General features: G+C 39.9%; 3 protein-coding genes across 6 annotated transcripts; 1 reads left to right on the forward strand and 2 right to left on the reverse strand.

Moving 5' to 3' along the window:
- Positions 1–1498: 1498 nt before the first annotated feature.
- rassf7a (Ras association domain family member 7a) lies at positions 1499–59139 on the reverse strand. 2 transcript variants are annotated; one of them, XM_062990969.1, is made up of 6 exons: positions 59095–59139; positions 15053–15245; positions 13363–14189; positions 9386–9560; positions 8410–8496; positions 1499–1757 (listed from the first exon to the last, which is right to left on the reverse strand). In XM_062990969.1, the coding sequence occupies exons 2-6, from the start codon at positions 15153–15155 to the stop codon at positions 1729–1731; spliced, it is 1221 nt and encodes a 406-aa protein (XP_062847039.1). In that variant the 5' UTR covers positions 15156–15245; positions 59095–59139; the 3' UTR covers positions 1499–1728. The 2 variants fall into 2 exon arrangements, with proteins under 2 accessions (XP_062847039.1, XP_062847040.1); XM_062990970.1 differs by lacking the exon at positions 8410–8496.
- A 9989-nt stretch (positions 59140–69128) lies between these two features.
- Positions 69129–91210, reverse strand: lrrc56 (leucine rich repeat containing 56). 3 transcript variants are annotated; one of them, XM_063001299.1, is made up of 13 exons: positions 91127–91210; positions 87881–88038; positions 87718–87805; positions 86372–86432; positions 82359–82455; positions 81805–82002; positions 77768–77960; positions 77439–77633; positions 76327–76409; positions 74278–74423; positions 73957–74189; positions 73604–73877; positions 69129–69462 (listed from the first exon to the last, which is right to left on the reverse strand). In XM_063001299.1, exons 2-13 carry the CDS (start codon positions 88016–88018, stop codon positions 69312–69314), a joined length of 1857 nt encoding a protein of 618 aa, XP_062857369.1. In that variant the 5' UTR covers positions 88019–88038; positions 91127–91210; the 3' UTR covers positions 69129–69311. The 3 variants fall into 3 exon arrangements, with proteins under 3 accessions (XP_062857369.1, XP_062857361.1, XP_062857352.1); XM_063001291.1 differs by having other exon boundaries at positions 74278–74417; positions 77756–77960; XM_063001282.1 differs by having other exon boundaries at positions 77756–77960.
- Positions 91211–94260: 3050 nt separating this feature from the next.
- Positions 94261–120504, forward strand: hrasa (HRas proto-oncogene, GTPase a). The gene is made up of 6 exons (XM_062990972.1): positions 94261–94562; positions 110322–110461; positions 115292–115470; positions 117063–117222; positions 118785–118910; positions 119871–120504. The coding sequence occupies exons 2-5, from the start codon at positions 110351–110353 to the stop codon at positions 118902–118904; spliced, it is 570 nt and encodes a 189-aa protein (XP_062847042.1). The 5' UTR covers positions 94261–94562; positions 110322–110350; the 3' UTR covers positions 118905–118910; positions 119871–120504.
- The last annotated feature ends 8282 nt before the right edge of the window (positions 120505–128786 follow it).

Consider the following 128786-nt stretch of genomic DNA (forward strand, 5'->3'; position numbering starts at 1 on the left):
CCCTGATATTGTGTGGCAATTACACTACCTGCTGCGCCACCGAACCACCCTATTGTTACATTAATCATTTTAAAATGTATTATTTTTACCAGCACCTTGTGGTGGGTTTGAAGCTGGTGTGTGTTTAAAGCTGTACAGTTGGCACCCTGCATTTTACTGACAACTCCAGATCCATGCATGTGACTGTCAGATAATAAAGTATGATTTATTTCTCCAGGAAACATGTTGCCAGTGCTCCACAGTGTGTTCCGGCAGATGCTAGGCATTGCACATGATTTTAGGCTTGTGTACAGCTCAAATTAAATTAATAATTTATTTAAAATTATCTGATTATTAGCTTGTTGAACATCTCCTTCCAAAACCATGGACATTGATGTAGAGTTTCGTTTCTAGGACTCTAAATATTTATATTAAAATAATTGATTTTATACACCTGTTTGAAATGGGTGTGGAAAAAACACCAGAACTCAATAATTAGGTCTTGAATTTGAGTCTCATCAAAGCTGGCTGAGGAATAACTTTTTTGCCATTGCAGCAGTGTCTGCTCCAGTTTTGTTGAGGTGCAAGCACTGGCATAAAAAAAAAGACGAGTATGGTCATCCATACTGGCATACTGGTGTAATGATGCAACTGGCGGCCTCATAACAGTTAAAGCAAATGTGCTTACATTTACATTTGTGGCATTTAGTAGACACTTATATCCAAAGCAACTTACAATTCAAGCAATTAAGGGTTAAGGGTCTTGCTCTGGTGCCCAACAGTGGCAACTTGGAAGTAGAGGGGCTTGAACCTGCAAGCTTTTGCTTTCTAGTCCAGTACTTTAACTGCTGAGCTACCACTGCTAACGTTCAGCCCTCATCAGCCAGCATGGGTATTGTGCTCCTGCTAGAGTATATCCAAAATTCAACAAGTTAAAAAAAGAAAAGAAAATGAGGAGGGGTGTCCACATACTTTTGGTCATGTAGTTTATCTGCTTAAAACAGCGTTTCATCAAAGTCATGGAGGAAATGGAATACAATTAGCTTGCTTGTCATTCCATTCTTGGCAGAGAGCATCAGGCAAAGTGCACTTTAATGCAGCGCATATTAAATTTCATTATTATTATATTACACTTTCATCATTGCAGTATTTTATGGTTAACAAGAGACTAATATGGCATTATAGAGAAGCAAACCTCTAACTGCTTCCTCCTGTACAGAGTTGCTATAGGTCAGGTGCCTTTTGGTGCCTGTATGTGTATTTGTGTACACTTTGTCACCCCTTTAAAAAATTTTTTTAGAAAAACTGTCCAATGCACGTTTCCTTTTCCATTGCCTTTCGGCCGGCCGACTGCACCCCTAAGGATTCAAACTCATGGATCCCAGTGGTAGTGGGCTAGCATAATTTACCACTGTGCCACCTGAGCACCCATGTTCTACAAATCTTAAATTGTAAATTACAAAAGTTTTACAGTAACTAAGGGACATGTGTAAAAGAAGCAATAACACAGACGCTGAAGTTATGAGAAATACAATACACTGTCTTTATTAGATTTAAATACATAAACAAAGTAATCGTTTTCTAGATAAATCTTTAATAATATCTTACAGTAAATACATGTTCTGGAATGTAAGAAAATGTAAACATTTGTATATACAATACAGTATATATAGTTACACAAATAGGGTTGTTAGAACAGTAGGTGGTTTTTAGTATATAGATATATTAAGATCCTTGGCCCTTCAGGTCTTAGCTCCAAGACTCCCTGGATGTCAGGACTGCAACACACACAAAATATGATATGGAGTGATGTGCTCTGTAGTTAATTTTTTTTAAGGATGATGCTTCCAAACAACTGTCATGAAAATACAACCATGCACTACAATTTCCTGGTTTCACCCATGCCAGAAAAACTCTAAAATCACAAAGCAAGCAGAAAAAAAAGAGCCCACAAACCCAAATAACAAAAGCAGCAGTATTATGACCTGTGTGCCAACACCTTGAAGTCAAAGTTAAAAGCACATTCTAAGCTGCACAAGCGGGATGAAAACTTTACAGAAACACATTTGTACTTAGATTTTGTTGACGAGATGAGCAAGAACCAAGGTTAAACTGAGATCTCAGGACTCCAAAATCAGAAGGCTTTCTACAGTGCTTCCCACAGGCAGTGGTTAAGAATTGAGTAATCATAAGTATGCTGAAGGAGTTCAAAAGTTCACTCCATCGTTTTTCACTAATTTGTGCTTCTCTCAAGGAAATGGAATGAGGAATACGATGTACAGTACTGTGAAAAGGTCATTTTTCTAATTTGTCACATTCACATGTTTCAGATCTTCCAACTAATTTTAATATAGAGACAATAAAGATATATATATATATATATATATATATATATATATATATATATATATATATATATATATATATATATATATATATATATATATATATACAGTGTATCACAAAAGTGAGTACACCCCTCACATTTCTGCAGATATTTAAGTATATCTTTTCATGGGACAACACTGACAAAATGACACTTTCACACAATGAAAAGTAGTCTGTGTGCAGCTTATATAACAGTGTAAATTTATTCTTCCCTCAAAATAACTCAATATACAGCCATTAATGTCTAAACCACCGGCAACAAAAGTGAGTACACCCCTAAGAGACTACACAGTACATTACAGACTGTAATTTTCCCTCCAAAATGTCATGTGACTCGTTAGTGTTACTAGGTCTCAGGTGTGCATAGGGAGCAGGTGTGTTCAATTTAGTAGTACAGCTCTCACACTCTCTCATACTGGTCACTGAAAGTTCCAACATGGCACCTCATGGCAAAGAACTCTCTGAGGATCTTAAAAGACGAATTGTTGCGCTACATGAAGATGGCCAAGGCTACAAGAAGATTGCCAACACCCTGAAACTGAGCTGCAGCACAGTGGCCAAGATCATCCAGCGTTTTAAAAGAGCAGGGTCCACTCAGAACAGACCTCGCGTTGGTCGTCCAAAGAAGCTGAGTGCACGTGCTCAGCGTCACATCCAACTGCTGTCTTTGAAAGATAGGCGCAGGAGTGCTGTCAGCATTGCTGCAGAGATTGAAAAGGTGGGGGGTCAGCCTGTCAGTGCTCAGACCATACGCCGCACACTACATCAAATTGGTCTGCATGGCTGTCACCCCAGAAGGAAGCCTCTTCTGAAGTCTCTACACAAGAAAGCCCGCAAACAGTTTGCTGAAGACATGTCAACAAAGGACATGGATTACTGGAACCATGTCCTATGGTCTGATGAGACCAAGATTAATTTGTTTGGTTCAGATGGTCTCAAGCATGTGTGGCGGCAATCAGGTGAGGAGTACAAAGATAAGTGTGTCATGCCTACAGTCAAGCATGGTGGTGGGAATGCCATGGTCTGGGGCTGCATGAGTGCAGCAGGTGTTGGGGAGTTACATTTCATTGAGGGACACATGAACTCCAATATGTACTGTGAAATACTGAAGCAGAGCATGATCCCCTCCCTCCGGAAACTGGGTCGCAGGGCAGTGTTCCAGCATGATAATGACCCCAAACACACCTCTAAGACGACCACTGCTTAATTGAAGAGGCTGAGGGTAAAGGTGATGGACTGGCCAAGCATGTCTCCAGACCTAAACCCAATAGAACATCTTTGGGGCATCCTCAAGCGGAAGGTGGAGGAGCGCAAAGTCTCGAATATCCGCCAGCTCCGTGATGTCGTCATGGAGGAGTGGAAAAGCATTCCAGTGGCAACCTGTGAAGCTCTGGTAAACTCCATGCCCAGGAGAGTTAAGGCAGTTCTGGGAAATAATGGTGGCCACACAAAATATTGACACTTCAGGAACTTTCACTAAGGGGTGTACTCACTTTTGTTGCCGGTGGTTTAGACATTAATGGCTGTATATTGAGTTATTTTGAGGGAAGAATAAATTTACACTGTTATATAAGCTGCACACAGACTACTTTTCATTGTGTGAAAGTGTCATTTTGTCAGTGTTGTCCCATGAAAAGATATACTCAAATATCTGCAGAAATGTGAGGGGTGTACTCACTTTTGTGATACACTGTGTATTAGGGCTGTCAAACGATTAAAATTTTTAATCGCGATTAATCTCAGAATTTCATATAGTTAATCGCGATTAATCGCATTAAAAAAAATCTGTGTAAATGTTATAGAAAACAAGGATTTTTTAAGTGAAATGTTACAATTAAAATGGTGAACACATTTTATGCTAAATGTACTGATGTTAAAAACTGCTGGGACAAGAGAAAACTGTAAGGGAGTTTTATTCACTCACATACTAGGCAGTAAATGTCAGATTGTAGGTTAGAATTTCTCCATCAGCAAACACTGTAGATCAGCGGTGCTTTAGATGGGATAAGGCGTAGTTATTGTATCAGACTTGTCTGTGGTTGTATCGTGACGATGGTTTGATGGCCGTTTCTACACGAAGTGAGTGTGTTTTGACCCTTTGGGGCTTCCATAGTTCATGAACTAACGTGCTCGACTCAGCTTTCCGGTATTCGGTACAGAAGAAGAAGTTAATTAAGTGTAATAAAGTGTTCTGCTCCCGACAACTTGTGAATATAGCGTGTATTTATTTCTTTATTATGCAAGTGCATCACTACCACGATCGGTTACATTATGTTAACAAACCGCAAATGAAAAACGGTGGCAAGTCCGACATTAAAACGTTTGTTCTACCAGTCAAGTGTCAACATGAACTAGAATTTGCGTTAATGGCACTAATTTTTTTAATCGCGTTAAATTGAGAATGCGTTAATGCGTTATTATCGCGTTAACTTCGACAGCCCTAATATATATATATAGCAGTTGTAGCCTAGAGGTTAAGGTCAGTGGGCCAGTAATCAGAAGGTTGCCGGTTCAAACCCCACCACTACCAGGTTGCCACGGTTGGGTCCTTGAGCAAGACCCTTAACCCTCAATTGCTTAGATTGTATACTGTCACAACTGTAAGTCGCTCTGGGTAAAAGAATCTGCTAAATGCCAAAAATGTAAATGTAATATAAAGACACAAAAGCCAGTTTTGCTCACTGTCTTTAATATTGTGGAATCGTGTACATTGACCTTAACTGAGGCAAGTAAATCATGCAGTTCTTTGGATGTTCATCTGGGTTCTTTTGTTACCAACTGGATGAGTCACTGGTGCATTCTTGGTGAAATGCTGGTAGGCTGGCCACTCCAAACAAAGTTCACCACAGTTCCAAAGTTTGGATTTGTGGATAATGGCTCTCATGGATTCACTGGAGTCTCAGAGCTTTAACAATGGCTTTGTAACCCTTTACAGACAGATTTTAATGACTGTTTTGCATCTGCCTTTTAAATCTCTTTAAATTGTGACATCATGGGCTGCTTTTTGAGACCTTCTACCCTGCTTCACATTGCCAGAGAGGTTCATGCCTGGGGTTGGCTAATGAAATGGAGCCCAAATGAATCTGGCTAACTTGGTAGCTAAGGGGGAAATTGCATTTTCCACATAGGACAAGGTAGGGCTGAATAGCATTTTTACTTCAAAAATTAATGCACTTTGCACCCAGCTGATGCAGCAGGATATTCCACTTGCACACCAGCACCTAGTTTCTGAACTCCCCGGTTCGAAACTCCGTGTTGCCACCGGTCAGCTGGGCGCCATCTGGTGGGCATAATTGGCAGTGCCTGCAGCAGAAACTAATTGGCCACCGTATCTGCAGGGTGGGGGCCGGACTATGGGTGGGTGGGTGGGTGAGTCTTCATACGCTGTGTAAGGACCCTGATTGGCGGAAGAAACGCCTGTGCAGAAAGCAGGGGCGAGAAGAGACGGGCTGTACACTAGTCAGAAGAGGCGTGTACAGCGATGTGCTCTCCTCGGATGCAATCTGGTATCTCTCAGCAGCGGAAGACAAAAATTGAGTGCGCTAAATCAGGAGGAAAATGGGGAGAAAATGCTTCAAAAAAATAAATGCATTTTGTGTTTTTTTTTTATTTGTCTACTATTAAAAATAGAAATTAGGTAACTGTGTACTTTTTCACAGCACTGTACTACTGATTCACAATCGGTTGTAGCATGTTAGGCTATTCAGTTTAAACATAAGCAGAAGGCTGAAGTATGTCAATTGAAAATACTCTATTAGCCATGTTACTGCTAACTACCCACACAAAAATGTAACATGTTTCCACAGAGATTAAAGCTCATGTTAAATTAGTCTTGTGAGTTTGAAACATTATTGGTAATTGAATTCAACATTTTCTAACCTTTTTCAGTCATGGCACCCTTTAAAAGTAAGCAAACTCTCAAGTCACCCCAGTCTAAAACATATTAAAAAACATACATACTACTCCATATCTCAATCAATAGCTTAAGCTTTCCAAGGCAACATACAACAGCCTTTAATTTTCTTTTTCTTTCAAATAAATGTCAACTTCCGACTATGCAGAACATTTACAACAAGCTGTTGCAGCCTCCATGAGGTGATACCGCATACAGCCGTTCCTCAATCGGGCATGGCCAACTGGTCTGTAATACGCTCAACCAGGCCAGTGGCAAGGTAATAAGACTGCTGCACAACCCCAAATCTAAAGATTCTTAGATCATGGCTTCCCATACATTGTCCACTCTTCAGAATAAAAAAATCTGAAATAATGAATGACTAGTTCAATTTCTTACTTCAATCAGTTAAGCACACCGACTAATGTAATCTCCTGTATGTCTGTACAGATAATGTACTAACTACAAACCATGATGTGCAATGACGGTTTATCATTCTACACTGTATTAAACAGTTGATTAGCAGCTTATACAGACATGAGCTTACAGTGGCATTGTACTCAGCATCTCAGCCACACACATACAAATACACATACACACCCAGTGATGCATTACCAAAACCCAGACTGCTCGTTTGTGAGAGAGTAGACTTTTGTTAAATTTCCACTTTTTACCCCAACTAACAAATACATAGTTAACAGATCACACTGCAAAAAAACAGAGCACACACCACACCACCAGCAAAAGTTTGAACAAAATGCAGAACAAAACTTTAACAAGAAAGTCAATATAGAACCAAAGACTCAAAAAGAATGTCAGTAATGTATAGCAAGAACATGTGAAAATATACATTTAGGAAAACCTGGGTTTCTGTGGCTGAATCACAACACAGTGGTGGCACGCAATATTCAACCGATCTGCACTCCCAGCCGTGTCTAAGGTTGGACTTTGGATTGAAGAAGCAGAGAGCTTCAGCTAAAAACACTCCATTTCTTCAGATACTACTGACATTCTCTTTAAGCAAAAGAAGAGGAAATACATTAGTTTGGCATTAAATCCAAGCCAGGAAAGCCCCTTCACATGCACCACGTAACCATCTGACTGCTGTTCAACTTCTTTCTGTCTGTGTTTTACAAGTGCAAGCACAATAATGTCACGACACATCAGGCTGACACACATTTTGTCTTTGATTTTTTATGCAACCCAGGCAACACAAGCAATGCATCTTACACTCTCTGTACAATCTGATCCCACTGTGATTTACAAGGGGGCGTTCGCATACAAGTCATTTTTCTCTACGACCCATTTTTCCAGCTCATGACCCACCTAAAGGTCATGACCCAGGGTTTGAAAAGCCCTGATGTAGAATTCAGGCTCTCAGTACCTTAAACTACAGTGTTTAGACAATGATAACACTTTATTTGAAAGGCACCAGACAGGGACTCTGGTAATATTAATATTGTGGTCTTAATTACAACGTTCTTTTGACTACAGCCAAAGATATTTTTGCAACTATAGGTAGGTAGTGGCAACAAATCAGGTTAGCCATATACCTGTTTTAAATTCCATTGTAAAACTACTTAAGGCTTTCATTTTATTTTCATCAACCACAGTTGGTCCGGTCCCAGTGAGAAACACTGGGCACAAGACAGAAATACCCTGGACATGGTAGGGCTTCAGCTATCCATCCCAATAATGTCTGTGTATCACTACTGAGATTTGAACTTGAATCTGAGCAGTGGTGGGCTAGCATAATAGACCCACCACTATAGTTTTTCCCGTAGAAGAAATTTATAATCTGTAAGTCCGCTTATATACTTTTTTTCTTATAAAGACTATGTTAGTGCAGACAACACACATCATATGCTGTACAATAACTGTGTGTGAATATTTAATTGTTCTTCCTAACTGCTAAAAATGCCTGTCTTCTCAATTTATTTTCTCAAAGCCTTGTGTGATGCCACTCAGATAAGATGTCGGTGCAGACACACAGTTAGCTTTTTAAAGGAAGATGGGTAACAAAGAGCACCATGCAGAAACCTCCACCCAGACAGTGCTGCTGCCATCGGACATGGCCGAGAGGGGTTGCCAGGGCAGGCAGGGTGTACGAGCAGGCACGGCTGTAGCGGGACACTCTCACACATACACACCCTCAGGGTTGAGGCTGGACACCAGGGGGTGCTGCAGGTTGCGTGGATGCCCCAGAAACTGCTTGGCCGTGGGTCTTGACAGAATGTCTGTACACAGAGTGAAAGAGTGGTTCATTAGTCAGACTTCATGATCCTGTTAGTGCCTACAGGCTGCAGTTATTTAAATGCAGAGCATCAGATACAAAGTAATCTCATTTTGGAAATAATTCAATCAATGAGGGGCAAGGTCAGTAATCATTTTGTTTATAATTGGTCGTTGTAGTTAATTAGTGCTGATAAATGCTACTTCTCAGAGATCAAGATGGTTTGGGCATGTGCAGGGGAAGAATGTATCGGGAAAAAGGTGCTGAGGATGGAGCCGCCAGGCAGGAGAAGGAGGGGAAGGATGAAGAGAAGGTTTATGAATGTGGTGAGGAAGGACATGCGGTTGGTTAGTGTGACAGAGAAGGATGCGCAAGATGGACTGCAAGAATTCTCTGATTTTGATTAAATGACGAGGCTCTGTTCCAAACCCCATACTATTGCAATAAACAGTATGCCAGTGTAGTACAGCACCAGTGGCATAATGTGCTTTAAAATGCAGCTGAGCTCATTTGGCACAACTAGCTCCGGCTAGAAATCCTTTAATGACCATAACATGCACTGGATAAACTCCACAGAGGGTTATCAGATTGCTTAAAATTCAATAACAGTCTAAACTATGTTCAAATGAGCACTTAATCAGATTACGTCAAAGCTTGTTATTCACAGTAAATATTTCATTGCTGCGCTGTTGTTTATTGCTCTTTTCCATCTTTAAATAAAACCCTATGTCCACCAAAAAGATTTCACCTTATATCTGCTAGATATCAGTGTAGCCTGGCCAGCCCACCTGCTGCATGCATGTTAATTATGGATGTATTATGTATCTGTCTTGTCACAATCTCTGATTTCACACTCGTAAGCTATATGTGTAAAATGTTTGTGCTTGCATTACCAGCGTCGATCGATACATCCAGCAGTAGCTGAGCAAGCTCTTGTTGATCCAGCTGTTGGTGGAGGTCTGTACGAGAAGAGCTGTGGACTGGGAGTGCTCCAGTCTGCTGGATGAACTGCTGAAGGTTACACTGCCTTAGCTCCTTGTTCAGTTCATCCAACTGCTCCTGCTTAGCCTGGGCAACACACACACACACAAGAAACAAAGTTGTAAAAAATGATGTACTTTAGAGCATAACCAGTGTGTTCAGGAACCTCACCAGTATAAGGTTACAAATCTAGCTGCAATGATTTTTTTTTTTCAGAACAAACAACCTATAAGTAGACTCTGACTCCTGCAAATCAAATGTAAATATTTTCTTGTTTCGGCCGCTCAGGTGGCGCAGCGGTAAAGTAGCTCACCAGGGTTGGGGTTTCGAATACATTGTATCGAATCTCAGCTCTGCCTTTCTGACTGGGCTGGGCGGCTGTATGAACAACGATTGGCTGCTGTTCAGGGTTGGAGGGTAAGAAAGTCGGATCATAGGTCCTCATAACTGGTGCGACTGCGGCCCCTGCTGGCTGACTTATGGCGCCTGCACAGGGCTGAGGAGTGGTGCTAATGGGGGTGTGGCCCTCCGTACACAGTGTCCGTTAAGTGTATGAACTCGACGCGTGCAGGTGAAAAATGCAGTCTGTACTGACTGTGCGTACCGGAGTAAGTACGCACAGTACCGGAGCAAGTCAGTTGAGAGGCATCCTCAGTCAGCGGTGAAGGGTCGAATCAGTATAGAGGACGCATTCAGGGTAACGGGGTAATTGGACACGACTAGACGTATTTTTTTTTTTTTCTTGTTGCATTTCCTTTACTAAGTAATCACTGTGTATTATAATTCCCAGGCAATGCAGCCCAGGTGCTTTCTGTGTGGACTCTGCATGTTCTCCCTGTGTCTGTGTGGGTTTCCTATGGTTGCCCTGGTTTCATCCCACAAGTCCACAGACATGCAGTCAGGTTAACTGGAGCTACTAAAATTGCCCTTAATGTGTGTGTGTGTGTGTGTGTGTGTGTGTGTGTGTGTGTGTGTGTGTTTGCCCTATGATTGACTGGCAACATGTCTGGGGTGTTTTCTACATTTTGTTTATTAAATCTGATTCACAGTGACCCTGAATAGGATAACGTGGTAGTAAAATAGACAATGAATGAATTAATATCTATTTAAAAAACAAAACAAAAAAAACTGTAATGCTAAAGTACGATTATTTTTTTATTTAAGACAGTAACGCTATTAATAAGCAATTGTTTTCAAAACTTTGTAATACAGGATGAAGCTCACTGAACCAATTTTATCAATCACACACAAAAAAATTATATTATTAGATCTAGTGTTAAAATCCTGCACTGTAAAACGACTTTTATTTTTCATTTCAAAGAAATAGCAGTCGTGTAGCTAACTAAAGTACTATTTGTCACATCAAATACAGTGTAAATAATTGCATACAAGTAATCTTGCCTTGAACTTCAAACCTCAATAAACAAACCTGGTCACAACAGCTTAGTTCGAACAATAGACACCACTAGGGGGCGACATGCCTCAAGCGTTCCTCTGCATCACACAAGTTCACGCCTAGTGGCTCCATGAACGGTTCTCAAGGGATTGGTTTTTCCATGTGTGAGGTTTCTCCTCTAACAACAGTTTGTGCTCTGTTAATAAAGTGAAACAGGCCAACGAGCACAAAGCCAGACAAGTCAAGACCAACAGATAAAGTCTATGTGCCAGACCGGCAGACATGACACCTGCTGCTCTTTAAAGAACATGATAATTAACATTCTGCTAGAGGAAACACCCGTCAGGTTTGCTGTACTTCAGGGATCTGTGACTTCTTAATTAAAAGATGAGAACAGGGGCGAAGCTCTAAACCCTCTACTAGTAAGACATCATCAGGACTTTGCCTGCAACATTTATACACTATATGGCCAAAAGTATCCAGTCACCCCACAAAGAGCTTGTTGGACACCCCATTCCTGAACTATGGGCATTAATATGGTGGCACCACCAACTTCTTTTTTTTAAGGCAGCTATGGCCTTTAATTTTTTTTTATTTTTTTTTACGCGTCCAATTTCACCCCATCAATCAACCTCTCACTAATGCCGGTCCCTGCTCCTGATCGGGGCTGACGAGGCCGTTCCACGCCTCCTCAGACACGTGCACAGCCAATCGACCGTCTTATCACCCACACTTGACGAGTGCAGGGTAGCAGAGCACCGTGCACGGAGGATCACACACTCCGCCGCACCCCCTCCCGTCTCCATGCAGGCGCCACCGACCAGCCAGCAGAGGCGCAACCGCAGAGGCGCAACCGCCCCAGTCCTGAGAGAGTATCCCCTCCGGTCTCAAATCCCGCCCCCCCACCTGAACAACATGCCAATCGTTGTTCATACAGCCGCCCAGCCTCGACCGGTGAAGGCAGAGCTGGACTTGAAACGACGCACCTTCGAGATCCAGCTCTGGTTGTAGCGCGTGTCTTTTACCGCTGCGCCACCTGAGCGGCCGGCCTTTACTTTTTTAGAATGATTTTTCAACATAACTTTGGAGTGTGCCTATGGGAATTTATGCCTATTCAGTGAAAAGAACACTTATGAGGTCCCCATGTTGAACAAGAAAACCTTGCTAGCAATCAACATTCCAAGTCATCCCAACGGTTTTCAACGAGGTTAAGATCAGGGTTTGACGTTGCTTTGTAAACTGGAGAAAACAGAAATGGTCTTTATCAAATTGGTGGCACATATTTTACATAAATTATATTTTATACAAGCGGGTAGCACTGTCGAATCCCAGGTGGAGTGTTCAGAGTCCTTTCTGTGTGGAGTTTGCATGTTCTCCCCATGTCTTTTGTGTGTTTCCTCCGGGTGCTCTGGTTTCCTCCCACAAGTCTAAAGACATGCCGCTAGAATAATTGAAGATACCAAAGTACCCCTAGAAATGACTGTGTGTGTTTGCCCCTGTGATGGACCGGTGACCTGTCCTGCCTTTCACCCAGTGAATCAGACAAGCACAACCCTTATTAGGATAAAGAGGTGGTAAAACAGACAATGAATGAATGAATAAATGAATGAATGTTTTTGAACATCTGTTAGGAATGGGTGTGTGAAATACCTGAATAATTAGGAGGGGTGTCCCAATAGTTTTGTCCATATAGTGTACCATAAGCAACTTTATCTGGCTATTATACTGTTATACAAACATTAATCTTTAATAACTGCTTTATCCTGGACAGCAGTAACAATGCTAGCCAACTATCGTTTAGATCCAGGGTTTGAATCACAGCAGTGCTATTGGCTAGTCGGGCTTCTCATACACACATTACTGGCTACGTCTAAGTGGGGGATGACAGACAAAGACAGAGATGGACTGGCGTTGTGTCTGGGGTGTATTGCTACACTGTGCTTAATGATTCCAAAGAAGGCTGATCCTCCACAGCCCTGAAAGATTACAATTTTAAAAGTGGTTTTACTGTTTTAAATTCTATTATTTATTTATTAGGATTTTAGCATCATGTTTTATACACTTTAGTTACATTAATGACAGGACAGTTAGTTACTTGTTACACAAGATTCATCAGTTCACAAGTTTAATGTCAAACACAGTCATGAACAATTTTGTATCTCCAATTCACCTCACTTGCATGTCTTTGGACAGTGGGAGGAAACCGGAGCTCCCGGAGGAAACCCACACAGACACAGGGAGAACATGCAAACTCCATACAGTAAGGACCCGGACTGCCCCACCTAGGGGATCGAACCCAGGACCATCTTTTTAAATTCTATTAGGTCTGGAAATGTAGTATGTGTTTTGGGACACAAGTTCTCCAGCACTTTTTGTTTTTTTTTGGAGGCAAATATTTATGCTGTGTCTACAGGAAGTGGCATCATATTAGCCAAATGGACAGATCTGTACCAATTAGAGAGCTCCTTCCTGACCCGCAGCGCTTCTGCTCACCTGCAGCACCATTTCTGCATTCTCCAGAACTTTTTCAGTCTCATGAAGCTCCGCCTTCAGCGTCTCTCCCTGTTTCTCTTGACTCTGGAACTCAACCTGCACTGTATCCGCTGAACCTTCTTTCGCCAGCTGTGTGGGCAGAGATTCAGTCTCCAGCTTTTCCCTCTGAATGTCCTGCTCTAGCTGCTCGGATCGTGCAGTTAGATCATGCAGGCTGCGCCCGCACTCGTCCAGCTTGGCGTGGAGTTCTCCTAGTCGCCTCCTCATGACACGCTCCCGTTGCGTCTCGGCCCTCAGCTCGTCCTCCCACCGCTCCTCATCTTCTAGCAGCGTCTGCTCCGCAGCAGTTAGCTCCTCCTGCTGCTCGATTGCCTGCGTCTCCCATTCCAGAAGCTCTAGCTGGGCCTCGAGGGCCTTCAGCCGCTCCTGCTGCTGAAGAACGTGCCGGAACGCCTCCTCTCTGGATACGCTGGGCAGATGGAAGGCATGAGGAAGTGGCGAAGCTCTGGGATCGGGAGAGTGTTTGGGACTAAAAGTCTTGCGGTTCTGTTTATGCTTGACGCGTGGGGAAGAGGACGGGCCAAGATTAAAGGTGAAGGATTTTTTGGGGCCGTTGCGTTTTGGGAGCTCGGTTTCAGAAGGTCTGTGCAGAGAAGGAGTGCGCTCGTGGTTGTCGCTGCTGCTGGGACCAGTGCGACGCAGATAGAACTGCACCTCATTACTGTGCTGTCCAAGCTTGGCCAGGGACTCCAAAGGACGCTCAGTAGCCAGAAGCTGCCGCTCGTTGTCCCTCAGTCTTTGGATAAGGACATAGCGGCCCGTCTGGCCTAAAGGAAACATAAGATGATACACACAACATTTTTACAAAGTTCAACTAACTTTAAAATTGCATTAACACAAGAATTAAGGTCATGCCACAAAACTTTCAAATAATTTCTTTTGTCATTTTTATTTTGAATAATGATGAATGAATTTTGATTGTTTTCATAATGCCATGTTATCACATTTATGATATTCACATCAGGAATCTTAGATGTCTGAGTCTTAGGCCTTCTAAGGCCTGTCAGGTGTCTACACAGACATGATTGGCAATGTTCACAGTCCCAAGCCCAAAAAAAAGGAGGTTTGAGTAAAAACTGAGGCAAATCAGGTATGTGGACCAGAATAATCCACTGTGGCGGCCCCTAAATACAGAAGTAGCCAAAAGAAAAAAACGCATTCGTTTGGGTTGCGGTCCAGAACAAATTCTGACAACAAGGGCCGGCAGGGTGCCAAGCCATTTCAGTTTTTGGTCTGTCAGTCCTGGATTATGTAAAGTTGCTTTGAGACTATGTCTATTGTAAAATGTGATACACAAATAAATTTGACTTGACTACACAGGGAGAAAAAGGCAAACTTCATCCAGATAGTAACCAGAGTCAGGAATCAAACCAAGGTTCCAAAGGCCCTAAAGCCTGGCTATGCTACAGTGTATTGGACAAGCATTTAAAAGGAAAGGCATCTACTATAAAATCAGAAGCTGGGCAGAATCTTCTAACAATATGGTTGTAACAGATGCATTTAGATAAAGTGAACTCAAACCCTGAATCATTGTTTCCTGGTGCCTAGTCACAGATTAAACTACACTCATTTCTGCTTCTTCATCCAAAGTCATGTCAACAGTTTGATGAATTGCAGTGTCCCCACATACCTATAGCTTGAGCGAGAGCGATGACCACATCCTGACAGGACGTCTCCTCCGAGAGGCCACACACCACCCGCACCACTCCGTCCACCCATACCTTGAGCTCCATTCACCTACTCGCCGGACCTCAGCTCAGCTCAGCTCATCTGAGATAAGATCTGATCAGACTTAATCAGCACTGCATGACCCGCTGCAGGTTCTGAGGACATAAAGAAAGTACACATTACTGATAGAGCAACAACGTTACTGTTGTATCATGTAGGCAGTAGATGAAAAACAGTTGGTTCTGAGTAACCTGAAGATTGACTTCACAAAATACATTAAATGCAATTAATTATTAAAAAAACTGATTAAAGAAGGATTAAAGAATTTGCAGTCAGAAAACTTCTTTTAAATGCACAGTGGGGGACAAAAGTCAGTGTACATGTGTACATGCTCCTGTTCTGAATCGTTAGTGTACTTGCTCCTATTTGAAATCTTTCTTAGCACCTGAGTGTGTGGATTTTTATTTACTGATGGCCAAAGCCCTGCGATGGACTGGCGCCCTGTCCAGGATATTCCTGTCTTGTGATCAGTGTTTCTTGCTAAAACCAGATCCACCGGGTCTTTGACCAGAATGAAGCAGTTAATGAAAATTAAATTTTTTAAAAAGGAAATTCATGCTCAGGAAAAAAAGCAAAAATCATATTCCACAAACCTCTTTTCCAGGAAAGTTGGAATGTTTTGTAAATAATAATAATAATAATCTGTAATTTGCTAATTCTTGAATCTTTATTTAACTGATGAAAGTGATGCTCAACTTCATTGTATTTTTTACATATAAACAAATTTAAAATGTGATGACTGCAACACACAAGAAAAGTTGGGACAGACACGTGTTTAGCACTGTGTTTCGTTACCTTTCCTGTTAATGAAACTGTTTAATGGTTTAGGAACTGAGGACAAACATTTTTACTATGAAATAAATCTGGACTGCACAGAAGCCAGCCCCCACATTGTGTGTCTGCAAAGCCCCACTGTTGTAGCGAGTGCAGAATGAGGCCTTGCATTGTGACACATAAAATTGTCACTAAATGCAATTCATGCAATTAAGGATTGTTGCCTAGGGGTCCAAGATTGGCAGCTTGGTGGTGGTGGGGCATAATCAGGGCTACCACTGCCCCTAAGGGTAAAACTTGAATTTTCACTATTATTTTCCACCTGTCCCAGCGTTTTTGAGCATGTTGCAGGTATCACATTGTATACAAACAAGTTAATTAGTCAATCCTTTACATTTCTTGTACTCTTGCCTGTTAAAGGTTTAAGTGAATTTACAAATGACAAAACTGCATTTCTCAAAAAGTCAGAAAATTTCTAGAAATGGGGTTTGTACAAGGCAGGAAACAGGAGGTACACTGGTGGCAGAGCTAGTTGGTACTTTGAATAGTGACCTAATTTTAGCTACCTTTCTAAACAATTACGACTGCTTCCTTCAACTGAATACACTTGCATACCACATACTAACAAAGAGCACAAATAGAGGATCTATGCAAAACAAACACAGTTACACACCATTATTCCTTTCTGCTGTTAAATCTAACTGCTACTTGATGTGGTGATTTAACTTAATTTCCTATTTGAATAACAAATGCCCGAAGGCTTTATTTTGTATTTGAATAATGGCAAACACCTTTTCCCATGAGTAAGAAGATTTCTGTAATCATTAGCAAGAGGTAGCTTTTGGCTTAAAATGCAGAGCTCCGTTCCAATTAAATGCACCACTTGCTTTCTTCAAAGAGGTTACAGCAGATTAACGCTGGAGGGAACAGACAGGCAGAATGCAGTTGCTGTGGGAGAGAGTTAAGTGTGTACACATTCATGAATTTATGAGTACAAGTGGCTGTACGTTAAAACGGATTGCTCAGCTTTGGTAGCGTTTAAGGAAAAGCTTGGCAGGGCCGCAGGTATCAAACGAGGCCTCCGGCAGAAGATTAATGAGTGGGTGGATTGATAAATGCTGACTCTGTGCTTTGTTACTGCGCTGGTTTGCTGCCCTTATGAAGAAAAGCATTGAATTAGATCAGCCTCTGTAAGCAATGCTCGATCAACAGCTGCCATTTAAATAATATATAGGATAAAAAAAAAAAAAAAGTTCTGCACATAGATAGTTAATCAGATCAGCACGGGGACATAAAACTGGTACATAAACACAGTTACTTAAGCTAATGGTGCTTAATCGATTACATTCTGCAATCTTATTTTTATATAAATATGAGCCATATACATAAGGGTTAATTTTTTATATATATATATATATATATATATATATATATATATATATATATATATATTTTTTTTTTTTTTTTATCTATGCATTTTCTCCCCTTTTTCTCACAACTTTTTCGCGCGTCCAATTGCCCGATTGCGTCACGTTTCCTGTCCACTAATGCCGACCCCTCTGATCTGAGAAGAACGAAGCTAAGCCCCGCACTCTCCGACACGTGGGCAGCAGCCGTATGCATTTCGTCACCCACACTAGGCGAGTGCATATATGCGAATCAACCTTGTGTACGGAGAGACACACCCTGATCCGCACTCTTTCCACCGCCTCCAATCAACCAGCAGAGGTCGTAGTGCATCAGTTACGAGGAGTCCCTATCCGGCTTAATACCCCACCCCTATATGAACAACAGGCCAATCGTTGTTCATGTGGCCGCTCAGCCCAGCCGGATGGCAGAGCTAAGATTCGATACGATGTATTCAAAATCCCAGCTCTGGTGCGCTAGCATGTGTTTTTACCGCTGTGCCACCCGAGCGACCTACATAAAGGTTCATTAATATAATATATTTATTATTCTCAGTCAAGGTCTTATAACTATTAAAAATTTTGTTTGGTTGTTTAGCACACCAACACTCCACACCACACCTATACCCCCTTTTTAATTTATAATGTCCTGTAATACAACAGGGTATGCAGCTGTATCTAATGTGCGATTGTCCATTTCCTTTACCTGAGAAACTAGAAGTTTGCTTTAGGTGAGGCAGTGCCGACATTGTCCACCAGACACTGAGAGCAAATATGCGATAGTACCTATAAACAATAGTAGCAATAGTATTTGTTTGTTCAGATTTTTTTTTTTGAGTTTTTACTTTTTTTTTTTTTTTTTTTGGCGCACCACTTTGCCGACCTCTAGTACTACTCTACATATTTTCACATACTTTCGCTGCACTTCCTCTTCCTCATCAGTTAACCAAAAGCTTTTATTGTTTTCCTTTTTTCTGGTGTATAACCCTTAAAAGCTCTGTCACACTAGTCAAGTGAATAAATTCTAGTGCAGTTGGGTTTAAATATGCTGCTTGTATTGTCTTACTTAAGTGCTGACTGAGACAAATGTATTTGATCTAGGGATGTCCCAATCCGATCTCAAAGATCGGGATCGGGGCCGATCAAGGCATTTTTTTATTGATCGGAATCGGCTTTACTAAACCCGATCTTAATCCCTGCATGACCGCTGTGTGGAAATAGTTTTAATTGGAAAGTTAAACAAGTCCAGCAGTGAAGTGTAATGTCTGTAATGTGAGCGTTTCACGAGGCGGTGGGAGCAGAGCTGCGTTCATGTGTGAGAGTGTGTGTGAGTTAAGGATCACACCGGTTTACAAAACAACATAGTGATGCACTCGTTTAATAAAGAAATAAATACACCGTATATTCACATATTGTCGGGAGCAGAACACTTTATTAACTTCTTCTGTTACGTTCCGAATAGCGGCTAGAGTCAAGCATGCTAGTTCATTTTCTATGGAAGGTCTAAAGGGTCAAAACACACTCACTTCGTGTACAAACGTCCATCAAACCCTTGTCACAATACAAGCACTTTAAGAACTGGCTTTCCTTCATAACAAAAGAGCCTTTCCATTTTATTTTGGTATTCAGGTTTTACTGTAATGCTTTTAAGTAACTTTTTTTTCTTATATTCAAGTTAAGCTGCTACACAGATTTCTGTTAATTTTTAGTGTATCACTGCATTAAACAGATTTTTTTTTTCTTCGAACGTAAAGTTTAAAGTAAAACTGTAATTATCTCACTCATTTTGATTGATTTTGTAAAAATACAAAAACATTAAGCAATAGCTTGGATGCAGCATTTTTCCCTTCAGCACTGCAGAGCTATTTAGTTGTTAAACATGTACACTGGATTAATTTGAATAACTGTAATGTACTTGAAGTGTGCACTGTGTAAACAGTATTATCTAGTTCTTATCTAGACAATGTCTAGAAAATACAAGTATCGGTTTGAGACTCGGTATCGGATCGGGATCAAAATTAATAATCGGGATCGGTATCGGGAACAAAAAAACGTGATCGGGACATCCCTAATTTCATCAATTAATTTGCACTTTTTTGAGCTCCACCTGTATGGCCTGCTCTGGTTTGTTTATTCCCCAGCCAAATTTAGCATAAGTACTTGGGTCCAGTACAAAATAAAAAATTGGCTTACTGTTCGTACAGACAGAGAAGGTTTATTCCACCTCCTGGGTGCTAGTAGACAGAAGAGCCTCAATGCCTGTCTTCCTTGAGGTCGAAAGTGTGGATCAAAACAAGCCAGACTTGTGATTTGAAGCGTTTGAGATCCAGAAGAGGGCTGGATAAGTGCTTCAGATTAGTTTGGGACTGGTTCGTTTTGCTTTGTAAGCAAGCATCAATGTTTTAAATTGAATGTGGGCAGCTACAGGAAGATAGTGAAAAGTGCACAGCAGTGAGGTGACGTGGCAGCGCTTGGGTTGATTAAAAAACAGGTGTGCAGCTGCATTTCAAATCAGTTATGGCGGTCTGACAGTTGTCATTTTGTGTCTAGTCTTTCCAAGAAGCAGAGTGGCTTCGATAGAGATGGAATGGTTGAATAAGTAGAGGAAAAACTGCCATGATCGGATCAGTTTAGCAACATTAGCCAAAAAGTATAGCTGGCTACGTAGGAAAACAACAGTTTTTCATACCATCTGTTTTCAGATGAAGTGATTTGAAAGTCATTAAGTAAGATGACAACATCTTGGCATGGAGACAGATCTCCAGGAATATATCAGCTCAGTCTTGCTGACATACAACATCAGCAAGTCTACACACCCAGAAATAATACAAAACCAGAAAACCAACCAACCACATTAGCAACTTTGCCTACTTATAAGAAAAATGTCAGCTGCTAAACATGAGCATGTCAGCGTGTTACACATCAGGTCCATGAGGTGCTCTGCATCGAACAATGGCATGGTTTGCTAAACCAATTTACTAACTATACATTATGCTTATATACAATTCCAAATGGTGAGATAACCTGATAATTAAAGATCTTTTAACCTACCCCAACCCACTGAACCTTATTTAGGAAAACAACAAAATGGTTCTATAATGAGTTCATATTTTCCTATCAGAGCATCACAGGGAGAGAAGGAATTGAAAGGTACGGAGATGTAGCTCAGAACAGTACCAAAAAGGAGGTGCCCACTGGAATGCTGTGAGCTCATACTTTATTGCATAAACACTCAACTGTTACGCTGATACCAAAATTCCCAGAAACACTGTGGCCAGTTACTGCATGACTCATCTGACATTCAGGCCATGATCAGCAAGTACAACGTACCAACCCTTTTCTTCGAGCTGGCTAAGAAATAATACAGCACAAGCCTGTGTAAGAGAAGACACTAAAACAAATCTTTCTTTGTCTCCGGGGCTCGGACAGGCGTACATACTAAATGTCAAAGCCTGAGGGTACACATTTCTGCACAGCTACCAGCTTCTGAACCTAAACAAAATACAGTCAAAAGGGTTTTTAGCTGATGGTAGGGATGTCCCGATATGATCTCAAAGATCGGGACCGGGGCCGATCAAGGCATTTTTTAACTGATCGGTATCGGCTTTACTAAGGCCGATCCTAAGCCGATCCTTCGTTTTACGTCAGCATGTCCGCTGTGTGGAGATACTTTAAATTGGAAAGTGAAACAAGTCCAACAGTGAAGTGTAATGTCTGCAATGCGAGCGTTTCACGAGGCGGTGGGAGCAGAGCTTCGTTCATTACTGTAGAATTTTACTATTTACATGGTGTGTCGAGGATCACTCCGGTTTACAAAACAATAACTTTTAATCCGAGTGTGAAAACTTCAGGACCAGAACATACAGCTTTTACGAGTTTACGTGTTACAAGACCAAACGACATCTCAGTATCAAGCACTCTGATTGGCTTAGTTATGTAACCGAGCGTGGTAGTGATGCACTTGCTTAATAAAGAAATAAATACATGATATATTCACAAATTGTCGGGAGCATAACACTTTATTAACTTCTTCTGTTATGGTACAGAATAGCGGACAGCTAGAGTCATCGCGTTAGCCAAGCATGCTATTCCATGCACTATGGAAGCCCCAAAGGGTCAAAACACACTTCATTTTGAGTGTTCTACTTTTACTACTACAATGCTGCACTAAGTTTGTTTACTTTTATTTTGTAAAAATAGAAGAACATTAAGCAATAGCTTGGATGCAGGCAATTTTTTTCCCTACAGCAGTGCAGAGCTATTCAGTTGTTAAACATATACATTGGATTAATTTGAATAACTGTAATGTACAGTGGGGCCAAAAAGTATTTAGTCAGCCACTGATTGTGCAGGTTCTCCTACTTAGAAAGATGAGAGAGGTCTGTAATTTTTATCATAGGTACACTTCAACTATGAGAGACAAAATGAGATTTTCTGCATGAAGTTATTGATCTCAACTGTGCACACAGAGCTATGTACCTTCTTTTATCTGTGTAGCTGTGCCTGTCCTAAAGATCACTCGCACATGTTGAGTCAAAAATGCAGGCAGACCCAACCCAGGAAATCACATTGTAGGATTTTTAAAGAATTTATTTGTAAATTATGGTGGAAAATAAGTATTTGGTCACCCACAAACAAGCAAGATTTTTGGCTCTCACAGACCTGTAACTTCTTCTTTAAGAAGCTCTTCTGTCCTCCACTCGTTACCTGTATTAATGGCACCTGTTTGACATCGTTATCTGTATAAAAGACACCTGTCCATAGCCTCAAACAGTCAGACTCCAAACTCAACCATGGCCAAGACCAAAGAGCTGTCGAAGGACACCAGGAAGAAAATTGTAGACCTGCACCAGGCTGGGAAGAGTGAATCTACAATAGGCAAGCAGGTTGGTGTGAATAAATCAACTGTGGGAGCAATTGTAAGAAAATGGAAGACATACAAGACCATTGAAAATCTCCCTCGATCTGGGGCCCCACGCAAGATCTCATCCCAGAACTACACGGAGGGACCTGATGAATGACCTGCAGAGAGCTGGGACCAAAGTAACAAAGGCTACCATCAGTAACTCTACGCCGAGAGGGACTCAAATCCTGCAGTGCCAGGCGTGTCCCCCTGCTTAAGCCAGTACATGTCCAGGCCCGTCTGAAGTTTGCCAGAGAGCATATGGGTGACCCAGAAGAGGATTGGGAGAATATCATGTGGTCAGATGAAACCAAAATGGAACTTTTTGGTAAAAACTCAACTCGTCGTGTTTGGAGGAAGAAGAATGCTGAGTTGCATCCCAAGAACACCATACCTACTGTGAAGCATGGGGGTGGAAACATCATGCTTTGGGGCTGTTTTTCTGCAAAGGGGACAGGACGACTGATCCGTGTTAAGGGAAGAATGAACAGGGCCATGTATCGTGAGATTTTAAGCCAAAACCTCCTTCCATCAGTGAGAACATTGAAGATGGAACGTGGCTGGGTCTTCCAGCATGACAATGATCCCAAACACACCGCTCGAAGGAGTGGCTCCGTAAAAAGCATTTCAAGGTCCTGGAGTGGCCTAGCCAGTCTCCAGACCTCAACCCCATAGAAAATTTGTGGAGTCCGTGTTGCCCAGCGACAGCCCCAAAACATCACTGCTCTAGAGGAGATCTGCATGGAGGAATGGGCCAAAATACCAGCTACAGTGTGTGCAAACCTGGTGAAGACTTACAGGAAACGTTTGACCTCCGTCATTGCCAACAAAGGTTATGTTACAAAGTATTGAGTTGAACTTTTGTTATTGACCAAATACTTATTTTCCACCATAATTTACAAATAAATTCTTTAAAAATCTTACAATGTGATTTCCTGGATTTTTTTTTCTCATTTTGTCTCTCATAGTTGAAGTGTACCTATGATGAAAATGACAGACCTCTCTCATCTTTCCAAGTAGGAGAACCTGCACAATCAGTGGCTGACTAAATACTTTTTGGCCCCACTGTACTTGAAGTGTGCACTATGTGAACAGTATTATCTAGTTCTTATCTAGACAATATCTAGAAAATAGAAGTATCGGTTTGAGACTCGGTATCGGATCGGGATCAAAATTAATGATCGGGATCAGGATCGGGAACAAAAAAACGTGATCAGGACATCCCTAGCTGAGGGTACAGTTTCACTGAGTAAATGCTTGGCGCAAGACAGGAACCCCCTGGACATGGCGCACATTTCATTACATAGCTTTGGCCATCCCCACACGTATGTGTAGACGCTCAGCTGGCTGTTAGTGGTGGGCTAGACCGCTGCACCACCTACCTGGGCACCCTCAATAGGTGTTTTACTTACATTTATAACATTTTTTCCTTTAACCCAAATGTTGTGGTTCACCCAAAAATTGCTTGGACTAAACACTTGACTCTTTAGGATGATATTGCAAACAGGTAAAATGGAACTCCCCCAAACACCCATTCATACAACAGCTATTACAGCTGTTTTATGAATTTGTTAAACTGACAATTTGACTTTGTAGCCAAGAGTTGTGTATTCACTGTCCAGCTGCAGTATAGAAACACATGGAAACAAAAGAAAATGTAACAAGGGCTCATGGGTGGTGCAGAAGTAAACTGCATTAGCCCACTACCTCTGGAATCCAGGGTTTGAATTCCAAACGGTGCTATCGGCTGGTCAGGCATCTATATGCAGGCGTGATTGTATGATGGATTGGCGTCCTGCCCGGGGTGTGCTACTGTATTGTGTCCAGTGATTCTGGGGAAACCCAGTGGCAGTGGTAACTCAGTGGTTAGGGTACTGGACTAGTAATCAGAGGACTGCTGGTTCAAGCCCCACTGCTGCCAAGTTGCTATTAAGTTCCATTTGACCTGTTTGCAATATCATCCTAAAGAGTCAAGTGTTTAGTCCAATTGCTCAAACTGTATTCAGTCATAATTCTAAATGACTTTGGATAAAAGCATCTGCTAAATGCCACAAATGTAAGTGACACAGACCCCAGCGCGACCCTGACCAGGATAAAACGGAGTAAAAAATATGAAAATGATTTACAAAAAAAATATGTACATGGATGTTTTTCTGCATGAAGTTATTGATCTCAACTGTGCACACGTACACGTATACACTATGTACCTTCTTTTATCTGTGTAGCTGTGCCTGTCCTAAAGATCACTCGCACATGTTGAGTCAAAAATGCAGGCAGACCCAACCCAGTGCAGCCCATCCCTCCCCCTCTCCCACTGAGACTCCTCTAAAGCCATTATAGTGGGAAGCATCCATGTCCCTCCCTAATATCATCTCACACATAACTTCACAGAGTAAGGAAAAAACCCTGAAGTAAAAATAAATAAATAAAAAATCTTAATGCTGAACATATTTGGCAGGGTGTGGTGAGGTTTCTGCTTCCCCTGCATGTCCAGCTCTCCTTCCAGACACTATTACTGAAAAAGTATGTCTGAAAAAAATGAAATTAAATCTACACCCAGGAGAGGAAAGAAAATGCTAAAAGAACCAGCCAAAATTAATGCAGACAGTAGCCAGAGATTTGTAGAGAATTTTAAACCAGGGGCCTGGAGCTGCCTCTACTTGCGGCATCACCATGATGCCTTTTTTTAATTACTGCTGATCCGATATTATTTTTACTGTTCATCATTTACCAACAATAACTTGTTTGCATTAGTTGACTTCAATACTGAAAGAATATAGGAATGGAATTTAAACCCATATACCATAGCCATTGGTAGCCAGTAGTTAAAAAAAGAAAGAAAAGAAAAAAAAAAAAAACATTACTGGCCCTGCCCTGCTCTCAACATGTAAGATGGGTTACTGTCATTTTAATTGATGGTGTGAGAGGAATGCTGCCACCTCCCACTACGACTTAGTGAACGAGTGTTTAGAAGGGGGCAGTTAGAACCCTCCTACAGATATTGATCTGCCCAGTGATACTGCTGGAACTGCAGTTCAAAATGAGACCGGGAAGGGCTTTGATAAACTGGCGATGAATAAATAAGAATGGTGAGGATGATTTTTATCATATCTTACTTTTGAAGTGAAATACAGCACCTCCTAAGCTACTCAAATCATGAAACAGCTGAGTCGCAATAACAAAGAAAAACAAGCAGCAAACCACATAGATACAGTACAAACAGGACAGTTAGTGATTCTGGAGATTTAGTGTTAGGCAGCTTTCATATGATAAAGGATGGGGGCATATTGCTGCTTATCACAGCATTTAAGTAGTATACACAGCAAAAATCGTTTTCCGCTGATGGTGCAAAATACAAATAAATGTTAGTTTTTTTGTGTTTGATACAAGAAAGCTCTGGCAGTGCTCATTATATGGAGATGTGAAAAGATTAAAAAAAGGAAGTGGGTAAATCAAATTTAAGTGCTTCAATCAGGGTGCATTAAATCTTATCAAAAAACCCACAAGTGATGCCAGGATTAGTAAAAGCGGGATTGCTATATAAAATGCAAACCTGCTCTCGCGGTTTCAGTTAATTACTCACATGCCATACTTTTCATCTTACAATGATATGTTGAATACAACAGTTCAGGGTTTTGTGAAACGGTGAGAATCAGTTTCTCTCCACTATGTCTATGCTATGCTTCAGCCTACGTTATATAAACAATTTGTCTTATTGGCGGCGCTTTGAAAAGATCAGCAGCGAAGTAGGCCAAAGTTTAATCAGACTGAACTTTAAGTACAGCAGCACACCAAGCAATGCAGTAAATCTACAACACTCTATAGGAAATAATGGCACAGTCAGCACAAAAGCAGTTTTGCAGTGCAATGTGAATGCAGCCTAACAGATAATTCATTTGCAGAGACAACAAATAATACTGCTTTAATATCCACCAGCTTCTATTGCCTAGGCAAGTTGAGGAGGAACAAATGTGTAGACAGTCTTTTTGTCTAACAAATTCTACACACTTGTTTCTTTTGTCTAGTAAGAACAATAGAAAAGATTTATAGTTGCTTGAACATTTAGAATACAAAGCCACACACACTGCTAACAAGTTAGATCAAGCTTATGGCCACACAGTACACATAGCTCGGTAACTTTCAAATGTGGCACATTCATAGGGTGCCGATTTTTCCAAAAGCGGTCAACTTCTACGAGCTGTGTTGTTAAGCAAAAGTCGTACAAAATGATAGAATGTGATTGCAGGGTGCTGACACAAACAGCGTGAAAATGTTCTGTCCATAGTTACAAATCATTCTGGTAGGAGCATCAGCACACCACTACCTGCCAAATCCACAGTTGCATCTGAACAGTTTGGTGGAGAAGCAACAATGATATGAGCCTTCAAACTATAATATAACAGCTTTCATTCATGTTCTGAAGAGGGTTAAGAGTTGCTGATTGAGACTGATCTTATGGTACATCATCAGAACCTGACCTTACTACTGCTAAATGGTACTAAATCCAGTCACTCTGCTGAATCTAGTGGATAATTAAGTGTTATTGCCGTTTTAGCAGCAAATAAGAAGACAGATGCAGATTTAAAGAAATTTTTAAGATTTTAAAGAAATTATTTTGATGTTCAGACATGCATGAAACATTTGCCACATATTGTACTTCTACCTCAAAACCCAAGACCTTAAGACCTCACTTATGACTAACTTGCTGACTAAAGCTTGAGTAAGCACAGATTACGAATGTCATTCCGATGTAATAGTGCAAGGTCGGTGATGTTGTTGTGTGAGTACAGTTAGATCTTACTGCCATTCATCTTCTTGTACTTTCAGAAGGCGTTAGGCTGCTTTCCCATGATAAGCATTTTGTGCTTCGCCCACCATGAGACTGGGCACAATCAGTGCTTACGCCAATAAGCGGCAAATACACTTTCTGCTGGCTAAGCCATCAACAGGCTTAAAACCGATACACGACACTGACTGCCAATATTAACAATTTATTCACATGCAATTCTTCATAAAATGTATTTCAGTTTAAAACAAGTTAGCCCTGGCAGTGGATCTCAGGTGGTGCACCAAAAAAAAAAAATACAAAAGCCCACTGAAATAAAAATTAATAACTTAAGTAACATTTACATATATAATGAAGAGATCTTTTACTAAATTAGTGTGTTCAGTGTTTAACAAAAAACCTAGCTAAACAAATTGACATTTTGGCGATATCCCCCAGCCCTACCTACTATGTATGTGTTTCTGTAAGGTGACTCACAGGTGGCATTTGTAGGTTTGGCTTCAATCGCCTTCAGGTGGTTGCACTTGTTTCAAAGTTTGAGAACCATTGTTTTAAATGAATAAAGACAAGCAGAGAAAACTCCATCAGGACGACCCACCAGCCTGTGTTTTTTACAGCTCGCTGCTGTAACGTGATGCCACTAAGCAGCTGAGTACCCACACAATCTATCTTCTACTGTAACCAGCCAGCAGAACAGCTGTGCAACTACAGCAAATTAGCCATCATTATCAGCTGCTGAAAGCAAGTTCTAAACATGCTCCTGAACCAAATTGATGAGTCAGCTCATTATTACTGCTCACCGAATCTTCAGCTGCTGAATGATTAACACGGCTTAAAGCTAATGCATCTGATGTGTTTTCTCTGATGAATTCCTTGGTTTTCTTTGACAATGAAAGTAAGTGGGCTGATAGTAGCTAACACTGCCATAAGTTACTATATATGAAGATTTGACAGAACTTGTTTTAACCTTTAAAGGCATGATGAAAATCTACACCATTCATGATTAATTTTTGCATCAAATCCATTTGATTTATCCGTTTATCATTGTAAAGCCTTTTATATACCATCCACATAATTACTTTTAAATCTTTACGTGTGGGGCTTGGATGGTGCAGTGGTAAACTACGGCAGCCCACTATTGCTGAGATTCAGGGCTCAAATCCCCAGTGGTGCTATCAACCGGTCAGGTATTTACATACCAACATGATTTTGCGAGAGAGGGGGGTGGATTGTCACCTTATCCAGAGTGTGTTATGGCATTGCATTAAGTGATTCTAAGGAAACCAGACAACCCCAAAGATTTGTGAACCAGTTTACAGTCTTGGTGACCCAAGTTTAATCCCCACCTTCAGTTAATGTTAATAAACTATTTTGTGTCATGGCCAAATATAGAGGTAAGGAACTGATGCTATGTTATAGTATTAAGTAAGGTTAAGGCAAACAGTTTTGAGATACCAGCTGCATCTCTATGATTTCATTAGCCTTAATTGGTTACTCCTATTTTTGAATTAGTTACTACTACTACTACTACTACTACTACTACTGGAGAAGCAAATTTGGCCAATTTTGCCATTTAGTTCCATATCAGCAAGTCTTTATACTTAAGTTAATGTAAAACAGTCGGGCGTAGCAAATGTGGTGATGTAGAGCAGTACGATGAACATCATTGTGTGTAAAACCAGTTCAGCATCTTGAATGTAAATTTTACATAAACAGTAGTTGCTAGCAAACAATTCATTACAAGTGTTAACCAAACATGGTAATCATAATTTCTAGAAATGCAGTCAGTATATGAAAGCTTCTCCTGACAAGATTAAAGTAGTTATAAAAAGAAAATACCTTTGAACTTCAACCTTTATACTGGTACATTAGGCAAATTCATTACAAATCTTTTAATAAAAAATATTCAAGCTATGACTTTTGTTGTAACAAGATGTCAATCTTCTCAGTTTATAATGTAAATACTAAATGCTGACCTTTTCTGGTCATGGTATTTATGTTCATGTGACTGTGCTATATTACTGCAGTAACTCCATGTTAAGCAGGTTTATTAAACCCTGAAGACTTGTTGACATAAAACTCGGTGATGTGGTAATATTTTAATGGCTCTCTTGCTGGTTAACGGTTATAGGAAAAATTTGCATCCCTAGTATATAATGTTACATACAGTCTATGCTTCACTGATCACAGCATCGTGTTCCATTAAACTGAGAGCAACCCGACACATTTGGCCAGTCACATTACTTATGACCGAGTACACACCCAAGCTCGGTTGGCCTGGGGTTCGCTCAATTAAAGAACAAGCCTGCAAATCATTTATTATGGTATATCAAACAGGCAAGTAAAAATTGTCAGCATGATTTAAAAACCATGAACTGTGCAGTCTCATTGACCAAACTGTTTTGTTTGCGCTGCCTACATGGATTTATGATTTCCAGATGATTCGTGTGTTTTCCATTTGGCTTTATATTGATTCCATCATGAAATGCTCTGAAATGTCACTCTGTGTCCTTGTACTTTGCAAAAGCAACTACAGTCGCAGGCCAAATTAAAGCTGTAATGGTTTGTGCCCATACTGGTTCATTTAGAAGCAGACGTGCATGTATAATTTTGTAATTAACAAGCTGTGTGCTTATGTGTCATGTGATTGCAATGAGAGATTTCTTGGCTGCCTTTGAAAAACACTTTGAATAAATTATACATTACAAATATTTTCCCAAGCTTGTGGTTTTTCCATCAACATATTTTGCTTCTGCAATTATAATGACATTATCCATTAGATGTTTAGTGGGAGACACGGAAAAAGTACTCGTAAAAAAAAAGAACATGTGAGTGGCTGGTCAAATCAGTGGTAGCTGGCCTGGAAATTAGAAGATCGCTGGTTTAAGTGTCTGTTAAATATGTACCATCACCAAACAAATTCCTCATATGCATAACATACCTAGCGAAATAAAGTGATTCTGATTCTGGCCATGTCATATTGCCACTGTTGGCCTTTAAGCAAGTCTTCAAACTGCAATTTCTTAGATGTCATAATTGTAAATTGCTTTAGATATTTTTTTCATGTTTATTGCATTTCCATCAGCTGCCTAGCTGAATAGACTGCAGTGCCAACCAAGCCAATTATTGACATGTGTAAATGTAAATATTTCTAAAGCCTTCCTCTATATTTTAATGTCGCAACCATCTTTTGCAAATATGCTATAAACAAGAAACAAGAAGGTAGTGTTGGTATTGAGCTCAATTGCATATTGAGCTAGATAGAGCAATCAGATTTTAATTCAACTAACTGAGGAGGCATTCGTCTATTAAGTGTAAATGCAGGTGAAGTGAAGGTAAACTTCCTATCAGGACAAACCAGAAACAAGAAGCATAAAAAACACTAGTGCAAATAAGGTCTGAAATAACAAAGAACAATAACAGATTATAGAGACTGCACGACTTATTATCAGTAATGTGGGGAAGTAATCTCATTTCCAGATCTCAGATCTGCTTAAGAACACAAATCAGGGGAAAGGGTTTGTAACTGCAGCAAACAAGCTTTTGCCTTTACAAAGTTACATACATCCATTCTTGTATTAAACATAAGCTTTCAACACTGTAGCAGTCGTGGTGCCGAGTGAGCTAATAGTGCACATTACAGCCTAATTGCCATTTCATCCGATGTGGCACTGGAGAACTGCATGCTTTGTCATAAACAGTTTGGGATGTCGGTCAGCAGAGGAAATGAACTAAAAATTACCTGTTTTTTTATATTACAAAAGGACCACACTTGTTCGATTCAGTAAGCGAATCCTGGGCTCAGCTGCCAGGAACAAACTATTCCTGGATTCTTTTCATTTTGTGTGAGCAGTGTTAGCATAACAAAAACTCACAAAGGCAGAGAGAAAGAGAGAGAGAGAGAGACACACAGAGGGCGAGAGACTGTAAGACACTGCAATAATAGACTATGTTCATTAGTTATTTAAGTGTTTTTTTCCATGCCTGCTGTTCTAAATCATTTTTTAATGTTCTCTTCATCTTTGTATAATAGTTCTAGCTGTTTCAAGTTTATGTAAATGGACAATATCAAAGCTTAAAGCAGAACAGAGAAAGTTAGCCAAAAAACTAACACCCTAAAGCACTGACGCATTTGCTCATTTGCAAGACCGAGCAAGTGCTCTATTAATGCAATACAATCTGAAAGGTTGCACTGTATTTTTAAAAATGGTCTTTATTTTACTTTAAACCTTTTAGGATCATTACAATAAAATGGACTTTTCACTTGGCTACAAAACCCCTTAAAATTAGCTGAAACTACCATGTGGATAAAAGAGGTCAATAAATACTTTACATTACATTGTAACTTTATGGAAATATGATTGGTTTTAGGTGTTTTATTCCCATGAAAACACAAAGGAAAAGGCTTGCATCAATTCCTACCACATTAAGCAAAGTTTTAGGCGTTTTAGCTGGGTTTTCTAAATCATTTGTGCAATTCCTGGTTTTGCTGATGCATTATTCTTATAATATAGGTTCTACCTTTGCTTGTTTGTTTATAAGGATTTTAACGTCATGTTTTACACACTTTGGTTACACTCATGACAGGACAGGTAGTTACAGGTTACACATGATTTACCAGTTGAAATTTAGGGTCCAACACCATCTTGTAAGTATAGAAGATGGTGTAAGTATCATAAGTATCTCCAATTCACCCACTTGCATGTGAGAGGAAACCCACACAGACATGTGGAGAACATACAAAACTACACACTAAAAGGACCTGGACCGCTACACTTTTTAAATTTAACACAGGATCTTCTTGCTATGAGGCGACAGTGCCACCCACTGAGCCACCATGCCGCCTTACCTTTGCTTAATACAACCACAAAAACATCACAGCTTTAGTTGTCTTCTTTTGTCAAGGACAATGGTTTTGACAGCTGTGACAAAGTAAAAAGTAAATAAATAGTACAAAATACATTTAAATTATTTTGCTATAGTAAGTGTTTTGTTATTGTGCCATTTAACCAATACTTTTATCCACAGCAATTTACAACTGTGAGCAGTTAAGGTTTAAGTGTCTTGCTCAAGCACCCAATAAATTGGTTTGATGGGGCTTGTACCAGGGACCTTCCGATTACTAGTCCGGTACCCTAACCGCCATGCTACTACTGCCCTACACCTAACAAACATTATGATATGTACAGAAATTGTTCTATAATGTAAACATAATCCAAAAATATCGTCATTTAGCATACATCAGTTATAGACTTCTAAACTAAGTGGTTTATTGACCACCACATCAAGTAAAAGCTTGATGTGAAGTTCTGTATGTCCTGTATATTCAGTTTGTGTCTTTGTACTAACGGTAAACGGTGGCTATGAAGAATAAAAGAGTCAAATACGTTGTGTCACAGTTCCAGCTTTGGCAAAGAAAGATACATTTGTTGTTTCTTTTAGCTTGTGCATAATTGATGGATTAAATAAAGCCTCTTGGTACATGAAAAACAGTCAAATAGTCAAGAGTATTTAAGATGCACTTCTACTCAGAGAACAAGTTCCTAAATTCTTTACAAGTGAACTTTACAAAGGAATCACAAGCACCTTAATATTAGGATATATAGGTAATTTATTTAACACTGTACCTCTGTACCACACTATTGGCATTGTTCCAAACCACAAACTAGTAGTAGTAAACCTCTTGATGCATGGTGTTGGTGCAAGCTGGTGTTGACACCAACTCAGACTGAAGATGTCACTTGGATTAGTGACAAAACGTACCTCTATACCAAACTGTGTGTTCAGATGAATTGATTCAACTTTGTGGATAGTAGTAGTAGAATTTTAATAACACACTACTGTTTTGATATGCGGCCTGGACACAGCCATGTCAAACCCGGTCACCCTTGTATTTAACTCGTCTCAGCCAAGCAGAGGTGTTGAAGCTTCATCCACAACCATTCCCACTTTTTACTAACCAATCACTGCAACGGTGGGTGAGGAGTGACTTTTCAGAGCTGCCACCCGAATACATACATCTTTTCAACCTATAAGAGGCATCCAACGCCTGTCCAAATGGTAACTTAAAGCAGACCTTAATCTAGCATGTCAAAGTTGTTAGACTACAGCCAAAGTGACCAAATATAAGTACACACTTAAAACCAGTTAGTGTTATGTTACAGCAGATTGCACTATACCCTTCAGGAGTCAGTTCTGAGGAGCAGGTGATAAAATGTACAAGGAATGGAATGTTCCAGGTGACTCACTGACATTTTGAATCCAAACAGCAGAAGATTCATGCACAAATATCCAAAGGAATTTAGGCGGCAAAACAACACATTCCAAAAGTAGGAGCCTAAAGACACAAGTGCACTCCAAACATCCCACAGCCTGTCCGTTTATACAAAAAGACCACGGAACATGCAAGAGAGCTCAAATGTGTCCGTTTGGCTATTATGTTTACATACCTGATCCTAAATTGTGCAGTATAGGATTTGATATCGCTCCTATACACTATGATAAAGCAAACTGTCTCTACAGCACTGTGGCCTCAAAGTGGTAATTAGATCTTTGGTTTGTCTGGGAAAGCTGTGTGTTCAAGTTGCGGCGTGCTCTCCAGGAAACAGGGACCCAGAGAGGTAATTGAGTGATCGGAGCAGTGCTTGGAAAGTACAGTATTAGTAGTGGGGATTTGTAAGGTGACAGTCTTGGCATGCTCATTGTGTGAGACTCAACAAAGAATCAGTCAGGCGGTTCAAAGGCGGGACAGCACTAGTGTTTCGATTTACAACCATGTCCAACATGTCTGTGATGCACCTAATGGAAAACAAGGCATCTCTTTTCTTTCCCAAGCTTATTCTGTAAATACTTGAGATGTTTACAGTGGTTAGAGTGGCAGAGAAGTACGAAACATACTGGCAGATTTTATTTGATTATTTGAGTGGTCACTGAAACTACAGAGTATAATGTATCGGGAAATAAGTTTGCAAATAAGCAAGTTTGCTACCTAAATAACAAGAATTTATTTTCGACTCGCACCTAGAAAAAGCGTTCAGCACATCATCCAGAGTTTTGTGAGTTGGAGCCTAAACAAAGCTATTGGATGGGTGAAGGAAGAATCGTACTCAGTTCTCATATTAAACAAAGAAGGACCAGCCAGACTTAGGTGTATGAGCTCATGGTACTTTTCTTCAGTGCATTACTATGTTTTATGTGATGGCATAAACTGAAGTTCAGAAAGTTAGCCACTGGCTTTGCACATCTCAGAGGAAGCATGTGCTACTCTTGCAATAGGACCTGGTCAGTGGGTGAGAATTTTTAATTTAATCAGTTAGGAAACGTAGGTAAAAGAGAAGAAAAACCCTGCTAAATTAATTACATTTGAACATTGAACTCGTGTTCAATAGTTTTGTTTAAAATACCAGTTGCATAATTGCATACAGCTACTTGTAGCTCATTATTTTGTATACATACTGACAAGTTTTCTGGCTGTCTGAAATAGCCATGCATTATATGAGTGATGAAAAAGATCAGGTGTTATTTGAATCTATGCCAACTAAAAAAAAAAAAAAAAAAAAAAAAATCACTCAATTATCATATACCTATAATTACTAGCAAACTGTCAAAATAAATAAGAAAGCCAACAGTAAAAGGATAATTTTTACATAACTAGACCACCACCCAAAAACATCTCAGACATGTAGTGCATGCAGAACCATGTATAACAGCAAGCTGGCTTACTCTTCCCCTATCTGAATTACACTAAAGCCAGTGATCAAAGGGGCTATAATTATGTAATTAGATACATAATTATTGTCACTTGTAATAACTTCACTGTAAAAGTGAATTGTCATTTCATTTTGTTTAATTAAATAAGAAGTTGCAGTTTTGTTTAAAATAAATTCCAGTGGAGTTTAGGCACAACAGTCAGAGTGTGTGCGCACATGGGGTTGGGGGGGCTCACAATAATCTTGTCTACAAATGGGGAGCACCGCAGAAAAGGTTTGGGAACCACTGCACTAAAGAATATTTCTGACACACATAAATGAACGTGTCAAACCATCCAAGTTTCAGCTGACGTCGACAATGTGGGCAGAGTGGCTGAGTATCACATAATCTAGTCCACAGCCCCTGCCATCAGCCAGCATGGGAATAAAACTGCTACTGTTTTTCCACACAAAATCATGTCTCTATTCTTGCTTATGCAATGTCATGCACATGAATAAAATGAAAGGAAACTCTACACAGATTATAATCACAAGCCCTTTTAAGAGTGTCAGCACCCATTGCGCAAACAAATTTATTTGTATATATTTACACGTGTTTTCTATGTATGCAGGACTAGTGTACATAGACAGTTATCTTAATAACATGCGCCTTTATATGGTCTACGCAGGTGCTCTATTTGGAGTACAATGTAAAAGAGATTTATAGACTTTGTAGCGTGTACATCAAGTAAAAAATCTTTTGGGATTTAGGCATAGACATTAACCACAGGAGATGAACCTGGTCAAGTGTACCTGTGGGTTTGTTCGTGTTTACTTTGGAAACATACTTAAGAATAGTTCTTTCCTTTATTCATTCATTAATGCCAGGTAAGCTCTTTATCCTGATCAGATTGCAGTAAATCCGAAGCTTGTTTACTGTGCACAAGACGTGACGTTTAAAAGTTGTGCTACTATGTAGATTTTGTTCATTGTTTAGCCTCATTGTGTGGGACTCTGTACGTCAGTGAATAGCCAATAAACCAATAACCAACAAGCAAGTAATAATTCAGTTTATTTCTCACAGTTAACAGCAGATATGTGAATGATGGTAGTAGTCTGAACATGTTGGATACTCCCTTGCCCCCTTTGCCTGATGCAGCTTATGTGAATTTTAACCCCCAGAATGATTTTGCATGAAGAAACAACCCATCAGTTTAGAAAACATTGTCAAATAAGCTTAAAAGATTATTTAAAGTTTCTTTTTTTTCTGCTGGTAGTCATAGTGGCTGGTTATTTTCGACCCCTAACACAGCATTTAACCCCCTTACCACAGCAAGTTCTGAGCCTGGTTAGCTTAGTCCTATTTGGAATTGGACTGTTCGCTTTCCATGCTAGAAATATACATTCTAAATGCTGGAATAGCCCTGGTCATGGTATTTAGGTTCATGTTGCTGTGCATTATTGTTAAGCTGTTTAATATTTTGATATGTTGCAAAATAAGGTTAAAAGTTAACAGTCAACCAATAATGGTTGGTCATTGGTTAGGAAGGTTTTCAAGGAATTTTGAAAAACCTGCAATTATTCAGCCAAAACAAAAAGACTTGTGTGCAGCCATTTGCCTTATTCAGCCCCAGTGTTTCAGAAAGTTAGCGGCCAGCAAATTCACCTCTTTGCTATTCCTCTAAGCCAGACTAGACTTAAATGTCCAACAGGTGGACACATTCTACATCGATCACACTTTTCTTTGTACCCTTCATAGCCACAAGCTCATCTTAATCAAGGGAAATGTCCTATACACACAGAAATCAGTAAGCATTCTTTAAACACGCTTCATGGCCGCTAGAATAAAAAGCTCCAAAGAGACATTTTACCCAGCTTTTTTTGCTCAAAGACTGAGGGGTGTCCACATCATCAAACCAGAGCTATTACATTTGAATTCAAAACAAACCTATAACTCTTTGTTGATGCTAAACTGGTCGTTTAATATTAGAATGCTTTAACCAAAGTGTTTTTCACCCTGAAAGCTGTTATGTCTGGCGGGTCCACACTTTTGTGGCTTTTCACACTGTACCACATTTGTCAGGAAAGTGTAAATGCAGAGTCATAGAAGGAACTGACAAGGTAAAAGCTAAGAGAAACCTAGAGAGACACAGAGAAAAGCTGATGTAAAAGAGAAATAAAACAAATTAGTGAGAGTGTAATGGGGAGTAATGGGGGGGCTTTTCTTACTGTGCCCTTTCATACACATGTCCCACAGACACTAAAGATCCGGTAGTGTCGATCTGATCAATATTACGAGCTGAGGATGCCTACTTTTCCATCCAGTCTGAACACTCATGGGCATAGCTTTGGCATCATCAAAGCTTGAAACTGCACTTGCATCACCTCACTGAAGTCATTCAGCCAGAGGAATCCAAAAAGTGATGCCCAAAGAGGTCTGTAATCACTTTGTTTTAAGTTTGATTGGTGCCTACACTTTCTTTATTCTAAACGCTCACGTCTTTCACTACATGCATTTTTTTTTTTTCCTTTTTAATCAATCGCTTTATCCTGGTCAGGGTCGCGGCTGTTCTGGATTTGCCGGGAAACACTGTGTGCAGGCAGGAATACAGTACAGGCCTTCCTCAAAATTTCCCCTCAGACATAGCCAATAATCTGTGTAGACGCCCTGTCGACCAGTAGTAGTACTGAGATTCAAACCCAGACCTCAGTGGTGGTGGGTTAGTGTAATAGACTGCTGTGCCACCCAAGTGCATGTACTAGATGCATTATCTATTATCAACACTTTAAATATGCAAACCATTTTTCTTGATATGTTAAATGTCAGCAAATAAACAGTTCTTGGGCATTAAACTATGCGGATGTTTGTTCTATGTAGCAGCTGTGCTAACTCACGTTATTAAAATTCTTTATGCTTTTCTCTTGTTATTACCTAAGAAATAATGTTATATCTATGGACTGTTTCATTCTAATTCATTTAGCCCTGGAGGATGGGTCCCTGCTGAGTATGGTTTCTCTTAAGGTTTCTTCCTTGTAATTTTAAGGGATATTCCCCTGCCACTGTTGCCTCAGGCTTGCTCAACATGGGGTTGAGACGATGTCTGTTGTAAAAATATCACTATATAAATAAATTTGACTTTACGTCTAGAAAATCAATAAAACAAGTGTCCACACTGTTGCATAAGAGATTACATCTAGAGCTATCACTGATCAGTTTCCATGTTTTAGTAATATGGATTTAGTAATATGGTGTTTAAATTTCTTGACATTTCGTGACATTACTGTATTTTCTTGCACATTAAGAAGCATCTCACTATGTTTATTACTACAAAAACAACCTTCATAACACCTGCCTAAAACACATGCACAACAGCCATGTGCAACCGTGAGTGGTCTAAAGCACTGATGTCAGTAACGCGTTACTTAGTAACGCGTTACTCTAATCTGACCACATTTTTCAAGTAATCCAACGAGTTACTATTTCCAATCCAGTAATCAGATTAAAGTTACTTATCCAAGTTACTGTGCGTTACTATTTTTGCAACTCGGGGAGTGACGTCTGGCCTATGCGACAATTAAGTCACGAGCTGCGTCCGAAATCGCATACTTACAGAGTATGCACTAGATTGGAGGAAGTATGTACTACTTGGCCGGTAAAGAAGTACATACTTTCAGTACAGAAGTGTGCAGTATGCACACAACACCGCTACGTACTACACGTGGGGACGTGATGACGTAATATCACCATAGTTACAGACTCATTACAAACCCCACTCGCCAACATTTTGGATATTTATCGTCTTTTTGTTATTTATTTGTCTTTAAAAATTGTATTTTATTTATCTTACTTAGACTTGTGAACAGAGGACTCCGTTTTCCGCGTCTTTCTTGTTTCTTATTCCGCTTCAGTCGCCTACGCAGCTCCAGTTGCATTACGGCAGCTGCTGAATGTAACTAATAAAGTAACTTGTAATCTAACTTCGTTACTTTTAAAATCAAGTAATCAATAAAGTAACAGTTACTTTTTAAAGGTAACTATGCCATCACTGGTCTAAAGACATGCAGGTTATTACAGGCACAAAACAACGAGCATGTTGAGTTCTGTGTGAAATTACTCTGACAGTCTGATGTCATTAGACACATATTCCTCATGCTGCTATCATATTAGCGGCACATTTTCAAATGGTATCGCAGGCCGCATAGGCGGCGCAACAGTCTGATGAGCAAGTCCACAACCTTGAATCTCAACTTTGCTGCCTGCCAGACACCTGCACAGACATATTGGGCTATGTCCGGTGGAGGACAAGCCGAAGGGATTGTTCATTGCTGCTGCAATTGTGGTCTCTGCTGGCTGGTCAAAAGTATCTGTACAGACAAGGGGAATAAAGGGGAGTAGCACTTGACTCTCCCTATGTGATACTGTTCCCTATGTAAACCAGCAATGGGCAGGGTGGAGGGGTACACGTGTTGGAAGAGGGGTGTGTTAAGTATGACCCTAATGAGTCAGGATATGGTTCTGCAGAGGGCGAGAGACGATGAGGAATGAAACCTGGTAATTCGGTTATGACTTGATTGGAAAATAAAGGGGAAAATGCAGATATATTAAGGTCATAACATGAAACCCAGTAGATAAACTATATGATGTAGGGGGCAGCACGGTGGCTCAGTGGGTAGCACTGTCGCCTCACAGCAAGAAGGTCCTGGGTTCGATCCCCAGGCGGGGTGGTCCGGGTCCTTTCTGTGTGTCTGTGTGGGTTTCTTCCAGGGCTCTAGTTTCCTCTCGCAGTCCAAAGAATGCATGCATGAATTGAAAATACAAAAAATTGTCCATGACTTGTTAACTAACTAATGAACATTGTGTAATAAGTGACTGTCATGAATGTAATCAACAAGTAAAACATGACGTTAAAATCCTAATAAATAAATAAATATGATGTAGGAGCTTGTGTACCAGAGTGAAAAAGATAATATTGGTGAATTAGTAAATTGAATATTTTACAAACTGTGATCAGTTAAATACAATGAATTCTCAAAAATGGAAACCTTGAATAAACTAGAACCTAAATAAAATAAAAGAAAACAGAACTTGAGTGGTGCTGTACTTCCCAAGCTTGTATAAGATTCAGCAAACTTTCATAACCTGATTCTCGTCTGCTAATTAGCAGGCAAACACCACAAGCCAAGAAGAGATTGCAGATGGACTGAAAATAAACAAAGCCCATAGACAACCTGTCACTGCCATCCATCACCCAAGCCATTAGCCTCCCAGCTCCGTACACCTCACACAGAGATAATTTAGTATGACTGCTTAGCGTCACACATCTACATCTCTTCAAAGGCTTTTAGCCAAAACAGCTTTTAAAGCTACAATGTTTGGCCAAAAGTATGTGGACATTCCTCTTAGCACTTTCCACTTGTGGTTGTCTGTGCCCCATACACGAAGTGAGGTCCATAAAGACCTCAAGATTTGCAACGAGTCCAACTTCCTACACAAAGCTCTGACCTAAACCACTCCGAACATGAATGAGAATGTTGTCCTTCAGGCCAGGACTTTTCATCCAACATCCATGCCTGCCTTTGCAAATGCTATTTAGGCTGAATGTCATCAAGTCAGTAAATTCACTGCCAAACTTCAAAATCCTGTGGACAAATCCAGGCAATTACAGCTAGAAAGTGAGAGCTAACTCCGTATTAAAGCTCATGGAGCTGGAATAGGATGTCCAACAAACTCATGGGAAGGTATCAACATATATCAATGAACTCAGCATGTTAGATAATCTGTCCATTGTTTGTTTTTATACACCTGATAATAAGATGAGGAACATCTGATACTGATACTCAGCAAACTCAGTACAAAGCATATAGAATGACATCCACCCTCCCTACTTAAGCCTGACACACAGCACCAACAGGTTGATTTAAAGTGACAGTCAAATAGGTAAAAAGGTAGACGCAAATTCCCATATCCATGCTGTCTCTTACCTTACAGGAAAGATTCTCCTTCTCAGTAATTTCCCACTTGCAAGCTTCGTTTGGGCTCCTGCACATAAAGGCAGGACTGGATGAAGCAGATTAAAATCCAGTGAAGGTGCGTGATGTGATTTGCTTCAGAGTTGCAGGCGGTTAACTGTCCTAAAGGCTTGGAAGGAATAAAGAATGCAGCCCCGCTGTGTGTCCTCTTTCAAGAGTGCGCTTCCCACTCACATCTGAAACTGCAGATCCTCACTCGCGCAGGCTTTTTTTCAGCGCTCCAGTCAGCACTGCTGACAGTGCAGGCACCTCCCCCTCCCCAGGTAGGAGGAGTGCCTTCTCTCCACTTCCCAAGTTTCTGTGTCTTCACGCACTCGCTCAATTACACAGGCATGCATATATAATCTAAAAGGTAATTCCACCCCCCAAAAAAACTTGAGAACAATCTTGTACGAGTTCTTGAATGCAGCAGATATGGGCAGGCATAAAATTATTATGGCCAGATCACTGGGTTGAAGTATCCCCACACACCCACTGACTGTGATCCAAGGAGAGATCCAACCATTGAGAGGTTGTTGGACAGCCCTCGGCTCACTAATGCCAAGGGTGAACAAATCTCAAGCCTGGTACCTGTGGCAAGCAAATATTTATCCAAGCTACCAGTTTTTGAAACATACCTGTTCAGCAAACAAATGACTACTGCTGTCGATCAGCCAAAACAGCGCCACAAACAAAACCTACTCTGAAATTCCTGGGCAGCACTAGGGCTGTTTTTGCAGTAACTCTAGCACGGTCCTAAATGATTGGACACGCTTTTTTCCTCTAGGACTGTGCACATCAGGTCCACTCCTAAATTATGTCACCAAACTTGAAAGGGAGAATACATGGCTTGTGGTGCAGTTTAATAGAATGGCATTTGTATGGCCTGCTGCATCTGTGCCATAACAAATCAGCTATTAGCAAATATTTAAAAATCTGCTTAAATGCAAAATGATGGTGTGGAATTGCATAACAGAGCTACAATCTGAAACTTTCCATGTAGGGGCTATTGTTTAAACCACATTCACATGGTTATAAAGCTGTAAAAAAAATCCCTTATTTTAGGCACGGAAAATACCCTAATAAATGCAGGTTTAATTCATGTACTTAACTAATTAGCATGTTAGAACATTTGGGTTACATTCTGCTGCCCTTATAAGCCATGGACAAAATAACTATTATTTGTGGACATATCATTTGTAAAGATGCCCTGGACAAGCACAGTTTATGTCCAGTTTTTTTAATAACATGCACCCACTAGTGAGTGACTTGTTAGGCATTTGTATACGCTAGTGTTTTGAACAGCACCAAGACAAACAAAAGTCCAAAAAAACTCCAGTATGTTTTACTGGGATGATATGGATTCTTGTATTCTACCAAGAAGTTGGTAAAAGGCAACATAACAAACAACCTCTGATTTTGCTTATAAATAACAATACATTTTCTCAATACAAAAAAAAGGACACCCAAATATCAAAATCTTGTCCTTAGTAATAACACTTCTTATATTCTATGTTCTGGTTTTATTTAACTGACTTTGCAAACATCTTCTCTAGCTCTCTTTCCTTCCGTTTGTCTGTCTGTATTCATTCCTCTTAAACTCACACTTTCACTATTTCTCTCTGGTATGTTTAAGTGCTGACCTCATTATATTTTCATGTTCTACAAAAACTCTCGCTTAAACTGGTCACATGTGTAATGAAACAATGCTACATCTGGGATTAATTAGCACAGAATTACAATAAAAGTCCCATATTTTTTCTATGTAGTTGTTTAGACAGACATTGCATTGTAACATCAGACAGACCTTTGATTAAATAAAAAAAAAAAAAAGTTGAAACAACCCTGATTTAACTCCTTGTTTTGTTAATTTTGAAACTAGATAAAGAAAAGCCAACATCCTCTACAAGAAACAAACTTATTTACATGTTTATGCACATGTACTTGGGAGTGGGTGAAGTCTTATGCTTAGTGTGAGAAGAGCATCTTCTCGTCTGCATCCCTGCCTCTCTGACTGTTGGTGTCTGAGATAATAGCTTCCCACACATATGCTAATGTGTGCTGTTAGTTCTGATGGCTCTGATAGGGGAGCGTCCCACCAAAGCAAAACTGAGAACAGACAGAAACCTGACCCTCCAGCTTGTGCTGAAACAAGATGCCACGGCAAAGAGCTGGATTTTTTAAACAGATGCACACGGAGCGCAACTTTTAAACACAAAAGAACAGGACAGCTATGCAGATGCACACATCTGGACAAGTGGGAAAACACCCAAGCACACAATTACACTGACAAAAGCATGTGCGCACACACAGATCAGTAGATGAAGCCTAGGCCTGTTTTCCATTAGCACTTTTTACACCCGCGCCCACCACGCCTATCACATCTTCTACCATCTCTCATCATCATCCTCTGTGCAACATCTAAAACTGCTCAACAGGCCCAGTCGACGTTAATTTTGGTTCAAGCTGGCAAAAGAAAGACATGGGAGTAGATGCGTGCATGAATAGTAGGAGTTTCAGACTGCATAGCTGACTACTGTTTTCACATACACGCTATGAGATGCCTGAATGAGTGCACCCTACAATGAAGGGCTTTAAAGGCACACTCAACCAGCAGAAACCAGCTGCTTCAATGAACATCATTAAGCTTCTCATTTGCTTCCCAAGTTGCAATATCACGGTATTGTGTTTACAATATTAAAATGAGCTGCTTAATGATTTGCACTTAATTTAGTCACAGGCTCATCCTTGTATTTCTTTTGACAAGAAAATAACTCCATTTAGGTCAAAATGTTAAATAATTTAGCCATAAACACCTTTGAAGTTGCTGTGTAAAACCTCTATACACCCACAAAAGCGTTAAGGCATTAATTCTGACAGGTTTAGGCATGACAACATTCTTGAACTTCTGTAGAACTGCTCAAAGTGGCTTACAATTTTTCTTTACAATGTGTGACTCATACGCATAATCATTAACTTATTCTTGTTGCCATAAATAAATAGGATTTCCAGATTAACTGTGGGCAAATTTTATGGCTGCCTTCCAGGCATTCCTGGGGAATTACTACACTGCCCCCCTCCCCCACTGATACAGAGTGGGACCCCCTACCTTAAAGTGGGATAAGACTATAGCAGTGAGCAGTGAACTGGACAATGTTAAAGATTCCAGATTTTTCCATCTCTAAGTCCACTGGAACACCCTCTCACGTCACATAAAACTTGATTTTCTTCCGTTAAATATGTTAATATAACATTGTCTTTGCTCTTCCCGAATATTCTGACTCTAACCATAAACTGCTACTAGAACTGTGCAATTAACACAACTTCAAACATGATCACAACTTTTAAACAATTGCCTGAGATATCGGTAGCTAAGTCACACTCGGCCAATTAGCTAGAATTAAACATTTGTTTTTAACTGGCTGGAGGTAGCGATATTTGAGCAATATTCAACACCAGCATCTAACTGATAACTGCAAAAAATAATAATAAACAAAGAAATTCAAATCTTGGGTGGTGCAAAGGTCTGAAACCCAGGTTAGAATCTTATCAGTGCTATCAGCTGGCACAGTATTCCTGCTTTGCGCCCAGTGTTTCCTGGTGGAAATGGACCCGCTGCGACCCTCACCAGGATAAAACTGTTAATGAGAATGAAAAAATGAATGAAAAAAAACATTTAGTCTGAAATACCACAGTACTACATGGAACCACAGATGATAAAGGGAAGACAGCTCTTCCTATCAGTTTGATCTTATTATGCCAAGTTCACACTACACAACTTGCCAAGTTGTCAGGTCGCTATACAGTTCACACTACAAAACTGGATCTCTTGTAATCGGGAGTCTTACAAGTCGGTGTTGCTTTCGCACTACACGACTGATTGACGATAGGGGGTTTCACACTACACGATCTATCACTAACTGCAATTGCAGGTGAGCTTCTCTGGTCTCCCAAACTAAATTTTGTCACAAAAACAAACGCGAGAATTGACAAAGGGTTTAATGATACCACGTCCAAAAATGCATAAAATCAGGGAGAAAAAATAAATGAATGAGTGGATTTGGCTTGGATTGTTCTATAGTGAGTTGGATAATAATAAATATTTTTTGCAATGCAACGTTGGTGTTATGTTTCGTAGAGAACGATAAGGTCAGAAATACTGTAAAACGTGTGTATGTGCCGATGTATTCTGATATAAACTATATTATGCCCCTGTCCCACCTTTTTAACAACTCCTCTCCTGCTTTTCCCTTCACACCGTATCTTGCGTTCTCATTGGCTGTTCGACACCACACTCATTGCCGGATATTTGGCAAGCTAGAAATCTCTCTTCAGTCCGCTCGGATCGAGTTGTTGAGTAGTTCACACATAGTGATTGAGAGCTGACTTTCGATCACCGAGCAAACGGCGAGTGTGAACTAGGCATTCGTTTGATCTGTATCAGCCAACACTGAGACAGCCAACTAAACACTGAGTTTTTCCTATCAATATCTGGCATGTGTGCAACTGTGAAGTAAATCACTTAAGAAAATAATCCTGTTGGGATGTAACCAATACAACCATACACAACTGCTATATCAGGCCAATATTTAGCAAGTTCAGTTTGTCACATACATATTTATACAGTGCAACTAGTAGTGAAATGCTGTCTATCTGGTCACATGAGTAAAAATTTAGAGATTTAAATTAAAACAGGAAATAAAAAGGTGGAAATTACAAAGGTGTGCGATAGGCTTGTAAGGTGTGTGTATAACAAAGTGTGTGCCTGTATGCACTGTAAACATATAATGTAAACATGTGATGAATGTAATGTAAACGTGCAAGAAGTGCAGCATAATGCAGTGCAAATAGTGTGTATATACCTATATGTGCGCACACACACACACACACACACACGAAAATGTACAACACAACAAAATAAATGTAAGGTTTAGCAATTTAAGAATGATAGTATGATGTGGTGTTCTTTAAATCGGTTTTGAAGGAGAATTATGAGCAAGGAAAGTCTCATCACAAATCACTTAAATCGCAAGCTGCCCATTGAAGAATTATTCTGCCAACAGTAAATCTAATTTAAATTACTTTTGTTCAAACATCCTAAGCGTTACTCTTTTCTACTGCACAATCCTAAAGACTACATAGTAAAACTGTCTCTAAACTTACTGAATTACTGATTTTTTTTTACAATTTAGCAAAATAAATACATTTAGAAGACATTTTCAGCGTAGGCAAAAAGGCAGGTTGTTAAAGACCACCCTTACACAAAGGATTATGTTAAATCAACTTAACAAAAGAAGTCTAACAAGCCTTAAGGCAATACTGTTCCCATAATGACTCCCATTATCTGGCAAAGCTCATTTCACCTACTTTTATCACAAGGTAAACAATGGCAGAGCTATCGGGGAGATGTAACACTTCCTGACATATCTGAAACAGACAACGTCTGTAGAACAAGAACATCGGAGTCTATAACAGAAATGAAAATGTCTGTGCTGTGGCGGTTGGAGCAGGTGTCATAAAAGAGATGTTTTAATAAATCCTACCTGTCCCAACATGACCACAAATTACACTCTTTAGTGAAAGTGTCTCTGTACATATGTTTATACTTGAAACACGAAATACAATAATGTAAACCAGATACAACACAGATATGTATTAATGTGGTTTGATATGGTTTTAACAGAGACAGACAGACAGAGAAAATAACTATAATAGATAATAAATAAATGGTACATTAATATAAAAGATGATAGATTTGTTCATTATAGATAAGGTCTAACCTAATTCACAGACGTGAAAATCACGTCATGTAATATGCAATTTGCTGTAAATTCAAAATGTAAGGTTTGTGTTTAGCGATTTAACATTTTTCATTCGTGTAGTGTTCAAGTGTCTCATGTTTACTGGTTAATTTGCACCATGATGCAGTCCTAGCAATCCTACGGCAACTCGGTTAGCAACCAGTTAGTCTAAATGTCTGGGATGTCAAAGTGTACAGCAGCTAAAAACACTACTGGAGTAAGTGAGTTTGGAAAGATCTAAATTTTGTGGATGGGGGGGTGGGTGCATACTTATAGACCATCCAGCCTAGGGATGCAAACTTTGTGAATAAATGTTAACTGATAACCGACAAACTTAGACACATTAACATATAAAAAGCTGTGACATACAGTGGGGCCAAAAAGTATTTAGTCAGCCACTGATTGTGCATGTTCTCCTACTTGAAAATTACAGACCTCTCTCATCTTTCTATCATAGGTACACTTCAACTATGAGAGACAAAATGAGAAAAAAAATTTTTTAAAGAATTTATTTGTAAATTATGGTGGAAAATAAGTATTTGGTCAATAACAAAAGTTCAACTCAATACTTTGTAACATAACTTTTGTTGGCAATGACAGAGGTCAAACGTTTCCTGTAAGTCTTCACCAGGTTTGCACACACTGTAGCTGGTATTTTGGCCCATTCCTCCATGCAGATCTCCTCTAGAGCAGTGATGTTTTGGGGCTGTCGCTGGGCAACACAGACTCCACAAATTTTCTCTGGGGTTGAGGTCTGGAGACTGGCTAGACCACTCCAGGACCTTGAAATGCTTTTTACGGAGCCACTCCTTCGTTGCCCGAGCTTTGTGTTTGGGATCATTGTCATGCTGGAAGACCCAGCCACGTTCCATCTTCAATGCTCTCACTGATGGAAGGAGGTTTTGGCTTAAAATCTCACGATACATGGCCCCGTTCATTCTTCCCTTAACACGGATCAGTCGTCCTGTCCCCTTTTCAGAAAAACAGCCCCAAAGCATGATGTTTCCACCCCCATGCTTCACAGTAGGTATGGTGTTCTTGGGTTCTTCTTCTTCCTCCAAACACGACAAGTTGAGTTTTTACCAAAAAGTTCCATTTTGGTTTCATCTGAACACATGATATTCTCCCAATCCTCTTCTGGATCATCCGTATGCTCTCTGGCAAACTTCAGACGGGCCTGGACATGTACTGGCTTAAGCAGGGGGACACACCTGGCACTGCAGGATTTGAGTCCCTCTTGGCGTAGTGTGTTACTGATGGTAGCCTTTGTTACTTTGGTCCCAGCTCTCTGCAGGTCATTCATCAGGTCCCTCCGTGTCGTTCTGGGATTTTTGCTCACCGTTCTCATGATCATTTTGACCCCACGGGATGAGATCTTGACCCCAAGGGAGATTATCAATGGTCTTGTATGTCTTCCATTTTCTTACAATTGTTCCCACAGTTGATTTATTCACACCAACCTGCTTGCCTATTGTAGATTCACTCTTCCCAGCCTGGTGCAGGTCTACAATTTTCTTCCTGGTGTCCTTCGACAGCTCTTAGGTCTTGGCCATGGTTGAGTTTGGAGTCTGACTGTTTGAGGCTGTGGACAGGTGTCTTTTATACAGATAACGATGTCAAACAGGTGCCATTAATACAGGTAACGAGTGGAGGACAGAAGAGCTTCTTAAAGAAGAAGTTACAGGTCTGTGAGAGCCAGAAATCTTGCTTGTTTGTTATTGAACAAATACTTATTTTCCACCATAATTTACGAATAAATTCTTTAAAAATCCTACAATGTGATTTCCTGGATTTGTTTTCTCATTTTGTCTCTCATAGTTGAAGTGTACCTATGATGAAAATTACAGACCTCTCATCTTTCTAAGTAGAAGAACTTGCACAATCAGTGGCTGACTAAATACTTTTTGACCCCACTGTAACTGTGTCCCAATTAAATGGCCCAGAGGTGGAGTCACTGAGATTAGCTCTCTGTGCACAATATGGCTCTGTGGTGGAACTAAACACTATTTTAAATGGCATTTTAACAGTGTTGATCAAACAATGGCTGTGGTTATAGGTTAACTGCTTAGTACTCAACATCCCTCAGACAGACAGACAGACAGACAGACAGACAGACAGACAGATACAGAGCCATCTATCTTGCAGTCCCAAACTTCCAGACTGTATACTGTAGCTACAGTTGGTAGTGGTAGATCAGTGGTTAAGGTAATGGCTTAGTTTCAATCCCATCCACCACCAAGTTGCCACTGGGTCCCTGAGCAAAACCCTTAACCCTCAATTTGCATTGTATTCAGTCAGAATTAACTCACTTGGAATAAAAGCAACTGCTAAATGCTATAAATGTAAATATACAAAATGCAGTCTGATATAAACTGCTTGCTTCTCATAACCGGCCATATAAACGAATGGCAGTGGTATGCACAATTGCATTCTTGCTTTTATTGGCTTTTGCAACACTGTGAGGACAGGAGAAAACAAGGTAGCTATGCGTGATTGCTGTTTATGCACAAGGCAGTTAATTTTAGATTCACTCTGTCATTATGGTTGCGATGATAGCACTGCAGCATAATGTCAAATTATACGGTGTGTTCTTCTAGAACAACAAGTACTTTTCTTTTTTTGCATCCATAGCGACAGAGAACAGTAATATACATCCTGACTGAGCTCAACAATAAAACTTCACCATTTTTTGCACCAACACCAACCAGCCCTGTGTAAAAAAAGTATTTGCCCCTTAAGCTCAAATAGCTATTGGAAGCACTCAGTCTTAGTTGTTGGTTTTTATTTAAGCCATTTGAAGGCTTGCTTGCTCATGTGCAAGTAACAGTGTAATAGTAATCACTGTCCAATTGAATAACCAAAATTTGTTTGATCACAGGTGGATTCTGTCAGGGGACGGTTAGTTTCTCCCACTGTAAACTGAACATTTTTGGTTTTAAGATCTATAACAATTTAAGTAAAAGAACAAGGGATAAAGAGACTAATATGTTCTTACCCTCGGTACTAATAACTGGTTCGACGACTTGCATCTGTTCCTGCCAGAGACTTTAACTTAATAAGGTTGTAATTTCAAAAACAAAAGCAAATTTAGTACAAGTCATTAGAGATGAGCAGGAGGATGGCTCGAATGAGTGGCCAGTCATGGACAGACAGCCTTTATTTTTCTCAGTAGTGTGCTGGCACAGGTCAAGCAGAGGGCACATGAAAATGAAGAGAAAAGCAAGAGGAGACGGTAAACACAACACTTAGAGGCCTGGCCAGACACTGAAATATGGGCGTGATTATTGATTTTACATATAAATATTCTGCCAAAAAATTTTTTTATACTTGTATTTATAACTATAAAATATTATATTTAGCACATAATGACAAATACATTTTAGAGATACTTTACTGTTTTATTAAAAATGCCTCAATGTATTAATGACTACTTTTCCTAGACTTAATTGTACTGCTTTTGTCATTCTTAACAATACTGAAGAGCAGCATTTATCCTTGAAAACATTTTTCTTGGTAATTACTTAAGAGAAAAATATAATTATTATATTTTCAATAGTTTAGATTTTCTTCAACAAACTAAGTGGACTAATCTTGTGTGAGTTTGGTGAGGAGCAAGTTGTAAGTATAAGTAATATAACTGTGTTTTCTGTGTTTACCAGTCTGTGTTCTACAGGTAAAAAAAAACGAGTTATGCAATACAACAGCAACAGTCTACCTTTGAATGGGTTCTGGAGGTTTCACAGCAGCCTTAGAAGTCCACCCCCCATTGGGTTACTGTGCCAAGTTCATTTACATTCACAGCAGTTAGCACTTAACAATAGTGACCAAATATTATTTGATCAACTGAAGGTCAAGGGCCTTGCTCAGAGGCTTAACAGTGGTAAATTAGCAACGCCCTGCCCTGTTACGCCAGGCTGCAAATAAAAATAGTTTCTCATTTGGAAATTTTCATCTGAACACTTAAGACAGAAACCTGCTTGATTGTTAAGATTATAAAACATTTTGCATTTTGGCAATACTATTTTCATACTTTAAACATGTTGTGCAGGTCATGTTACTGACATCAAACAATGTCAGTTGTTTATTAATTGACTTGCGCCACAGTTCTTTTGATTTTACAGTAAATAAAATAATCTTAAAATACATTTTTAACCTATTACAGACCAAACCATGATCACAGAGTACAACAAAACATTGTAGTAACAATAAATAATAAATTACTGTGGCATTTTAATAGTTACATATGTAGATTTGAGTGTACAAACTGTACTGAAATGTTTTGTGCAGCTTAATAAATGAGCTCACTGAGGGAACTATTAAATGCTAAATATTAGCTGTGACATTTTTACTCATTAAAATGGATGTTTATTTTTTAGTGTGTAACAATAACCCCAATTACTAACATTTGACTAGACTGTTATGTATTTTTTGACAAAAAACTATGACAATCAAAAACTGCTGATAAAATAAACCCAGTTACTCTCTTATCTTTCAAACAATTTCACATAAACCATCCAGTTTCACAACAGCAACACAGTTCTACGAAAAGCAGTAGAGATAATTAAGCACAGTCCCTACCGCTAGACATTTCTTCCGTCACACTGCCCAAACCCAAGAAAAGCATGTGCTGAAAATCAGTCAGCGTGTAATACCCCTGGTGCTTGAAAGTGGCCCACAATTTTGCATGCATACATCTTGGACCACTCATAAATTCTAAATACATCGGATGATTAAAGAGAGCCGTAATTAAGTTGTTGGTGTTATTCTTTGTGACAAAAGCTTTTCCCATATCCAGGAAGAGTGTTATAAAAAGTGCCCAAGCCAATCAGGTGCATGGGGTTCAGGTCATGGAAAACAAAAAAAGCAATGTAAACCTGTCCTTGAACAGATAAGCCTCCTTGATCCCACCTCTGTCATTGCTGATCTCTCTCTTTCTCTCAAATACACAATCTATCCCTCATTCTTTCCTCTGTTTTTTCTGTCTCCTAAACACAAAGAACCCTTTTTCTCTCTTCTCTCAAACAGAAACAGAGGCAGCAGACATCCAGGAAGAACAATGAGGCTTTCAAAGCCTCGCTCGTTCATCCTAGCCTCCATCAAAGCTCTGTTGACAGACACACACTGGTCGCTAATGCACTGGCTTATGCTGAATGCTGCCAACTTCACTTTCTTTCCTCTCATAATAACCAGGTGTGCTTGTGGACTAACTTGGCAGGGCAGCCACAAATTATAAACAGTCATCAGTCTGATTCAGTCTACATACTAAACTTTGATGTATTTGATGTAGTTATTCTTCACAAAGTCATTGTTACTGGCAGAGGCAGAAACTGTAGGTAGTTTGTACACAGCTCCCACAGTAAAAAGAAAAGAAACAGGTGTGTCCTGGCAGTCTTGGGGCTTCAATTATTTCTGCAACAGTACCATTTCTGTGACTGCATGAGTGAAACAAGTCTGAAAACGAGCCTATCAAAGTTCGATGCTGATTATGTGAACAAATAAAATGCAGGAGCAGGAGCCTTTGTAGTTGCACAAGTGCATAGCGTGAAAGTCTGGGTTCTTCTCTGGACATTGGTCAACCACTGTTTTGTGTTTTAATAGGTGCAGTCAAACTAGACTAGTGTTTATTTCTACACCCAAAGGAAAAAACAGGTTCCTACATGTATATATTTGACCTCATGAAATGTGTTCATATTATTTATTTGGAGGAGGCGGGCATATAATAAAATTGTGATTTTTTTTTCCGTTACAATCATTTAGTCATAGACTGTCAATCCCAAGACTGCAATGATAAGTGTCCTTTATAAGAGTTTGTTTGTTTGTTTATTAGGATTTTAATGTCATGTTTTACACTTTGGTTACATTCATCACAGAAATGGTAGTTACTTATTACACAAGGTTCTTCAGCTCACAAGGTTAATGTCAAACACAGTCATGGACAGTTTTGTATCTCCAATTCACCTCACTTGCATGTCTTTGGACTGTGGGAGGAAACCGGAGCACCCGGAGGAAACCCACGCAGACACAATGAGAGCATGCAAACTCCACACAGAAAGGACCTTGACCGCCCCACCTGGGGATCGAACCCAGGACCTTCTTGCTGTGAGCCACTGTGCCGCCCTCCTTTATAATAGTATGTAAACATTCAACTTTAACTTTTTTCAACTTTTACGTACTTGTAAGTGTATCAGTTATAAGTCAGTCAGATTGTTGCAAGGATGTTAATGTCATGAATGCATTGTTGGGATATTACTGCTAAAAGCAAGCTGATAATTTCCCCACTGTGTATGAATAGGCAGTACATGGCAGTGTAGTACATGTGTCAAACCCATTAACTTAAAGGCTAAAGCTGCAATGCATCATGTCGACAGGTGTCATAAAAAATTCCACAGACAAAATCTGTTCTATGCACTCTTGGTAAAGAAATGCAGCAATACACAATAAAATAAATTGCAACCTACATGCACTGGATAACAGAATGGGAAAATTTTTATATGAATGTATATCCTATGCCAAAACACATTCTGTTCTTCTACATAATTTAGGTTTAATTTGCCAGGTCAGTCATGCACTTCTCAGAAGATGATCCCTCTAATTGTGTTACCATGGTGACATGAGAAAGAAATTACTGTAACGGAGGATAATTTAGGTACGGAACAAAAAAAGTAAAAAAGGTAAACACTTATCTTGCAGCCATTAAGGGACAAAACCCAAATCACCTAATATAACGTTCCTCTATTGAAATTAAAACTGTCCTCACCTCTAGTGACTTGTTGGATGCAAAAGAAGCACTAGTCTTGTGAGGTGAATTAGCCTAGAGGTGTGCCATCAAGAATCAGAAATAAGAGGCTGGGGTGAAGTGAAGTGGTCCCGCCATGCCCCGTTACCCAGGAAACCACTGCACTTTCAAAGAAATTGACCAATAGCAAACAGTAGCGATTGTTAAGACAAAAGTCACATGACAGCTGTTCACACACCGTACAAAAAAAAAAAAAAAGAACAGGGGGTAGAAGGCCAGGGAGAGTTACAAAAGAAATTCATGTGAAGCAACACACCATGCCAAGCCATTAACTTTATTGTCTTCTTTCTCCACATGTGGGGCCCCTCCAAATCTGACCCATGACCACTGAGACCTACCTCTGCTTTCTTCTGCTTTCAGCTCACAATCACATTTAGTAACTAGACTAGACAGATGAAAGTGCACAGCCTTTCACAACATGAATTAAGAACCCAAGAATGTGGGCCAGGCTAAAAAATACACACAGTGAAAGGTATGCACTGTGTTTTTACTTTTGTGCTATCTGTACATCTGTACCAAGTAACAAGACATTATGGATATGTACAGAAGATCAATTTTTAACTAAAGCACCAATAAAAAAAATGGATTTTAACTTACATATGTGCACACAGTAGGAATAATGGCCTAAAGCAGTGGTTCTGACTTTGCAACCAGGGAGTCAATTGCAGCCTGTATGGTGGAAGAGAGGCCCACTACAACTATACATTGATGTAAGTCTCTGGCTTTCACTGTTGTGTCACACTTTGGAGGTTCTATGAAACAAATATCAGAAATAACCATGTACATGTGCGAAATTTTGTTATTCGAGGGATTCACTCGGTCTTGAAGCTATTCAATGTTTTGACAAACGATGCATTACGTTTTTAGTGAGCTTTTACATCTTTCACAAATCCTTTCCCTCCTGTTCTGTTCTTCTGTGTTCTAATACACACATTTATCACTGTATTACTTGTTCACTAGATTACTTCCCAGAGAAAAGCTAAAAATTAATAACAAAGCAGATTTTATAAAGCCTTAGCCAAGCATAAAGCACATTTGGGTGTTTTTTCTGGCTTTTCCTTTTATTTTTATGCACACTTCATATATTTACTTAACAGCTGGATGGAAAATTCTGCTCTGTATTTAAACTAACACCCCTGCAAAAGGCAGAAAGTAAATAAGTCCTACAAGATGTTGACATCCAAAGTTTAAAATTCGGCTCAGTAGTTAGGTGCTAAAGGAATGCAGAAAGGGGTCGCCCTTTTGAACCAATGCCAAGCTCACTCATCGAGCATAATACACTCTGTGTGTGTGCGCGTGTGTGTGCGTGCCAGCTTGCATGAGATATTGTAAGTGAATGTCAGTGAGTAAGTATGTGCTATCTCCAGCTGGTACATCAGCCTTTTTGTTCTCATTCTACCAAGCAACTGGACAAATGATGGGCATCAGTGAGCTAATGTGAAAAGCTTACAGTTATTGCCTCCTTTAGACCCCCCCCCCCCCCCACCACCACCACCATGTTTTGATCTGCTGAATTACATTGAACAGGAAAACTACAAATGTAAGTAATAAGTGTTTTGTGGCAGAGAAGTGGAAGTCTATAGTTCACAAAAAATTCTTCTTCCCCCACTTTTATACTTCACTTTATTTATTTACATTCATTACCCATTCATGTAGCCACTTTAGTCACCTTCATCACTCTGTAAATACATATTAGTCTATTCACTGTACAATCATCATTATCTGTTTAATAGTCTTAATATTCTGTTTAATAGTCTCATTATTCTTATATGTCTCCTCATTTCACCTATCTGGTCACTTTTGCACTTGACCTGTGTATTATATATATTCTCTATCTTGCACTTCTGGTTAGATGCTACTGCATTTCGTTGGCTCTGTATTTGTATACTCTGCACAATGACAATAAAGTTGAATCTAATCTAATCTAATCTAAATGTTCATTAATGGGATACATTTTGCTTTGTTTTTTTTAATCCGGAATACACTATATAGACAAAAGTATTGAAACACCTACATCTAAACCCATAGGCATTAATATGGAGTTGTACATGGTCTGCCACTTCGTGGCCGAGTTTCTGTGGTTCCTAAACATTTCCACATTTCAGTAATACCACTCGACAGTCGATCGAGGATTATTTAGAGAAGGAATTTGCAACAGTTGCATCATAATACAGTACCACTCTTGAATTCCGTGAGCTCTTTAGGACAACTCGTTCGTTCACAAATGTTTGTAAAGGCAGACTGCATGGCTAGGTGCTTGATTTTATACACAAAACACATGAATTCAGGTGTGTCCCAATACTTTTGCCTTTTTGTCCATCTAGTATACTATATAATCATGTCTCTGTAGACACCCAGCCGACCGACTGCAGCGGTGGCATGCTAGAATAACAGACTGCTGTGCCACCCAAGCACCCTTGATGGCAAATATGAACTTTGATAAAAAAAAATTAAAAAAATCACAGAAACATAAGGACAAGTTGTCAAACGATTATAGCTAGTGTGTTTAATCTCTCAGCCTGGGACATATTAGAATAATAACAGCACTAAAGCAGCCAGGAACGCTGCATTTGCATAACAGCAAACATCAGCAGCAGTCAGGTGCTGCTATTATTTATGCACAGACCTCTTATATAAATGCAGACTCCAGGCATATGATGTGGAATAAAATAAGCAAAAGGATGGATTCATATACACGTTTTGCATGTGTACCAAGGATTTAATTGGAAAATTATGTATGTCTGCATTAAGACTGCAAATGTAAATCTGAAATTTTATTCAACTTTTGGACAGTTATGCAGGGGTTGCATACAGTGCTTTAATTTTTGCATGTCACATTTATATGCTTTAAACTTTAAAAAATTTAAACTTTACCAGGTTTGTGTTACTCTTACAATGCTAACTATAAGTACCAGAAGCACCCTGTACATTGCACCATTGGTTTAATTGTATTTTCTTAAAGCTCTTGAACACAAATAGCATGTGTGCCTTACATTGCTCTTCAACCTTCCTAGCACTTATCTTGTCCTTCTAGTTAGCACTGCTTTGAACACCACATAATGGAATATCATACATCAACCTGTCCTCTGTAAATAAGGCAGAAGCCATATATCCAGACAGCATTTACCTTGGTAGCCTGGTTAAGTCTAGCTGCAGCTGAGCTCTTTCTCCATGTTCCCAGGCAACACAATACACACCTTCATTACCTTATGAACAAGTGCAATCACGCTTGGACAAGTTGGATACAAGAACCAAAAGCCAAAACCAAGCCAATATCCACAAATGTATCTAATGTTAGCAGGTTTTACTTTATCGGTCACTGGAATTGACTGAAATCGCACTTTTTTTTAATATAATGTATAGAGATGCATGAGTACCGATACTGGTATCGGGTATTTGCCCAATACCGCGCTCATTAACTTGTACTCGTACTCGTAAACAAGGCTCCGATACTAAACATCCGATACCGTGTACCTAGTGCACGTTGCTGTGTTATGCCTAGTTCACACTACACGATTTTTGCTCGGCGACCGGATTGAGTTTTCTAGCACGTCAGATATCTGATCTCAGATGTGCGACTGGGAATGAGTGACATGTCGAACAGCCAATGAGAACGCAGGATACGGTGTGAGGGGAAACGCAGGAGAGGAGTGTAAACAGGTGGGACAGGGGGATAATATAGTTTATATCAGAATACACCGGCACACACACGTTTTACAGTATTTCTGACCTGATCGTTCTCTACAAAACATAACAACAAAACACCAACATTGCAAAAATATTTATTAACCTCCAACTCACTACAGAACAATCCATGCTATTCATGTTGCCAAATCCACTCAGATTCATTTATTTTTCCTCCTTGATTTCATCACGTCAGCGCACAAACACTTTGATCACTCGCTACTTGTTGACGTGCATTTTTGGACGAGGTATCATTAAACCCCTCGTCACTTCTCACATGTGTTTTTGTTTAAAAAAAAAAACGGTATTCTAAATAGGTATTGTATCGGTATCAGTATCGGCAAGTACAAAAATGCATGTACTTGTATTTGTACTCGGTTGGGAAAAAATGGTATCGATGCATCCCTAATAAAAGTACATTATGAATGATGGCACTATTAAAAACACAAACGGAAGCTGGTTTTTGTCAGTATGGATTTGGCATCATGTCCCAGTATTGACTTAAAATCACTCACTGCCATCACATGAAAATCACAACACTTCCATGTTCACTAAATCACACTGTTTTTCATTAAATAAAGTATAAAGACTTGCTGATATGAAACACTATGGTGTTTTGTATTATGATGCAACGCTATGAGCTTGGTGGTTATCAGTTTATCGCTGACTAATGACAGTTGTAAGAAATTGGCTAAATCTTGCATCTCTAGTCTGGATGGTCAGATATAATACAAAAAAAGGGTCCTTACACAGTGTATGAAGATCCCACCCACACATAGTCCGGTCCCCACCCTGCAGATATGATGGCCAATTAGTATCTGCTGCAGGCACTGTCAATTATGCCTGCCAGATGGTGCCCAGCCGGCCGGCCGGTGGCAAAGCAGAGTTTCAAACCGAGGAGTTCAGAAACTCGGCACTGGTGTGCTAGCGGAATATCCTGCTGCGCCACCTTGGCATGCACAACTATCATTGTTATTATTTATTAGGATTTTAATGTCATGTTTTACACTCTGGTTACATTCATGACAAACGGTAGTTACTCATTACACAAGATTCATCAGTTCACAAGTTTAATGTCAAACACAGTCATGGACAATTTTCTTTCTCCAATTCACCTCACTTGCATGTCTTTGAACAGTGGGAGGAAACCGGAGCTCCCGAAGGAAAGCCACGCAAACACGGGGAGAACATTCAAACTCCACACAGAAAGCACCCGGACCTCCCCACCCAGGGATCGAACCTAGGACCTTCTTGCTGTGAGGCGACAGTGGCTACCCACTGACTGTAACTAGCTACTGAGGCCTTAATTTCTGTCTGTCTGTCTGTCTGTCTGTCTGAAAGTATGTGGATGCCGACCTCACATACTAAACTAAACTAAAATTTTATATTTAAACTAAGTTATTGTAATCTAAAATAGATTAAGTAATTGCTGTTCTCCACTACAACTATTTCAACCCATTTAACTCCTTTTGGGTACCTTGAATGTCGATTGGAAGCCAGGCCCTCTCATTCAATCAGTGCCTTACCTCAAAGAGGCTTTTTGACTAAGTAAGCAAAAGTTCCCACAGACACAGTTTAAACTAATGTGGAAACCGTCCAATTGGAGTAGAAAGAGAACATGGTGTTGGAATAGAATGTCAAACAAAAATGTCCCCATCATTTAATGTATATCTATATTAATACATTATTAAAAAATGAATCACAATTTCCCTGTTATGGTGTTGAACTGTACGGTACACTGTGACATCACTCTATTCTGTTAGATCTGTTGTTAACAGGTGCACCGCTGCACTTGACGCTTTAGGGCACTTAAAAGAAACATTTTACAAAATGTAAAACATTTTATGTCAAACTTTATTTCTTTTTAAGGAAGTCTTTAAATATGTATGTCTTGTTATAGTAACAAACATTTAACAGTGTTGATAGTTCAGCTAGCAACAACGTAAACACAAGAAACGCTAATTAGCAAACACACGAGCTTTGCAGTTGGATATTTTAAGTAAGTTTGACTTTTAAAAGTTCTAAAAACGAGTCCTCTGGTGTATTTTCGATTGTTTCTACCACAAAAATAAAATAAAACAAGGGGTTTAAACTTACCAGGTCGCTCTTGTTGAGTCAGCTGAGAGTTGTTACTCACAGAGCCGCTGTTATTATTTCGCTACAAGAGTGCAATGAAACGCTGCTCCGTTACCATGCCGCCTCTTAAAGCTACAGTACACACACACACACACACACACACACACACACACACACACACACACACACACACAGAGTGTACCGTGGTACCTTGAAACTCGACGTCATTTGGTTCTGGGTGTTGAGTTTAAAAGGCGTTGAGTTTCAAGCTATTTATTCCCATAAGGATGTATGGGGAAACTGGTCAATGCGTTTGGTGGTCCCGTAAAACTGCATATATGTTAGGCTAATTAAGCATTATACAACAGTTAGTTCCGACCTTACAATCTGATTGGTTGAGAAGCGTTCTAACTGTGCTGATATTCGTGATAACAGCACGGTCTTTTCACACCACAATGGTATTACTCCGCTGACGCGTTGCCAGTAGCGACAAGCTTCATGCACACAAACGCGCACGCAGGCGACACAACATTTTTTTCCTGATCGCGTTTTAAATCCGTTATCTGATATACAATCTAGCGCACTGTGTAGGGAACATAAATCAATTGTCTAATATATTGTCTAGTGTACTATGTAGTGAACATGAATGCATTATCTGATATACAATCTAGCGCACTGTGTAGGGAACATAAATCAATTGTCTAATATATTGTCTAGTGTACTATGTAGTGAACATGAATGCGTTATCTGATATACAATCTAGCGCACTGTGTAGGGAACATAAATCAATTGTCTAATATATTGTCTAGTGTACTATGTAGTGAACATGAATGCGTTATCTGATATACAATCTAGCGCACTGTGTAGGGAACATAAATCAATTGTCTAATATATTGTCTAGTGTACTATGTAGTGAACATGAATGCGTTATCTGATATACAATCTAGCGCACTGTGTAGGGAACATAACCAATTGTCTAATATATTGTCTAGTGCACTATGTAGTGAACATGAATGCGTTATCTGATACACAATCTAGTGCACTATGTAGGGAACATTAATGTGTTTGTAACACGAACAGTTAGCTTAATAGCCCAGTCAGCAGCTCCTAAGAGTTCAGTTCTCACCAATATCCTTTGGTCTGTGCAAGATGTTTTTTGTTCCTTTTTTTTCTCTTCTGAGGTTCTTGACTTTTTCTTCTTGTTGTTCTTACCTCCCTGAAATGAGTTTTTTCAACTTGGGATGTCTGCTTTGTAGTGTTAAACTTTATATTCGTTGTGGAACTACTTTTTGGCAGAAGGTATTGTCAATATTAAAGCATATTTATTATGAAATTCAGGGCTTTTTTTATTTATTTTCTTTCTTTATTTTGTAAAAACTGTTGTATAAAAGCAATAGAACACTCGAGGTCATGTGTTATCGCAAATAACATCATGGCTGTGATGATCTACCGCACTCGCCTTCGGGTCGTGCCTGCGACCGAATCACGGCCCTGATGTTATTCGCGATAACACACTCCCTCTCGTGTTCTATTGCTTAAATAGAACACGAGAGGGAGTGTGTTATTCGTGATAACACACAACCTCAAGTGTTCTATTGCTTTTATAAAAAGAAAAAGAAAATTAAAAACCTCTCACACACACCAAAGGATATGGGTGATAACAGAACTCTTAGGAGCTGCTAACTGGGCTATTAAGCTAACTGTTCGTGTTACAAACACATTAAAGTTCCCTACATAGTGCACTAGATTGTGTATCAGATCACGGATTTATGTTTCCCTACATAGTGCACTAGATTGTGTATCAGATCGTGGATTTATGTTCCCTACATAGTGCACTAGATTGTGTATCAGATCACGGATTTATGTTCCCTACATAGTGCACTAGATTGTGTATCAGATCGCGGATTTAAAACGCGATCGGGAATAAGGTCTGTGTCGCCTGCGTGCGCGTTTGTGTGCATGAAGCTTGTCGTTACTGGCAACGCGTCAGCGGAGTAATACAGTTGTGGTGTGAAAAGTCCGTGCTGTTATCACGAATATCAGCACAGTTAGAACGCTTCTCAACCAATCAGATTGTAAGGTCGGAACTAACTGTTGTATAATGTAAAATAATAAGGTTGTTTTGACACTTAGACACTTAAAATAAGTACAATATAAAACACTAAAATTCAATTGAAAAGCATTTAAAAATCAATATAAAAATACAATAAAACCTGCACTTTACCTTTACTTCTTTATTGTTTCTTTCTTTTATATATATATAATTTTATCCCTTTTTCTCCCACTTTTTTTTTTAGCGCATCCAACTTCTACCAGTCAATCATCCTCTCACTAACGCTGGTCCCTGCTCCTGATTGGGGAGGACGAGGCTGCTCCACGTCCCCTCCGACACGTGCACAGCAATCAAACATCTTATCACCTATGCTTGACGAGTGCAGTGCGGTACAGCGCTGCACACAGAGGGCCACACCCTCTACCGCACCCCTTCCCCATCTCAGACAGGCGCCACCAACCAGCCAGCAGAGGTCGTAATCACACTAGTCTGAGAGAGAGTCCCCATCCGACTTAGTCCCGCCCCTTATCTGAAAAACAGGCCAATCGTTGTTCATGTAGCCACTCAGCCTCAGCCGGCAAGAGATTCGGTACAATGTATTCTGTAGTGTGTTTTACCGCTGCACCACCTGAGCTGCCTATTGTTTCTTTCTGACTCTTAAAATATCTCAGAACCCCGAGCTTAAACACAAGTTTATAAAAGATACAGTGAGGAAAATCCAGCTAAACACAGATACATGTGAAGCTTTCAGAGTGGATCTGACTGTTATTCCACACAAATGCAGATTCGTCTAATATGCGCACTTTGATGACGATTCACCGCACAGCTCAAGCCGAGCACTGAACAAAGCGGCTGTTTATTGATAATTTGAAATGAAATAAATATTTTTTTAATGGCTGGACAAGTCAAACTTAGGGGAAACAGTGAGTTTAGGGATATAAATGTCTCCACGAAGTGTGTCGAGTTTCAAAGATTTCGAGTTTAGGGGATGTCGAGTTACAAGGTACCACTGTATTTGAAAGTAAATAAGAAAAAACAGTTATATAATGGTAAAGATGTTTAATAATCACACAAATATCATACAATTAACAATTCTGTATGCACTTTGTACTGAACATGTCTCCAATTTAACCGTCAGGTCCTGAAAGATCCTCTGAATAGCTGTGTCCCCAAATGTAGTATATACAGGTATGTCATTTTTATGTCAGACAGATATAGTGTGTGTGTGTGTGTGTGTGTGTGTGTGTGTTGGCAAGTTACTGCATACTGTTTAGTCAAAGATATTGAAAACATGGTTACCAAACATGGTTATCATCGCTGACAGCTGCTTCTTCTTATTCTTAATACTGTTATTTGTTTTTCACACAGAATGTAACAGCAGTTCATGTTCTGTTTTGAAGGGCATTAAGACACATTAGACAGTAACAGATGCTCTTTTTAAATTTCTGTACATTTTATTTTTACCTCTGTCTTAAGATTTTAAAACAGAATATCTAAAAGATTTTAAAACAGAAGCGGAAATTAATAGAAAATATGTTAATAAACAGGGGAACTAGGCAGTAGCAGAAACACATGTGATTGGCAGATAATTTGATTTGGTTACATTTCTGTATCTAGATAAGATCATACCAGCATGGCATTCTCAGTATCAGGGGCTCTGCCCAAAACCTGTATCATCCACTAGTGGATGATACAATGTCAGTTGCTGTATCTAGTTTTTCTAATAATTAAACACAGCATTAATAACACCCCAACTTTATCATAGATCTGATAGATCCTATAATTAAAACTAAACTTTTAACCCACCTTCTGGGCTAATTGTGATTTCATCTAGTTGTTTTTAAATCTGTTGGAGCTCTTCTCTCCTTTGTCATTAATCATTTATTCATTTCAAGTGTTCCCTCTGGCATCCTGTAATATTCTCTGTGATCATGTATGTCATGCACACAGAAATCTGCCAGCTGCTCTGTTTAATTTTGATCCAGATTCGACTTTTGACATCGTGGTAATATGTTTTTTCAGTCTTTTTGAGGATAAAGACTCAGTACACATGGCACCACATTCCAGTGAAAATGTAAGAATGGTATCTCTCCCTCATAAAGCAGACTGCTTCAAGTCGGGCAAAATGAAATAGACTGTGATGTGGAACTCCACACTTTGAGTATTTTGATAACAAAGACCATTGTTGGTTTTAAATAGACTCTCATCTTCCGTCCTCTTTTGCCTTTAATTTCAACACATATAAAGTAATTACACAGCTTTCTTTCCGACAAGCATATGACTATATCTTCATGTAACAGCGTCTGGTCTTTCGGGGTGTTGCTTGTGCTAGGCTGAAGTAAATATGTGGCAAATCTTGGCATTTTCTTTTGTTTTAGTTCCAAGTAAAGGTGAAGCTGTTTCTTGTTATGTCACATTGGTGTTGAAAAAGCACAAAGAGATCATACCTGTTTTCTAATCCCTTCAGATCCTTCAAGTCATCCTTTGGCTTCCCTGGGCAGTTTTTCACATCCTTCCATGATGATTTCTTTGCATATAGGCCTTGGTAATTAATACAATGTATAAATTCCTTTGATGTTTTTGTTTTGCTGTTTTGCTAGCAACCTACATCCCAGACCCATCTCTGGCTACCTCTGTATTGTGTGCAAAATTTCCTTGCTTTTGGAGTAGATCCAACTGCAATCAGCATTCTTTGGAATGTGTGGGGTGAAGGCTTGTTTTTACAACTTTAGTTTCATTTAGTTTCATTTTAAGTTTCACCAGAACCACCAGACTGGGGGGGGGGGGGGGGGGGGGGGGGTGCTCACATTGCTATCAGTTTAGAAAAATAAATGCTAAAATTATATTATATATTATACTAACTCATATAAATATTTAATTATATAAAAATATAACATTTTAGATAATATATAATGAAATTATTTAAATATTTTTAAATAATAGGTGTTGTACAATTAGTGACATGGTCTTCATTTGTAAAGAAATAGCAATTATACCCACATTAAGTGTTTCAGCTCATGCTAAAAGATGTATAAAATAAACAGGTGTATTAAATAAATTGCATGCATCCAGACATGTGGCATCAGTTTATGAAAGGTACATCTTCTGTTTCAGGCAATACTTTGCACAAGCAATAAAGACACGTTTTGACAACCTTGGTGTGGGAAATAGTAGCTGCACTGACCCCACTGAGCACCTTCTCACAGGGGTTGAGCTTGTTATAGCTTCAAAGAGGGCGGATAATGGGGGGCAACTACATATTAATGCCCATGGTTTTGTTGCGCATTAAATACACTATGTTGCCAAAAGCATTCGCTCATCTGCCTTCACATGCATATGAACTTGAGTGACATCCCATTCTTAATCCATAGGGTTTAATATGATGTCGGCTCACCCTTTGCAGCTATAACAGCTTCTGCTCTTCTGGGAAGGCTTTCCACAGGGTTTAGGAGTGTGTTTATGGGAATTTTTGACCATTCTTCCAGAAGCGCATATGTGAGGTCAGACACTGATGTTGGACGAGAAGGCCTGGCTCACAGTCTCCGCTCTAATTCATCCCAAAGGTGTTCTATCGGGTTGAGGTCAGGACTCTGTGCAGGCCAGTCAATTTCTTCCACACCAAACTCACTCATCCACGTCTTAATGGACCTTGCTTTGTCATGTTGGAACAGGAAGGGGCCATCCCCAAACTGTTCCCACAAAGTTGGGAGCATGAAATTGTCCAAAATCTCTTGGTATGCTGAAGCATTAAGAGTTCCTTTCACTGGACCTAAGGGGCCGAGCCCAACTCCTGAAAAACACCCCCACACCATAATCCCCCTCCACCAAACTTTACACTTGGCACAATGCAGTCAGACAAGAACCGTTCTCCTGGCAACCGCCAAACCCAGACTTGTCAGATTGCCAGACGGAGAAGCGTTTTTTGTCACTCCAGAGAACACGTCCGTCTCCACTGCTCTATAGTCCAGTGGCGGCGTGCTTTAAACCACTGCATCCAATGCTTTGCATTGCACTTGGTGATGTAAGGCTTGGATGCAGCTGCTTGGCCATGGAAACCCATTCCATGAAGCTCTCTACACACTGTTCTTGAGCTAATCTGAAGGCCACATGAAGTTTGGAGGTCTGTAGCGATTGACTCTGCAGAAAGTTGGTGACCTCTGCGCACTATGTGCCTCAGCATCCTCTGACTACGCTGTCATTTTACGTGGCCTACCACAAAGTGGCTGAGTTGCTGTTGTTCCCAATCGCTTTCACTTTTATAATACCACTGACAGTTGACTGTGGAATATTTAGTAGAGAGGAAACTTCATGACTCGACTTGTTGCACAGGTGGCATCCTATCACGGTACCACGCTGAAATTCACTGAGCTCCTGAGAGCGACCCATTCTTTCACAAATGTTGGTAGAAGCAGTCTGCATGCCTAGGTGCTTGGTTTTATATACCTGTGGCCATGGAAGTGATTGGAACACCTGAATTCAATGATTTGGATGGGTGAGTAAATACTTTTGGCAATATGGTGTATCTTTCAAACCTTTGCAAGTTGGGACATTTTGTGAAATGCAATAAAACAAGAATGTGTGATTTGTAATATCTTTTGAACATTTATTTAACTAACAAAAGTACAGAGACATTATTTTTAATGTTTTAAAACTTGATTAAATATTGTAAACAAATTAGGTTGGAACTTGATGCCTGCAACACATTAAAAAACTTGAGATAGGGGCAAAATAAGTGAAAAGTTCATAGAATATTCAAGTTACACTGTTCAAAAACTTTCAATAAGCATGATTGGGTATAAGCATGATGGGCTCAGCGCAAGAAAAGATGGGTCGTTGCTGACCAATTTGTGCCATACGTACATTTGGACCATACATTACCATCCACCTTACATGATATTATAAAAAGATTCAGAAAATCTAGACAAATCCCTGTCTATGTAGGGCAAGCCCTCAGACAGCACTGTATGAGAAACCATCATGCTACTGTGATAACATTTACATTTTCAGCATTTACATTTACATTTACATTTTCAGCATTTAGCAGACGCTTTTATCCAAAGCGACTTACACAATGAGCTGAACACGATGAGCAATTGAGGGTTAAGGGCCTTGCTCAGGGACCCAACAGTGGCAACTTGGTGGTGGCGGGGCTTGAACCGGCAACCTTCTGTTTACTAGTCCAGTACCTTAACCACTGAGCTATCACTGGCCCACAATGGCATTTAGCAGATGTTTTTATCCAGAGTGACTCACAGTACTGTGACAGTATATATGGTGTAAGCAATTAAAGGTTAAGGGCCTTGCTCATGGGCCCAACAGTGGCAACCTGGCAGTGGTGGGGCTTGAACTTACTGCTTCCTAGTCCAATACCTTAACCACTAAACTACAACTGTGATAAGTATAGCCACATAGGCTTGGGAGCATTTTGACTCTATTATGCAATATAGAAGCCATATATTACTATGCAGAAATGACAAGATTTCTAGGCCTGAGCTTATCTCAGATGGACCCAAAAACAGTGGAAAGTCCACATTTAGCTTGTTTTTACAGTACATATGCTTTCCAGTGTATATTTCTTATTACTAATATTAATTTAAATACATTTTTTGTTTGCTCCCAACGAGCAATGAGCATATAATTTTGACCACATAGTAAGCATCCCAACATCTTTCTGTTTCATGTGTAAACCAGTAATCAGTTTGATATTATGTAGTCAAGACTGCTTTGTTTTTTGTCTTTAATAACACACTCCCTGTGTTTAAAGGTTGAATGGAAGAGTAGTGCATTTTTAAGTGACACATGATACAGTATGTGTGAGTCTCTTCATCTGTATTTACACACACCTACACCTGCAAGCACGGCACGGTTTGTCGCACATGATGGGACTTGCTCAAAAATCTGACAGCCACACTCAACGTGTTCACCTGGAGATAACCAGGTCCTCCAGGTGAGAAGACGAGATAGGAACTCCAAGGAACTCCAGTCAAAACAATTATGTTTGGAGCAAACACTGCTGCTTTTGTGTGCATAGACTGTAAGCTGATCATCACGATCAGTGACATCATATCTTCACATGAATGCAGTGAGTCACATTAATGCTAAGATAAAAAAGAGAACAGAGTACAAACCCTGTTTGGGTTGGCAGTGTTCCGACAAATCATTGATGTTACAGACGAATAAACACTATCTTGGCACTGGATGTATGAAACTGGTTTCCAACAGTGGCGTAGCTAGTAGAGTGGGTGTCATACAGCAGCCATACAGAGTTCTGGTGACTTGGATTCGATCTTTGCCCTCTGATGTTGTTCCTCCAGGTACTTTGTTTTAATCTACCTTATAAAAACAACAGGAAGGTGTATTGGCTGTTTTAAATTGCACTCAAGTGTGAGTAAGTAAGTCAAAGTGTGTGTGTGTTGCTTTGTAATTAACTGGTGTCCTGCGGTTTTGTGTGTCATAAATGAATAATTTGAAGTTAGTTAGGTTCAGTAATGTAGTTTGTAGCTAGACATAAACTATATGGCCTAATGAAAAATGAAATGAAGTCAAAGAAGCACTGATCTGGTGGAAGATCACTCACTCACCCACTTAACTCACTCTTAACTGCTTATCTAATTAGGGTCACTGGAGCCTATCCCAGCTTTTCAATGGGCGCAAGGCACACAGTAACACCCTGGACGGGACGCCAGTCCATCACAGGGCAGACACACATACACACACCCATTCACCTATAGGGCAATTTAGTGTCTCCAATTAAACTGACTGCATGTTTTTGGACTGTGGGAGGAAACCGGAGCTCTCGGAGGAAACCCACGCAGACATGGGAAGAACATGCAAACTGCGCACAGAAAGGACCTGGACCACCCCACCGGGGGATCGAACCCAGGACCTTCTTGCTGTGAGGCGACAGTGCTACCCACCGAGTCCTGGTGGAAGGTCAAGTGAAGAAAATATTAAAATGCTAGATATGTGCGTGGCATGAATCTAACAAGGCACAATAGTTATTTACCAACACTGTAAAATGTGGTGGTGGTAGCAGCATGTTTTTATTATTATAATTACTATTATTAAGTCCTGTCAAGTCAATTCTGAATCCTTGTGAGTATATGGATAGTGAGGGTTTCTCCAGAACATCCTGTCTACTGTTTGGGTCTTCAGGCTTCTCAATGGCTCGTTCATTGTTCCTCTAATTATATCCATCCATCTTGTTGCTGGCCGTCCTCTTTCTCTTTTACCTTCAACTCACCCAAGCATAAGAGCTTAAGTTTATGGGAATGCTTTTCAGAAGCAGTACACAGGACAGACCAAATTTGAATGAGAACTGCTTCGCCCTGGCATAGAGCTTAAATTGTGAAAGACAACTCAAAGCAAATCAATATGAGCTATCAACAAACATTGTGCTTTGGTTTATGGATTTTTAACACAATTGTTTTCATACAAGCTGGGTCTAATAAAATGGCCAGTAAATGTAAATAATCTTTGAACCCTATCTGCTGTAACTGATTCACTCCTATTATAAAGTAGCAGTCACACCTACTGCCATGTCATTACATCAGTGTCAGTGAAAATGTTGTGCTGAACAGAGGCCAAAATCATTTAGTGGTTTGCTTTCCACTGACAAACTGTGTATAGTGTATATAAACCCCAGTCAGTAGTCGTATACATGTTAAAAGTCCTGTTGTGAATACATAAAGGGTTGCCATTCAAAGAGCGCCCCCAAGTGGACATTCATTCTAAACCAAACGTCAAGTTTAGTACCAGCTGTTGGTGAACAAGTTGCATGTTCTCAGGGTCTTATGATGAAACAACCTGTCATACATTACAAACTTGGTAAATATTGGCGGTCACTCTGGGAAAAGCCATCAAATTTTAAGTTTAAAAGTTTATTTAGAGAATTTTTCAGCCGTTAAACATATCGACGGGTCATTTTTAATCCTTAGACAACACAAGCATTAATTAAAACATATTAAAACATATGTAGTGTATAGTGTGTGGATCAAACACCTTCACCATAAATTATCTTTATTTTAAAACTCTTCCTGAGGAATTGCTTCAAGAATGACTTAAATGTCATCATTTTATACAGATACAGCAGTATCTTTTACCTGAACATTATTACATTTAAAATAAAATGACCTTCATATACCACATATACACATAGTCCATAGTGTCTCAGGAGCAAACGTTCTCATTTTAGTTGAGAACTTCCTCTGTCAGGGAGGACAGCTAGTCTCTGTAGAGCAGCTCTCGCTGTACGAGGACGTGTGGGATTCAGTCTCTCAGAAATCGAAGAGCAAATGATTGGCTGGTGCTGGCCGATGGCTAAACTGTTTCCTAAACTGAAATACAAGACAATGTATTAAAATAACACAAATGCATCATACTGACATGCACTGAGCATGTGCTGTAAATTAAACAGTCTATTTAAAATTAAATAAATAAGAACTAATGCAATGAAGGTAGAATAAATGAATAAATACATGTGATAATATTTATTCATGTCATAGTATTTCTTGTTTTTATAATGACTTTACATTGAGTGAAAATGGGGCGCCTGGTGTAGCCCTGAATCTGCAATGTTATAGAGAATGAACCCAGATGCAGGATACTTAAGCAAGGCAGAACAACACTGTGGCTAAAGAGCCACAAAAAGAAAAGACAGAAATAAGAACAAGAACCAATAATCCGCAGCCCAAAGTAAACAAAGGATCAAAAATGTAGGCAAACACATTTAAATTAGCAGAGATCACCACACTCCACGGGATCAAGAAACGTAAAAAAGCAAGACAATCACCCCACAAGGGACATAATCATAACAACCCCCAGCAAACACCAGAAAGCACAGGCAGACTTGTGATTGCCCAACAGGGGAATAATCATCAGAAGCCCCCAGTCATCGCAGGACCACACAAAAAGCACAGAAAAAGAAGATAGGTAAACCACATAAGAACTGGGTTGCTACTAGTTCCAGCTACTCAATCCACCCAAGCGTTTGAAAAAATAAAAAAACAGGTATCTCATTAAAATCACTAGCGGCAGAAAAGAGTAAGCAATACAGCGGACTGCCACTACACTGGACACCACCAGGATGGACATCTCTTGGTAGCAGCATAAGAGGAAGGCCGCCACAACCCCACTGGAAGCAGCTTGAATCTGGGCAAGTTTCCGCTTGATGGCAATATTCAAAAACCTAACTACAAAAAATGCCAGCTGAGTGCCCAGAAACAGATTATGGAGCTCTGATGGGAAAGCAGGTGGGACGATTCGGCACGTCATACAATCGGACATCCAACCTGACCTTCAATCTCAAATAAAATAAACAAGAAATAAAACAAAATAAATTTTACTAACCTTTTAGTAGAGATTTAGCCATTATAGTCCAATGTTTAATTCCCAGTCTAATAGCTTACTGTTGTGTTGAAGAAATATTAGGTCTTCCGTTTTAATTGTTCTTATATTTAATTCTGTACATGCATGTCACATGCATGACTTGTGTTTAGACTGCATGTCTAAAATAGGTCAATTTAAACATTCGTGTTAAACCTACACTGTGGCCAAAATATGTGGACAACCCTGTGAATTACTGAGTTCAGGTGTTTCAGCGCATACCAGTTGCTAATAAGTGTGGCACTTGAATGTCGCAGCAGTAAAATATGCTAGCCCACTACCTCTGAGATTAGAACTGTGGGTCTATCGGCCGGTTGTCAGTGTGCTCTCAGTGCCAGTCCCAAGCCTGGATAAAAATAAGAAGTGTTGTACTGGAAGAGCATCTGGTTTAAAAACTGTGCCAAATCAGGTATGCTAACCAGAATTATCCACTGTGGTGACCCCTAAATGCAGGAGCAGCTGTTATGCTTTTAACTTTGTGAAAAAAGTTTAGGGAAGGTCCTTTTTCAGTCCTTTTTCTATTATTACTGTGCCCTTGTGCACAAAGGAAGGTCTATACAGACTTGGTTTAACAGGTTGGTGCAACCATATTACCTTACAACATCACTGTTTGACCTCACAAATGCTCTTTTAACTGAATGGGCACATACTTCCACACACAAACTCCAGTGTAGTAATGGCAAATGAGGGGGGAAACACCATATTCATCATTTAGCCTTAGAGTATATTATTGTTATTATTGTTGTTATTAAATTTTCATTTTCATTTCATTTTCAGCATTTAGCAGACGCTTTTTTTTATCCAAAGCGACTTACACAATGAGCAATTGAGGGTTAAGGGCCTTGCTCAGGGACCCAACAGTGGCAACTTGGTGGTGGCGGGGCTTGAACCGGCAACCTTCTGTTTACTAGTCCAGTACCTTAACCACTGAGCTATCACTGGCCCTACATAATAAATTAATATTATGTACAGTGTATCACGAAAGTGAGTACACCCCTCACATTTCTGCAGATATTTAAGTATATCTTTTCATGGGACAACACTGACAAAATGACACTTTGACACAATGAAAAGTAGTCTGTGTGCAGCTTATATAACAGTGTAAATTTATTCTTCCCTCAAAATAACTCAATATACAGCCATTAATGTCTAAACCACCGGCAACAAAAGTGAGTACACCCCTTAGTGAAAGTTCCTGAAGTGTCAATATTTTGTGTGGCCACCATTATTTCCCAGAACTGCCTTAACTCTCCTTGGCATGGAGTTTACCAGAGCTTCACAGGTTGCCACTGGAATGCTTTTCCACTCCTCCATGACGACATCACGGAGCTGGCGGATATTCGAGACTTTGCGCTCCTCCACCTTCCGCTTGAGGATGCCCCAAAGATGTTCTATTGGGTTTAGGTCTGGAGACATGCTTGGCCAGTCCATCACCTTTACCCTCAGCCTCTTCAATAAAGCAGTGGTCGTCTTAGAGGTGTGTTTGGGGTCATTATCATGCTGGAACACTGCCCTGCGACCCAGTATCCGGAGGAAGGGGATCATGCTCTGCTTCAGTATTTCACAGTACATATTGGAGTTCATGTGTCCCTCAATGAAATGTAACTCCCCAACACTTGCTGCACCCATGCAGCCCCAGACCATGGCATTCCCACCACCATGCTTGACTGTAGGCATGACACACTTATCTTTGTACTCCTCACCTGATTGCCGCCACACATGCTTGAGACCATCTGAACCAAACAAATTAATCTTGGTCTCATCAGACCATAGGACATGGTTCCAGTAATCCATGTCCTTTGTTGACATGTCTTCAGAAAACTGTTTGCGGGCTTTCTTGTGTAGAGACTTCAGAAGAGGCTTCCTTCTGGGGTGACAGCCATGCAGACCAATTTTATGTAGTGTGCGGCGTATGGTCTGAGCACTGACAGGCTGACCCCCCACCTTTTCAATCTCTGCAGCAATGCTGACAGCACTCCTGCGCCTATCTTTCAAAGACAGCAGTTGGATGTGACGCTGAGCACGTGCACTCAGCTTCTTTGGACGACCAACGCGAGGTCTGTTCTGAGTGGACCCTGCTCTTTTAAAACGCTGGATGATCTTGGCCACTGTGCTGCAGCTCAGTTTCAGGGTGTTGGCAATCTTCTTGTAGCCTTGGCCATCTTCATGTAGCGCAACAATTCATCTTTTAAGATCCTCAGAGAGTTCTTTGCCATGAGGTGCCATGTTGGAACTTTCAGTGACCAGTATGAGAGAGTGTGAGAGCTGTACTACTAAATTGAACACACCTGCTCCCTATGCACACCTGAGACCTAGTAACACTAACAAATCACATGACATTTTGGAGGGAAAATGACAAGCAGTGCTCAATTTGGACATTTAGGGGTGTAGTCTCTTAGGGGTGTACTCACTTTTGTTGCCGGTGGTTTAGACATTAATGGCTGTATATTGAGTTATTTTGAGGGAATAATAAATTTACACTGTTATATAAGCTGCACACAGACTACTTTTCATTGTGTCAAAGTGTCATTTTGTCAGTGTTGTCCCATGAAAAGATATACTTAAATATCTGCAGAAATGTGAGGGGTGTACTTACTTTTGTGATACACTGTATATATTTTTGCATGTTTACCCAATTTTCCTCCTAATCTAGTCGTAACCAATCACCAGATTACATTACGCTTCCTCTCTACTGTGATCTCCACCCGGATTGAGGAGAGCCGTGACACACGCTCCCTCCGACATGTGTGCAGTAGCCAACTGAATGTTTTCACCTGCACGAGGCAAGTTCATATGTGGATCAGCTTTGTGTACGGAGAGCAAGACCCTGATCAACACATTATCCCTCATCTCTGTACAGGCGCTATCAATCAGCCAGCAGAGGTCGCATCTGAGTTGGTTATGAAGTCTCCTTGAACAACAGCCAATCGTTGTTTGTGTAGGCGCCCAGCCTGTCGGATGGCAGAGTTGAGTTTCAAACCGATGAGTTTGAAATGTCTGCTCTGGTGTGCTAGCATGTTTTTGAATTATTTTAATTGTTCTTCTTTCTTCAGCATTTTCTTTTTTTGCACATAAAATAGAACTGCAACATACCTGGGTTCTCTAGGCGATCGGATCACAGGGCTGGAGTCTGGTCGATGAGGCTTATGAAATGTTTGAGGCGGAGCAGGCTGAATATTCATTCTTGATGCTGTTGGATCCGATACAAGGATTTCCTCCACAGGCCCTTGTAGACCAACCACTGAGCTACTGACTCTAAGTCTACGGGCTCGGATCTCTGCTATCCTCCTGCCAGTGGAGGGCACATCAGCTTTGGGTGGTGGAGAAGGAGACATAGTGTGGTCTGATAAAGACAGCCTGGACACATCTGCACAAAAAGACACCAAAGACATGTGGAAACAGTATTCCTTGAGGCAAAACAGAGAAGAAGAAATAAAACAGGCTACCTGGTGAAGGACAGTGTAATAAGGAATCGGGAGACTCTGTATCTCTGCGACATAAAGCGGTTTCTCCATCTCTTTCCTCTTCCTCTTCTCGGTCACTGATAAGGCTTAGACTACAGGCTCCTTCATCACAATCATTACCGCTGTTTTTAGCATCATCATCATCGTTATCATCATCACTGTGCATGATTCTCATCACTTGTGGCTGACGTTCACGCTCAATGGCCAGAAGACGTCTATCAAATAACAAACATCTACAATGAGTACAAAAAAGCTAACACTTTACTTGCTAAAGTGCAAACCATGTATGGAAATGATTAGTACTTGCTGTGTTCTTTCCTCCAGGCTATGAGTTCAGCAAATATATCAGTTCTGTCCTGACTGCTTGACACTTCAATATTGTACGTGTGCTCAGGAACATAGCTGCCCAGCTGAGTACATGGCCGAGAATGAGAGCTGGGACCCTGTGGCTTAGACAAAGATGCCAAAATTTAAAAACAAATTGTGTTGTAACTTTTGTGCTTTTTTTATAAACAGTAAATTCATAAAGTCAGAATCAGAATCAGAATCAGAATACTTTATTGATCCCAGAGGGAAATTGCAGTTCTTACAGTAGCACCCATTTATGTAGAAAGAATAAACACTCTACTAGCTAAAAACTAAGAAAAGAAAATTTTGCAAATAGAATTTAAAAAGTTATTTACACATAATTAAATAATTAAATGCTTGCATTATTATTATTGCACATATGAATACAAATATTGCACTGAATATTGCACAGAATATTGCACAGGTGAACCATAGTGTCACATATTAAGGGAGGAATTATAGAGTTTGATGGCCACAGGTAGAAAAGACTTCCTGTGGCGCTCTGTGGTGCATTTTGGGAGAATGAGTCTTGCACTGAATGTGCTCCTTTGACTCATCACTGTGGCATAAAGTGGGTGGGAGCCATTGTTCATAATAACCTGCAGCTTAGACAGCGTCCTCCTCTCCGATACTGCTGTCAGAGAGTCCAGCTCCACACCCACAACATCACCGGCCTTGCGGATCAATCTGTTGAGTCTGTTGGCATCTGCCACCCTCAGCCTGCTTCCCCAGCATGCAACAGCATAGAGGATAGCACTCGCTACCACAGACTCATAGAAGATCTTGAGCATAGTCCGGCAGATGTTGAAGGACCTCAGGCGCCTCAAAAAATAGAGCCGGCTTTGACCCTTCCTGTAGAGGGCATCAGTGTTCTTAGTCCAGTCCAGTTTATTGTCAATGTGCACTCCCAGCTATTTGTAATCCTCCACAATGTCCACACTGACCCCTCTGATGGACATAGGGGTCACCGGTGCCTTGTCCCTCCTCAGGTCCACCACCAGTTCCTTTGTCTTTGTCACATTGAGCTGCAGGTGGTTCAGCTCGCATTATGCGACAAAGTCCTTCACCGTTGCACTGTACTCATCCTCATCACCCCTTCTGATACATCCAACTATTGCAGAGTCATCAGAAAACTTCTGTAGATGACAGTTCTCTGTGCAGTAGCTGAAGTCCGTGGTGTAGAGGGTAAAGAGGAAGGGAGAGAGGACCGTTCCCTGCGGAGCTCCAGTGTTGCTGATCACTCTATCCGACACACAGTGCTGCAGGCGTACATACTGTGGTCTGCCAGTTAGGTAGTCAACTAGGTAGTCAACTAGGTAGTTGAAGTCTTGTGTTTTTTTCTGTGTTGGGGATTTATTTTTTAATTGTTATAATTGGCATTGTTACCCATTAATCACATTCATTCATTTTCTTATCCGCACACAGTAACACCCTGGACGGGGCGCCAGTCCATCGCAGGGCAGACACACACATACACACACATATTCACTTATAGGGCAATTCAGTGTCTCCAATTAGCCTAGCTGCATGTTTTTGGACTGTGACACGGGGAGAACATGCAAACTATGAACAGAAAGGAACCGGACCGCCCCACCTGGGGATCGAACCCAGGACCTTCTTGCTGTAAGGCGACAATGCTAAGCCACCGTGCCGCCTAATCTACACAGTTTTTCAAAAATTAATTCAAAATCAAAAACTGAAATCTATTATTCAGTTTTCCGACTGGTCAGTTTAACACATTCTTCATGGAAGAAATTATATTCACACATTTTGCACATGGATCAGTATTACATATGTAGTCACGCACTGATCTCTATTATTCCCAGTCTCTGTGCAGACGCCATTGACCAGAGAGCAGAGGCCACGATTGCAGTTGTCCGTCCAACAGCTTCTCCAATCATGCAGAGGGCCTTTGACCAATGCTCTTCTCATCAGTTTTTGATTTTTAAATAAATGTTCATGGGTGATTAAGTGTAAACTGTTGGTTTTACAAGGACAACACACCTGTGACACTCCTGTATTATTCTTCTGTCGCCTAGCTCGAATAACTTGCAGAGGATTGCCACAGAAGAGAACCTTCCCAACACCTAACAATAAATTAAACAAAAGTTCTGCTTATGGACAAGAAATAAAAAATAAAAAGAATGAAAATTACTTAAAACTTACCATTTACACTAGAATACAAGTTTGTGCAGCAACCTCTACACTGTTGCTTATGAGTGTGAAATTTCCAGCTTTTAAAATTTAAATAAGGAAATGTGGTAACCAAATTATTAACAATATAACGTATATTAAAGACAAACAAGTACTATAACATTTAGGTCATGGGTTCAAACCTCAGCAGCCACTGTTCAGCAGCTCTTTAACAATCCTTTTACCCTCAGTTGATTGGATTGGAATGAACTGTCAAAACTGTAAGGTTTTCTTTGGATAATCAATTTATTTATTATGATTTTAACGTTATTATGAACGTCATGTTTTACACACTTTGGTAACATTCATGACAAGACAGGTAGTTACTGGCTACACAAGATTCATGAGTTCAAGTTTTAATGTCAAACACAGTCATGGACAATTTAGTGTCTTTAATTCACCTCACTTGCATGTCTTTGGACTGTGGAAGGAAACCGGAGCTCCCAGAGGAAACCCATGCAGACATGGGGAGAACATGCAAACTCCACACAAAAAGGACTCTGACCTTCTTGCTGTGAGGCGAGTAACCCTTCTTCGGATAGTAACATCTGTCTATTAGACATGGTCATTTGTGTCTGTTAGGTGCCCAGCCAGGCCAGTGGCACCATCTAGATTCAAACTCAAAGTTGGCTGTGGTAGTATACATTAGACTGCTGTGCCACCCAAACACTAAATGTGTCATATGTTAAACTGCATTACTTACTCCCATTGATGAGTGATTGACAGTTGCATATCAGCATTAGACATATTTTTGGAGGTAGTGAACCCCAGAGTACCCAACGAAAACAAGCCAAACTCCTGACAGACTGCGATCTGAGATGAGATTTAAACCCAATGCTTCAGCCACAATACATGCTGCACTGTGTTTCTGTGCTTTTTAATTCTTAATGATAGTAATGTGTAAAAGTACATAACCTTCTCACCATGTGTAAGATCGCTGGTCTGGTGGTCCAGAGTGTCTGCATCGGAACCAGATGAGCTGGGTCTAGAGCTAGCTCCAGACGAGGAAGGCCTGGCTGTGCTAGGACGACTAGAGAAACTACCAAAACAAATGCTGGTGCTTGGGCGCTGGGCAGAACCAGGTCGGGCCAAGTCACATGCACTTGTGCATCTCTGCTCTGTTTAGACAAAACACAAATTTTTAGAGTCTATTAATAGCATTTTTCTATCAAAGAATTAGTTGATTCTAGTGATTCTAAAAGCAAATAGAAAATTAATGTAAAAGGAATTATTGATTCACTTTTTGAGTCACCTAGGAGTTCTACACAGTCATCGACAGTGTCTGTAATGGGAGCAATGTCTGTAATGGACTCCTTAAGCAAAGCCCAGTCCTCCATCCTAGTGCTGGAGCAGTGATGCTCCTCCTCTTCTGCTGGAGCATCATCCAGAAACTGCAACTGTGGAATTAACTTCCTCACAGCAGACCTGTAGTTGTACTCTGGCACCTGTCAATCAGACATGTAATGGAAAAAGGTGGGTAAGACATAGTCTCATCTGGCTCTATCTTTTTCCCCAACCAGATAAATTCTAAAAACCAATGTAGGTAATTTTGTCCTAAAGTTTAAAAAGTTTTAGTTTTTAGAATAGGAAACTATGTTAGATCACTGATGTTGGAGTCAATTTCTGTGTCCAAATGGTAGAGCTTTAATGAAACAGTAATGATTAAATTGGCTACATTTCAGTACCTAATATGTCTAAATAGTGCACTTGTGTAGTCACAATTGTATAGTCACACACAATGTAGCAGATGTTTCAAAGTAATTGTCAGCTAAAATTTGCATTGGAGTTAAAAGAATACATAAGCAATAAAAACCAATAAAACACCTTTACAAGAACTAAAGCAAATAGTAAGCCTATTTTCAAAACATTCATTTTGAGGATTCAGGCTATATATTCGTATTTTGCTTGTCTGATGGATAAAACCTATACACAACAAGCATATAATACGAGTGGCAAGAGCAAGTCCTACTATTTGGTAGAGGCAGAGGAATACATGGAGCACATAGTATTCCTCTTTATGTGGTAATCTGCTGCTGGCCGGCAAGGGTGTCAGGAGTTAACAGAGTGCATAGGGAAATGATACCACCATATCTCCATTACGTTAGAATGCAGTGGGGGAAAACAAACCAAAAAAACAAGCATGTTATTAATCTACTGCAGCATAAAGCATTTGGAACTACCACAGGCAACAATACATTTGACACAAAAACACAGAATACAGTCTGTTCACTTATAATAAATGATGTCTAAGGGCAGTAACTGGGATTTTTTTGTTTTAAAAGAAACATGGACGGACAGTTGTAGAGCCCCATCAAGTTCATTATGTTAAAAAAAACTAAATTAAGTAGTTAACAGGGGCGGCTCGTTCCTTAGGGCGATGCACCACCAAAGGGCGAAAGGGAAGAAATTTTTCTATCACAGCTGTGACTGTTCTAGAGTCTGTCTTGTCTCTGAATATCGTAGTCCAATCAGCATCGAGTTGTGTTCCGTACAGTACCGCCCCTTTTGGGGCGATTTCAGTCTAACTGAAAATCGCCCCGGATTGCTCTCATAGACTCTCATGTTAAGGCTCTTTTTTTTCGAACTGCAGGCACTGCAATACAATCTGAATGGCTTCCGGGAGGGCTCGCACTTACGTGCTTGCGTCACACGTAACCTGGTGTCACAATCCCGTCAAAATGACTACCATTACCTCAGTTCAGAGCAACTCCATCGTGTCATTAAGGGAAATGCCATTCAGTTGTCAGGATAAATTAGCAACTTAAGAATTAGGGCCACCCAGACCAAATTTAAACATCAAGCAAGTATCTACAAAAATCATATAAGTTACAAGTAAATTACAAGTAAGTAATATAATTTTTAAATTGTGAATTGTGATTGCACTTTTTGTATCTCCCCAATTATTTAATTGTACTTCTTTATTCATTGCACATCAAATCTTTATTCTGGATCTGCTGCACCTAAAATAAAATGCTATCTGATGAAGACTGAATTAAATTGTTAGTGTGAAGGCTTTACTTAATTTTATGATTAATGGTAAAGCTGATCTCTCTCCATGTTCAAAGTTATTTGTGAGGGCAAACTGACAGATGACTTAAGATGTTAATTATTTAAGCTTTAATTTACCCATTGAACAGGTCACCCGGCCATCATCGCAACAATTGCCCCCCCTGAGAGATTTGGCAGGAGCTGCTACTGGTAGTTAATCTGTATTATTTACCCCTTTAAAGACAATTTTTCTAAGAGAACAGAGGTAAGATATTCTGTCAGATCTAAGGAGGCAAGTCAGCTATACACACTGTACACCGTGCCAGTCAATCCCAAGAATCCCAAGGTTGGAGGAAACCCAAAGAAAACCCATGGGGACATGGCAAAAACATACCAAACTCCTTAGACAATGACTAGAGGCAAAGTTTAAACCAAGGTCCCCAGGACCCTGGTGCACCCACATTATCTACTGCGCCACCCTGTCACTACAAAGCACCACCAGGTAAAGTGTGAGTAAGGTGGATTGACTATAATTGAAAGTCTAATGCAGGAGTCTAGCAGCACTTATCATTTAGAGGCTGACACATCAAAGCACTTTCCCAGTTAGACTGAATTAATGTGTGGTCATCACAAGCATCAAAGCAAACGCATGACCCAATTCAAACACCAAACAGAATTGGAAAGTGATCAGAAGTGACACAGCATGAGATACATCCTTAGAAAAATATGTTTGCCCTAGTTAAATAATTCCTGACTGTGTGTCAAAATAAAGTGATCCAGAAAACCAGTGCAAAAAATGTCATTCTTTTTTGGCCAATGTGTCCTCAAGTGGTGTAGTTATGAAAATCATTTTTGTAACTAGTGAGTCCAATCTAAGGTTTATAGGGCACATGAAGATCTTATGCCAAATGCATACATTTACTCACTCACATGTAGGGGCAACATGGAGTAGCCATTCCAGCTTCTGGACCAGCTTCTTTATTAGGACCGAAGTTCTCAGAGCCTAGGTTGCTGTCCAAGACCCACTTTAACAGTTGTGTCCCCATGCCACCCTTTTAGAAGATTACTCTTTATAATGAATTTTACTAGATTTTCAATCACCACCACTCAGAGGTAAACACGGTATACTGGACATAAACAACATATTGTTCAGGGCAAGCCAGAGTTATATATGTTTCATTTTGTGTATTATTTCTAAACTTCATAAAATAAAATCCATCCAAACATACAAAGGTAGACAGAAACATTACAAAATCTAATTATTCCTAACTGTATTCACTCGACACGTATCTGGTGTTTGAACCTCTTTCCATGTCTTTCAGATCTTGCCTGTGTTTCACATTTCTATTAAATTTTAGCAAATGGATGCAGCCTGACATGCCAAGATCAAACATTAGACAGGGGCTAAATGCATTTTGATGACACGCACACCCATTATGAATCCTAGTCCATGAGATGACGCTCTTACCCCGAGTGTGATGTATGCCATCATGGCACACATTTATCAGCACTAAGCATGACTCTCTCACTTGGAAAACATTCTAATCAATAAGGGTGCAGTAATAGTGCAAAGCTGATACTCTGATGATGTTCTCTAAGCATTCCATAGCAAGTGTAATTTTTTGAGAAATGTACTAGCAGTAATACACTATGGCCATAAGTATTTGGACACCTGACCATGAGCTTATTGGACATCCTATTTCAAAAACAATTGGTATTAAAATAGAGGGACCTCTGTCTGATCTTTTAAGCTATAACAGTGATTTCTCGAGAAGGCTTCTCACAGAAATTTGAAGTATGTCTGTGGGAATTTGTGCCTATTTAGTTAAAAGAGCATTTGTATGACTGGGCACTTATGTTGGTCAAAAAAGCCACAGGTGATGTTTTAGTTCACACCATGGCACAGCTCTCTAACATGTTAGCCCACCACTGCAAAGAGTTTCAGAGATGCTACTGGCTAGACACTCAACAGACACAATAAGCTGTTTCTGAGGAATGTCAGAACTGGTGAGAACACTAAATCTTTGCACAATTAACCTACAATTCAAGTTTTTCCTCTTTATTAAAACAAAACCTGAATTAATAACACTCTTTCCTAAATTAAACCGGAATTAACTGTGATTGTGAAGTCTAATATTCAAATATAATATGCCATTGCTGGGCCTTTAAACAAGCCCTTGAACCCTGAGCAGCTTACTCTATTGTAAGTCGGTTTGAATAAAAGTGTACTAAATATCTAGCATGTAATATACAGCATTTTACATGTGATCAGAAGCCTCTGTTACTAATGCCTTGCAGTACCTGTGATGCTCCTGAATGGAGGCATGTGCGTACAGGGTTTCCATCTAGGGTCAGGCTTCTAAGCTGCCCACACAGACCCAGGTACTGGACTTGGACCAGGTCATCCACATCATTCCCCTCGAGGTCCAGCACCTTCAGTTGCTCCAGCATGCTTATCTGGCTCAGGTCTGACACTTTGTTGTAGGCCACATACAACTCCTGGGAATATAGCACACACAACTGTGGTAGACATACAGACCAACTATTTAAAATTATCCTAATGACAGGGCAATACAATACTAAATCAAAGTTAAGCTACAGTGCTCCGTGAATAGGAATCTATTAGAGTTCCTATAGACTGAGATAGCAGGTCGGAATTGGCTAAGGCAATAAAACATTGATACAAGTGCAGCTAATCTATTAAGAATCTAAAACAAGGGTTATTTAAAGTTATCATCAATGTGGAAGATTAAACATCACCCTGCTGCTATGTATCAGATCTGTATACTACGCTAATATCAAATACAAGAACAAAGCAACAGCTGTACGACAGCACACGTGAACACAGGTATTACCTTTAGTGAGGAGAAAGATGGGATTCCGTCCAAGTCAGTCAGGCCACATCGAACCAGCGAGAGCACTTGGAGGTGGGACAGAGTGGTTCCAAGATCCCTGAGGAAACACTATGAACAATAAGTCACCACTCCCCTCTACATCATGCAATCTGCCCTCATGCTCTTCCCTCATTCACACACTTGAACCACAGGAAATGCTATAATGTCTTTTAAATAAGCTCCAAGCTGTCCAGAATTCCTGTTTGTCCCTTCTCCACCCTTCCGTTACATATCTAGGCATATCATTAATAATTATTTAGATTTACCTTCAGGCATTCAGCACATGCCTTTATCAAAACTGTTTTATAATGTGACCAATATGATGCATGCAATCAGATAAGGTTGGTGGTGGGGCTTGAGCCAGTCAAACTTTTAATTCTATTAATTCTATTTTATTCTATGTAAGCATTTTTCCCTTTTACTTTCAATCTAGTCATATCCAATTACCCATTTGTATCTCATCTACTGCCAGTCCACTACAGCTAATGCTTATGTCTATTTCTCTTTCTTGGCCAGCAGTGTGGTTAATTCAGGCTAACAGCTACAGTTTTATCTTCTATCCACTTTGATTATTTAGATTTCTTTTGTTTTAGCTATTTTCAGCTATTTTTCAACTGGCCACTTACTGATTTACTCTTTGGCCACAGTATTGTTCTACCTTAGTTAGGCACTCTGCAGTTGGGTTCATTTCTAAACTGCATGTGTGGGGCTTCTGTGTTCTGCCCCATTACAACAGCTGGCGACTTCTCTGTGCTTATACAAATACCCATTACACTAATCAACAATGAAAAAGTTTAATAAGCTTTGTTTCAAAAGTGTGAAATGTCACCAAGAGCCAGGTATAAGCAACTTTGCAAACAATTGTCTGTTATACATAAGGAATTCGTCAGAATGGCCAGATCTAATCCAAGATACACCAAATACAGTCTTCTATAAATAAAATGCTGCTGGAACACACAAGTCACTGATACACATTAAGACCTGATATATTACTTAAATAATTAGAATGTAAAAACTCCAACTGACAGAACCCAGGACATTTCATATAGCAACATGGTTTCTGAGATCCTGGGTATGATTTTTGCTGCTAGTAAACAGCTGTGATTAGTTTTGCATTTCCTTCCTGTGTCTAACCATTGTCCTCCCACCTCCCAAAAACATGCAAAATGTCTGCAAACTGGCTGCATTAATTTTGCCCACAAGAATGAATAAGTTAGTTTGATTGTGTGTTGCCTTGCAGTGGACTGCCTTGTACCCAGTTTCTGAGTGGCAGTGAACCCATCGGGTCCAAATTAAAGACAGATCTCAACACCTGACTCTGTGTCTCTTCCTCTTACACATACATGTTGTTCTCATGAATGCATGGGCATGTTTTCTCCATTTGTATAATTGTCTAGTGAACCTGTTCTTTAGATGGGTCAACTTAACAAAGCCATCCTTTGAGAGACAGGGTTGGTCTTTAAATATGCAACACCAAAAAATTCAGGAAGTAGGATTTACTGTCTTCTGAAATGATGTACTATGATACACAACAAGGTTGTTCCTTAGGGAACTGGAGGTCTCACATCTGTAACATATAATGGTTCCGAGACACCTGTAGAGAAAAGAGGCATCATTCCTCACTGTTCAAATAACTAACCACATTGTCAGTTCATAACACACATTTGTGGGGCAGCTGTAGCCTAATGGTTAAGGTACTGAACTAGTAATTGGAAAGGCACTGGTTCAAGCCCACCATTGCTAGATTGCCACTGTTGGGCCCTTGAGCAAGGCTCTTAGACTGTATACTGTTACAGTACGGTAAGTCGCTTTGGATAAAAGCGTCTCCTAAATTTAGACTTCTCTAACTACTCAGAAGAGGAATAACAAGAATTTCCAAGTAAAAAAGTCTGTTTCAGCGTAGGATCTAGAAATATGTACAAATGCACATACTATATGCTATTAAGGTAAAGTTAATTAAACTTATTTACTTTGTCATTATGGGTGATTTCAGTGTAGACTGATAGGGGAAATGGCAATTATATCCATTCAAAATAAAATCTGTAACACAAAGTTTGCAAAAACCAAGAAGATGAATGTTTTTGTAAATAAGACACAACACAGTGAAGTGTGCAAAAAGTCATGGGGTCAGAATACTTTCTTAATCTACAGTAAGTATTTAAACAAGTATAATTTTTCTGGTAATTCTACCTAAGTAGTCCCTCAAAAATGTTGGACGAAAATCCATCTTTGCAGCACTTATCAGGCCTTTATGGCAGAGTGGCAAGATGGAGGCCACTGTTGAGTGCAAAGCATATGACAACAGGGTGGCACGCTATCTAAATGGGTAGCACTGTCGGCTCACAGCAAGAAGGTCCTGAGTTCGATCCCCAGGTGGGGCGGTCCGGGTCCTTTCTGTGTGGAGTTTGCATGTACTCCCCGTGTCTATGTGGGTTTCCTCCGGGTGCTCCGGTTTCCTCCCACAGTCCAAAGACATGCAAGTGAGGTGAAATGGAGACACTAAATTGTCCAGGACTGTGTTCAATATAACCTTGTGAACTGATGAATCTTGTGTAATGAGTAACTACCGTTCCTGTCATGAATGTAACCAAAGAGTCAAACATGACGTTAGATTCTTAATAAACAATCAAACAAACATATGACAGAATGTAAAGCACTCTGGCAACCCCACAAAATTGAATAAGTTCATCTGGACCAAACTATGTGTCCAGATGAACTAATTCAACTTTGTGGGATTGTGTACCTGGATTATTGAGCATGAATCAAGAGACTCTGGAAACTCCTGGAAAGGTCAATAGGAAATCCCAAACTGTCACCTCATAATAAGAGAAAACTCGTCCAAGATATCCAAGAACTAACTAACCAACAAACAGTTCTGCTACTAATCAAAAGCTGCTGGAACACACCATAGGTTCTCAAAGGCTGCCATGGAGGAAAAAAGCCTCGAATCTTTGAATCCTTAAGTTTAAACTTGACAAAAAAGGTCAGAGCATGGGCTTCATTCTTTTTTTAATGTTATAATCATTCAGTAACCAAAAATATATAATATCAGTAATAATTCAGTTTCAGGAATCACTGAAATCCCAAGCCTGCCATGACATATGTCCATATCAAGTGTGTGTATACGTTTGACGTGTATAATGGATGATGGGTTGAGGCTGCAATTTTGCAAAAAACTGTATGAGCTAAAAGTACAACAGTGTAAGAACACCCCTCCAATGCACAATTTCAGAAGACATATGTCATCAACATCCAGAATCAGAACCCCAGACAAAATCTCTGGGCTCAAACTTTGAAGTTGACTGATACAAAATGAAAACATTTCAAGCATTGTGTTCTCCGGGCCAACAGAATATTACAAACTTACCATTTCTCATGGTATGAAAAAAGCACCATTAATGCTGCTGGGTACATATACACATTTTTTATGTCATTTAAAAAGCCACCACTAATGCTTTCACCTGCTAAGCATGAGTAAGTGAGCTGCAAGCCATGTCCAAAAGGTACTTTGCATTTAAAAACAAGGCTTGACAGTCTTTCTCTTTAAATATTAAGTAAATTAAATAGGCTGGCACAGTGATGTACCAGGTGATTTACTGTATGTGCTGCAAATGAACATGAGTCCAGGTTCAATCCTTGTCTCTGGTCAATATACTTGAGGAGTTTTGCATGTTTTTATGCCGTTTGTATGAATTTCCGAGATCCTTGGTTTCCTCTCACCACACACAAACGTGTGGAGGGTGGATTGGCTACATTAAATTGATGTGAGAAAGTGAATGTAAGAGATGTCCTGTGATAGAATGATGCCCTTTTTTGTGTAATATATACAAACTTACAGACTTAGATTTCTGTAACATGATGTTTCATCTATAAATCTATACAAAAATGTAGCACTACAGTAAAAAGAAACATGAAATGTTTTGCATACACTAAAAATAGAAACTCTTGTGGAAAGTGAAAGAATTAACCCTTACCGCACAGATAAGATCAAACTGTTATTCATTTTCAGCTGCACAAGATTGGGCAAGTACACACCTGCAAGATGAAAAGAAAATAAACACACATACGCTTGTGATGCAAATCTGTTGATTTGTATTCCCTTAAACCTTCCCAAATTTAGAACTCATCATTGGAACTAAAAGTTCCTCAAAAACTAAATGATATACTTTTAACCTCATAATGTTTGCTAAGCATTTATTATGCAACAATGCGTATACCAGGCCCTTTAAGATCACTTAACAACAAGGACCTCATGGACGGCTGCACGCCAAGCACAGGCAGGGTCGACTGGAATATGGCAGAAGAAATTTGGATAGGCCTGCAGAGTTCTGGGACACAGTTCTACAAAGTGGTGAATCAAACGTGAAACTGTTTGGCCAAGTGGATCAGCAGTTTGTCAGGCGTCAGAAGCTTGTGGACCAATCTTACCAAAAATGCAGTTATCAAAATTGCTTATTAGAAGTTATCAATTTGTTGTACATATTAATAAGTATTCTTTTTTTGTCTGAGACGTCTTCTTATTTTCATTCAATTCTATACACACTACCATAATACCTTTCACTGTGTGTGTGTGTGGGGGGGGGGTAAATACATTGATTTGCAACTGTAATGTATTTATTATAATTGATTTTATACAGCTGTTAGCAACTGGTGTGGCTAAACCACCTGATCTCTTTGCCAAATAATAAATATCAAAATACAGTGGTACCTTCTAACTCAAGTCCCCTAAACTCAAAATCTTTGAAACTTAATGCCTTCCGTCAAGACATTTGTATCCTCAAACTCAATGTTTCCCTTAAACTCAACGTGTTCAGTTTGTTTTTTGAAAAAATTATTAATTTAATTTCAAATTAACAATAAACAGTCGCTTCAGCGCTGTTCAGCGCTTGGTTTGAGCGGTGCGGTGATACGTCATCAAAGTGTGAATATGAGACGAATCTGCATTTGTGTGGAATAACTGTCAAATCCACTCTGAAAGTGTCCACATGTATCTGTGTTTAGCTGGATTTTCTTCCTGTTTCACTTTTAAACTTGTGTTACAGCTTGAGGTTCTGAGAAATTGTAAGAATCTGCTTTTTTCAGTGTTTTTATGATATAATTGTGTTATTTTCAGTGTATAAGTATCAAAAACAACCCCATTATTTTACATAAGCCTAAAATATACGCCTAGCATTAACAGGTTTCCCATACATTCTTATGGGAAAAAATACCCTGAAACTCAATGCCTTTTAAGCTCAATGCCACTCCCAGAACCAACTGACACTGAGTTTCAAGGTACCATTGTAATAAAAAGTTTCTCATATTTTTTAATTAATCTTACCAAAATTGCCCAAAGTATTCAGCCGCGTGTCAACACACATCTCCAGACTTGTGACTTGCTGTAAATCATCCGATCCAGACAAATCTCTCTGCAAGGCATTCACAGTCAGATTCATTTCATCTTAAGTCATTCTGTGAGGATGCATTTGGTTGAATGATTTTACCAGATTTTGTGGAGAAATGTAAGGTTCAAACAGTAGGTCATCGTTTTTGCTTGTGGCAGGACTTGGGTTTATCTGTCCAGATCCCTCAAACTCTGTCACAAATGATAGAGCTGTGCCAGGCCTCTTCATTGAATTCATCTTCTCATTCCACCAGCTACCTAAACAAAGTGTCCACATAATCATCCAGGTTTGGTGTTCCAAAGAAATACAATTTGTCATGTATACCAATATATACGTATATATTGGTATACATGACAAATTGTATACTTATTTTGACTCACCCTGTATATATACAGTGTATCACGAAAGTGAGTACACCCCTCACATTTCTGCAAATATTTCATTATATCTTTTCATGGAACAACACTATAGACATGAAACTTGGATATAACTTAGAGTAGTCAGTGTACATCTTGTATAGCAGTGTAGATTTACTGTCTTCTGAAAATAACTCAACACACAGCCATTAATGTCTAAATAGCTGGCAACATAAGTGAGTACACCCCACAGTGAACATGTCCAAATTGTGCCCAAATGTGTCGTTGTCCCTCCCTGGTGTCATGTGTCAAGGTCCCAGGTGTAAATGGGGAGCAGGGCTGTTAAATTTGGTGTTTTGGGTACAATTCTCTCATACTGGCCACTGGATATTCAACATGGCACCTCATGGCAAAGAACTCTCTGAGGATGTGAGAAATAGAATTGTTGCTCTCCACAAAGATGGCCTGGGCTATAAGAAGATTGCTAACACCCTGAAACTGAGCTACAGCATGGTGGCCAAGGTCATACAGCGGTTTTCCAGGACAGGTTCCACTCGGAACAGGCTTCGCCAGGGTCGACCAAAGAAGTTGAGTCCACGTGTTCGGCGTCATATCCAGAGGTTGGCTTTAAAAAATAGACACATGAGTGCTGCCAGCATTGCTGCAGAGGTTGAAGACGTGGGAGGTCAGCCTGTCAGTGCTCAGACCATACACCGCACACTGCATCAACTCGGTCTGCATGGTCGTCATCCCAGAAGGAAGCTGACGCACAAGAAAGCCCGCAAACAGTTTGCTGAAGACAAGCAGTCCAACAACATGGATTACTGGAATGCCCTGTGGTCTGACGAGACCAAGATAAACTTGTTTGGCTCAGATGGTGTCCAGCATGTGTGGCGGCGCCCTGGTGAGAAGTACCAAGACAACTGTATCTTGCCTACAGTCAAGTATGGTGGTGGTAGCATCATGGTCTTGGGCTGCATGAGTGTTGCTGGCACTGGGGAGCTGCAGTTCATTGAGGGAAACATGAATTCCAACATGTACTGTGACATTCTGAAACAGAGCATGATCCCCTCCCTTCGAAAACTGGGCCTCAGGGCAGTTTTCCAACAGGATAACGACCCCAAACACAACCTCCAAGATGACAACTGCCTTGCTGAGGAAGCTGAAGGTAAAGGTGATGGACTAAACCCAATTGAGCACCTGTGGTGCATCCTCAAGTGGAAGGTGGAGGAGTTCAAGGTGTCTAACATCCACCAGCTCCGTGATGTCATCATGGAGGAGTGGAAGAGGATTCCAGTAGCAACCTGTGCAGCTCTGGTGAATTCCATGCCCAGGAGGGTTAAGGCAGTGCTGGATAATAATGGTGGTCACACAAAATATTGACACTTTAGGCACAATTTGGACATGTTCACTGTGGGGTGTACTCACTTATGTTGCCAGCCATTTAGACATTAATGGCTGTGTGTTGAGTTATTTTCAGAAGACAGTAAATCTACACTGCTATACAAGTTGTACACTGACTACTCTAAGTTATATCCAAGTTTCATGTCTACAGTGTTGTCCCATGAAAAGATATAATGAAATATTTGCAGAAATGTGAGGGGTGTACTCACTTTTGTGATACACTGTATATATATATATATATATATATATATATATATATATATATATATATATATATATATATATATATACAGGGTGAGTCAAAATTATGTTAACACCAATGTGTGTGTGTGTGTGTGTGTGTAAATGTGTGCCCGGCCTTTAAATGGTACTGTAACTCGCTGGTTTTTGTGTGTTGAACATGATGGCAAACAGGTTGAGACAGTCCTGTAAATCATCTTACACATCTGAAGTATGTTTTGTGAATAAATGGTTTCTGCCATTAAAGTGTTAACATAATTTTGACTCACCCTGTATATACCAATCAGACATAACATTATGACCACCTCCTTGTTTCTACACTCACTGACCATTTTATCAGCTCCACTTACCATATAGAAGCACTTTATAGTTCTACAATTACTGACTGTAGTCCATTTATTTATCTACATACCTTTTTAGCCTGCTTTCACTCTGTTCTTCAATGGTCAGGACCCCCACAGGACCACTACAGAGCAGGTATTATTTAGGTGCTGGATGATTCTCAGCACTGCAGTGACACTGACATGGTGGTGGTGTGTTAGTGTGTGTTGTGCTGATATGAGTGGATCAGACACAGCAGCGCTGCTGGAGTTTTTAAATACCACTCACTGTCTACTCTATTAGACACTCCTACCTAGTTGGTCCACCCTGTAGATGTAAAGTCAGAGACAATCGCTCATCTATTGCTGCTGTTTGAGTTGGTCATCTTCTAGACCTTTATCAGTGGTCACAGGACGCTGCCCATGGGACGCTGTTGGCTGGATGTTTTTGGTTGGTGGACTATTCTCAGTCCAGCAGTGACAGTGAGGTGTTTAAAAACTCCAGCAGCATTGCTGTGTCTTATCCACTCATACCAGCACAACACACACTAACACACCACCACCATGTCAGTGTCACTGCAGTGCTGAGAATGATCCACCACCCAAATAATACCTGCTCTGTAGTGGTCCTGTGAGAGTCCTGACCATTAAAGAACAGGGTGAAAGCAGGCTAAAAAAGTATGTAGAGAAACAGATGGACTACAGTCAGTAATTGTAGAACTACAAAGTGCTTCTATATGGTAAGTGGAGCTGATAAAATGGACAGTGAGTGTAGAAACAAAGAGGTGGTCATAATGTTATGCCTCATCGGTATATATATATATATATATATATATATATATATATATATATATATATATATATATATATAAATGACATAATACACTTATCTGAAGTTGGGCTCCACTATAAACCCGCACTATATTCGAAATGGATTCAAATATTTTTATCCTAGAAGGCTGTACCGATGCGTTTTCACACTTAAAACTTTAAAATGTATTTAAACATAATAAACACGTTCTTACCTCGCAAGCTTCAGGCAAAAAATAAATAAATAAAAAATAAGTTATTTTAACATTAGCAGCTTTTCCCCAGAGCTTAAGTCTCTTACTAGACCGCTATGGAGCTACGTTTGCTTGACAACGGTAACACTTCCTGGTTACAGTGAGGCGGATTAGAGGGGATTCTGGGAATTGTAGTACATAGCGCGGTTAATGTCCCTTACTTAACCAAGTCAAGTCAAGTCAACTTTATTTATATAGCGCTTTTTACAATAGACATTGTCTCAAAGCAACTTTACAAAATCCAGGACCAACAGATACCAGAACCACTCTCTTGTCTTTAATTTGAAATGCCAGTGTGAATATACTTTACCCCCACCAGTTAATTAATTACTGACTAAACGAATTTAATATTAAGTCATATTAACTGCCAAATTAAGTAAAAATAAACATTTATTAAAAATACTGGTTAAAAGTGGTTCAATACTTGTTTCTCAATAGAGATTATGTGCAAAAACACACATAAATACTGCACAAATACATATTAACAATCTACAAACACACACACACACATACAGCACAATCATACACAAACAAGCACACAAACATTACAGTCAAACTCAAACACACAGACATTACACAAACACACTCTGGCAACACAGAATCACAGACATACACCAAACACACTCACACATACTCGCACACACACACCATCATACACACACCATCAAGTGCACACAGACACACACACACACACACACACACACACATACAAATACTTTTTCAACACATACATATACACACTTTATATACTTGTTGTTCTAATTTGTTTCTGTTATTTGTTAAGGCTAATTACTAATGTTATTGAACATTCTTTAAATTAATATAAATGTTTATGTATGGAATTTTTTTTTTTTCATTTATTATCTTGTTTGTAAATGCACTTTGGCAATACAAATGTGAATATTTGTCATGCTAATAAAGCACTTTTGAATTGAATTGAGAGAGAGAGAGAGAGAGAGAGAGAGAGAGAGAGAGAGAGAGAGAGAGAGAGAGAGAGAGAGAGAGAGAGAGAGAGAGACTCCACTGCTTTAGGACCAGCATCACCTCTAAGGAAAGTAGCAGATTAACAAAAAGCACAGAACACCGCCAAAAAGTACAAGCTCAAGGTGCACAATACTTGTTTCCCCATAGAGATGATGTGCAAAAACACACACAAACACTGCACAAATACATATCAACAATCTACACAACACACACAGACAGCACATTTATACACAAACAAACACAAACACACAGACATTACACAAACACACACCGGCAACACAGAATCACAGACCTACACCAAACACACACACTGAGAAACTCCACTGCATCAGGACCAGCATCACCTCTAAGTAAAGTAGCAGATTATCAGACTAACATAAAACATAGAACACTGCCAACAAAGTACAAGCTCAGGGTGCACAAGCTGGTCATCGAGTCTGGCTGATAAAAAGCTAAGAATGTGCACACAGTGTGACAACCTCACAGTGGAGATTGAGCTGCATTTTCTAGAAGTGTTTAAAAACCATATACATTCAAGAGAATCAAGAGTTTAAGAGAGGCTTTATTGTCATTTCAGCTCTATACAAGTACATATTGAAACGAAACGTTCCTCCGGGACCAGGGTGCAACAAAAAGTGCAAGACAATACAATATACACAGTGCAGCTAAAAACAGTACAATAAATACAAAAAGGCCTACAATAAATACTAATAAAAACCAAAAATTTTTAACATTAACATTTTAAGGGAGACAAGGCGAGACAAGTATCTTGTTGGTCAGTACATGGTACTGAGTAGATGATAGGTGAGATAAAAATACATATTCTGATATACAGTTTGCAGCGTAGGGTTTTTATAGCAGCAGAGATTTAAAAGAGTAAGTTTCAAAAAATGCAATATTGTGCAAATTGCAACAACATGGAAAAGTTCATACTGAATTTTATACTCTCAGCAACAATAAGAACTAATCATGGTGTTGTAAGAACAGTATAAGAGCAGCACTGTGGCAAGCACAGTATGAATCTGCCTGCAACAGACCAAGATACACTGACATACAGGCAGTTGCAGCCTAGTGGTTAAGGTACTGGACTAGTAGGGTTGCCAACCGTCCCATATAATACAGAATCGTTCCTTATTTGGAAACTAAACGTGGTGTTCCGTATTGAACTGATACGGGACGCGCTTTGTTCCGTATTTTTATCAATGGGAGAGAAATGCTGCAGATTAGTCTGAGACCGGCCGATATGTATGAAACAGAAGGAAACTGCTGCTATTGTGGGAATTAGAAAGCGTTTGGTTATTATTTTAAGTAGTTTTTACTTTTAGTCTTAGTAACGCCGTGTGTGCGCAGGCATATCAGCATAACAACCTATTTATTACTTTGTTGTTTGAGTAGTGCAGTGGGCAGAGCGCATCACGCATATTTTTCCGCCTTAGGTTCGAATCCGGCTTAGGGCGAAACTTAAGTAACACAAGCAGGGCCGGCGCTGGGGTGGGCATTGTTCCCCTAAGCAACTCAGTACAGAACCGGGGCTGCATGTCAGTGTGAAGATGGATTATGTAAAAATGTTGTTTGCACTATTGAGAAAAAATGTTACATGATGTTCTTTATGTTGTTTTACCTAAAATATGGTTCTGATTTATTATAAATGTTATAAATGTTAAACAGCCTAAATAAAACATTTTAATAATGTTCCTATGACGGTGTAAGACCCGTTATATTTTTTATAGGTGCAACCCTAACCACCTACCCCCCGCTCCCGCTCAGGTAAACACCCACCTTCCCACCCCCCAGCCTATGCCTTCCGCCAACCCGCCAACCCAGGGTGTTCCTTATTTCCAGTTCTGAAAGTTGGCAACCCTATGGACTAGTGATCAGAAGGTCGCTGGTTCAAGCCCCACCACTGATAGGTGGCTGCTGTTTTGCTCAGACTGTATACTGTCACACTACTGTTACAGCTAAAAGCTAAATGTTTTTTTATTTTATCATTTCAATGCCTTGGCAGTACTGTGACTATTGTAACGGTCATGCTAATAAAGCTCTTTGAATTGAATAGAATAGAATTGAGAGAGTGAGCGAGAGAGAGAGAGCTAGTGTGTGTGTGTCAGGCCGCTGGGCGTGGGCAGTAAGAGCCTGCAGCTCTCTCTCTCTCTCTCTCTCTCTCTTCCTTTCAGCATTGTTCACGGCGGACTCACTCACTCTCACACAACCGCTGTAGTAGTGATACAGTATCGAGTAAAGACAAGCCGGCTGGATGTTTTTCAATCATTTTGACCCGTTTTAACCACCAGACTTGAGGAGCGGCGGACATCTGTGATTAACGCACCTTCTCTACGCGTTTTAAAATTGTATTATTTAATTAAGTAGCCTGACTGCTGAGGAGAATCTCTGGCAAATTGGAGCACTGCTTGCCGTAAGTATGTTACAGTTATATTCAGCCTGTGTTTTGAATAGTCATTACTGCACAGAGATTTGAATATAAACAGCTCATCTTGCCGTCGACTGTGTCACTTGTTTAAATCAACAGGCAGTGCAAGACACACAGTCGATGCTATACCAGTGAACCAGTCAAGTTATTGTTCAAAAATATCCCGGCTCTTTTCTCGAGTCTGAGTCGGCTCAGTTTTTGAATCTGAACCAAAAAAAAAGCTCATTTTTATACCCTTGTCCTACATGTAAACTCAGCAGTGTGTTTACAAATTAAAGCGAGTTTTGTGTCCATGTGACAGTTGGACTCGGCGTCGTCAGGCAGGGTGACGCCCCGCCACCGTAACGTATCGAACACGGGCTGTGTCCCAATCCGCCTTTCACTGTAATCAATAGCACATACGTTACAATATTGGACTAGTAGTAGTTAGAAACCGTTTTACAAGTTATTTGGTGTACTAGTGTGCGATTTGGCACACTTCCAAGGAACAGTGCGGAAGTAGTGCATGCTACAGCACTTTCTTTCTCCTGTTGCTATCATCTCATGTAGGCTGCTCCATTCAATAGCAGGGTTTTGTTTTCATACAGGCCAACTATTGCCAGCTGTCTGTCCACACCCTGATTACTACATAGCACACTAGGTGGGATGTTCATAATCATAAATAAAACCATGGTGTAGAATATGCAGTGATTATTTAATTAAATAGGTTACACTATGCATACTAATTCCCTGTTTTCGGAACTGGGTACGAGCTACACTATGTATACCAATGGCGATGGTGGTGCATCAGCAAAACTACAAGATTGACTTTACTTTATAACTGATTTTTATCAGTTTTTATGTTTAAATTGATAATATGAATGTTTATTTTATAAAAACCTTATCAACTTACATTAAATCCCTGCCAGTAAAAATATATACATCTTTGCCTAAGGATGCAGTTGTTTAAATGTTATGTAGTAAGCATATTAATAAATTAATAAATGACTAAACAGAATTCATAATTTTACATTTTTGTTATTATTTTTTGTTATGCACACAAACCCAAAAGGGACAGTGGAAGTCTAGTGGGTAGAACTTTGGGCTGTCAGTTGAAAGGTTAAAGGTTCGAATCCCAGCTCTGTCATACAGCCACTGTTGGGCCCTTGAGCAAGGCCCTTAACCCTCTCAGCTCCAGGGGCACCGTACAATGGCTGACCCTGCGCTCTGACCCCAGCTTCCAAAGTAGCCGGGGTATGCGAAGAAAGATTTTGTTGTATATGTACAGTATGTGACAAACGTATATGAGGCATTCTATTCTATATTCTAAACCTAAAGTCGTAAACATGACCCGTGTTATGCTGGCTGCACAGTTATGCAGGTACTTCTCTGACACATGAACACAAACAACTGGAATTGCTACCATTCTTGGGTACTTAAGAATTACAGAATGTGTGATTTGTTAATATGAGTTGGCAGGCGTTTTTGCATTGAATTGATGCACTACTTTTTTTTGTGTAGCAGAGTTTTAGGCTACGTTTCTTGATGTAGAGGTGTACTGTGTTAAGTGACAATGGTTTTCTGAAGTAATGTGGCATGTGACTTTTTTTTTTATCACAGTAGCATAAACAGTAATTATGCAATGCCGTCTAAGAGCTCAAAGGTCTCTTTGCCCTACACAGACGGAGATCTCTCCAGATTCCCTGAATCTTTTCTCAATATTGTGAACAGTAGATGGTGAAAGACTTATTTATTTGCAGTCTTGCATTGAGTAATGAGCAATTCTTTACTGACATTTGGAACACAGTGGTGAGCCACAATCCATCATTGCTTGTGAAGACTGATCTTTTGGTGGATCCTTCTTTTATACCCAATCATGATTTGTTCATTCTCTTAAATTTTGATTTAGCTGATAAAAGTACAAAGAAAACATTTCCAATGTGTTCAACTTTATTGTATGTTGTAAATACGAACAGATTTAGAATTTGATGCCCGTAACACACTCCAACAAAGTCGTTTTCCACTAACTTTTCTATTAATAAAACTTTTAATGGTTTGGTACTGAGGACACTAATTGTTGCAGTTTTGCAAGTGGAACTTTTGTCCATTCTTGCTATATCTAAGACATGAGCTGCTCAACAGTCTATGGTCACCATTGTCTAATTCTCCTTTACATGATGCACCATACATTTTCAATAGGAGATAGATCTGGAATGCAGGCAGGCCAGTCAAGCTCATGCGTTCTGTGTCTACTCTAAGTCACACTGTTGTAGCACATACACATTTACATTTTCGGCATTTAGCAGACACTCTTATCCAGAGCGACTTACAGAAGTGCTTCCACAATTAATTGAACTCAAGTACAGTTATGGTCACCATTATTGGCACCCTTGATCACATTTGCATTTGCAGCATTTAGCAGCTGCTTTTAATCAATACAATTTGAACAACTGAGAGTTAAGGGTCTTTCTTAGGGACCTAACAGTGGCAACTTGGCAGCAGTTGGGCTTGAACCGGCAGTCCCTTGATTACTAGTCCAGTCCCTTAACCACTTAGCTACCACTGCCCATACTAAGTACAGAATGAGGCCTGCCATCTTCTTACTGAAATAACCATGGACTTCCCAGGAAAGATGATGTCTTTATGGCAGCATGTGTCTCTCTAAAATCATCATATCTATGTCAATGGTACCTTCACACATATGCCAAGTCACCCATTCCATGGGCACTGATGCAACCTCATACAATGACAGATGATGGCTTTTGCACCTTTCACTGATAACAGTCTGGATAGTCCTTTTTATCTTTTGCCCAGAAAATGTTATGCTTGTTTTTTCAGAAAACAAGCTGAAGTAGACTCATCTGATAACAGCACACGTTTCTACTGTCTTTTGGAGAACCAAAACCAGATAACTTGGGAGGCATTTTTACATAGAATTGATGAACTGCTTTTTCTTTGTGTAATAGAGTTTCAGGCTGCATTTTCTGATGTAGCGGTGGACTGTGTTAAGTGGCAATGGTTTTCTGAAGTAATCCTGGGCCCATGTGGCTATATTTATCACAGTACCAAGAAAGTTTCTCGTGCAATGCCGCCAGAGAGCTCAAAGGTCAGGCAATATCAACAGTGGTTTCTGGCTTTGCCCTACACAGACGGAGATCTCTCCAGATTCCCTGAATCTTTTCTCAATATTGTGAACAGTAGATGGTGAAAGACTTATTTATTTGCTGTCTTGCACTGAGTAATGAGCAATTCTTTACTGACATTTGGCACTCAGTGTGAGCCACAATCCATCATTGCTTGTAAAGACTGATCTTTTGGTGGATCCTTCTTTTCTACCCAATCATTATTCTCTTACCTGTTACCAATTCACCAGCTTAGTGTGGAAGAGCTCACACCTGCCCAAGATTAGGTAGTGTTGCTTCAAATGTTGTAGGAGAAATAAGTTCTTTACCTTCAGTCGTTTGGGAGTGTTGACTGAATGAAGACTCCTGTTCTGATTGCTCCTATCTCAAATAATGTAGTACCCAATCTACTTGAAAGCAGTCCTGCACTATCTGTCCTTCACTACAGCACTGCCTGAATGATTTAGAGACAGCAGGGGCAAATGTTTACTGGTACACATATTCCTATCTGCACACACAGTCACATTGCCCAACCCGTTATCAATCAGAGGTTGAATTGACTACTCTAAATTCCCCCTAGGTATGAGAGTGTGGTGCCCTGTGATGGATTGGTGCCCTGTCCAGGGTATGTTTGACCTAATTTAGGAAAATGCAGTTATCGTGCAGTTATTGTTTCATCCTTACATCACCTAGCTTACAGACATAAAGCAATATAACTTAGATAATGTCTGCTTACTCTGAATATCATATATCCTATCCATATGCCAAACATTACCGCAGCCTTTCTGGTGTATTGTTTTCGTGCACTTGAGCAGCCTCCTCGCCCTTGTCTAGACAGGCATTAACAGCATGGGTTGTTATTATAGATTCCATGAGTTAGATTTCTTAATGCATTATTAATGAATGATTCTTGAATTACATCAGATCATCCAGACATCGACACCCTTTGCTCAGCATCTTCCAAACTCTGGCATTGGCTCTAGTCAATCATAATCACAAACAGGGGGCTAGGAATTGTCTACACCTTCAAATTAATAATCTAAATTAGATATACACTATGTGGCCAAAAGTATGTGGACTCCCCTCCTAATTATTGAGTTCTGTTGTTTAGGCACACCCATTGCTTACAGGGTATAAATGCTTTGGTTTTTAGTGTGGAAGATCTCCAGTGATCTACACAAAGCCCTGGTTTCAACCCTTTCAACTGATTTGTAATAAAATGTTATGTGGATTGTGAGCCAGGTCTCTATGTGTATATCCAAAGTTCGTAAAAGTTTTAAGATGATGCGGAGACCTCTGGCTGACGCGTGTTCCAACTAATATCTAGTCCACTCGATCCCCAAAAAAGCAAAAAAAACTGCACTTTTCTTTATATGTTGAATTTTATTTAACTATAAACATATAAAATACCTTAAAAATGCATGTACTTCAGCTACAGCGTCTAATTATTATATCGAATTAACCTAAATTACCAGACACGGTCAGAAAACCGTTTGGCTCCATCCTCAATCATCATAAATCTAACCTGCGCACTAGCACCCAGCATAGCAAATATGACAGTAGCTCTTAAAGTGACAGCTATCACTTAAACATGAGAAAATAACAGAGATGAATATAAACAAATATGGACTTCCAAATTCAGAAATAACAAAATTATTCCAATACAAACAATATCCACATATGAATATAACCTAAACATAAAAAAGTTAAATTATTAAATTATCTAGGGGCATTTTGGCACCTACACTATGTCCAACACCAGTGCCTGACCCCACAAAATCTTGTTACAGAAAGAGCATGAATTCCCACCCTTTACAACAGAGTAGAGACTGTTATAGCTGCAAACAACTCCTATTAATAACTATGGGTTTGAAATAGGATGTTGGAAAAAGCTAATGGTCAGATGTCCATGTACCTTTGGTTATATATTGTATATAAAAATACCTAAAAATACAGAACTGCCATGACATATATGTGTACATTTCAAGTTAATTAATCTGTAATTGTCTATAAGGGTAATTTTTTAAAATATATTCTTCAAATTTGGGACAACAATTTGCCTTATGTCACCTTATGTCTCCCTCATGAGTTTCCTTGCTATCTTTTCTCGAATAAAAAGCACATGCGAATGATTTATACGTCTAAAAGATAAGATGTTCTAATCCTAGGTCTTCATGAAATGCTGTTTTCTGTGGTTTAAAATGAGTAAATTACAAAAGCAAAATGCAAGTGTTATTTGCTCTTTTTATATGTACAGACACTCTGTCTCATGTGTCACATGTAAAGTCAACCTTGGAACCATTAGCCTTGTGTGTAAAGTACAGCTCTTAGATTTATATTTTCATTTTTCTATTCACAGTCTCAGTATGCTGTCATGAAAGATTACCCACAGGGTCCTGGTGGGGACTACAGAGTTTCAGAATGAGCTGTTTATTCGACCACGTCATCATGACAGGTTATTTGCAGTTGCAGCCCAAAGTGCAATATTAAAGGAGGTCAGGTTGACATTAAGTATGTACAGTGTATCACAAAAGTGAGTACACCCCTCACATTTCTGCAAATATTTCATTATATCTTTTCATGGGACAACACTATAGAAATAAAACTTGGATATAACTTAGAGTAGTCAGTGTACAGCTTGTATAGCAGTGTAGATTTACTGTCTTCTGAAAATAACTCAACACACAGCCATTAATGTCTAAATAGCTGGCAACATAAGTGAGTACACCCCACAGTGAACATGTCCAAATTGTGCCCAAAGTGTCAATATTTTGTGTGACCACCATTATTATCCAGCACTGCCTTAACCCTCCTGGGCATGGAATTCACCAGAGCTGCACAGGTTGCTACTGGAATCCTCTTCCACTCCTCCATGATGACATCACGGAGCTGGTGGATGTTAGACACCTTGAACTCCTCCACCTTCCACTTGAGGATGCGCCACAGGTGCTCAATTGGGTTTAGTCCATCACCTTTACCTTCAGCTTCCTCAGCAAGGCAGTTGTCATCTTGGAGGTTGTGTTTGGGGTCGTTATCCTGTTGGAAAACTGCCATGAGGCCCAGTTTTCGAAGGGAGGGGATCATGCTCTGTTTCAGAATGTCACAGTACATGTTGGAATTCATGTTTCCCTCAATGAACTGCAGCTCCCCAGTGCCAGCAACACTCATGCAGCCCAAGACCATGATGCTACCACCACCATGCTTGACTGTAGGCAAGATACAGTTGTCTTGGTACTTCTCACCAGGGCGCCGCCACACATGCTGGACACCATCTGAGCCAAACAAGTTTATCTAGGTCTCGTCAGACCACAGGGCATTCCAGTAATCCATGTTCTTGGACTGCTTGTCTTCAGCAAACTGTTTGCGGGCTTTCTTGTGCGTCAGCTTCCTTCTGGGATGACGACCATGCAGACCGAGTTAATGCAGTGTGCGGCGTATGGTCTGAGCACTGACAGGCTGACCTCCCACGTCTTCAACCTCTGCAGCAATGCTGGCAGCACTCGTGTCTATTTTTTAAAGCCAACCTCTGGATATGACGCCGAACACGTGGACTCAACTTCTTTGGTCGACCCTGGCGAAGCCTGTTCCGAGTGGAACCTGTCCTGGAAAACCGCTGTATGACCTTGGCCACCATGCTGTAGCTCAGTTTCAGGGTGTTAGCAATCTTCTTATAGCCCAGGCCATCTTTGTGGAGAGCAACAATTCTATTTCTCACATCCTCAGAGAGTTCTTTGCCATGAGGTGCCATGTTGAATATCCAGTGGCCAGTATGAGAGAATTGTACCCAAAACACCAAATTTAACAGCCCTGCTCCCCATTTACACCTGGGACCTTGACACATGACACCAGGGAGGGACAACGACACATTTGGGCACAATTTGGACATGTTCACTGTGGGGTGTACTCACTTATGTTGCCAGCTATTTAGACACTAATGGCTGTGTGTTGAGTTATTTTCAGAAGACAGTAAATCTACACTGCTATACAAGCTGTACACTGACTACTCTAAGTTATATCCAAGTTTCATGTCTATAGTGTTGTCCCATGAAAAGATATAATGAAATATTTGCAGAAATGTGAGGGGTGTACTCACTTTTGTGATACACTGTATATACATCTAAGCTAGAATATATACGAAGTAGAATAGAACGGAGATTGATTTGTGCACTGGGACTCAAGCTAGAACAGAAATGGGTCTTCCCCAAACTATTCCCACAAAGTTGGAAGCACGCAATTGTCTGTAATGTCTTGGTATGCTAAAGCATTAAAATTTGCCCCCACTGGAACGAAGGGGTCTAGGACAACCCTTGAAAAACAACCCCATAGCATTATCTCTTCTCCACCAAACTTTACATTTGGCACAATGCAGTTGGCAGGTAATGTTCTCCTGGCATTTGCCAAAACCAGTTCCATCCATCAGACTCTGAAGCAGAGGAGACGTGTTCTGTGGAGTGGCGAATTATGCTTCTCTGTCTCAGAGTCCAGTGGCGTGCTGTACACCACTCCATCTGATACTTGGCATTGTGCTTGGTGATGTAAGGCTTGCATGCTGCTCCTCGCCATTAAGCCATGAAACCTGTGCCACCAAGCTCCCAGCACACAGTTTTTGTGCTGATTTTAATGTCGGAGGAGGTTTGGATCTCTGCATTTATTAAGTCAGCAGAGCGTTGGCGACCTTTATGCATTTTTATGCACTGTGCGCCTCAGCACTTGGTGACCTCGTTCTGTAACTTTGTGGTCCACCACGAGGTGCTGTGGTTCCAAAATGTTTCACCTTTCAATAACACCACTCATGCTTGATTGTGGAATATGTACACGGCAAAAAAATTTACGAACTGACTTGCAGTGGTGGCATCCTATTACAGTACCACAAAAATTCTGTAAGCTCTTGATGAGCTCTTTATGATTGGTATGAAGCAGGATCCACCAAAGACTCAAGGTTCATTGCTCATGGCTCTTCACTTTGTGTCAAACTTTATGAGAAAGCTGTCAATCAGTATTAAGAAACAATGTCTTGATAGCAATTAATTTATGTCTTTCACCATCTACTGTGCATAATATTGTGAAAAGATGTAGGGAATACATAGAATTCTTAGTCACTTAGTGTAGTTCGTCTCAGTGTAGGGCATGCCATGGTAGTTGATCAGTGAAAACATTGGAATTTTTTTCTTTGCACTTTTGTCAGTTAAATAAAGAATCAGTAGAATAAATAAATCACAGATTGTTCTTTTTATTGTGTTTTACAAAATTTTGTAGTAATGGGGTTTGTAACTAAAAGCTAGAGAGAGTGACACTACAACAAACAACAACAAAAAAAACACCCCAAAAAGGACTAACATTGGAGACTAAGCTTCAACACATTCATTTCCATCTGTTTGCTTTTATTATTCATCCACACTGCCTGTTCTGTGACCTACTTTACTTAACATGCATGTGCTATTCTGTTGCTTTGGTATAGCCTGCAGCTACATTCAAATAGGGCACAAATTGGAAAGGTAGTCAGCATTTTATTTCACCTCTTATAGAGGGTCTAATTTCATAACATGGAATGTTTTACCAGCTACTATGTTGTAGCATAGGCATCTATGTGGCCACAACAAAATACAAATTGGTTAAAAACTAGAGATGCATGAGTACCGATACTAGTATCGGGTATTAGCCCGATACCGCGCTCATTAACTCGTACTCGCAAACGAGGCTCCGATACTAAACATCCGATACCTTGTGCCTAGTGCACGTTGCTGCATTAACGCAGGGATTTTCAACCTGTGGGGCGGCAGTGCTTGTCTGGGGGGGCGCGAGTGCCTGACCGGGGGGCGTGACATTACGAGATTCTTTTACTTCTAAAACTAAAGCAATTCATTTTTCACCCACGGGAGACAGATTGAATTATTCTCACTGACCACGCTCACACGCACGTTTAATGTTATTTAGTTCCGTTTGAAAAAAAAAACAACCTTCAAAATAGAGCTAACAGCGAAGATAACCGGTTACAAAAGCAGCGACCGCTGTTATAGGACGTGTTTGTGTTCAATACTCTGTTCACAGTGTCGATACAAGTGATTCAGGAGTCGACTCATTTTAAGCTTCTTTTCTCAGTCATCTCTCCGTGTTTACTGTTATAATGAATGTTGCGGTTGTAAATAAACACCAAATACTACAGAACATTTTGTGTGACTCGCTTACATTATAAAGCTCAGGCTTAATTATACTGGTTATTACCACAGAGCAGGAGCCGACTCAGAGTCGTTTACGATTTACCGAGGTGAACCACGAATGTATGTGCTGAAAGAATCGGCTCAGATGGGATCGGACTGTATTATCCTTTTAAAGTAAATATTTCAATCAGCAGAATCGCATCGCATGTATGATGTGCACAACGTTAATTACGTGCGTTTATTAATGAACGTTAACGTTAGCTTGTCAGAAGCTTTCTCAATGATGTCTGTGCGGTGTTTTTTTTTTTTTTACAATTAGTGATGGCAACCCAAGCAACTGTTCCACTGCACTATTTTACACTAAAAACTACACTATTCCATAATGCTCCAGATTGCATCATTCTAAATAGGTATCGGTATCGGCGAGTACTAAAATACATGTACTTGTACTCGTACTCGGTTGGGAAAAAATGGTATCGATGCATCCCTATTAAAAACTATTACAAATTATCTTTCGTATTGTAATAAAGAGTCACTAATTCATCTTCTGCATGTTATCAATAGTTTGGTGTAGACCAAAGTACCCAAATAAAATGCACAAGGACACAAAGACATTAGGGTTTTTTTATTTCTATTTCATTTACGCATTTTCTCCCCAATTTAGCATAGTCAATTTGTCTTCCACTGCTGGGGGATCCCTGATTGCAGTCGAGGTGGGTATATTGCTGCTCACACCTCTGACCCACACACAGCCCTAAGCGGAACCCTTTTTTACCTATGCACTCTGCACAGGCGTCTCTCTATCTGCCAATCAGGGTCCTTACACAGCGTTTGAAGACCCAACCCACATAGTTCGGTCATCCCGCCCTAGCAGAGACATGTCTGCTGCAGGCACTGCCAATTATGCCCGCTAGATAGCACCCAGCCGACTAGTGGCAACGCGACTTTGAACTGAGGAGTTCAGAATCTCAGCGCTGGTGTGCTAGCGGAATACCCCGCTGCGCCACCTGGGTGCCAGACATTACGTTGTTAAGAGGAAACTAAGCTTTGATTATATAATTTGGTTTCTGCTATGTAAATGTACATTTAGATTTATGGCATTTAGCAGATGCTGTTATCCAAAGCAACCTACAATTGTGACTGAATACAGTTTGAGTAATTGAGGGTTAGGGGCCCTGCTCAGGGGCCCAACAGTGGCAACTTACTGGTGATGGGGCTTTAACCAGCAACCTTCTGATCACTAGTCCAGTACCTTGAGTACCTTAGGATATCACTGCCCACATATTTATGGTGACTTTGCATCTGAATTCTAAAAAATCGGAAAGAATTAACAAGAAAGGAATTAAAACAGAAATAGAAAATAAAATCAAATATTTTTGCTGATCATTAAATAAATAGTATGGTTATAAGTTAAGTAAGTAGTAGAGGATTAGGCTGATTTTCTAAGGTTTTTCATATTTTTCTATATGATACTATGTGTTAGTTCTGTGATATAACTGACAGTTTTGCTGGGTCTTAAGACGTTGCTACTCTGCGCTGAGGTTTGGTATGGTGCAGGACTTGGACTCTTATATGTGAATAGCAAAAAATGTGAGGAGCAAAATCTGAGTTGCGTAGTGGCGTAACTAGGAGCTCATGGACCCCAGTGTTGGGGCCCCTCAACAAATTCTCATGTATATATATATATATATATATATATATATATATAAATATAAATATATAAATATATATAAATTAAAGGTACTCAATCACTTGTAATATTTTACTTAACGAAAATATTGTAATATACTAATAACGACCTGGCCGCGCCATGGGCCCCAGTTCACCTGCCCCCCCGGTAGTTACGCCCCTGAGCAAAACAGTGCTCAGGGTTTTGTAAAGTGTACTCTTAGCTTTAAAATCTGTGGCCTTTATAAACAGCGGGCTCTTGTAAGATTATAGTTAGGGAGGTCCCGATCACGTTTTTTTGTTCCTGATCCCGATCCCGATCTTTAATTTTGATCCCGATTCGATACCGTGTCTCAAACCGATACTTGTATTTTCTGGATATTGTCTAGATAAGAACTAGATAATACTGTTCACACAGTGCACACTTCAAGTACATTACAGTTATTCAAATTAATCCAATGTACATGTTTAACAACTGAATAGCTCTGCAGTGCTGTAGGAAAAAAATTGCCTGCATCCGAGCTATTGCTTAATGTTTTTGTATTTTCACAAAATAAAAGTAAACAAACTTAGTACAGCATTGTAGTAGTAAAAGTAGAACACTCAAAATGAAGTCAAGGTTCTTTTTGAGGAAAATCAGCATCTCTGCCGTGTTTGATGGATGTTTCTACACGAAGTGAGTGTGTTTTGCGTGCTTGGCTAATGCGATGACTCTAGCTGTCCGCTATTCGGTACCGTAACAGAAGAAGTTAATAAAGTGTTATGCTCCCGACAATTTGTGAATATATCGTGTATTTATTTCTTTATTAAGCAAGTGCATCACTACGTTGTTTTGTAAACCGGAGTGATCCTTGACTCACACACCATGTAAATAGTAAAATTCTACAGTAATGAACGAAGCTCTGCTCCCACCGCCTCGTGAAACGCTCGCATTGCAGACATTACACTTCACTGTTGGACTTGTTTCACTTTCCAATTTAAAGTATTTCCACACAGCGGACATGCTGACGTAAAACGAAGGATCGGCTTAGGATCGGCCTTAGTAAAGCCGATACCGATCAGTTAAAAAATGCCTTGATCGGCCCTGATCCCGATCTTTGAGATCATATCGGGACATCCCTAATTATAGTGCATCCGTAGCCACATACGTACATATTATACCCTAATATTTGATGATGCATTTATTTCTATTTATTATTGCTTACATATTTATTAACGTTAGTCCACTGTAACCACCATGCAAACCTTTGGTGACAGTGGTTACAGTTTACAAATCTGTGGGTACAGTTTATAAACTGAGAGTACAGATTACTAAACCATGGGTACAGATTTTGCTCTTCACTATCCATAGATTATACATAGATTGTGTAGTCTTACTACAAAAACACAACTGGCCTGTACAATTAGATGTTACCCCGTGTTTTCTCATACTGATTTATTTAATGATGTGAATGTGGACTCTGTAGATCTATATTATTTCCTTTCCTCACATGGTAAAACTTGGGGTTCTAACTGCTCTTTTGTTGTGCTTTACAATTTATTTCATATGGAAATGATATAAAGCAGCCCTGTTTTCTCCACAGGAGACATTTGTAAAAGTTGACAGCATAGCTCTGATGGCCTTTCTATACCACAGTAGAGCAATATCTCTACTGCTAGACACATTTATTTATAGTCTGTTGTTATATTACCTAGTCCTTCAGTTGTTGTTGAGGTTGTAGGTATTGGATAAATATTGTGTTTGGGCTTTTACTCAGACTCAGGATTGTTAATGGCAGAAAAAGTTCTTGACAATGTAGCCTTAGAAGGATGCAACATGAAGAGGAATAAAGTGTACTTCCCGTATAAAGGAAACAACCAATGTGGAATTTTAGGGGATTTCAGAACATGTACCTGTCTGTTGATGAACTTCTCTTTTAGCATATGTTTGGCCTGCTCTCTGCTCTATAATCTGTTGTTGAGATTCTTCCTTGTTCCTGTAAAATGCATTACCTACACCGAATGTGTGCACAGTTGATCATTCTCTGTCTACCTGAATGAAGACCTTTCAGTACTGGCTCCCAGGTGGTACAATGAACTTCCTCTGTATGTCCATATAGCTGTACTACTTGCTGTCTTTAACCACAGAGGAAAGACCAATCTCTTTAAAAAGAACCTAAATTAAAAGTAATTGTAGGTAGGGGCCGTTGGGGTATAAGGTGCATCCCAAAACACTAATTAATGCCTTCTTGATTCCTAGCTTCTACGTCCTTCAGCTCATGACCCAGACCCAGAAATCGATCAAAGTCGACCATTTTTAACGACGTCTCATTTCTATAAATGCACACAGAGGACTTAAGGGTCTAGGAGGTAGGAGGCTTTAAGAGGGAGAATACATAAGTGTATACTACATGGAAGACTTTTGCATCCTAGACTGTGACACAGCCTACAGTTTATTAAATTCTCTGCTCTTACTCTCACATCTGGAGCAATTTGCAAATGATGGGACTAAATTAAGTGCTTTTAGGTCTACAACTATTGTCCAATTGTTATCAAACACTTGGTTTTCTGTTAAATGAACACCAATTAACCTATTCTTATTAATGCAATTGACATTAAATACAGCTGGTAACACATGATCAAAAAGGGTCGTCACTTTAAAGTAACACTAATAAAGGAAGGAAGGAAGTCTGATTTCATAAATACTCTTACTCTTAATGAGTCAAAATTCAAAGAAAGACAATGAAATGAAAGGAGGAAGTGGCATTGAAGAAATAGGATTCATTCATGGTTTGCCTGCAGAGTGCCCTGACCTCAACTCAGTTAAATACTGTTAGGATGAATTGGAATATTGATTGTGAGCCAGGCCTTTTTTATTCAGGCACCAGTGTTTGACCCCTTAACCGTATTTACAATTTACCATATTTACCACACTTATATAATTTACCTATTTATATGGACAGCATGATTGGTAGGTAGCGCTGTCTCCTGTTAAGCCATCGAAGGTCCTGGGTTTGATTTCCTTTTTGTGTGGAGTTTGCATGTTCTCCCAGTGGGTTTCATCTGAGAACTCCGGTTTCCTTTCACAAAGACATGTAATTTAGGTAAACTAGAGATACAGAATTGCCCCATGACTGTGTTTGACGTTGAACTTGAACTGATGAATCACCTATCACAAACTTTTTTTACGCAGTACTGACATCACTGCCCCACTGAGCCCAATCCAGCTTCAAGAGGTTTTTCTGGTGTCTTGGACCTGGCATTAAAGCATTCATAATTTTCTCATCATTAGGTCTGGCCTAAACCATTATTTATGCTCATCCAATATTACACAGTAGGTTATAAGGAACACTGATTTAGAACTGTGCCTACATGTTCACTGTAGACATCAACAAGTTTAATAATGGTAGAAGCTAAGTTGCTACCATGATTTAAATACAGTATAATTGTAATAGCAATACCTAATTGAAATGGTAGAAGCTTGAGTGGTGTCTGAGTGTCCATTCTGCCATCTTACTGACTTACATTTATTTTGATGTCACATGCACCACTGGCGAATTCAAGTTCGAGTTCAGACCTGGACCAGATACCCTTTATATGGTCAACATCAAAAATCATATTACTTTTAATGGGTCATGATTTAGCTAAACAGAACCAAACTACATAGACATCACAAACCACGAGAGGAAGGTTAATGGGGTGAACATTTCACTGGATCAAGAGCAACGCTACCTCAGATCAAATATTCTTGTCTAAATATCAAACATTTCCCTGTGCTTACTGTGGTGTATGTTGGCATGTACACATTGATAAATGACAGGTACAGGGAGAGGTTGAAGTGCATTCTGGGTCTCCTGGGCCCCTATGAATCTCCTAATAAAAGAAGCCTAATTTATGCTTGTAACTGACAGCTTTAATAGCATAAAAGCATAAGGTGGGAGTAGATGTGTGGTGGTGTGTCTGTGCGAGTCGAATGTCAAGTGGTGCTTTATACAAAAACATCAATCAAAAGCAAGGTTCAAAGCATTCTCAGATGGGGGGTGTGATATGAGAACCTTGTATCTGTATGTAGATGCCTGACTGGCCAGTAGCACAACTGGACACTCATTTGCAGCATTTAGCAGACACTTTTATTCAAAGCGACCTACAATTATGTCCAAATACAATCCCAGCAATTGAGGGTTAAGGGCCTTGCCTAGGGGCCCAACAGTGGCAACTTGGCAGTAGTGGACCAGCAACCTTAAGATTATTAGTCCAGTTCCTTATTCGCTGAGCTACCACTGCCTATTAATCTGGTTAAATTATGTCACAATACCTTTCTCTGATGGTTGACATTGTGGGGCAACACAACAGCACAAAATCACACACTCACTTGCATCTGGGGGGTCAATATGGAGCAGTCCATTCATGTCTTACATGTTTTAGGAAGGGTAGCACTCGGGTGGCACAGCAGTAAATTATGCTTTCCCACCACTGCTGGGATCCAGGGTTCAAATCCCCAGAAGTGCTTTCGGCCAGTCAGCTAGCAACATGAATACAAGATTGGCTTTGTCTGGGTGGGTTGTGGCGGCCAACTTCCTGTGATGGATGGCTGTCCAGTCCATGGTATCAACTAAAAAAATGATTTAGTAGCACTGCTAGAAGATTTGAACCCAGATTTCAGTGGTGGTTGGCTAGCATAATGGGCTGCTGCGCCACCCAAGCCCCTCTATACATTATTAACACTGTAATAGTACTGAAATCTTTTTTTTATATATATGTATATATTTTCTTTATGCAGATATTGTGCATAGTTTCAGCGCTGTTGTTTTAAAGCTGTGGTTATGTATGATCCACAGGGCAGAGCAGCTGAAGAGGAGCAGAGAGGATGACTGAGTATAAGCTGGTGGTGGTGGGCGCTGGAGGCGTAGGCAAGAGCGCTCTCACCATCCAACTCATCCAGAACCACTTTGTGGATGAATATGACCCTACCATAGAGGTACAGTGTGTGTGGATGTTCTATAAAAACAGTTTACATTGAATGTTTTAGCATTTCACTTTAAAACATGTCTGTGGTTGGCACCTGATAGAGAAACACAAATGTGTGTTAAATCTAAATATCAAAGTCTCAGTTTCAGGACTTTATCTATTTTATTTTATTTGTATTAATCACTTTATCCTGGTCAGGGTTGCGGTTGGCCTGGTTTCACCGTGAAACACTAAGAGCAATGCAGGAATACTGTGGACAAGGTGCCAATCCATTGCAGGGCTTCGGTCATCCCTCCCTCTCCTTCAGACATAGCCAACCATGTCTTTGTAGACGTCCGATGGTCACATAGCACCTCTGAGATTCAAACCCTGATCTCACTTTGCCCAAACCATTTAATACTTTACAGGTTTCTAGTTTCAACTCTTACGTTAATTTTTTTTATTTCAGATAGCACATGCTAGGCACATGAATTCATATTGTAAAGGCTGAGCACCATAAATTATTCAACAAAAGTGTGCTGCATTTTTGACCGTTTGTTCTTCCTTTTTTGACCCTTTGTCCTCCAATCTAATCATTTCCAAATCCACTATAACTCCTCTGTTGCTTGCATCACCACACTCTGGCCAAGGAAAGCATCTGCCAGAGAGTCATGCTATGCCATATGTGTATCTTCACACTTCATATTAGCAACTCAACCAAACAGCTGAGGTTGCTACTGCAGCAGCAATGCAGAGAAACACCATCCAACCATCCCACCCTCAGACACAGCCAACTGAGCCTGGTAGCACTACTAAGAGTTGTGGTAGTGAGCTATGGTATCAGACTGCTCCACGCAAACGCCTCACAAAAGTACAAAATTGTTTGCTATGAGAAGTTGTTAATTTGGGACCACCCACAATATTCCTCCTTAGTATTGTGTCATATGTGTCATGTGTCACAGGGCTCTAGAGTGCGACCAATTTGGTCGCACATGCGACCTAATTTCTCAATGGTGCGACAAAAAAAAATCTCAGGTCGCACCGGTGCGACCAGGCGTCCGAGGGAAAAAAAAAACAACAGACACACATTAGGCCAATATCATGGTCTAAACCAATCAGAGATAGTGAAGGGCGGGACAATATTGTAGCGGTGATATGTGAGCGACATTCAGCTCAGCCAATCAGAATGCAGCACCAGGTTTATACACGTGCGTTCGGACGTTCTGCAGTAAGTTTAGTTTTGTATATGAGACTCGCCGGATGTTCCAGAATGGAAGTTCGGGTTCTGGAGCTCGGCGGTGTAAAGTGTTGTAACGCTCACTTAAGTCCTGACTAAACAGTTAAAGTGAGTCTACCCTGTCGTGTGCCTTTATTCCCACACCTCCACCACCGCAAAGCAAAAGACCCGCAGCATCCCCACCGGACAGCGGCTAGGTGAGCCGACCCTCTACAGTAGCAAGGGGCTAATGCTAGCGGTAAAGTGCCGCGATAGTGAAAGTAAAAACACGACAATATTTTCGTTAAGTAAAATATAAAAATAACTAAAAGACCAAAATATATTACAATACATGTAGTCAAAATACGCAGTGAGTGCACCGCAAGCGATTTTGGGAATCTGTGTAAAAGATACAGTAAAGACGATAATATAATGCACTGCATTTAAGATTACACTCTAACACACACACAAACATATACATATAATTTTAAATATACACACACATATAAATAGATATACACACATACACATTTACTCTATTATTTTTATAATTTTTATTATAAGTGTGCTATAATTAGTCTGTAATACTATAATTAACTGTAAAGAAGACAGTGGCCGGCAATAGTATATTTGTGACTGGTTGTAATACATTTTGAATTGAAAGGCTGAAAAAGCCCAATGCATCTATAAAACACATTACATGCCGCGATAAATGCACTGCCCAAGTGTCCCCTCTCCCCACTGCCTTTCATTGTCAGGCAGCAGCAAACAGATCATCAGACGAGGCCATGTTGACCAGATTGTTAGTTATTTCCAAGTCAATATTGCCTGTATGGACAGTGATTTAAAAAAAAAAAAAAAAAAAAAAGTGAACCTGTAAAACTGCGGTGTTAAATGCGATGCGGTCGAAAATTTGGGTGCACCTAACTTTTGTGCTGGTGCACCTAAGAAAAAAAGTTAGGTGCACCAGTGCAACCAGTGCAAAACGTTAGTCTAGAGCCCTGTGTCATATGACGTGCCCTACGCAGTCAGTTACTCATGCGGCGGTTTACTAAAAAGTGTCTGACGGACAAACATCCGGTGTAAGTACTTCTGAAATTCCCTTATTTATGTATTTCTCGTGTTTTTTACCGCCACTTTAACCTGGTCATGGTTGCAGTGGGTGCAATTCACTTGGCGAAAGGTAGGAAACACCCTGGACAGGTCGCCAGTCCATCACAGGGTAAACACACACACACACAGGGGCAATTTAGTATCTCCAGTTAGCCTGACTGCATGTCTTTGGACTGTGGAAGGAAAACAGAGCACTCGGAGGAAACCCACTTGGACACGGGGAGAACATGCAAACTCCACACAGAAAGGACCCAAAATCAAACCTAGAACCTCCTTGCTGTGAGGCGGCAGTGCTACCCACGAAGCCACTGTGCTGATTCCCTAATATACTTTTTCCATAATATTGATGATTATGAAAATAAATAGCCTCAAGTTTGTTTTTCAGTAGAAGCTGTATTTGGGTCTGTTGTATATGCCCTACTTATTCTGAATAAAACCTGGAGATGAATAAATAATAGTTGTAAATCAAGGTTAACCAGTTTTTGGTGTTTTTGTTTTTACACACAGTTAACCGGGGCGGCACGGTGGGTAGCACTGTCGCCTTACAGCAAGCGGGTCCTGGGTTCGATCCCCAGGCGGGGTGGTCCGGGTTGAGTTTTGTTTTCAACCTTGACAAATAGAACACTGTGTAGTCACACTAGCCCTTATTTTGGAAGACAGAAGTCACCAAATATAGTCAATAATAATTGCTAAGTATAATTTGTTTTTCAATTATTTAAATTTATAATGTAATTTATTTATGTACATGCTAAATATTTGTGGAAGTATTTTTTGGATAAAGAAGCACGTTCTGGTTATGTAAACACACTAAAAGAACAGTATATAGCTCCTTTTCATTGCACGGTACCCTACAGTATAATACGGTACACCTCCAAATCCAGAACTGTCTATACTGTACTTAATGTGCAACTGTCCATTTACAATTGCACAAGGGTACCTGTGGAGTTTGCTGAAGGTGATGCTGTAATGGCTTTTTCTCCATCGGTTGCTGAGAGCAAATATGCAGCTGTAACTGTAAACAATAGCAACAGCAGCAGGACGATTTTTGGATTCTTTATTTTTTGTAGATGTTTCATGTTTTTATGACAGTGCTTTAGTAAAATTGATTACAGCTGGGTTTTAAATATGGCGCTTGTTATTATCTCAAATGGTGATTCTGTTTGTCCTATAAACGGTCTGTCCTGTTTTTTGCCCCACTCAGATAACCAGCTTTGGTACGCTTGGTTTCTGTTCAGAGAGGATGCCCAATTTAGCATGGTTACTTACAATATGGGTCACTTAGCAATGGAAACAACCACTTAATGTAGGATCACAGATAAAAAAATGCAGCAGAAAATGAGCATAATACACTGATGAGGCATAACATTATGACCACCTCCTTAATATTGTATTGGTCCCTCTTTTGCTGCCAAAACAGCCCTGCAACTGTGATGCACTGTGTATTCTGACACCTTTCTATCAGAACCAGCATTAACTTCTTCAGCAATTTGAGCTACAGTAGCTCGTCTGTTGGATCGGACCACACGGGCCAGCCTTCGCTCCCCACATGCATCAATGAGCCTTGGTCACCCATCACCCTGTCGCCGGTTTACCACTGTTCATTTCTTGGACCACTTTTGACAGATACTGACCACTGCAGACCGGGAACACCCCACAAGAGCTGCAGTTTTGGAGATGCTCTGACCCAGCTGTCTAGCCATCACAATTTGGCCCTTGTCAAACTCGCTCAAATCCATACGCTCACCCATTTTTCCTGCTTCTAACACATCAACTCTGAGGATAAAATGTTCACTTACTGCCTAATATATCCCACCTACTAACAGGTGCCATGATGAAGAGATAATCAGTGTTATTCACTTCACCTGTCAGTGGTCATAATGTTATGCCTGTTCGGTGTAAATATACATGTATTGACATACATCTCCCTTTAAAAATGTGTGAAAAAATTTGACTGTATTACTACTGCTTATGAGCATTGTAGCTAATTGGCGCAATGATGGAATTTATTCAGTATCCTTCAATATTCATTCTGAGTTCATCATCTTTCAAAATAGTCCTGATTATCTTTTTGCTAACGTCATGGAGTTTTCACCCTATTGCCTGTGAAGACATAGGCTTCTTCTGTGTGTGTGTGTGTGTGTGTGTGTGTGTTCTTGCATTTATGACCATGTATCCATGACATTCTGCTCTGTTTTCTCTCTTCCTCAGCATGCCTGTCTCTGGATAGACAATGCCCTTTTCATAGCTGCTCTCACTGCATTAACACTCAGGACCACTGTCAAGTGGCACACGTCTCTGATTATTATACTTTCACTTTTATGATTAAATTGGCCTAAATGACGTAATTTTAAAGGAAGCCAGGTTGTCAGTGCTACTAGCCTTGGAAACAGAGTTTTACGTTTTATTATCTTTAATACAATTAAGTCATGATGTTTTGTAGAATCAGTGTGGCTAGTCGTATTTACTTTATTGATAAGATAAATGTAGAGATGCTTATTGCTCTGGATTAAGGACCTTTCTCCATATTTGCAGGACTCATACAGAAAGCAAGTGGTGATTGATGGTGAGACATGTCTGCTGGACATCCTGGACACAGCAGGTCAGGAGGAGTACAGTGCCATGAGGGACCAGTACATGAGGACAGGAGAGGGCTTCCTCTGTGTGTTTGCCATAAATAACACCAAGTCGTTTGAAGACATTCATCAGTACAGGTGTGTCTTAAATTGTATCTTAGAACTTTTAATATGATACCAAAGAATATATCATGATATGATAAAATATCATGATACCACAACAAATTACGTTCCAGGGTGAAATTTTTTTAAATCCATGCAAATAGTATAAACAGATCTACACAGATGAGCCAAAACATTAGGACCACCCACATATATTATCAAAATAGCTCTGATTCACTGTGACATGTACTCCAAAAGACATCTAAAGGAGTCTATTTGGTATTTGGTATTAGAACATCACCAGCAGGTTCTTTGACTCCTGTACACTATAAGGTTGACAACCCACAGAGTGGCTCGATACACCTGTTGGCAGCTTGTGGCTTTTCAGACCTCTGTCGGTGGGTACTCATCGCAGCTGCCTGTAAGCATCCCTTGCTATTTTGCTGATACTGCAACCACTTGTCAGGCCATATCCATTTGAGCATTATCAAATTTACTCAGGTCTTTAAATTCACTCCTTAATTTCCTAGGGGATAATAAATGATCTATCTGTCTGTCTGTCCGTCCGTCCGTCCATCCATCCACTCACTCACCCACTTGTCCATACACTTTCACCATACATAGACATAGACAGAGACAAGAGAGTGCTTTAAAATGTTTATATATATTTATTTAGTCATTACTAAAAACCTAATTTGAAATTAAGCTTCTTATGCTGTATGACCTTGCTAAACACCTTTCAAAATGTTGTGCTGGGTTTTTTTCCAAGCTAAAAAATACAGGCAAAATGCAGAATGTGGATGTATTAATCTCTCTCCCACAGGCAAATCAAGGCTTTATTCAGCTACCGTAGAATCTATTGTATCTAAAAAATAAAAAAAAAAGCCTAGCAGTGCACTGAGAGATTATAATGAGCTACTAGTGGAATCAATCTGAAACTGGAGGTTGGAGACGAAATAGAAAGCACTCAAGCACATGCAAGGAGAACCAGTGAGGGAAATAAATGAATTATACTCTTTTATTTATGGGTAGTACACTCTATATAGTGGTTCTTTGTTAGGGTGGGGTGCAATTATTCATGTTTTACGATGGCGAGGCATTAGGTTGCTATAATGGAATATAACAAAATGTGATTTACATCTCAGTACATAAATTCGAACTACTCCTGTTTGGGGTGTATTCCCACCTCGCAGCCGGTGTCTCCAGATGGTCCCGGAATTGTTAATTAGCTGTTAGGTAGCCGTTACAATCAGTAGTTTATTCAGATGAGTTATAAATTTAATATTAATTTGACACAAATTGACATAAGCATTTTAGAAAAAGCCTAAATGTCTTTGGCAGGTTAGTTTAGGAAAAGTGGTGTTAAGCAGTTTTAAGCTCTCACCTTAGATTTGGACTTTGCCAAGGACATCAAATTATTTAATGTTAAGCAAGTGTTGAGTCAACAGAGTGCGCTAGTTTGTTGTCTTTACATTGTAGTTTATGAGGCTAAATAATATGTAAAGACATTTTATGGATAACTAAAAGCTTGTTGACTGACAACACAAGAAAAATAATGAACACATTTTCATTCCTTTGTGTACTTGGTAACTAGGTTTCTAATAACCCCTGTGTTCCTGCTTTTACAGAGAACAGATCAAACGGGTAAAAGACTCAGATGACGTGCCAATGGTGCTTGTGGGAAATAAATGTGACCTCCCAGCTCGCACAGTGGATACACGGCAAGCGCAGGATCTAGCACGCAGTTACGGCATCCCATACATTGAGACCTCAGCCAAGACCAGACAGGTGAGCGGCAAGAGAAATACAGGAATTGGATGTCCAACTAACTTACGGTCCAGTGTCAATAAGTGAACATAATTTTGGCCATATAGTGTATTAGTTGAATATTAGAGTCTAATAATTCCAAAATGTGTATGTAATAAATATCTGGTATCCACATAATTGATGTGTTAGGTCTCTGTTGCCACCAAGTATTTTCAGTATTACTTTCTGATGTTTGGAATTACAAAGCATATACAGAGGCGCCCAGGTGGTGCAGCGGGATATTCCGCTAGCACACCAGCGCCGAGATTCTGAACTCCTTGGTTCGAAACTCGCCATTGCCACCGGTCAGCTGGGCACCATCTAGCGGGCATAATTGACAGTGCTTGTCAAAGGGATCCGCTAAAGGCTGCACGCGGAGGAGGGTCGGAGGAGGCGTGCAATATACCCACCTTGACTGCATTTAGGGATCCCCCAGCAGCGAAAGACAAATTGACTACACTAAATTGGAAAGAAAATGCATAAATAAAATAATAAAAAAAAACAACAAGGCATATAAAGTAAAACCTTAATTTAACGGACCTCCATTTAATGGATTTCAGATTTAACAGACAAAATCTGGAAAATTGCTTTGTTTTTTCCTTTTTCTCTGTGTTTTATGCTTAGTTCTAGTGCTTAGTTATGCACCAGCACTGCTCCAGTAGCCACCAGCAGTGCTTTAAAATAATAGATACTTTGAGTCCCCACTATACGATTACGGTAAAAAAAACAAAAAAAAAAACATCTCCTCCACCACACAAGGTAAATGAAATTTCTTCCTAGTAGTACAGTACACCAGTTTTAATATTTATTTACAAGTTTTACATTAAAGCAATAAGCCACGAGAGGCCGTACGTTACTGTGATTTTAGCACGGGGATGACGTTTTTGGCACGACGCGAAGCGGAGTGCCTAAAACTTCTTTCCCCGTGCTAAAATCATAACAGTAATGCACGGTCTCGAGTGGCTTATTGCTTTTATAAAACGGCGGTCAACATAAAATATAATAAATACAACAATATTTAATTCATAAATGTATTTATTGTGTATAAACTTACAATAAAGCATTCTTCCGCGACGCAACAGGCAACATGAGGGCGAAAATAACATTAACTTTTTCTATTCAGTGGCGTATTAATATGGAATGATGTGAGGTGGTCCTAGGTGTGCGTTTATCGTGGATTTTACAATGGCTTCGAACGCGGCTCAGCCAATCAGATTTTAGGACCGGAACTATCCGTTTTATAATACATATTTACATATCTACTTATGTTGTGCATGTTACTGTTTATCATATGTGCATGGTTAGCACTTTTGTGGACCTTTGTGCTGTGTTTTTGTATATTTTTGCACCTCCTTGATAAAAAACCTCGCTGTTTCGGACAATCGCATTCTACGGACCAGTGCTCTCCCCTTTCAGTCTGTTAAATCGAGGTTCCACTGTAATTCTGTGAGGCTACATACACTGGGTCTTCTGACCTGTAGAGGATAAAGTGAGGCTAATTAACCACTGATGGAAGTTAATGTATGGGTGATTGTGCTTTACAGGGAGTGGAAGATGCCTTCTACACACTGGTACGGGAGATCCGACAGCACAAGCTGAGGAAACTTAGTCCCCCCGACGAAAGTGGACAGGACTGCTTGAACTGTCGCTGTGTTGTGTCGTGATTAAAGGTGCTTACACACACAGTGTATACTGACTGTGGGGTGGTTGGTGTTTTCTCCCTATGTATGTATTGATTATATATACACAGACCAGCCATAACATTAAAATCACTTCTTTGTTTCTACACTCACTGTCTATTTTATCAGCTCCACTTACCATACTGGAGCACTTTGTAGTTCTACAATTACTGACTGTAGTTTATCTGTTTCTCTACATACCTTTTTAGCCTGCTTTCACCCTGTTCTTCAATGGTCAGGACCCCCACAGGACCACTACAGAGCAGGTATTATTTCGGTGGTGGATCATTCTCAGCACTGCAGTGACACTGACATGGTGGTGGTGTGTTAGTGTGTGTTGTGCTGGTATGAGTGGATCAGACACAGCAGCGCTGCTGGAGTTTTTAAATACAGTGTCCACTCACTGTCCACTCTATTAGACACTCCTACCTAGTTGTTTCACCTTGTAGATGTAAAGCCAGAGACGATCGCTCATCTATTGCTGATGTTTGAGTTGGTCATCTTCTAGACCTTCATCAGTGGTCACAGGACGCTGCCCATGGGGCTCTGTTGGCTGGATATTTTTGGGTTGGTGGACTATTCTCAGTCCAGCAGTGACAGTAGGGTGTTTAAAAACTCCATCAGCATTGCTGTGTCTTATCCACTCACACCACCACCATGTCAGTGTCACTGCAGTGCTGAAAATGATCCACCACCCAAATAATACCTGCTCTGTAGTGGTCCTGGGAGAGTTCTGACCATTGAAGAACAGCATGAAAGGGGGCTAACAAAGTATGCAGAGAAACTACAGTCAGTAATTGTAGAACTTGCTTCTATATGGTAAGTGGAGCTGATAAAATGGACAGTGAGTGTAGAAACTAGGAGGTGGTTTTAATGTTATGGCTGATCGGTGTATATGTGTGTGTGTATTTATCTACTAATAGTCTGCTTTCCTTTCATTTCCATTTTCAGTTGACCTCGTAGAGTTGAGTAGTGGACCTATGGCTCATAAGGCAGAGTGAACTACCCAGTGAGGATTACAGACTGAATTTATAAGCAAAGGCACTGACTGTGACACAGGCATTTCAGGGAACAAGGTGCCTTGCTTCGACTACAGACTATCCACATCTGCCTGACAAAACACCACTAATGACTTTTTTTAATCTTTACACCTTAATGTCAGTGTGCTAATACCGGGCAGCTCCTTGGATTTCATCTAATTTATTATACACATAAGTCTCAACACTGGCTTTTACATGGAAGTCAGATCTCTTGTGATGATCTTAATCACAAATAACTGTTCTGCTCATATGGTCTTGACACTAATGACCTCATCACAGAAGATGTTTTTTCTGTTTATCAATGAGAAAATCATGCAGGTCTACGAGGATTCATTCAGCTGCAGAGAGAATGAATCAACATTCCATGCAGGAATTTCTCTTCCTCTCTCAACAGTTAGCTGTATTTGTTCTGCTTAACATGCTGTTTAACATGTACTTTTGTAAATATGGGCTTTGGGCTGATAACTATGGGAACTGTACATTGCTGCCACCCCACATACTGTATGTGTGATAATAAATGGTGTGTATGTGTTTTACAAGAGAAACCAGAAATGCAAATGTTCATTTATTTGACTGACTTGTTTTCCATTTTTTTCCATTTAATGAATTCAATAAAAACATTGTTATATGGACCTATGCTTAGAAATCAAAAGTCAATGGCTGTATGGTTAACAGACTAGATACTTGATTCCAATTCCTGCCTGTATTTAGTTTGGCATTTTTTTTGTTTATGTACAGTATATTTCTCTCAGATACTCCTATTTTTATCCATCGTAAAACTTGGCAGTAGGTGGTTTGGCTACTCTACATTGCCCCCTACTTGTAAATGAGTGTGATGCTCGGCATTTGACTGGTGCCTGTCCAGTGAGTGTTCCCACCAGTTGACCAGTGTTTTAAGGATAGATGTTGGACCCACTTTGACCCGGATATGGTAACTATTAAAGAGATGTACACTGAACTATAGAAAAAGCAGAGGAAGTCAACATGTGCTTTATTAATTACAGCAAAGCTTTTGACTGAAAATATAAAATATCCTCAGGAAGATGGAAATACCAGAGCATCCTGTCATTCTAATGAGGAATCGCTACACTGATTAACAAGCCACAGTCATGATAGAACAGGAAAATGAATGATTCTACATTGGCATAGGTGTTAGGCTGCATTCTGTCACTATTCTTCCCCCCCCCCCCCCCCCCTCTCTTTTTTCCCCAATTTTTATCCCCCAGTCTAGTCGTGTCCATTTACCCTGATTGCGTCCTCCACACCGACTCGACCCCTCACCGCCGACCGAAGACGCCTCTCAACTGACACGCGCCCCCTCCGGCACGCACAGTCAGCACAGATAGTGCATTTTTCACCTGCACGAGTCGAGTTCATACACTTGACGGGCACTGTGTTTGGAGGGCCACAGCCCCATCGGCACCACCAGCTAGCCAGCAGGGGCCGCAGTCGCACCAGTCACGAGGACCCATGATCCGACCTTCCCACCCTCCAACCCTGAACAGCAGCCAATTGTTGTTCATGCAGCCGCCCAGCCTAGTCGGAAAGGCAGAGCTGAGATTCGATTCGATGTATTGGAAACCCCAACTCTGGTGAGCTAGCGTACTTTACTGCTGCACCACCTGAGCGGCTCTGTCAATATTCTTGTTTAACCTGGACACTCAATATGTAATGAGAGAAGCATGACAGGGCTTGAAGATTATCAAGGATACAAGATTGGTGGATGAAACATCAATAACTTTTGATATGTGGATGGTGCAACACTAATAGCAGAAAATCTGGAAGACATGAAGCCCCTCATTGAGACTTCAGCTCAATAGACAAAAGTAATCACAACAGGATAAATCACTAACTTCACCATCGATAGAGAAGATGTCGAAGTAATGGAACGATTTTGCTTACTTGGATCAGTTATTTACAGCAAAGGATCAGCATACCGGAAACATGACAACAAGAGTAAAAGAACTAGACAATAAAAGCAGGAAGAATGCCAATGCCTTTGACTTTCGGAGCGATATTTAGACTTAAAAAAAAAATTGGACGACAAAGAAGACAAACAAATGATTTCTTGACCCAGTCAAAAAAAGAAGAAGAGGGCAGCCAGCAGCAAGATAGATGGATACAATTAGATGAACAATGAACAATCCATGAAGAAGCCTGGAGACCCAGACAGTAGACAGGATGTTCTGGAGAAACACAATCCATATGATCACCAAATATGTTGTCAGTAAAACAAAAATGCTAACATTAGACATCAGATGCTACAGGCAGGAGAAGCTCCATATATAACCAATATTTAATTAAAATTGATATTGTGGTTGTCTAATAGCTTTGTAATAATAACATTAAAATAAAAAATCTAAAATACAAAAGCTTAAAAGTTTGTTACAAAAGATTCTCTAACTAAAACATTTACTGTAGATTGAAAGAATTTAGCTGATGAAGAAGGTTAGGAGACTCCTGAAATAAGGTAACTGCCCATTTAAAATGAATTAAGTGAATGGATTTGGTTCCCACTTGTACACATCAGATTATACTGTATTCCACAGCTATGTCCAGGGCAGTGGTAACTAAGCTAAGAAAGTGGACTAGTATTCGGTTTAGATAAAAGTGTCAAATGTAAACGAATAGGTTATATGGCATTGTTGTCATTCTTAAAACAAGGAAACAATCCCGGGAGTGGCTATATTCTAAGTATAGTCAGTTGGGGAAAATGCCTAGTCAACTGCTATATGAAAGCATTCCATATTTTCACCAAACCGGTCATGCTGAATAATGTTGCAGGCAGCATAATGTTGACCGCTACATCTTCAGACTTATTTGTCACATGTGTCTAGTGTAAATGGGCTTTAATTTGTGGAAAACTGGGTGTCAGTGGCAGACCTGCTAATTCTGGTGTTCTCTGGTGAATGCCAATCAAGCTGCACGGTGCAGGGCTGTGAGCACAGGTAGGTAATGTCAGGCCCTCATGCCACCCTCATAAAGTCTGTTTCTTACAGTTTGATCAGAAGCATGCACACTAGTAGCCTGCTGGAGGTCATTTTGTAAGGCTCTGGCAGTGCTCCTCCTGTTTGCACAATGGTACAAATACCAGTCCTGCTGCTGGATTGATGCCCTTCTATGGCCCTGTCCATCTCTCGTCATGTAATGGTCTGTGTCCTGGTATCTCCTCCATAACAAATTTAGTACGAACTTCAACCTGCAATAAAAAAGAATGCTGCTACACAACTATTAACAAGTAACTGGTTTAGCACTGCTCATTTATTCATTCATCCATAGTAAGGCTGCAGGACAGTTTGCTCATGGCTTCCAGGTAATAGTCGGTCTAACAGCTGCCACCAACTAGTGGGCGCTCTAGAACAAAAACAAAAACTCTACAATATTACGATGGCATATTAGGGACACTTTAAAGAAAATTTTTTTTTTAGATTTTGATTTTGAGAATAAAGTCGTATAAGTTTCGATTTCGAGATTAAAGTTAAAATATTATGAGAATAAAGTTGAAATATTACGAGATTAACGTCAAAATAATTACGAGATTAAAGTCAAAATAATTACGAAATTAAAGTCAAAATATTATGAGAATAAAGTCGAAATATTATGAGATTGAAGTTGAAATAATTACAACATTAAAGTCAAAATAATTACGAGATTAAAGTCGAAATAATTACGAGATTAAAGTCAAAATAATTACGAGATTAAATTCGAAATATTATGGCCATAGCAACCTTCTTGTGTTAAAATGAGGGATGGTTATGATTTGTTATACTTTCATATCGGTTTCACAAATAAAGAAATCCCCAATCTCCTGCACATCAGCACCCGTTTGTTGTAAGTGTAAGGATGCTGAAACAGCTTTGTAATAAACTGTTTATTTAGAAGAACGTGCGCCAACGGTGCACTCGGCGTCTGTGTCATCAGCAGTACTTCAACCGAACCTTATGGACTCGTACGATAAACTAAGCCGTATGGCATTGCTATAACTGGTTCCATTGATGGGTTTAGTCGTCATGTGGATGGAAGTGTACAATACAAACAGCCACCCAAAACTAATCGCAGGTTATTGGATAACCACAATAACACTCATTATAAGCTGCCCTCGGTGCTTGTGTGCCAATCCAGGTACTGAGACCCGTGCTTCTCTGATCTGACAAACCTACAACGGCTGCACACTCTTTGGCCATAATATTTCGACCTTATTCTCATAATCATTTTGACTTCTCGAAATCGAAACTTATACAACTTTATTCTCGAAATCAAAACTTAAAAATATTTTTTTTTACAGTGGCCCTGATATGCCATCGTACAATATTATATATACAACATGTAAAATAAAATATTTGGTGTTGTATTTCCATATTTACAGCATTCAAAAACACACCACTAAGAGAAACACTAAATACTTGATTTAGTTTTAATGACCATCCATATTTATTTTTTGATAATCTAATACTGGTTATATGCCTATGACAATGAGTGTACTTTAATGGCTTCCCTAGTCACTAGTGGTAGACTGACAGTGTAGCTGAAAATTAGGCAACAGTTACATGATGCAAAAAGATGCATGTCAACATATCAACCAAATTCTCAAAGCACATCATGTTATCCACGACACAAATAAATAGAACTATTAAAAGAGCAAAGGCCTACCGATTATTAGTATGGTGTTTCTGAAAGAGTCTACAATAAGTGTATGCATTTTAAAAGACAAATAGACTGAAGAGAAGAGCTTTCAGATTTTAAGACAATTACTAAGTCAGTGGTGGCTCGGGCTGTTGATTTAAAGGTTGTAAGTCCAATAATTGCTACAATGCTGGGTTTTTAAGAAAGCTTTTTAACCCCTAACTAATTCAGGGATCCCACACAAAGAAGCTACAGAGAATGAGTTTTTTTTTCACTTACACACATACACAAACCTCTGTTAAATTCAGCAAAGTAATAAAAATGATTTTTTCCAAGACATTTTCAACAGTTGCAGAAAAATGTTGTTTTTGCAGAAAGAAGTGTGTAGCCTTTCCCCTTCAACAATCAACAATACATGGACCATAGCCAGAGTGTCCAAACTTTTTTATTTACATTTATTAATGCTGCAAAAGAAAAAGCTTGCCAAGTTAAATGGAATTATAGAACATTATAAAGTAACATATTATTAATGACTAATTTATAATATATATATATATATATATATATATAGTATTGTTTGTTTATTAGGATTTTAACGTCATGCTTTACACTTTTGGTTACATTCATGACAGGAAACGGTAGTTTACACAAGGTTCATCAGTTCACAAGGTTATATCGAACACAGTCATGGACAATTTAGTGTATCCATTTTACCTCACTTGCATGTTTTTGGACTGTGGGAGGAAACCGGAGCTCCCAGAGTAAACCCATGCAGACACGAGGAGAACATGCAAACTCCACACAGAAAGGACCCGGACCGCCCCACCTGGGGATCGAACCCAGGATATATACTGTATATATACAGTATATATATACACACACACACACACACACACACACACACACACACACACACATATATATATATGTGTGTATACAGTATATACAGTGTATCACAAAAGTGAGTACACCCCTCACATTTCTGCAGATATTTAAGTATATCTTTTCATGGGACAACACTGACAAAATGACACTTTGACACAATGAAAAGTAGTCTGTGTGCAGCTTATATAACAGTGTAAATTTATTCTTCCCTCAAAATAACTCAATATACAGCCATTAATGTCTAAACCACCGGCAACAAAAGTGAGTACACCCCTTAGTGAAAGTTCCTGAAGTGTCAATATTTTGTGTGGCCACCATTATTTCCCAGAACTGCCTTAACTCTCCTGGGCATGGAGTTTACCAGAGCTTCACAGGTTGCCACTGGAATGCTTTTCCACTCCTCCATGACGACATCACGGAGCTGGCGGATATTCGAGACTTTGCGCTCCTCCACCTTTCGCTTGAGGATGCCCCAAAGATGTTCTATTGGGTTTAGGTCTGGAGACATGCTTGGCCAGTCCATCACCTTTACCCTCAGCCTCTTCAATAAAGCAGTGGTCGTCTTAGAGGTGTGTTTGGGGTCATTATCATGCTGGAACACTGCCCTGCGACCCAGTTTCCGGAGGGAGGGGTTCATGCTCTGCTTCAGTATTTCACAGTACATATTGAAGTTCATGTGTCCCTCAATGAAATGTAACTCCCCAACACCTGCTGCACTCATGCAGCCCCAGACCATGGCATTCCCACCACCATGCTTGACTGTAGGCATGACACACTTATCTTTGTACTTCTCACCTGATTGCCGCCACACATGCTTGAGACCATCTGAACCAAACAAATTAATCTTGGTCTAATCAGACCATAGGACATGGTTCCAGTAATCCATGTCCTTTGTTGACATGTCTTCAGCAAACTGTTTGCAGGCTTTCTTGTGTAGAGACTTCAGAAGAGGCTTCCTTCTGGGGTGACAGCCATGCAGACCAATTTGATGTAGTGTGCGGCGTATGGTCTGAGCACTGACAGGCTGACCCCCCACCTTTTCAATCTCTGCAGCAATGCTGACAGCACTCCTGCGCCTATCTTTCAAAGACAGCAGTTGGATGTGACGCTGAGCACGTGCACTCAGCTTCTTTGGACGACCAACGCGAGGTCTGTTCTGAGTTTTAAAACTCTTTTAAAACGCTGGATGATCTTGGCCACTGTGCTGCAGCTCAGTTTCAGGGTGTTGGCAATCTTCTTGTAGCCTTGGCCATCTTCATGTAGCGCAACAATTCGTCTTTTAAGATCCTCAGAGAGTTCTTTGCCATGAGGTGCCATGTTGGAACTTTCAGTGACCAGTATGAGAGTGTGAGAGCTGTACTACTAAATTGAACACACCTGCTCCCTATGCACACCTGAGACCTAGTAACACTAACGAATCACATGACATTTTGGAGGGAAAATGACAAGCAGTGCTCAATTTGGACAATTTGGGGTGTAGTCTCTTAGGGGTGTACTCACTTTTGTTGCCGGTGGTTTAGACATTAATGGCTGTATATTGAGTTATTTTGAGGGAAGAATAAATTTACACTGTTATATAAGCTGCACACAGACTACTTTTCATTGTGTCAAAGTGTCATTTTGTCAGTGTTGTCCCATAAAAAGATATACTTAAATATCTGCAGAAATGTGAGGGGTGTACTCACTTTTGTGATACACTGTATATATATATATACAACCCCTGGCAAAAATTATGGAATCACCACTCTTGGAAGATGTTCTGTCAATTGTTTAATTTTGTAGAAAAAAAATAAATCACAGACATGCCACAAAACTATCATTTTTCAAAATGTCAACCTTCTGGCATTAAGAAACAATAAAAAAAAGAAACAAATATAATAGTTGTGGTCAGTCACAATTGCTTTTTTTTAGATCAAGTAGAGGAAAAAAATATGGAATCACTCAAATCTGAGGAAAAAATTATGGAATCACTCTGTAATTTGCAGTTTAAAAACAAAACATCTGCAGCAGATTAGATTTGCTAATTATTCTTTAGTTTAAAAAGAGTGCTTACACCTCGGAGAGCTGTTGCACAAAGCAGATTGTCATGAATCATGGTTCCAACACAAGATATGTCAGTTGAAACAAATGAGAGGATTATAAAACTCCTTCAAGAAGATAAATCATTGTGGAATGTCGCAAAAGATGTTGGTTGTTCCCAGTAAGCTGTGTTTAAAATCTGGACCAAGTACAAACAAAATGGGAAGGTTGTAAAAGGGAAGCATACTGGTAGACCAAGTAAGACATCAAAGCATCAAGATAGAAAACTTAAAGCAATATGTCTTGAAAACAGAAAATGCACAACAAAACAAATGAGAAACAAGTGGCCGGAAAGTGGAGTCAATGTCTGTGACTGAACTGTAAGAAATCACCTAAAAGAAATGGGATTTACATACAGAAAAGCCAAACAAAAGCCACCATTAACACCTAAAAAGAAAAGAACAAGGTTAAAGTAGGCTAAAGAAAAGCAATCGTGGACTGTGGGTGACTGGATAAAAGTGATCTTCAGTGATGAATCGCGAATCTGCATTGGGCAAGGTGATGATGCTGGAACTTTTGTTTGGTGTCTGTCCAATGAAATTTATGAAGATAACTGCCTAAAGAAAACATGTTAATTTCCACAGTTGTTGATGATATGGGCCTGCATGTCGGGTAAAGGCACAGGGGAGATGGTCTTCAATAAATGCCAAAGTCCACATTGAAATTTTGGACGCTTTTCTTATTCCATCAGTTGAAAGGATGTTTGGTGATGATGACTTCATTTTTCAAGATGATAATGCATCTTGCCATAGGGCAAAGGACGTGAAAACTTTCCTTCAAGAAAACATATAATGTCAATGGCATGGCCTGCAAATAGTCCGGATCTCAATCCATTAGAAAATCTCTGGTGGAAATTGAAGAAAATGGTCAATGACAAGGTTCCAACCTGCAAAGCTGATCTGGCAACAGCAAGAGACAGTTGAAGGCAGATTGATGAAGAATACTGTTTGTCATTAGTTAACTCCATGCCTCAGAGAGTTTAAACCATTATAAAAGCCAGAGGTGGTGCAACAAAGTAATAATGGTGCAGTGTTTTCTAATGATTCCATAATTTTTTCCTCAGATTTGAGTGATTCCATATTTTTTTCCTCTACTTGATCTAAAAAAAAGCAATTGTGACTGACCACAACTATTATATTTGTTTCTTTTTTTATTGTTTCTTAATGCCAGAGGGTTGACAGTTTGAGAAATGATAGTTTTGTGGCATGTCTGTGATTTATTTTTTTTCTACAAAATTAAA

This window comes from Trichomycterus rosablanca, chromosome 1 (assembly GCF_030014385.1).
Source record: "Trichomycterus rosablanca isolate fTriRos1 chromosome 1, fTriRos1.hap1, whole genome shotgun sequence".
In the NCBI taxonomy this organism is placed as follows: Eukaryota; Metazoa; Chordata; class Actinopteri; order Siluriformes; family Trichomycteridae; genus Trichomycterus; species Trichomycterus rosablanca.

Coding starts and splice junctions, on each gene's coding strand:
- hrasa (XM_062990972.1), top strand. CDS start 110,351: ATGACTGAGTATAAGCTGGTGGTGGTGGGCGCTGGAGGCGTAGGCAAG. Junction 110,462..115,291: donor AATATGACCCTACCATAGAG/GTACAGTGTGTG, acceptor CCATATTTGCAG/GACTCATACAGAAAGCAAGT. Junction 115,471..117,062: donor GAAGACATTCATCAGTACAG/GTGTGTCTTAAA, acceptor CTGCTTTTACAG/AGAACAGATCAAACGGGTAA.
- lrrc56 (XM_063001282.1), bottom strand. CDS start 88,018: ATGAATTCAATGAAGAGGCCTGGCACAGCTCTATCATTTGTGACAGAG. Junction 87,806..87,880: donor ACATTTCTCCACAAAATCTG/GTAAAATCATTC, acceptor AATGCCTTGCAG/AGAGATTTGTCTGGATCGGA. Junction 74,424..76,326: donor ATAATACAGGAGTGTCACAG/GTGTGTTGTCCT, acceptor TCTTTGTCTAAG/CCACAGGGTCCCAGCTCTCA.
- rassf7a (XM_062990969.1), bottom strand. CDS start 15,155: ATGGAGCTCAAGGTATGGGTGGACGGAGTGGTGCGGGTGGTGTGTGGC. Junction 8,497..9,385: donor GGATGTATCGATCGACGCTG/GTAATGCAAGCA, acceptor CTCTGTGTACAG/ACATTCTGTCAAGACCCACG. Junction 1,758..8,409: donor GTCCAGCCTCAACCCTGAGG/GTGTGTATGTGT, acceptor TGTGTGTTGCAG/TCCTGACATCCAGGGAGTCT.